The 121,148-nt window shown below is 42.6% G+C and overlaps 1 protein-coding gene across 4 annotated transcripts; it reads left to right on the top strand.

The window, feature by feature from the left end:
- The first annotated feature begins 280 nt into the window (after positions 1 to 280).
- On the top strand, positions 281 to 91,101 carry LOC311226847 (uncharacterized protein). Of its 4 annotated transcripts, XM_084312270.1 has the most exons (19): positions 348 to 418; positions 613 to 635; positions 8,445 to 8,591; positions 8,704 to 8,773; positions 10,809 to 11,065; positions 14,576 to 14,656; positions 19,609 to 19,677; positions 19,793 to 19,990; positions 21,961 to 22,146; positions 26,001 to 26,100; positions 37,928 to 38,018; positions 38,725 to 38,866; positions 49,305 to 49,409; positions 55,824 to 55,923; positions 57,475 to 57,679; positions 65,120 to 65,194; positions 68,300 to 68,402; positions 79,330 to 79,448; positions 89,031 to 91,101. In XM_084312270.1, the coding sequence occupies exons 4-19, from the start codon at positions 8,719 to 8,721 to the stop codon at positions 89,143 to 89,145; spliced, it is 2,001 nt and encodes a 666-aa protein (XP_084168396.1). In that variant the 5' UTR covers positions 348 to 418; positions 613 to 635; positions 8,445 to 8,591; positions 8,704 to 8,718; the 3' UTR covers positions 89,146 to 91,101. The 4 variants fall into 4 exon arrangements, with proteins under 4 accessions (XP_084168394.1, XP_084168396.1, XP_084168395.1 ...); XM_084312268.1 differs by lacking the exon at positions 8,445 to 8,591 and having other exon boundaries at positions 281 to 418; XM_084312269.1 differs by lacking the exon at positions 8,445 to 8,591 and having other exon boundaries at positions 349 to 434.
- Positions 91,102 to 121,148: the final 30,047 nt, after the last annotated feature.

Raw genomic sequence — 121,148 nt, forward strand, 5'->3', positions numbered from 1 at the left:
CTTACATCACGGCTCTCGTCCACATTCATTCATTTGACCCCCCCGCAATCTCCTCCCTGATTTCAGAATCCCGGAAGCGTTACGGTGGTCTTATAAGGGGGGGCGTACGCGTGTAGGTCAGTGGCCAATCAGAGCGCAAAACGGGAACCCGCAAACACAACTGGGTTGGTAAATGCATACACGCGGGCGGATCAGGTAAGGTGAGATGAGAAGACAACACTGCGCATGCGTGCATCCATGCAAAGCGAAGTTCAGACGCGCGACTAAAGAAAACCAGTGAAAGGAGCGAGGAGTCGGTCTCCGAACTAACTGTAGCGCTCCATGTAAATTAAAATATCAGCGTTTATTGAATTTAATGACTTAATAGAGAGAGGAGGAATCTACATCTACAAGATGCCAATATATAAAGACGACCCGGGTAAGAGAAACTCAATGTACACAACAAAAGTGTGATAACGTTAAGTTAGCTAACTGGCTAACTCGGACAACCCATGCTAACAGGTGCTAACTGTGCTAAGCTAACTGTTAGCTAAATAATAACGTGCTTTCTGTTGTTGTTTTGTTTTGATATAACGCTGTAATGTCGCCTTGTTTCTCTCTCTTCCTCTTCAGAATACGGTCAACTCCGCATGGTGGTGAGTAACCACAACGTTAGCTTGTTTTCTACTTTAGTGTCCAGAAGTTTGAGTTAAGTTTAAACACGGGCGTGTGATTGATTGTTTGATTGATTGATAATGTTATTAACAGATTGCAGAATGCGTACAGTACAGTACGGCTCAATACACACAATTGTTAAGGGGATGCAGTACTGTTTGTGATACAAAAATAGTTTAAAAAAGAGAGTATATACATTTGACGTAGAAACTGTACATTGGAGGAGGTTGGGAGGGGGGGGGGGCGCAACTACAACTGTACAAGCAAAACTGTATTGGAATATCGAAGCAACCATACTTGGTTCCAAGAAGAGGGTCCCGTGCCTGTTGATAGTTAGGATCAAAGAGATACCAACGTTGTTTTGTGAACTCTGTGATCGATTATAGTGTATTGCCAATCTACAGCATTAGATTAGATTAAAAGTTATTGTCATCATACAGCACAACGAAGACAAGTTTGGCATCCAGCTAGAGTGCAAATGTAACAGTACAGTGCAATAGTAATATACAATGTACACAGGTGATTAAACTGGGTATAAAACATAAATTAGTACTACTGAGTAATAGTGCTAATCTTATGTATGTGCAGAGTTGTAGTATTAATATGTACAGTGATACAGGTATAAAGACACTATGGTAGTAAGTCATACTGGCCAGCAGTGCAACTAGTAAGAGTAGGTAAGGGATATGCACGGATATATATAGTAACTAGTAAGAGATATGTACATATATAGCTATAGTATCTACAGATGTGTAAAAAGGATTATATGCAGGTATGTACTACAGACAGATGTAGATTATGTATACGGTAAGAATAAATATATGTATATACGGTATAAATATACAGCTATACGATCAAAAAGATAACTGCATTGCTTCATGAATCCAGTGAGGCACGGCCAGCTCAGTGTCTCGATTGTCATATTTTGTGAGAAAAGCGCTGTCTAAAGAATGTTCCCACACCTCCATAGGTGATTTCCTGTAATGTTCACTGTTGACTCTTTATTATCAAAAATAAACACACTTGCTATAAATATGACTCAAGATCCAGCAATATTATAACCGATAGAGCAAACAGACCCTCATCTGCACCTTTGTTTACACAGTTTATTTTTCACATATTTTTATATTCAGAGTTAATTATATTGTTTACACCGTTTATTTCTCTAATATTTCTATATTTGGATACAATTGTATTGCTTATATTTATGTCTTTCCCTGCCCATACCTTTACCTTCCCTCCCCCCTCCCACATGCTGCTATGATGCCTGCATTTCCCCAAGGGATCAATAAAGGAATATCTTCTCTTATCTCCCACGCAGAGCTGTAAAGTTACCTTGTCAGACACAGGCTGAAACGTTTTAACAGTGAAAGTGTTGCTCAAAACAGTGCGATTTAGAGACTAGAGAACCTCTGCTTTAAAGGGCCAGACTAGACAGACAAGACACTGGCCTCCCTACAGTTGTGTGGTTAGTTAAACAGCTGTGTTTTGAATGGAAAAGTAAACAACAGGCTTTAATAATAAAGGCTATAATAATAATCAACTTTATTTGTATAGCACCTTTCATACAGAAACTGCAGCTCAAAGTGCTTCACAACAGAAATAAGACGGGCATAAAATGAGCACATAAAGTGCAGACATATAAAATCAGTTTTTCACATTAGGATCTAACATCCCAACAGACCACCTTGTTTATGGTTTGATTCAGTTTGAAATAGACGATAATAAAAAGAGTGAGATAAAATAGACAGAGTAAAATAGTGCAATAGTTCAATAAAATAGTAGAATAGATACAAAATAATTGTTCTTACAGTGCAATAAAATAGTTCTGGATTACTGTTCAACAGTTCAAAGTCGTCTTTACCTTCTCTGTTTGGTATCCGCAGTTTAAAACTTGACAGTCTTCCCTCCTGTTTTATACCCACTTTGACCCTTCGAACCTCCCACTCAGGGCAAACCTATAGCTACGATTTAACAAACGAAAATACAATTACTGTGTATACTTGTGGATTCCCACCACATTCGCAAAGATGAACCTATTGGCAGTGTTGAGGAGTTAGTTCAATTATTAGTGTAACTACATTTTGGCAGTAGTTTCGTGGTAGTTTAACTACATCAAAAGTCTGACTACTAGGAGCACATGCCCCAACAGTTTTTAAAAAGGGACGCAGCATTGAGGTACGTTGAAAAGACCAGAGCCTTAGCCAACACTAGGGATGTGCATGACTGACTAAAATAAGTTTCGAATAGTCTACTGTTCTTAAGACCGAATATTCAAACATTCGATGTCTGAGCTTTCACGTTAACGTTTTTTTCTTACTTAAAAGTGAGCGTTGTTGAATCCAACAAGCAAGCTAGCTGGCTGCTGTTATTGCTAACAGCTAACGCCAACGACCAAGCTAGCGTATTTCTGGTAACAAAAGCATTAATTCTGAACATTACATCACTGATGCTTGAAATGTGTTAACTTAGTGAAACAACATGACAAATGTACACAATGTTGCTACCATGTAACATCTACGGTCTCTCTCTTGCTTTATCTTCTCCCAGCTGTTAACAGACTGTTATGCTAGCTAGCTACCTGTACCCAGCATGCCATTCAGCAGTGTAACAGTTAATATACACTACAGTGTAGGTGCCGTTAATAACGAGGGGTAATACATTTTTTGAGACAAAGCCATATTCGCCATATTTTATTATCGATGCCCATCCCTAGTTTGCCTGTAGTTTAACTATTTCATAGTAGTTTTAGTTTGGCAAGCTCCAGTTTTTTGAGAGTAGTTGAGATTAATTGAACGTAGTTTGTAGTTTGGTAAACTACAGTTGTAGGGTAGATTCCTCAACACTGCCTATAGGCAGGGCTGTACACTGCGAGCATCTCGTCGCAAATTGCCCCCTAATCTGGCCGGTGCGAGTGGAAAATATCATCTGGGGGCAAGCTTGCGAGTAGTGATTGCAACCCTTCATTCGCATTTCACTCCTAAATTAATCCATACAAATTGGATAAAACATTAGCCTACAACCAGGGCATAATGTTGCGGTTGTAATTTCATTAGACAGACCAGCGCGGACCTTTAATAACATGCAATTTGATTGACACGAGCAATGGGCTAACGTTAGCTGCTATCCACGGTACCATTAGGATTATGCTAAGCTAACTAGCGTTAGCTGCTGCTAACCCTGGACACCAGTCAAAGCGGACTCCACAACACTAGTTCCATTCGGGAGGAAAGGGGGTGGGTTATATTGACAACGCTTGACAACAGAAGTTTAAACATAACTTCATATTTATTGGTTATTCGTTTCTGTTACTGTATATCATCCACTTTCCATCTCCGTCTGTTAAACGCTTCCTGTTTACATTCGAGTGTGACGTCATCACCTACGGCAGCTTAGACGATCAAACGCGAACCTAGAACAAAACCCGGGGGGGGGGGGGGGGGGCTGGCTCTCTCATTCATTCTCTCTCTCTCTCTCTCTCTCTCTCTCTCTCTCTCTCTCTCTCTCGCTCTGATTGATTGAAAACTTTATTAACAGATTGCAGAATGGGTGCAATACAGTACAGCTCTCTCTACATTCAATGATTTAAAGTAGCCAAACGTTACAGACAGTATAAATACTAACTGGATAGTTGATGATATAAACATTTAATTTCATTATCTGAAATATTCTAAAATCATTAAGTCTGCTATAAGCCATTATCCCTTTGTGTGTGTGATTATTATTTTCTCACAGTAGTGTGTGTGTGTATATATATATCAGTGGCGAATTCTCAGGGCCTTCAAGGTATTCAGAGAAGGCCCTGTGAGCCTCAGAAGAAAGAAAATATGAATTTTAAAAATTACTTTTTATTATTTTTTTATTTTTTTTAATCAAATGTATTAAAATAGTTTGTCGCTAGTCTGTTAAAACCCCACAGTTTCACTCGCCATAGTTGTTTTCGACCCATTCACTGCGCATTAGAGCGTTTTTGTACAGGAGAAAATAACAGCCAATCGGAGATTTCTTTTCACAAGTCTCTAGGCAGACTTTCCTCCATCGGGTATTCTAGCTCGACCTGCCCAATAAACCTTAACAGGAGCCCAGGTGTGGAGTGACAGTTTGATCAGCCAATCACATTTGGAGCTGTAGTCAATGGGCGTAGTCTTTTAGATGCCAAGGTATTCTAGAGTCTGGCTGCGTCGGCCAATCAGAGCGCAAAACGGCAAACGCGGACTACCTTAGTGAACTATCAAGCAAGACAACACGAGACAAACTGAAACATGGCAGCAGCAAATGATACCGTCGATGTTGTTGCGGATTTATTAACAGTTCCCTTTTCAAGAAGAACATTCAATGAAAAGATGGACATTGTCAAAAAAGGCCGCCCAACCCCAGAAGGACTGGAAATCAGCCAGGCATCAAAGGCCGGTTACGAGCGACATTTCCAGGCTAGCAATTGGGAACGGTACCCCTGGATGACTGGCTCGGTTTCACGGAAGAAGCTTTTCTGCTGGGAATGTTTGTTGTTTGGGACCGACAAGGGTGCGTGGAACTTTAGAGGCTTCGATAACCTTACCTGTTTAACAAAGTCTGCACAAAAGCATGAAGGCTCGGCAAGTCACCTTAAGGCAACAATTAGTCTGAAAACATTTGGAGACGCAAGGATTGATTTACAGCTGGATGAACAGAGACGGAGAGAAACAACGATGCACAACGAAAAGGTCAAAAAAAATCGGGAGATTTTAAAACTGCTCATACACTGCGTGGTTTTCCTAGGGAAACAGGAGATGGCTTTCAGGGGCCATGATGAGAGTGGAACATCTTTGAACCGGGGGAATTACCTGGAGCTTTTGTCATTTTTAGCAGAATATGATCCAGCTTTGCACTACCATCTGACCACTTCCAAGGTATTTATTGGAACCTCAAGTCAAATACAGAACGATTTGATAAGTGCTGATGTGATGAATGACGAAATTAAAGAAGAAATAAGGAACGAGTCATGTGTAGCTCTAATGCTGGATGAAACGTCCGATGTGAGCAATGCTGCACAGCTGTCAATTGTTCTTCGTTATGTAACAGACGGTGGTGTAAAAGAGAGGTTCATTAAATATGTGGATGTGTCGGGGGGCAAAACAGCAGAAGAGGTTGCAACCCTGGCTCTTAATTTCTTGGAGGAATATGCATGCACAGATAAACTTGTAGCGCAGTGTTACGATGGTGCACCTGTTATGGCCTCGGGACTAAACGGTGTCCAAGCCAAAGTGAAGGAAAGGGTCCCAGATGCGCTTTTCATACACTGTTATGCACATGTCCTTAATTTAGTTTTATCTCAAGGTGTAAAAAAAATTCAAGAATGCAAAATCTTCCTCTCACACCTGTCTTCCATGGCCGCGTTCTTTACTAAATCGCCCAAACGTACGCAAGTGCTTGACCAGATGTGTCGAAGGCGACTGCCACGAGTTGCACCAACTAGGTGTAATTTCACATCAAGATTGGTTTGCACTGTATTTGAACAGAAAGATGCTCTTAAGGACGTGTTCCAGTACATAGTTGACCACCATGAGGAATTTGACGATACTGCTACAGGCGGTGCTGATGCTCATATATCATACTTGAGCACCTTTGAATTTAGCTTTTTAATTTCAACATTTTACGAAATGTTTTCCCATGCAGATGTTCTTTTTTACATTTTGCAGAGCAAGTCATTTGACATGCAGTTTTGTTTGGCTCGGGTGGACGAGTTTTGCATTCGCATTGAGGAGCAGAGGCCACGTTTTGAGCAACTCTATGACGAGACCGTGAACACCACCGGTGTGCCACCTGGGCGCAGAGCGTGCGGAGATCCACGTACATACTACAAGAAGGTGCATGATGGCATTATTGACAATATTCTAAATCAAATGACAACTCGTTTTAAAGATCACGAAAAGCTTTCATTCCTTTCCCTTCTGGATCCCACGCAGTTCACCATCTATAAGAAAACGTTCCCTGAAACTGCTTTCACAAGCCTGACTGACAGCTACGGGCCGCGTTTTGACTTGCCACGGCTGAAAACCGAACTCGGTGTCATGTATTCTATGGCAGATTTTCAGGGAAAGGACCCATCTGACCTTCTTCTATTTCTTCAACAAAAAAACGCTGAACCACACGATAATGTTGCCGTCTCTCTGCTTTCTCAATTCTTCGCTTGATATAATTAATACAAATGTCCAATATAACGGAATTCGTTAGCTCATACAAATGTGATTATAACAGACTGCTGTTTAGTGTCGGGCAGACTGCCCACAGAACGGTCTATTTTATTTCAAGTCAGCAGCAGCAGCACGGAGTATTGAGGGACTTATTTTATTTGGAATATAATATTAATAATATATAATATTATGAAGGCCCGGTTAACTCTGGTACGCTTCGCCACTGATATATATATATATATGTGTGTGTTTGGCTAAAGTGGATATAAAACACAGTACTGTGCAAAAAAAAGGCACCCAAAAGTTTTTATATAAATGGTCTTAGATGTAAATACATTTTTTATTAGTGTGTCAGTAGACTACTCTTAGTACATTTTCATTAAATTATTTTTTAAAGCATCTTCATGGTTTAATAATGCAAACATATGTTGCAGGGACTTATTATAATCATCATATTGGCGTGACTGTATGCATCAAAGGGTTAAATCAAGCATTTTTAAGTGCTTTAGACTAGAGGAAATGTCAAAATATTGCGATATATATCGTATCGTGATATGGCCAAAAAATATCGCGATATCATTTAGAGGCCATATCGCCCAGCCCTATTATAATGGTAAAATAGTTATTTAAAAATTTGCCCCTAAAAATATTCTTTGCCCCTAAATTTCTCATTTAGGGGCAAGTGTGCCCCTAGTGAAAAAGCTTAGCGTACAGCCCTGCCTATAGGCCAATGTCTTGTGTTGCAGCGTGGTACATGTTAAAGCCATGACGAGTAGAATTATTATCAATAAAAAATGTATAGACTCATACAAACATAATCCCTCTCAATCATCACTTATGAGCCACTAGAAGTGTGTGGTGGTGTCTTTATGAGCCACTAGAAGTGTGTGGTGGTGTCTTATCTGCAGAGACACTTCCCTCTGTCTGGATTTTATTATTTTGCTGCTTGAGAAGTTTATGGGCGTCATTTCCCCACGTGGAAGAAGGCACCTGAGAAATGGTGGCTCATTCACTTGTCAACATTCTCTTTTTCTAAGCGGCTGGGTGGCGCAGCGGACAAGGCGCTCGTCACCAACGCAAGAGACAGTGGTATCGAATCCAGCTGTCAGCGTTGCTTCCGGCTTGGCCGGCCGTCATACTGGCTCGATTGGCAGAGTTAGCGGGAGGGAAGCTGGTGGGTGGGTCTGGGTCGTTGTGGACAGCGACTCCTACAGTTCGGTCGGGGCACCTGCACAGTGAGGGAAGGATCTAAGAGAGGTAGTGTGACCTTCCACACGTTACACTCTCTCAGTGAGAGTCCACGCTGCCAGGTGAAAAGAAGCAGTGGGCTGGGTACACATGTGTCGGAGGAAGCATGTGATAGTCTCCGCCCTCCCAGACCGACGGTAGGGGGTAGAGTGCGCAACGACCAGAAGGGGATTGGGAATTGGCATAACGACTAACATTGGGAGGGGAGAAAACGGAAAAAGAAGGGGGAAAAAAACATTATCTTTTTCTACCTAAAGTTGAACAACCTAAAATATGTGCATTTTTAGTGGTAAGTCTGATATGATATTGCTGGATCTTGGGTCATATTTAATTTGCAATGCCTAGTTTGACCAGAGCTATGTTCGACAGGAGCCGTTTCTTAAACACATTGGATTGATGGTGCTCTTAGTGACATCCTAGTGGCTTAACCCTTTCACTGCCACACTACCAAACGGTTAACCCCTTCACTGCGACAACACACAGAAGGTTAACCCTTTCACTGCCACACAACAGCAGGTTATGTTTTAACATATCACAATGACATCTCGATTGTAGGCAAATTGAAATGTATGGGGGTCCTCACAGGCTCATAAACAACTCATTGAATTGTGTCCCTCCTTCCTCCTAGCGTGCGGTAGTGGACATGTTGGAAATATATAATGGTCCTGGGCAAAGGTCAATGACGATCGGACTTCTTGGTAAGAACATGATGCAACATAATGTGTTCTTCTCAGATTGTACATGTCAAGTGATTATTTGACCAGTGTGTGTTGCCACAGTATGGCTTCAGCGTGTAACATGTCTGGGCAGTGTGTAGCTTCAGCATGTAACATGTCTGGGCAGTGTGTAGCTTCAGCGTGTAACATGTCTGGGCAGTGTGTAGCTTCAGCGTGTAACATGTCTGGGCACAGTGGGCAGTGTGTGTTACAGGGTATCTGCAGGGTGTTATTAACAAGTCTTAAGAAGTTTAAATTCATAATTCTCACTTTAAGGCCTTAAAAGGTATTAACCTCTTAATGTTCCGACGGCCCGTCTGCCCTTCATTTCTGGTACAGTGTAAATTCACCATCATACATTACCCTCATTTGCCTGCCACATTGAAGCTCCACAGCTCTCATTTACCCGCTATAGATATGTGGAGAATGGCCCATAAGATTTTATTTATTTCTTTATTTCGCACCATTTCAACAAAACGGTAAAAACATTGATCATGACAGGAAGTATATAAAGGTGCTGAGTAGAGGCAAGAGACCCAGATGGGTCTATACAGGGCCTCAACTCATTAATACGGGGCCTCAACTCATCATAGAAGAACCCTCAACATTCTTCTAATAGGACAGTGTAATATAAAGGGGCTGTGCGATATGAAATAACCTTGGACTTATGGGACTGTGCCACATCAAATGAATAACGTTGGTTGGGAGGGAAGGAATGGGTTAATGACATTGTGTCTCTGATGTCTCTGCTGTAACATGGTTGTCTCTCTGATGTCTGGATGTCTGTCTCTGCTGTAACATGGTTGTCTCTGATGTCTTGTCTGTATGTCTCTCTGCTGTAACATGGTTGTCTCTCTGATGTCTTGTCTGTGTCTCTGATGTCTTGTCTGTATGTCTGTCTCTGCTGTAACATGGCTGTCTCTCTGATGTCTTGTCTGTATTTCTGTCTTTGCTGTAACATGGTTGTGTCTCTGATGTCTTGTCTGTATGTCTGTCTCTGCTGTAACATGGTTGTCTCTCTGATGTCTTGTCTGTATGTCTGTCTCTGCTGTAACATGGTTGTCTTGTGTTTTCTATCTTGTAACGCAGTTTGTGTTCTGACGCAAAACACATTTCTGTACCAACAGCCTATTATTCAATGACCATTATTACTGAAGCTTTGAAGCCCCAAAAATGGCATTCGGGGCCGACTGCCCTTCAACAACTTAACTTTAAAAATATTCAACAATATAGTGTTGTTTTTGGAATTTAATACGTAAAAGTACATTGAATATCGGTTTTAGGAATGCAATTAGGTCATACATATTAATGATTGTTATGTAGATTTATATGTAAAAAATTATGGATTTTTATGTAGAGTAACCTTTTTATTTTTATATAATACATCCAAAGAGCTTTTAGAAAGGTGTGGAATGAAAGTATTACTTTCCCACCCAAAGATTATTGATTAATTAATTTATCATTCATAAACCCCCTCAGAGTCCAAAATCAATGTTGTTGTTTACATGTTGCCTGTGTTCCCATCCATACCTTTAATTTCCCCACGTGGAACACGACCTGATCCGGTCAAAGTTGACCGGATAGTACATCATGGTAGATATTTAGATCACACAAATAGTCTGTAAGGAGTCAAACATTAAAATTCATGGACTTAATCAAATTCAAATCTGCACAAATTATGTTTCTGGCAATAAAAAACAAATTACCAAGCAACATTAAAAAAAAAAATTCATGGCTAGAGAGAGTGTTTATAATTTTAGAGGGACATTAGCTTTAAAGCAACCTACACAACTCTTAAAAGTATGTGCATTGCAGTTTGTGGGGTATCACTCTGGAATGGTCTGGATGCGAGTATAAAATTAAGCAAAAATATCAATACATTTAAAGGTAGCTATAAACAAGCACTTATGGATACAACATTTACTTTGTTTTTGAGCACTTTACTTTGTTGTGTCTCATTTGAACGTCTCCGGTCCATCCCTGATGGCTAAGTAACGGCACTTGTCGTGTCCCACAGGTATGGATGTGGAGATTGACCCCAGCGTGGAGGACTTTGAAAACAGCGTTTTCGTCGACTGCCAGGGCAACTTCCGGGGCTTCCCGGCGCTTCCCGACGAGCTCAATAAGAGGTTAATCGGAGATGGGAGGAAGTATTGCAACGGTATGCTGCAGTCACTGCAGCACCACAACAGAGACCCTCCCAGATCGCCGCACAGCTCTAGACTGAAATCGGTGGAAATTGTTCGTCCGCCACCGGATGAACCGTATGAGAGCGTAAGTGTTTTGCTGTGTGGTGTCTGTTCCACTGTCTGTTCTAGGGATGGGCATGAGTAATCGATTACTCATAGCTATGAGAAAAATCGATCTTAAATTATAAATTTTTATGAAAAAGAAATTGTAATAACCTTTAATTATTTTTTTTTACATATTTGTTTCACATGTATGTGTAAGATTATAACTGTTTGTTGGTTTCCTTAAACATACGTGAATGAACAAAATTAAGTAAAAAAAAAAATCTAAAAAAATCTTTTTATTTATTTATTTTTTCGAGTAATACACGATCACTCGAGTATAGCATGCGATCAATCGATCTGGATTCTTCTTAAAAATGCCCATCCCTAGTCTGTTCCTCTGTGTCTGTTCCTCTGTGTCTGTTCCACTGCGTCTGTTCCTGTCTCCTCCACTGTCTGTTCCTCTGTGTCTGTTCCACTGGGTCTGTTCCTCTGTCTGTTCCACTGTCTGTTCCTCTGTGTCTGTTCCACTGTGTGTCTGTTCCTCTGTGTCTGTTCCTCTGTGTCTGTTCCTTTCTCCTCCACTGTCTGTTCCTCTGTGTCTGTTCCTCTGTGTCTGTTCCACTGGGTCTGTTCCTCTGTCTGTTCCTCTGCGTCTGTTCCTCTGTGTCTGTTCCTCTGTGTCTGTTCCTCTGTGTCTGTTCCTCTGTGTCTGTTCCTGTCTGTTCCACTGCGTCTGTTCGTGTCTCCTCCACTGTCTGTTCCTCTGTGTCTGTTCCTCTGTGTCTGTTCCTCTGTGTCTGTTCCTCTGTGTCTGTTCCACTGGGTCTGTTCCTCTGTCTGTTCCACTGTGTCTGTTCCACTGTGTCTGTTCCACTGTGTGTCTGTTCCTCTGTGTCTGTTCCACTGTGTGTCTGTTCCTCTGTGTCTGTTCCTCTGTGTCTGTTCCTGTCTGTTCCACTGTGTCTGTTCCTCTCTGTCTGTTCCTCTGTGTCTGTTACTCTGTGTCTGTTCCTCTGTGTGTGTTCCTGTGTCTGTTCCACTGTGTCTGTTCCTCTGTGTCTGTTCCACTGTCTGTTCCTCTGTGTCTGTTCCTCTGTGTCTGTTCCTCTGTGTCTGTTCCTCTGTGTCTGTTCCTGTGTCTGTTCCACTGTGTGTCTGTTCCACTGTCTGTTCCACTGTGTCTGTTCCTCTGTCTGTTCTACTGTGTCTGTTCCACTGTGTCTGTTCCTCTTGTCTGTTCCTCTGTGTCTCTTCCTCTGTCTGTTCCTCTGTGTCTGTTCCACTGTGTCTGTTCCTCTGTCTGTTCCACTGTGTCTGTTCCTCTGTGTCTGTTCCTCTGTGTCTGTTCCTCTGTGTCTCTTCCTCTCTGTCTGTTCCTCTGTGTCTGTTCCTCTGTGTCTGTTCCTCAGTGTCTGTTCCTCTGTGTCTGTTCCTCTGTGTCTGTTCCACTGTGTCTGTTCCACTGTGTCTGTTCCACTGTGTCTGTTCCTGTGTCTGTTCCTGTGTGTTAGTTCCTCTGTGTCTGTTCCACTGTGTCTGTTCCTGTGTCTGTTCCTCTGTGTCTGTTCCACTGTGTCTGTTCCACTGTGTCTGTTCCTCTGTGTCTGTTCCACTGTGTCTGTTCCACTGTGTCTGTTCCTGTGTGTCTGTTCCTCTGTGTGTGTTCCACTGTGTCTGTTCCACTGTGTCTGTTCCTCTGTGTCTGTTCCTCTGTGTCTGTTCCACTGTGTCTGTTCCTCTGTCTGTTCCTCTGTGTCTGTTCCTCTGTGTCTGTTCCACTGTCTGTTCCACTGTGTCTGTTCCTCTTGTGTCTGTTCCACTGTGTCTGTTCCACTGTGTCTGTTCCACTGTGTCTGTTCCACTGTGTCTGTTCCTGTGTGTCTGTTCCTCTGTGTCTGTTCCACTGTGTCTGTTCCTCTGTCTGTTCCTCTGTGTCTGTTCCTCTGTGTCTGTTCCACTGTGTCTGTTCCTCTGTCTGTTCCTCTGTGTCTGTTCCTCTGTCTGTTCCACTGTCTCCCCCCAACTTAACACGTATACAATTAGTTTCAGCTAACAAGTAGTTTCCAGGTTACTTACCACACTGGAGAACAGTCCACCATAGATTCACTCCCACTTAGGGCCCAATGCAGGGAGTGAAGAATATGAACCAAAATGCAGATTTTCTTTAAAAAAAAAATTTTTACAAACAATTCTAGGGTTTCAAAAATATTTCTTTAGACGAGCCCCACTTGTTACTAGCTGGCTCAAGCCCACAACAAGAAAGGGGAGACACGGGCACAATTTAAGAAATAACGAAACAATTTATTTAAATATACTAAGGGTGCTTTCACACCAGAGCTGTTTGATCCGGACTATCGGACCAGAATTCGGGTGCGGACCAAACACGCAAACTCTGGTCCGCCAAAAAACATAGGTCTCGGTTCGCTTCATCGGACCAAACGCGGATCAAATATAGGAAGTCACCTGATAAACTGTGCATCTTGGGTAGAAGGAAGAAAAAAACACTGCGGCTGCTTATTATTATTATTATTATTATTATTACCGCGGCGTGCGGCATTCACTGCAAAACGAGCACACTGTAAACATGTCTCGTGGACAGACTTGGGCGAATGATGAAGTGAAAGCCCTGATCGACATATGGGCAGAAGACCAAATAAAACAGCTGCTTGTGGGCACTCACAAAAACAACGAGGTGTACAAGTTGTTTAGCGAGAGGATGGCGGTAATGGGTTATAATCTAACGATGGATCAATGCCACACTCCACGGATTTCCACTCTCCATTGTGTCCAATGGGACGAGCGCCCTTTTTGACCGCGTGACATTGTTCCGAAAGTTTGGTGCGCTTGACAAATTGCAATGTGAATGCAGACGAACCAAATGACGAATGCAACAATGTTGCAACTTCACCACCAGAACTGCACAGAGTCCACCAAAACTATATGTGAAAGCGCCCTAATTATCACCCAATATGAATGAGTATCAGTGTGTGGATGATAGGGGTGTAACGATGCATCGATTATCGAAATGCATCGATTCTAATGTGACGATTCAACTGCATCGATTTGAATAAAATTATGTTAGAATCGATTATAATTAAATTTTTTTTTCTATTTGTTTTTATTTACCTATAGTCCATTCATGCTGAGTCAGTTCCCCCAGCCACATTTGTGTATTCAAAATGTTTTGGGGAATTAACTGATTAATTAATCGAATTGAATCGTGGTCAAATGAAGAGATTTCATGATGCATTGAATTGTTGCCTGAATAATCGTAATCGAAATTAATCGTTGTGAGTTCGCATCGTTACACCCCTAGTGGATGAATGTATGTGCAGCATGAATGTTGTAAAACGGGTGTGCCCAGGTGTGCCCCAATTAGCCTGACGACCCTTTCCCAGCTCTGCTCTGCCAGCTCCACCCACCAATCCTGTGAGAAAGGGCCCCGGAGCAGAGCAGCAAGCAAGCAGCCATGTGGGGGAGGGTCGTCACATTGTTCCACTGTGTCTCCTCCACCGTGTGTTTGGTTAATGTTCTGCTGTCCTCCCTCCAGCCGTATGAGAGAAGAGCCAGGTTATTAGAGGAGGCGAGGAAAACCAAGGAAAAGGCTGAAAAGAAGCGGACTAAGAAACAGGTGAGTTTTCAACCTCTGTAATGGGTCATGGGTCAGATTGATTTATATAGCGCGTTTAAAAACAACCGAGATGGACCAAAGTGCTGCACAATGCAAAGTACAAAAGTACTGTAAAGACCAGTAAAGAGTGACGTGCAGATTGTGTCAGTAAAGAGTAGGGTTGGGCACCGAGAACTTTACTTCCTAACTTTCCTAACTTCCGGTTCCTGAACCGTTGACCCTTTCACTGCCGCACTACCAAACGCTTAACCCTTTCACTGCGACACTACACAGAAGGTTAACCCTTTCACTGCCACACAACAGCAGGTTAACCCTTTCACTGCCACACTACAGAAGCTTAACCCTTTACTACCACACTACTGTTGTAGAAAGGGTTAAGAAGATGTGTGCATTTCGATTCTTAAAAAAAAATAGAAATAATTGAATAGTATGAAAAAAGGATTAAGGATTTTTCAAATACATTTTTTCTCCTGCGAAATAAGCTGTGACCTGTTTTGACCTGCACCTCAAAGAATCGGAATAGAAAATCGTTTAGAACAGGAATCGAAATCGTTCAAATCCAAATGATGCCACTGTACCATATCTATCATATTGTGTTGAAACCTGGGGAAATGCTTATAAAAGCAACTTACAAAAGATATGCACACTGCAAAAAAGAGCCATACGGATAGTACATCACGGTAGATATTTAGATCACACAAATAGTCTGTTTGCAAGGAGTCAAACATTAAAATTCATGGACTTAATCAAATTCAAATCTGCACAAATTATGTTTCTGGCAATAAAAAACAAATTACCAAGCAACATTAAAAAAAATGTCATGGCTAGAGAGAGTGTTTATAATTTTAGAGGGACATTAGCTTTAAAGCAACCTACGGTACGTACAACTCTTAAAAGTATGTGCATTGCAGTGTGTGGGGTATCACTCTGGAATGGTCTGGATGGGAGTATAAAAGTAAGCAAAAATATCACTAAATTTAAAGGTAGCACTAGCTATAAACAAGCACTTATGGACACATATAAGAGAGAGGAGCTTGAGCAGTAATGTGACTGCCTATTATTTTTTCTCATTTGGATATATAAAAAACTACTTATTTTATTTTTTATTTGTTATATTATTTTTATTAAATTATAATGTCAAATATTGCAAGGAAGGGGCAGGGCTTGATAAGTTGTTTTACTTCCCCCTGTTCCTTCTCGAACACTTATTGTATGGAAATAGTCTTTGACTACCGTAATTCCTCTAATAGTAACCCCGGCTTGTATTTGTTTCAACTGTAGCGGGTACCAGGCTTTTATTAGGAGGAGGCATGTATAAGAGAGAGGCCTATGTTTCTAATTTTAAAACAGATCATAATGAATAAATCAACATTTTGTGTCAGTTTGAACCCAGTAAAATGTACTGGGTTCATTTATTGAAACCAAGTACTGTATGAAATAGTAAACAGTGCAATTACAGGTGGTCACTGGTCATTTCAACGTTTTCAAAGTGAAATCAAGTAACTAGCTCAGTATGCAGCTCAGTATATTAGTAACCCGGCTTGTATTAGGAGGCCGGCTTATAATTGCTTAGCTCAAGAGCGCACCCGGCCATTAATAGAGACCCGGCTTGTATTTGAATACCGGTTACTATTAGAGGAATTACGGTATTTACCCTTTTGTTTTTTAAACTTGTTTTATGTTTCTATGTTCGAGACTAGGGCTGCAACGATTTTTTATATATTTTTTTTTGCACTACCTATCTTTGTGAAAGTGGCTTCTCAGCTCTGGTCCAGCTGAAGACAAAGCAGAGGAACAGATTGGACATTGAGCCAGCGTTTCCGTTAGCCGGTAATTACCGGTATTTGTCCGGCAAAATCTCCTGAAGTCCGACATATTTAATTTCTCCGGTCTTAATGTCCGGTGAAAATAATTCCCTGAGTCTAAGCACAATTTGATTATTTGAATTGTATTAAAATAGGCTAAAATTAAATAGCCTATGCGATGAACGAAACGATCATTACATTTGTTTCCTCGTTGCTTCTAATAATGACAACGACGTTGTCAGCGAGAGCTTTAAAAACGTAGGTCTCGGTTCGCTTCATCGGACCAAACGCGAACCAAATATAGGAAGTGATTATTATTACCACTGCTCGCAGCACTCACTGCAAAACAAGCACACTGCATCTAATCTCTCTATCTATCTATCTATCTATCTATCTATCTCTCTCTCTCTCTCTCTCTCTATCTATCTATGTCTGTGCATCTTGGGAAGAAGGAAGAAAAAACGCGGCTTATTATTATTACCGAGGCGCGCAGCTTATTATATTATTAAAACGGCTACTTGTGGGCACTCATAAAAACACCGTGGTCTACAAGTTGTTTAGCGAGAGGATGGTGGTAGGTAATGTGCTTCAATAGAACAATGGATCAATGCCATGTCAAAACTCGGCTCCGCTGATCTGGGCTCCGCAGTACACACACAGACACACACACACGCGCGCGCGCACACACAGGATCGCAGCCACACACACATTTCCACTGTCCAATAGACAAGCGCCCTTTTCGACCGCGTGACATTGAGGTGGAGAGAGTAGTCACGCAAACCACGATAATGTTGCAGTCTCTCTGCTTTCTCAGTTCTTCGCTTGATTTAATTAATACAAATGTCCAATATAACGGAATTCGTTAGCTCATAAAAATGTGATTATAACAGACTGCTGACGTTTAGTGTCGGACCGACTGCCACATACGCGGTCTATTTTATTTCAAGTCAGCAGCAGCACGGAGACGGAGTATCGAGGGACTTATTTTATTTGGAATATATTAATGACTGTATACGCAAAAGTAGCCTAGTTTTAAGTAATAATATTATAAATCTACATGCCTTGAGGATGACATGAGCCTGCCTATCAATTGTTTTAAAGCTCAATAAACTATGACCGGAATTAATCTCATTTGTCCGGTAGTTGAAATCTTGCAGGTCACGGAGACCGGCAACAATTTTTTCTAACGGAAACCCTGCATTGAGCATGACCTCAGAGTTGCTTTGTCTACCATCACCCCAGACTTTGAGACTCTTGTCAGGAGCAAACAACATCCCCAGTTATCCCATTAGTTCCCTGGGATGTTAAGCTAAGAAGTCTGCTATATATTTTTTTTAGTTATTTAAACACTTCCACTTTAATTTGTATTTAATTTATTTATCTTGTTATGAGTGATTGTTGAAATACATTTTGATTGAAAGTTGCTTAAGATCCAAATTCAAATGTTTCATGATCATTATTTTAATTTGCTATGGGATCATCATGTTATGTTAAGATAACTGTTAAGGCAGAGGGACTGGACAACAGGGTGACATTCACAGGTGTGCAGACTTGAGCATGTGAGGTAAAACATGCATTGGAGAAGGAGCCATGCCCACAGGAAGCAGAGATTGAGGGTGTGACAAAAATAATCGTTAGATTAGTCGACTAATCGAATGACAAAAATAATCGTTAGATTAGTCGACTAATCGAAAAAATAATCGACAGATTAGTCGATTACCAAAATAATCGTTAGTTGCAGCCCTATTCGAGACAAATAAAAATCAAATCAAATCAAATGCCCAACCGACATGCAGATTGTGCCAGTGAAGAGTGACGTGTAGACTGCCAGTAAAGAGTTACGTGTAGACTGTGCCAGTAAAGAGTGACATGCAGATTGTGCCAGTAAAGAGTGACGTGCAGATTGTGCCAGTAAAGAGTGACGTGTAGATTGTGTCAGTAAAGAGTGACGTGCAGATTGTGCCAGTAAAGAGTGACGTGCAGATTGTGCCAGTAAAGAGTGACGTGCAGATTGTGCCAGTAAAGAGTGACGTGCAGATTGTGCCAGTAAAGAGTAGGGGTGGGACGATACATCGATCCAGATCGATACATCGATGTAATTATCAACAATCGAATCGGATCGATGCGCTGTAATAAGATCGATTCATATCGATACTCTTATTTTGAAAATCCTGTGGCGAGTCTCATATCCGCCCAAGAACAACAGCAGTAGCTCTGTGTGTGTAGATGTTACAGCATAGCATTCTCCCTTTCTGTGTGTGTGTGTGCGCGCGTCTTTGGAAAGACCAGATGAGGTCAGAGGAGTTTGATGTTTAAATGTTATTTAAACATAAACAATATAATACATAATAAATGTAGGCCTATACATGATCATGCAACATCAACAAATTGTTGTAGGAACAGTTTGGGAGAGGGAGGTTGTGAGTTCCAAAAAATGTAGCTTAAAGTTTAAAGCTCAATATATAAAAACGTGGCACTTTACAGTGAACAGGAGGTCTATTTGTATTAAAAACAATAGATTGATTTTCCTTTAAATGTCTGGAAGAGCTCAAAAATACAAATTTCAAATGATATTTTCATTACCTTTTTTTTGTTGATCTAAATGTTACTGATTGTGTTAAATGGGCATATGATATCATCTCATATCGATTGCAGGCACCTGAATCTAATCGTATCGTATTGTATCGTGAGAGACTTTGTGATATCGGCAAATATCGTATCGTTGTCCAAAGAATCGATATCGTATCGTATCATGATGAAACTGGTGATTCCCACCCCTAGTAAAGAGTGACGTGTAGATTGTGCCAGTAAAGAGTGACGTGCAGATTGTGCCAGTAAAGAGTGACGTGCAGATTGTGCCAGTAAAGAGTGACGTGCAGATTGTGCCAGTAAAGAGTGACGTGCAGATTGTGCCAGTAAAGAGTGACGTGCAGATTGTGCCAGTAAAGAGTGACGTGCAGATTGTGCCAGTAAAGAGTGACATGCAGACTATGCCAGTAAAGCCCCACTGACGGTCCTGTGCAGCTCACCAGCACTTTGACCTTTGACCCACACCAGAGATGTATTTGCTCATGATAAGGCCCGCTGGGACACGGTGTCCCGACCATGTCAGCCACGTCGTGTGACTTTCGTTTCCCTGCCCAACAGAAACAAAAGGAAAGAAAACGACTGGAGAGGTTGGAAAATGAGAGACTGAATCCTGATCAAACTGTAGAGGTAAGTGTGTCCACTTGAACGCCCACTACGCAAGTTCACCCGACCTCCAGTTCTCTGGCCAGGAACCCTATGAAGGAGCACTGTTCACATCCCAACTCTCTCCCTCTCTTGACAGGTAAAAGACGACTCTCGGCTGCCTAAAGCTGAGAGCGGTAAAGGAGTAAATGATAAATCTTCTAAAAATAAAAGTGTTTCCGGTGAGTGGACCGTGTCGGGCAAGCAAAACGCATCCAGAGACACAGATCCCCGCAGTAGCGACGAGTATTACAGCGACGAAGAGGAGAGTGACTCAGAAAGTGAAGCGACTGACGAGGTACCAAGAGGTCGTCTGGAAAAACTGTTTCCTTTTGGGGTTTGCTGTTAATTCTGTTTTTCTTATTCACAGAAAAATCACAGTTTTATACATCAGTGCTTTATTTAGGATTTATCTTGGAAGTTTGTCAATTGAAGCCGATTGAAATTCTCTTTACTTTGGAATGTATTTACTTTTGTAAGTGGGGTGGATTGGTTCTGTACATTTATGGAATTGCCTAATGTTTTTGAAACAGGAAGTGAAGCTTCCCTGTGTGGTCACTGGTTATATGGACAAGCTTCTCTTCCCCATTTCATCACCTTTTACTGGGTGTTGCTTCCATTGCAAATAATGTTTATATTGCAGTAAAACTCCTGGCCAATGCTTGTTTTAAATATGAACTAGCCTATATGTTTTGAAACAGCATTTCTATACAGTTTTATTGTAGATCCCCATTAGTCTACACCAAAGTGAGACTACTCTTCCTGGGGTCCAAACATAAAAAATACAAACACAAAAAAAACATTGAAGTACTCACAAGAAAACACCACAACAAACCAAACAAGTGAATCAAAGCTCACTCAATATTCATAAGTCAGATATCACAAATCTCCAACCATAAATACATATTCCATAATCAGTCCATAAGAACAAAACAGATACAAATCGTTTAAATGATTTTAACTAATAATATAGCATAACTTTTCTCAAGTCACCGATCACCTTTATATTTCCATAATAATTTCCATAATACGTCAATGACCAAAATTAGGGATGCTCGATATTGGCTTTTTTACCGATACCGATATACCGATATTGTCCAACTCTTAATTTCCGATATCAACAGATACAGATATATGCAGGGTTTCCCCCCCCAAAAAACGGAATAATTTCAGGTAATTAACATTACATATCTCTTGTTGTGGAATTAACACAACATTATGCATACTTTTGACAATAAATAAAATCAGAATTTGTTGAAAATGTATAGTTATTCCTGAGCGCAATTTTAAACTTTTTTTTTAAACATAAATTTGTTCCTTACCATAGTTGGTATAATTCTCTGTATACTATTCCAATAAGCAACTGCTCTATACATTACCGTCTTTTTCAGAGCATTTGTTTTTCAGTTCAGAGTTCAGTTGCGACCGCCCATTTCATGTCCTCCTTGTGAAGGCAGTAAGGCACTATGGAATTTTTTTGTGTTAAAAGGGATGGTATGGATTTGTAAATGGTGCATTTATATAGCGCTTTACAATTTGTTCCTCACATTTGACCCATTCACTCACACATTCACACACCGATGGCAGAGGCAACCATGCAAGGTGCCAACCTGCTCATCGGAAGCAATTAGGGGTTAAGTGTCTTGCTCAAGGACACTTCGACACGCTGCCTGGGAGGAGCGGGAATCGAACCGGGAACCTCCGGATTACCAGGCGACTGCTCTACCTCCCGAGCCACTGTGGAATACTTTGGATTTGTGGACATTGAAGTGGTATGCAAGTAGTGTAGTTAATTCAGTGCCGTTGGCTCACTCACAGAGTCCCGTAGTCGGAGTCCTGTACCCAGCAATCTGAGTAAGAATCACTGAATCAACTGTACTGTACAAGTATTCCATACCACTTCAATGTCCACAAATCCAAACTATTCCTTTAACCTGTTATAGTTTTGAAAAGGGATCATGAAATGGTGTCTATAGTTTTGAAAAGGGACGATGAAATGGTGTTTATAGTTTTGAAAAGCACGATGAAATGGGGTTTAGTTTTGAAAAGGCACGATGAAATGGTGTCTATAGTTTTGAAAAGGCATGATGAAATGGGGTTTAGTTTTGAAAAGGGACGATGAAATGGTGTCTATAGTTTTGAAAAGGCACGATGAAATGGTGTCTATAGTTTTGAAAAGGGACGATGAAATGGTGGTCTATAGTTGACGTTGCTTGTATCTTCAGGAGTTGGATTTAACCAGTATGTTGACGTTGCTTGTCTCTCCAGGAGTTGGATCTAACCAGTACGTTTGTGAGTAAAGCTGCCGTCATCGCAGCCAGACAGCTGGAGCAGAAGACTAGGTTTGACAAGAGGGAGAAGAAGAAGCAGCCAGTTAAAGAAGAAACTCAACCCCCTGCTGTCAAAAGCAACCATGCTGATGAAGAGGAGGAGGAGGAGGAGGATAGAAAGGAGGTAGGGACATTGTGTATTCTCTCAGACCCCCCCATGGTTGTGTTTTTATCACACAATTGTTTTGTTTAACTCTATTACAATTTCTCCTCTTCTTTGTTCACTTTAAAATAAAAGTAAATAAGATAAGATAAGATGATCCTTTATTAATCCCCTTGGGGAAATTCAGGTGTCAAAGCAGCATGGGGGGGGGGGGGGTACATAGCTTCACATTCCTATACAGTCCAGTATCTATATACATTTAAATTGATCATTTAAGCCGCTTTTGCGGGTCCAAAATTAATGTTTACATCTTGCGTTTACATCCCTACTGCCTACTGGATAAATGCGGGTGCTCAAGTGCGACATCTAGTGGCTGAATGTTATCTATACTATAGCACCTTTTTAAGGCTCACCCGGCCGCGTGTATATTTTCCCTAACGGAGTTGCACGTCCGCGTTCGGTTTGCGCGATCTGATTGGCCACTGACTCTACGCCCAAACAGTGCGTTACGCTAGTTCTGCTAACAGCCTGCAGCCAGCATTATCCAATTCATTTCAATCGAAATAACGTATTGTTTTCATCTCTCTATATTAACGTGATTCCATCAACACAACATAAATGTTCAAAACACGACAAGACAGTTTGCATCACTTCCCACTGTTCTCGGCACTTATTCTACCGGTAGTGCGGTAGTTGTTGCCACGGTATTGGGTCTTTGGGTGAATACTTATTGGCGGTGAAGAAGAACACTGATAGCGGTGTGTGCCGCGAGCCCCAGACCACCGTCCCGCAAGCCTTGTTTCCCGTGCGCCAAAAATTCGACCTGGTCTCGTCCCGTGGGGCTCGCGGGACGGCGGTCTGTGGCTCGCGGGACGGCGGCCTGGGGCTCGCGGCACGGTAGCCTGGGACTCGCGGGACGGTGGCCTGGGGCTCGCGGGAAGGTCCACACACCGCTATCAGTGTTCTTCCCCGCCAATGAAGTATTCACCCAAAGACCCAATACCGTGGCAACAACTACCGCACTACCGGTAGAATAAGTGCAGAGAACCGTGGGAAGTGATGCAAACTGTCTTGTTGTGTTTTGAACATTTATGTTGTGTTGATGGAATCACGTTAATATAGAGAGATGAAAAAATACGTTATTTCGATTGATATGAATTGGATAATGCTGGCTGCAGGCTGTTAGCAGAACTAGCGCAACGCGCTGTTTGGGCGTAGAGTCAGTGGCCAATCAGATCGCGGAAGTGCAACTCTGTTAGGGAAAATATACACGCCACCCGGCCCCCCGGTCCTTACCATCTTTACAACCACAACTGACTTTTGACAATTTGCAGACTTTGGTTTTAATCATTTAATGCAAGATAAATCCTCCAAACAAATCCTATACCTCATGGATGATTTCTAATGCTATACTTGTGTGGGAAAATGTTCCCGCATCAATCAATGTAGACAGTCAGGTAGGCTTGATAAACATGGGTTTAATACACCAAAATAGGTTCAGGTAAATCAAAGAGTTATAGCTCGATGACTCTGAGTGAACACTGGCCGGGTGTATCCAGACAGCTCTAGATCGATGATATTGGTTACATTATATACAGGAGAAGCGAGAGGTGTGTCCATTGTCTTGGGGTAGTTGGACTAGACAGGTGAGTGTTGTGGTTGGTCTGTTCTGTGGGGGGTTTCGGGGTGGTGAAGGGGGGGGGGGGGGGTGAAGGTTAGACGGGTTTAGACAGAACTTGGTTATTGGGGAAAATGGGCTGTGTCAGGGAGGGGGTAATTACAATTGGGGTGGCGGGGGAGATACAGTTATTCCACACTTGCTATACTTGTCTCTAGGGATGTCCGATATTATCGGCCTACCGATATTATCGGCCGATATTGGCATTCAAATGGAATATCGGAAATTATCGGTATCTGTTTAAAAAAAAATTATTTTTATATTTTACATTTATTTACCCAGGCAAGCAAGTAAGAACAAATTCTGATTTTATTTATTGTCAAAAGTATGCATAATGTTGTGTTAATTCCACGACGAGATATGTAATGTTAATTACCTGAAATTATTCAGTTTTTTGGGGGGGGAAACCCTGCATATATCGGTATCGGTTGATATCTGTATCGGAAATTAAGAGTTGGACAATATCGGTATCGGTAAAAAAGCCAATATCGAACATCCCTACTTGTCTCACATCTATCCTGTTTTTTAGTATTTCCAGTTTTCTACTGAAGCTGTAACTCAGAATCACCCCTTGATTCTATTTGACAGGACTTCCCAGATGGGTGGGCGTTTTCACCATGTACCTTTTGTGAATGGTGTCTAGACCCACCTGCTCTGTGGGAAGCGTGAGATAAATCAAACAATAAATTCATCATTAAGAACAAGGACACAAAAACACACAAATTGGAGAAGCAGACAGGGGTTCTGAGATGGATAGCACATGACAAGAGATTCAAACCAGGGAGGTTGGACCATGGATTCAGAAGGTGGGAGAGGGGGGGGGCAACAGCGATATGCAAATTGATAGAGAAGGGGGAAATGCAAACATTACAAAAATTAAAGGAGGAATTTGGACTAGAAAACAGGGACCACTTCAGATATCTACAGATTAGAGATTATTATAATAAAGAAATAAGAGGGGACAAGGACGAAGAACAGAATGGAATAATTAGGATGATAGTAAGGGCATACGAAGGAGGGAAAGGAAGGGTAATATCAGCACTGTACCGGGCTATAATGACCAGCAAGGGACACGCGACCGATTACATAAGGGAGAAATGGGAGAGAGAACTAGAGATAGGAATAACGGGGAAGGAATGGGGTAACATATGCGAGGTGCAACATTCAACAACAGGATCGAGGATATGGAAAGAGTTTGGATGGAAAAACATAATCAGATTCTTTATAACCCCAGAGCTGAAGGGAAAATATGCACCAACACAAAGAGCATGCTGGAGGATGTGTGGGAAGGAGGGGGCAAATCACACGCACATATTCTGGGGATGTCAGAAGCTGAAGGGGTATTGGGAGGAGATAGGGGAGGCAATGAACAGAATATTAGGATACGGGTTACCACAAACGGGACTGGTGCTTTACTTAGGAGACCTGACACACGAGGGAATACAAGGGGGGGACAAATATTTAATAAAGATAATGTTGATAGCGGCCAGAAAAGCAATAACAAGACTGTGGTACAAAGAAGACCCACCGACAATAGCACAATGGGTAGGAATAGTATACAGGAGAGATACAGGATATGGAGAGGATAACACACATGCTGAGGTTACAGGAAGAGAAATTTGGAGAAAGATGGGGAAAGTGGGAGGATTACAAGGGGAATGAAAACGACATCACAGAGGAAGAACCAAATGCAACACAAGAGGGCGAAGGGTAAAGGAGGAAAGAGGTTCAAGGAGGGTCTCTGAACCCATGTCACAAAATGCTGCTTTAGTTAGCTTTTTTTATTTTAATTTTTGTTTAGGGTATGACAACTGTTTTATGTTTGTGGAATTTCTGCTCAAGTCAGTATTTTTTATTTTGTTTGAGTATTAAATTTTTTCTTTATTGTTTATGTCTGTTTAATAGTGTTGTTGATGTTATTGTATATGTTGTGTTGTATGTCTATAAATGTTTAATACAAATTTAAGTTAAAAAAAAAAAAAAAAAAAAACAAGGACACGAGGATATGGTCCAAGGATCTTTATATTTTAAAGCAAAAATCCCTATAGCTATTTCTTTCATCTACATCATTTCATTGAATGATTCGGTGTCCTCCAACGACCTCATTGAATGATTCGGTGTCCTCCAACGACCTCATTGAACTGCTCTGGATGAGGAATGAAGCTCGTGTCACAATAACATCTTCTGTTCTGTACAGAGTGCGGCCACTAGCAGCAGTTCCTGTTCTGTACAGAGTGCAGCCACTAGCAGCAGTTCCAGCGTAGATGATTACATTAAAAAAAGCACAGAAATGGCATGTGAGTATGGTCCAAGTAATATATATATGTATATAAATGTGTGTGTATATATATATGTATATTAAGGCTGTCAATCGATTAAAATATTTAATCTGATTAATCGCATGATGGAATAAATCCACTACTATTAGAGGAGTAAATAGCACTGACTTGCCAAACACTTTTAATTCCTTCTTCTCCCGCTTTGAAAGTTCTGACTTTTTAGAGAATATCTCTGCATGCATGGTGTCCCAGGAACCCTAATACGAAATGGTTATTTCCCAAGATTGGGTCACAGTATCATTTAAAAAGGTTAAACCAAGGAAAGCTGCTGGCCCAGACTCGATATGCGGGTGCTGATCAGCTTGGTTGGGTGTTTTCTAGACTCTTCCAGATGTGTGTAGATCTAGGTCCGATCCCCACATTATGGAAGACGTCAACCATCATACCTATCCCTAAGTCAAAAGATTCAAAAGAATTGAAGGACTTTAGACCAGTGGCGCTTACCTCATTAGCAATGAAGGTTTTTGAGAAGTTTTTAAAAAACACTACCATGTCTTTTATTGAGGGTAAATTAGATCCCCTTCAATTCGCATATCAGCCAGGTAAAGGGGTGGAGGATGCTATGCTCTTCATCTTGGACATTGTGTATAAACACCTGGAAACACCTGGAGCTCATGCTAGACTTTTATTTGCATATTTCTCCTCTGCTTTTAATAAAATGCAGCCCCACATTTTAATTGAGAGGCTTGACTCTTATTTTAGTCTCCCACACCAGCTTCTCATGCTGATTTTAAATTTCCTCACTGAGAGGGTCCAGCAGGTCTTTGTCAATGGGCAGATGTCCAACATGTCGATTTCCAACACTGGCTCCCCCCAAGGTTGCGTTTTGTCTGCCCTTTTATTTATTATGTACACGGACAGCTGCAGATCGCTTCATGACCAAAGGCATCTGGTTAAGTTTTCAGATGACACTGTCCTGGTATCCCTACTGCAGCGCTCCGAAACTGATCATGGACCTGTACTTCACGACTTTGTGAATTGGTGTGGTGAGAATTACTTGGACCTCAATGTCTCTAAGACTAAGGACATGATAATTGACTTCAGACACAACCCCGATCATCAAGCCAGTGTAGCTAGTGTAATTCACGATGAGGACGTCCAGATTGTTGAATCGTACAAATACCTTGGAACTGTGTTTGACTGTAAACTGAAGTTCAACCTAAATACAGTCTATTGTTAAAAAAGGTCAGCAGAGGATCTACCTGCTGAGAAAGCTGAACTCTTTTAATGTTAGTGCGAAGATCCTGAGCACTTTTTATAGTTATTTTATTGAAAGCCTCCTAACTTTTTCTTTTATCTGCTGGTTCAGTGGCCTGTCCATTAAAGATAGGAACAGCCTACAGTACATAGTGAAAGTGTGCTCCAAAATAATTGGAGTAAAACAGAGAGACCTATGTTCTCTCTGGACGGACCAGGTGGTCAAGAAGGGGACGAGCATCATTAATCAACCCCTCCATGCTCTGTCTCAGCGGTTTTCACTGTTGCCTTCTGGCCGCCGTTATGACGTCCAACCAAGTAGGACCAACCGCTACGCCAAATCTTTTGTCCCCTCGGCTATCAGACTTTTAAACACAGACGGTAGTCATTTTAAGTAGCCTTTTGCACTTGGTTGTCTGTTTTTACTTTTACTTTTACTGCTGGATTGTGTATCACATGGAGTGTTTCTCTTTTTATTTGCCGTGCTGTCGTTGAGATGTTTTGTTGTTTGTCTTTGTTGCTTGTTGGCGAAGCTGCAAATATGAATTGCCCCACGCGGGATCAATAAAGTTATCTGAATCTGATTGTCCATAGTTAATCGTGATTAATCGCAAATTAATCTCATATTTGTTATCTGTTCTAAATCTACCTTAACACTTTCAGTGCCAGCCATTAGACGGGCCCCGCTGTAGCAAGGCCAACGCTTTAAAAGATAGCAGTGCGTCACCTTGTTTGTAGAGCTAAATCTATATTCTATATTATAGCCATGGATACAATACTATGGTCATTTGACAGTGACTTTCTTCCGGTCAAGATGCAAAAAAAGAGAATTTTCCTATGCATACATTCGCGCGTTATCCTGTGGTGAATATAAGTATAATTTCAGAGTGGTCTAGGGTCATTCCCGAAAGGCTGAGTAATAGCCTTATACGTCAATTCTACTATAACCGTTGGTGTTTCTTGCCTGGACATGCTACTATTCTCAAATCAAATCTATACAGTAGGTGTTATGTTTCATCATGAATGCATGTGGGGGGGGGGGGTCGTTTCTGATTATTTGATTACCAGTAACGGCATTCGTATCAGCTGGATCGGTATGAAAACCTTGCACAATCAAGCCAGAATTGACGTCAGATGATCCTTACCTGTGATCGGGAGTATTCCAAAAATAATATTCCAATTGTTTGATCGCCATCTGCTCCATCCGATGTCCATTTGGCCCACGACATAACCCACCACAACATATGCATCGGATGTCCCGTAGACGTTTGGATGCGACCGATTGAACCTCTACCCTTCCCTCTACTGAAAAACTGCGCCCGGAGACATTTGAGTGTAACACAGGGTCTGGAACAGGGTTTACTGCACTCTCGATACTGCCACCTGGGAGGATCTGGCCGGTACTGCACCCTCGGCGTCGCAGTATGCCTTCTAACGGCAACAGGATATTAAAATCGAAAAAAAGGAAAAACGATCCAAAAACAACTCTTTACGTTTTTTGGCACTAAACTGTTGTCGGCAAAAAACGATTTTTTACGTTTTTGGTACAGAATGTATTAAACGGATCTTTCAAGTTTTAATACTCTTATCAACATGAGTCAACAAATGCTTGCTTTATGCAGCCATTTAACATAAAAGGATGACCCTCATGCATTGCAAATTTGCATCAAATTCAAAACAGTGATGCACAAATAATAATAATTATTATTATATAAATATAATAATAAAATTTAAAACAATGAATAAAGTGTGCATGAAATAATAGGGGAAAGAAAACGTTAGGAACTTGTTACATTCACTCACACAAGGGCTGAGAACTCCCCCCCCCGCCCGCCCGCGTCTATTCGAAGCCCAAACAATTCGTGCTTCCGCGTTCGAGTTTTGCGCACTGATTGGCCACTGACCTACGCTATTACGCCCCCCTTATCTACGCCAGTTATCTACGCCACGAATAGACGCTACAGGGCAGCGTGGGGCTCTGAGAGTCACAGGGCAGGTAGTGGCAGGGAGCAGAGAGCCTTGCTACTACTAGCCGCGGAGCTAGTCTCTGTTTCACCTAACACTATTGCTCCGTGATCATAGCCATTCATCTCTAAAGCTAACCACTATTTGTAAAAGCCACAACCACGTTACCATATTTGTAATAATGTAAATCATTGTGTCGTGTACATATTGTGTATATAACGTTAGTAGCTAAGTTAGCTAACGTAGCTTATCTTAGCTCTCTCTCTATATATATATATATGGGTAACTCTTGTATTCCCGGTAACCTGCCCCATTTCTAAGCCATATAACCCAGGACGTTATACGAACAACATTAAAATCTTTTCTCATGTCAGGAATCATTGTTATAGATGCCAAATAATTCACATTAAAAAAAAAAAAAAAATCATGTAATGAGGGATGGCGGACCTCTAAAGTTGACATAAGTTACCGGGAATACCAATTCACTTATCTCCTCCAATTTAAGAGAGAATTCAAATGTTTTGGTTGTTTTGTAGGGATATCATCATCATGTAACATATAGCCATAGTTCTCCCTGAGTTATCTCAAGAGAATTAAAATTTAGCTGAATCTGAAGGAAAAATCCGGGTAGAGTGATATGAGTCAACATAGTTCATGGCCTTCAATTGATGAACAAAAAAGGCTTAATTTTCATGGCAGATGCATGATATGTTTTGGGCATGATCTTGGCACCCCAATGAACAACCAAAATGAGTTTCGTCTTTTGTGGCCAATTATTTTAGGAGATAATTACGTTTCACATATTGATCCCAGGTTACCGCGAATACCTATCCTCACAATTCCAGATAAACACTTAAATCTCCTATTTTACTAAAGATTGGTGAGATTTTATTTTTGGAAATCATAACGGCAATAATAAGGGTTAGATGTAAACCAGAATTACTAGAATGTGTTGTGTTCTGTCTGTTAAAATGAGCAAAAACAAGGAAAGGGTATTCCCAGTAACTTAACAAACAAGTGAAAAAAATGCTGTTCTAGAACAAGTATTTACATTTTTTCTATCTTCAAGAAAGTGGAAAGGAACCCAACATTTTCAATTGTCTGCACACAATCGTTGTTTTGTTATTCCAAGATGGCATTTGAACAGAATTTTGGAAAAAAACAGGTATTCCTGGTCACCTGAGTTAGTCTACCTTTCCACATTACCAGTCTACCCTTCCACATTAGATCAGCCCAGACACTAGAAATGTTTGAATCATCACTAAGAACCCACCGTTTCTCACTGGCCTTTTGAAGCATGATGTGTGTTTTCACTGTTTTGGCCTCTCTAGGTATAAGCATGTTCAAGTGCTTTTCATCTCGACTTATATTTATTGTATTTAACACTATGCAGTGGACCACAACACCAGTGTTGGTAAAGTCAAATACTGGTGGACTTCAATCTATTATTAAAAAAAGGTTGTGTACAATTTAGCATCTCTGCGGGTAAACCTGACCCGTAATTTAATCATATGTAGCAGGGTGGATTATCCCTGCTTCGTGGGAACTGTGGTGCACATTCACTAGGTAGCGAGACACGGTAGCACTCTGGCCAGCTGCACCTCCGTCTTTGGGATCCGGAGCGTCAACTGGAGGCTGGCAGTGGGAGTGTATGAGGCCCAGGATTTACAAACCTGGTCCGGTACTCTGGTCTTCCTCCCTCTCTCTGGGGCAGTCAGCAGTACTCCCCAACACACCCTCACCCTCCACAATTGTCTCCTTAGCCCTCCCACACCTAATGACTGGATGGTAAAGAAATAACTTGGTTCCCCCCGCAAGCAGTACCCTCCCTCAGTAACACCAGAAACCTTACAGTGGAAATGGAAGGTGGAATAGGAAGGGGTTAATGATAGATATATTACCCGCATCAAAGGGTTAGGATTAGGGTTAGGCTCAATAAAAGACACACACACAGTGCTCCCGTTCTGGATGAATGTTATTATAACTTAGCCTAGTTACAACAATGCTACGTCTGGTGATTATTGCACCATGGGTATCAACACAATGATTACACTGGCATAAATCAATTATAGTATTACACCCAGGCACCAAGTGCTCTCACGGTACCCAGACTAAGTGCTGCCCACGTCTGGGCTGAACACAGTATCTACCTTCTCTAAGGAATTACCCATATACTGTTCCAGGTCGGTAATATGGGGAAGGAAGGGGGAGCATAGGGAAGGAGAATAAAAGGGATTCACTGAACGGGAAATATTATGAAACGCACACCTTATCACGCTCAAAGAAAAGGAATGAAATAAAAGAGTGAGCCCACAAGGCGGCTACGTGGCGTAGTGGGCAAGGCGCTCGCCACGAAATGCTGGAGACGCTGGGCTCGTCAGTTCGAGCCCAGCGCTCCACATTTGCTTTCAGTTTAGCTGGTCGTCCGTACTAATACACATTGGCCGTATTAGGGGGTGGGAAACTGATGGGTGGGGATCGGGCGTTGTGGACAGCGACTCCTACAGGTCGGTTGGTGCGCCTGCGCAGTAGAATCAGGAAGTGTCGGGGGCAGCGTGAGCCTCCCACGCGTTACTCCTCGCCACTGAGAGATCGAGCTGCGCAGGTGAAAAGATGCGACTGCTGTTACCTCAAGTACCGGAGGGGACTTGTGCTATGTATGACTTAGTCCACATTGCAGCCGGCTTGTGGGAGGCAAGAAACAGCGTCCGTGACAGGGGAGGGTTGAATTGGATGATACGAAATTGGGATGGGAGAAAATATAGAAAATGGGAGAAAAAGTGGATAAAAAAAAAAAAAAAAGTGAGCCCACAAAATACCGGTAAAGTCCTATCTTAATGCAGGCATATATTGTTCGGGGTACCCCTATGAAATGGTAGTAGCAACGTTACTTTCGCCCGCGGGCTGCACCACACTGTGTATTGTATAAGGAATCGGGAGCATCAATGCTCATTTGTACTCATCCGAAATGGCCGCCTCGCCACGCCACTGTTCGGCGAGGATGTTAGCAGGCGGAGCTAGGCAGAGAGGCAGCGCCGGCTGAGAGCGTGTACTGAGCGATGACTACCCCTGCTGGATGGGCGGAACTCCTGTCGGCCGCAGGCAGCCTGGTGCAGGTCTGAGTGAAGTCCTCCGGAGGAGGCTGAATGCAGGCAGCCGGTTGCAGTTCTGGTCGAAGTCGGCTGGAGCAGAATGGTTGTTGGCCCACGCTCGTCCTGGTGCGCGCACTCTATACCGCACACTGTAACTACTATAACTCGGTAGTTAAAGACTTGGATACTTGGTTATCAAATAGAGTTGTACCCTTCTTGCTGTCTTGTCGTACAGAACTTGTAAGTCGCTTTGGATAAAAGTGTCAGCTAAATGACTAAATGTAAATGTTAACCGCACGTTACTTATACCACACACAGTAACTATCATAACCCCGATTGCTAGTGCCTGGCTCTGCACTAATTGTTCATATACTACCGCTGGTACTGCTAGGATATCGTGTCCACTAGCCAGTACTTGTTATCACCCGTTGTCCTCTCACGGGGCCCTCTGGCATAACGTCAGCAACAGGGCTATCCAGAGCCCCCGTTAGCTGCGACTACACGTTGTCCAAGTTCACTGCCGAAGAGAGCGTCTCTCTCCTTCTGCTGCCATATATCTCCTTTCAACTCTCCCCGACACTCTCTGCCTGCTACTGCCCCCTGCTGGTCCCGCCTGCCAGTCACAAGGGAAAAGCATTGTAGAATATGAAATCCAATAATGTCGTTTATAATCCATATTCCAGTGCTCTTCAGAAGGGGACGCTTGTGTCATTGTTCGTGTGAATATCAATGACACTAGTTAGAATGTCTTTGTGTACAAAAGGGATATAAAACACCAGTCAGCAGTTCTGAATAATATACCATATTTTCCAGACTGCTACACATAGGTCAACTTAAACTCTGAGGTTTTATCAGGGAATAACGAAATGTTCTGCAGAACAGACAGAATTGGCGGGCTTCACCCACTGACCCCTTGGAGAAAGCTGTGGTCCTAATGGTGGACCCTCAGATCCCTCGGGCCCTGTGGCCCATTGGACTTGTGATCAGGGTTCATCAGACCAGCTGATATGACTTTAAGGGTCATGTGTACACCTGTACAGTCGTTGATCCTGCCAGCCCTCCCATCAGGCGAGCATGATGATCCTCCAATCTCTGGTCTCCTAGACTGAGTGATAAGGCTATATTAGTACCCTGCACATTTGGGGGCTGTAGAAAACGCCCACCCCCTTAAAGTGGAGATGAAGCAGTGAACAATGTGATCCTAGATGTGCTAATAGCCTGGGCCGAGGCTATTAGCACATCGACAAGCTGTGTAGCCAGCTACCGTTAGCTTGCCGAGGCTATTAGCACACCGACAAGCTGTGTAGCCAGCTACCGTTAGCTTGCCGAGGCTATTAGCACACCGACAAGCTGTGTAGCCAGCTACCGTTAGCTTGCCGAGGCTATTAGCACATCGACAAGCTGCTGGAGCTCCCGACGCTCGGCTGGTTGAAGTGGATCTAGGTAGCCAGCAGGCTGAATGCTCCGCGACGCTGAACTGCCTGGGCCGGTCTGTCTGTCAAAGACCGAGGGAACCGCGTCCGGCTTCAGCTGATTAGTGGTCTTCTGGACAAACATCCCACCCCAACAACATAATCCGAAGCAATGAAGTGTTCGCTGCAGATCCTCCTTCCCTGTCCAACAGGCTGGTCGCGCCGCCTGAGTGCAGCCAGCCTGAGCCAACGTGCCAACAACACTGTTTTCTTCACTGGTAGTTTGTGGAAATTAACCAACTTTCCTCTCTCTCACATGGTAAAATTAGTTTGAACAGCCAGGAGCAATACAAACCGAACCAGCGCGGTCCCGTTGTTTTGTAGGCAACATTTTATTTACTGACTGACCCATTCACTATAGGCAGCTAACCAGCAGTGTATACACCAAACCAGCCCAATGACGTCAGCAACAAAATGGCCGCGCCCATAATGATAAATGCTTCAAAAATGCACATAACAAATAGTTTTTTCTTAGAAACTGCTTATTTTTATAACGTGATTTTTTTTTCTGTGGCTTATCTAAATACTAATGTGATACTATGAATATGTATTTATCGCTATGCTTCATCTCCACTTTAAGGTTATTGAAGTTGTGTGCTTATGTGGCAAAATTCATACTCATGTGTTCCCCAACTGAGTTTATCTTTCCCTGTGATTTCAACGATGAGCGCTCTAAGAAATGTGTTTTCTATTTAGGTGGAAGGGTCATATACAGTATAATTCTACATTCAATCATATTTGAAGCTAAAGTGCAGGTTGTTTCATGTCACATTTTCAGGCCTGGCTGTAACTGGCTAAAGGTTTAGGTTTAGGTTTACTTTATTTGTTCAAGGGGGACAGTGTACATTAATAAAACATTTTACAAATGTAAATGCACCCAATTTTAGCCAAAAGGCTAATTTCCATTGGTAGTCCCCCTGCCAGAAGGTACAGGCTAAAATCCTGTGTAAAAAAAAGGGTTAGCAATAAAAACAGAATAAAATCAAGATAAATACATTAGAATAAAAACACAACAAAAGCACATAGACATAGTAAAGGCTACGCACCAATCAAGGGTAGTGACATTGATCACATACTCCCTCCCACAAACTCACCTGGGCAAAAGCCTTAAGTAACTAGAAGGGCATATGACGTGCAATGACAAAATACTAGAGCTGGGCATAGATTACATTTTTTTATCTAGATTAATCTACCTGCAATCCTGGAATTAATCTAGATTAATCTAGATTAAAATGGCTAAAAAAAATAAAACAAAGTCTGCCGAAGGCATTCAAAATATGTGTGTTCTACCCAAATAATGACTAGAAGTAAGTCCTTACTTTTTCTTTCCTCCTTACGTTTCTCAGGCCAGGTGGCCCATTACACCATGAGCCCATCTCCCGTTTCCAAAATGCATTACAGACTGTTTGAAAAAGCTGTTTTGCTATGATAATTGGTAATGAAATATAAAAATAATGTTCAATAAGATGTACTTGTGTTTAATAAATTATTTTATTCAGAAGTTAACACAAATAAATAATATTACCAGTACAGTACAGTATCTAGCACACTCTCAGGAGCAAAACAGAAAGAAGCATTTCAAACTTGAACTATGTGACATGGCTAGCCCCTTCCGTGACTGCGATGTGCAAGCCAGGGGCATATTAAAAAGCCAGCCCCTGGCTTGCACATCGCAGTCACGGAAGGGGCTATGACATGGCTTGACTCAATCAGTCCAATCTCTATTTATCCTTCTTCCACCAGTCACTCAGGCAGACCACATTGTTCACATTGGCTGGTGACAAACTAGCTCTCCTCTTCTGCACAATATGGCCTGATAAAGAGAACAGTCTCTCGCAGACTTGCTACTCACACACTGCTGCAGAAGCAGGTTTCTCAACAAATTAAATGTCCCGGGCCCCATTACAGTCAGAAATGTGGGAACTACTTTGTCCTCTTCAATTCCATTAGCTATAATGAAGTAATCAAAACGCTCAGTGTAACAGTTCCATAACTCCACATTGTCATCAAATGGTCCAATATTTCCAATAACCCAAGCCATTTCTGTTGTAAACACTCACGATAGTCCAGTCGATCCTTCCTTTAGTGTGTAAAGTGGATTTCCTCTTCTTGTAGATGTTTCGAAGCTGCCGGGCCACGACGTGAGCTAACATGCTAACTCGCTAAGCTAACATGGTAAACAAAGGTCCCGAGTCGGCGACTGACTTCTCTTGCATTGCGCAGATTCAGACGTCCTCATCGCCGAATTGTGTTATATCCTGAGGACTTCTTAACCTCACCTGTATAATGATTACCGGACCACTACTTTAGTTATTATTATTCAGACTACAGCTCATGTACATACGTGCAATCACTTCCGGGTAACACAGCACTACGGCAAGTATTTAAGGACGATACATCACACTCCCAGACACAACTTTGAGAATTAGATTAACAGCGTCAATTATATTATTGCGCGATACTAGTCTCGTGTTAACGCAGCACGTTAACGCCGTTAACGGCCCAGCTCTACAAAATACATTCTATTCTATTCTATATGCTAGCCTACCCCTGATAATATGATTGCCTAAATTTAATGAATTAATTACCGGAATACATATAAGTTACCGTGAATACCTATATGGTAATGGTATTCCTGGTAACCTCTCCTTTTCACAAGTAACCGGAATACATATCAATATCTAAAGTTACCGTGAATACCTATCGGGTAACGGGAATACCTATGCAAGGTATTCCTGGTACCTCAAGGTATTCTCGGTTACCCATAGGTTACGGGAATACCTTTCTCCAGTTACCGGGAATGCTTTACAGATCTCTCGCTCTCTCTCTCGCTCTCTCTCACACTTGAGTCAGAAACAAACATAGTATCAATGAGAGTATCAATACACCTGCGTGAAGTCTAGTAACAAAAAATATATATACATTTTTTTATTATTATTTTGGAAAAAATGTCATCTTGCGCTAAAAGAAATAGTGGCGTTAACAGAATTGTGCGTTAACTCTTGACAGCCTTAATGTATACATTAAGGCTGTCAATATATATATTTATTTGTGTGTATGTGTATATACACACAGTATAATATATATATATATATACTAGGACTGACCCCTATTAGTCGACTAATCGGTCGAAAGGAGCCCCAGTCGACTGCCAACCTCTTTTTTTTTGTATTTATAAATATATCAACTAAACGGGTACATTTTGTTCTGGCTAAATCATTAATTGGACATGTTCATAGTTTAATATGTTACATGTTGGCAGTTTAACTCATTGCCACGCCCATATGACCAAATTAGGATCTACCACGCCACCGCTTTAATCAATGGGAGGATGGGGAAATTGTGCTTAAAATACATCTTAAATTATGGCTGGGTCTAATACACCCGTCGCTTATCAATGACTTGCTTGCAGTCAACATGTACGAAACGTATTGTTTTTTCATCTGTACATTTCCGTTTTATACCGTTTTGAATACGAGTATAGTGTTGGAGATTTCTAGTAATTCCAGAGAAATACGCGATAATAGCCCTTTAGTGGAATACACAAAACACGTTGTAATTTTTAAGCTGATTCATGAATCGTTTTCAAATAAACGCTAGATTATCGATAGTATATGTGTCCTTATGCACGATACAAAAGCGGGCTGAAAAATCGCTTATCTGTGCCTTGCCCAGCGCGTATTTGCCCTTTTGCGAGCTCAGACCCATTCCCAACGATAACATCAGGTTGGATGGATGAAAATGAATGGATATTGCTAATAAAAGAAATAACGATTAAAACCCGACTATACTCGTGATTGACGCTGAACGGTTGGCTTGTTAACCCGACTATACTCGTGACTGGCGTTGAATGAGTTAATATATGTTACATGTTGGTAGTTTAATATGTTACATGTTGGTAGTTTAATATATGTTACATGTTGGCAGTTTAATATGTTACATGTTGGCAGTTTAATATATGTTGCATGTTGGCAGTTTAATATGTTACATGTTGGTAGTTTAATATAATGTACATGTTGGCAGTTCTTCGTGGTTCATTGTGAACTTCTTCTGTTTCAGTACTTGGAAATAAGTTTGCGGGCGACGGACAGTTTGATGTGGCTGTGAAATATTTCACGGATGCAATTAAGTATAACCCTAGGGAATTTAGGTAAGTGCTCTAGTGCTAATCAACGCCATGTCACGAACTGCACTCTATAATGTTTCGTTACATTAGCAAAATAACCTGGAATACCTTTGACCCTTAAGAGTCTAATCATTATCCAGGGACTGTGGCATCTTTAAATGTTATTTTCACCTGTGCGTTCAGTAGAAGGCTATCTGGCTGCACGTTAGCCTAGCTTAGCACAATGAATGGAAGCGGACATGACCAGTTAGCCTTCGGGAGAGGTGTTCGTTGGACAATGCCTAGGCTAACCGGCCATGTCCGCTTCCATTCATTGTGCTAAGCTAGGCTAACGTGCAGCCAGATAGCTTTCTACTGAACGCACAGAGAGGAAACTGGTATCTATCTTCTTGTCTCTCTCTGGAGAAGAGGGTAAGATAATTTCCCAAATTGTTGGTGTGTTATTTTAAGAGTCTAATCATTATCCAGAGACTATGTGGCGTCTGTAGAAGCCAAAACCGACATTAGAAGTTGTATTATTTATGGTGTGTTGTATATATGTTTGAACACTAGGGGGCACACCACCTCTATTATAAGAGCCCTTGCTAATCAGTGCAATTTGTGCACCTGCCGAGGATTCACGCTTTCAAACCCATTTTCACTGTTGGAACTGCTTATCTAACAAACGACTGTTCTGTTAACCTTCATCATCATTCATCTTTAAATGTTATTTTTCACCTGTGTGGTTTAGGTTGTTTGGCAACCGGGCTTTCTGTTTTGAAAAAATGCAAGAGTACGAGAAGTCGCTGACTGACGCAGAGCTGTCCCTCAACATGTGTCCGGGCTTCGTCAAAGGTCTCTTCAGGAAGGGCCGGGCGCTGGCGGGGCTGCAGGTGAGGAGCCTTTCATTATTACAAGTAGGGATGCCCCGATATCACTAAAATAGCTGGATCGGGTATCGGTAAAAAGAATATATATATATCGAAATATTTTTTTTTATTTAATTTTTTTTATAATATGATGAGAAATAAAATAAGAAATAACAATTCAGTACATTTAGATCTGTTAATTTGTTACATTTAGTTTCACTAAGTTCGGAAAGTAATGTTTTAAGTCAAGCCTGATGTTGCCTTGCACAAAAGAATTATCCCAGTCTCTTCCACATAGTGAGGCATACAGTTTATTAATTGAACAATGGGTATTTACATTTACATTTAGTCATTTAGCTGACTCTTTTATCCAAAGCGACTTATAAGTTCTGTACGACAAGTCATCAGGAAGGGCACAACTCTATCAGCTGAGTAACAATGTTCATCAAAGTGTTGAGTGCTGCAGTGTAGGTTAGTATATTAGGTAGGTTAGTATATTAGGTAAGTGCGTGACAGTAAGGTTAGTTAGGGTTAGACTTTTCATTTAATTTTTTTTTTGTGATAATGGTATCGGCCGATACCCAAAGCCAGGTATCGGTATCTGGACTGAAAAAGTCGGTTTGGTGCATCCCTAATTACAAGGCATCACTTGTGGAAGGAGTGGGAAATCTTACTAGCGGGTGCAGTGTCACTGTTGCATCGGTTAAGGAGAACTCGGGTGAAGTAGGTATTCAAAAAAAGAAATATATATGGTATATATACAGCACTATTGTACATGCTATCATACAGTGTTATATGGGTAGACTATAGTATGAGGTAGGTAGTTATGATTACAGTGACCGCAGTATGTAGGTATAAATTGAGTTTAGGCAACAGAGTTCAAAGTACCATAAGAGTTTATTATGCAAGGAGAACCCTGCTCTAGTGTGGACTATTGACGTGTGGTGTTGTGGGTCTCTAGTGTGTACTCTATTGACGTGTGGTGTTGTGGGTCTCTAGTGTGTACTCTATTGATGTGTGGTGTTGTGGGTCTCTAGTGTGGACTCTAATGACGTGTGGTGTTGTGGGTCTCTAGTGTGGACTCTAATGACGTGTGGTGTTGTGGGTCTCTAGTGTGGACTCTATTGACGTGTGGTGTTGTGGGTCTCTAGTGTGTACTCTATTGACGTGTGGTGTTGTGGGTCTCTAGTGTGTACTCTATTGATGTGTGGTGTTGTGGGTCTCTAGTAGGGCTGGGCGATATGACCAAAAACGTTATCGCGATAAAATTATAAAATTATTTTCATATAACTCTATATCGATAATTATCGTCGATATAATGTCTGTCAAGTTTAATTAACTTATTATGCCCGGCGCCGATACGCGGGCTGACTTGTTTTGCTGCTGTGAATGTCTCGAGAGTCGAATTGATGTCGTCATCAGTCCGCGCACGTTCCAGAGCGGAGTATCTCAAGCGGAGTATCTCATGACTCAAAAATGACCCTAAAATACTCTGTTCCGCCCAATTCATTGCAACGACGTCCATCGTATACCCCACACTACTATAACAGTTACCCTCAGAATTCAAAACACACACCAACTCGGCAGGTAACCTGTGAAATAGCGGCGTGCAAGCTAATTAGCCATAGCCAGCCCCGTTTCCAAGCGGAGTATTTCATGACAATGTACTAAAAAATGACCCTAAACTAAAATACTCTGTTCCGCCCAATTCATTGCAACGACGTCCACCGTATACCCCACACTACTATAACAGTTACCCTCAGAATTCAAAACACACACCAACTCGGCAGGTAACCTGTGAAATAGCGGCGTGCAAGCTAATTAGCCATAGCCAGCCTTGTTTACCGAGTCCTACCTCCTTCCGGGTCTCCTTCCTCTATCGGCCATCTCCTTCACCGATTGGTTGTTAGTGCGTGTGCTCATATCCAAGCTTGGAAAATCGATATATCGAAACTTTGCGACCACGTTTCATGTAGGGCTGGGCGATATGACGATATTATATAAATATCGGGTACAGTTCATTAACGATACACTTTTTAAACGTATCGTGGATATCGTGATGTTTTGCCCAAGAGGCTTGTGTCGCGTCAATCTGGTCCACACGTTGACACTTTTGAACAGCGCCGCCCCACACACACTACTGCATCAAAAGTGACTACTTATGATAACAAAGGCATTCGTTTTGTGGCATTAACGTTATAATAATAATAATGCAGGACCTGTTCAGAGGTCTCTATATAGTTACACTTTCAATAACATCAGCGTATTTACATAGTGCCGACCGAGGTCGACCTAGATATAGCAAGCTCGTTCATATCTCAGCCCGTGCTGACTCAGTTGTGCCCATTCTGCGGTCTGTTAATAAAGTTTCCAATCAGACAGATGTATGGAAAGGCTTTTATTATAACATCCGTTGCAGTAAAATCATTATGCCTCCAGTCGTTTAGTCCTTCTGCGGAGCTAAAAGCTAAACGTCGGCCGCGCGAGCTGCCATTGTTATTGTCATTGAGCTCTCCAATGGCGGAAGTAAAAAATAAATACGCGCTTTCCGATTGGTGCTAAGAACAGCAGGGCGGGTGCAAGCGATGTGACGTAATTGGCAGACGCGACTGTCAATCAAAATGATTCTGTTTGCCGACTGAATGAATGAGAACGTTATTAAAAGATTGCAGCATGGGTACAATACAGTACAGCTCAATACAACAACAGTCAACAGCGGACTGGAGGATGCAGACCAGAGAAAGACTTTCGTCTTGTTTACATCAGGGTCCCCCATTTTCAATTCATCATATTTCATATCTAAATCATATAATATCTCATTGCTAAATATATGCAATATATAATCTAATAATCCAATAATCTAAATCTAATATATAATATAAAAATGCTAAATGCATGGGTATTTTATTTTGTCTTTAATGTTAGCTTGCAAACTCAAATACTGTCTTGGTAAGCCTCATAATGAATTTTGGGGAAAAAAAGAAAAACATCGTGATGCGTATCGTGTCAGAAAATATCGTGATATCATATTTAGGCCATATCGCCCAGCCCTAGTTTCATGTTTATTTCGAGGAAATAATTTATCGCGATAGTTATCGTTATCGTTTTATCGCCCAGCCCTAGTCTCTAGTGTGGACTCTAATGACGTGTGGTGTTGTGGGTCTCTAGTGTGGACTCTAATGACGTGTGGTGTTGTGGGTCTCTAGTGTGGACTCTATTGACGTGTGGTGTTGTGGGTCTCTAGTGTGGACTCTAATGACGTGTGGTGTTGTGGGTCTCTAGTGTGGACTCTAATGACGTGTGGTGTTGTGGGTCTCTAGTGTGGACTCGAATGACGTGTGGTGTTGTGGGTCTCTAGTGTGGACTCTAATGACGTGTGGTGTTGTGGGTCTCTAGTGTGGACTCTAATGACGTGTGGTGTTGTGGGTCTCTAGTGTGGACTATTGACGTGTGGTGTTGTGGGTCTCTAGTGTGTACTCTATTGACATGTGGTGTTGTGGGTCTCTAGTGTGTACTCGGGGCACGAAATTAACTTTTTGGCTCACCGGCTTACCCGCCAAGCATATTTCTTACCAGCCAAAAAAAAAACGCATTTTTGTGATATAAAAAAAATCAGTAAATTTCAAGTAGATGGGGTATTATGTTGAATAATACACTTAAATAAGAGGCCAGAGTAAAATTTTAAGCAAATTATTTTAATATATTCATTGATGATTGATTAATCAATACATGTCAATTCAATCTTAAGCTTAAATTGTAACCTACTGTTAAACATCATCAGACTCCTCACTCTACCCTCTTTGCAGGATTTAACAGAACATAATAAAATGTGAAGGTTTTATAAACCTAACTTAAACCTCCTCAATCATGTCCTCATCAGAGTCCACAATCTCATTGATTTACTACCGATGACAAACATGTTGTTTCTGATTTACTACCGATGACAAACGTGTTGTTTCTGTTTTTCTTTTTGACTTTGACTGTGAGAAAATAATAATCACACACAAAGGCAGTGATTCCCAACCTGGGGTCCGCGGACCCCCTGGGGGTCCGCTAGGGGGCGCAGGGGGTCCGCCAGACCACAGATGATTTGAGGTATTTTTTTTTCTTTTTTTTTCTTTCAGAGAAATATTTAATTAGCATATTTTTATCATCAGAAGCATGAATAGTCTCTCCACTACAATACAAAATAAAGATAAATAAATAAACATCTAGACATGATTTTTGAACGTTAACAGTAGGCTACCGGGTAGCCGCTAAAATGCGAATCAGTTGACTATCACTTTCCGTAGCTAGCCTAGCACGCTAGTTGACTTTCTCGGCTCGTCTGCAGTCAGCCGCCAGAGGCGAAAATGTGTGACAAACGAAAAGGAGATGACTGCAGCTCATCTGCAAAAAAAGTTAGGACCTACAGCAATCGCGAAAATTACATCACCATGGGCTTCATTGAGGGACCAGACAAACGACCTGAGTGTGATTTGTGGAGAAAAGTTGGCAAACTCGAGCCTGAAGCCCAGCAAGCTGAAGAGACATCAGGCGTCTAAGCACCCAGAAACCGTTGGGAAGGATCCAGACTTTTTTCGGAGGAAAGAACAGTCTCTCAAGGCGAACAAGCCCGTTGATGTTAGAGTAGCGTGGAGCAGGGGTGGCAGTGATTTACAGAAGGCTACCGAAGCCTCCTTTAAGTGTTCACTTTTAATTGCAAAAGCAAAGAAACCGACAAAGGGAATGATCAAGGATTTCACTGATAGCTTTTCCTCCCAAATACGCAAGAATCGATGCTCAAAACTGGCTGAACTGGAAACACTTTACTCAACGTTATTTAATTCTTTGCAATACAACAACTCGGTTCAACTGGAAAATCAAGTCAATATACTAAAAAAAGAGATTAACGCCATATACAGACAACAATCTGAATTGCAAATACGTAGCACAAGACAACAGCAGTACTCCCAAGGTTCCAAACCAAGTCACCTATTAGCTATGCGACTAAGAGTCAACGCAAAATTTGCAGATATAACTACCATTAGAGCACAACAAGGACTTGTTACAGAACCCAAAGAAATAAACACGACATTCAAAGAATTCTACTCCAACTTATACAAATCAGAAACGACCTTCGATCAAAACAAGATGGACACATATCTTAATCAAATTAACCTCCCTAAACTTTCAGAGGATGACGCTAAACAGTTAGAAACACCGATCACACTAGATGAACTTAGGGAGGCCATATCTGAAATGCAAAGTGGAAGGGCCCCTGGAAGAGACGGTATCCCACCAGAAATGTACCTCTCTTGTTGGGACATAATTGGACCCTTATTACTAAATATGATTTTATACTCAGTCAAGGAGGGGAACTTCCATAAGAATGACAATATTGCACTCATAACAGTCCTCCTCAAAAAAGACAAAGACCCCACCGAGTGCGGTAGTTACAGACCTTTAAGCCTCCTCGGAACCGATATCAAACTGTACTCTAAGGTATTAGCCATCAGACTACAAAAGCATATGACGTCTTTAATTCATCCGGACCAAACAGGCTTCATAAGAGGCCGCCTGATCACTGATAACATAAGACGATTACTACACGTACTAGATGCTAACAAGGAAGACAACACACCTAAGGCGATGCTGTCCCTGGATGCAATGAAAGCTTTTGACAGGTTGGAATGGTCGTATCTATGGGCAGTGTTAGAAAGGATGGGGTTAGGAAAAGGATTCATTGATATGATTAAAGTATTATACAAAGACCCATCGGCCATGATTACAACAGGTACAATCACCTCCGAAATCTTTCCAGTATCACGGTCTTCCAGACAGGGTTGCCCCCTTAGTCCCGGACTATTCGATCTATCATTAGAGCCTTTAGCACAATATATAAGACAATCCCAATCCATAGAACCAATCGTAATCAAGGGCACACAACACAAAATTAGTTTATATGCGGACGACGTAATACTGTTCATGCAAAACCCCAACACCGCATTGCCTCATATTCTCAAGTTGATTGAGGACTTTGGAGATTTATCGGGATTTAGGATAAATTGGCCGAAGTCGGCCTTCCTCCCACTTAACGCCCCTGCAAAAAGAAATATAACCCTCCCAGAAGAGATACCGATGGTAAAACACTTTAGATGTTTGGGAGTTGAAATATTCCCTACCATAAGCCAAACGGTGAAGCACAATTACATAAAAATCCAAAACAAAATCAAATACGACCTTGTCAGGTGGTCAAAACTTAAAAACTCAGTACAAGCACGAATATCAATAATTAAGATGGACGTCCTACCTAGAATCAACTTCTTCAGCTCAATGCTACCGTTACCCCCTCCAAAGGGTTACTGGAAAGAATTACACTCCTCCACATACAAATTTATTTGGAATAACAAACCACCACATATAAAAAGATCCACCGCACAGAGAAACAAAGCAGACGGTGGTATGACATTTCCAGATTTCCACCACTATTTTAAGGCATACACTTTAAGACCACTGACAACATGGTTTGATCCCCAAGCATCAGTATCCTGGAGAAATTTAGAAGAAAATATAGTAGCTCCACATAGGCTGAAGGACATAGTGTACACCAAATTATCAATTAAGCAATGCGAACGGAAATTTGGCCCCATAATCACTCATGCAATCCGGATATGGCGTGAAACACAAAAAAAAGACTCTATCCCACATACATGGCATAATCATACTCCCTTATTCAATAACAATGCACTCTTGATTGGAAAACAACCTATAAGATTCCCTAGATGGGAAAAGCAAGGCATACACACATTAGGAGACGTTTTCAACAAACAGGGTTTTTGTAGTTTTGATGAGATATGCAAAAAATTTAATCTCACCAAGTCCTCATATTATTTTTACGCACAGTTATTGGCATGTTTGAAGGCTCACGGTGTTCCATTAAGGATACCAATTGTACACCACAGATACCACAAATTCTTCTATGAAAGAGAGACATCGAGAGGTTTTGTTTCAGATTTTTATCATCAATTACTAACGGCCTCGTATGAAACCCTACATCTAGACTCAGTCTGGAGGAGGGATATACCAGACCTGGAGATAGACTTTGACTGGCAAGAAGCCTGGGCAAATGTACGCCTTGCATCAAGGAACCCGGACCATCAACAAATCAATCTTAACTATATTCACAGGACATACTTAACTCCTATAAGACTGAACAAAATGGGTCTTAAACAAGACTCCAAATGCTCCTTATGTACAAATGGGGATGAAGGGACATTTATGCACATGTACTGGGACTGCCCACCAGTTAAGATATTTTGGAAAGAAGTGACCCAGCAATTGTCAAATCTCTTAACTCTGGATATACCTGTACACCCCTCTGTATTACTGCTGAATGATGTCTTTGAGCATGCAGTACCTCCACAGCTAAAGAGATTGGTTTTATCCGGTATCACAGTGGCTAAAAAGCTGATAGCATCACGATGGTTTCAACCGGAAAAAATGTGCCGTAAGGTCTGGATTCTTACATATCTCGATGTGATTTATCAAGAAATATCAACAGCTAGAATTTTGGGTCTCAATGAATCCAAAATGGCAATGTGGTTAGAAGTGGTGGAGAGAATAAAAGCCAGCATATAATGGTAGTGTCTGGTTAGGAACAAATTATAATGGTTGGATTATCCAATGGGGGGTCCGGGAGAGGGGGGTACGAGCTGGAGCATATGTGTATTTGTATATCCTATTGTGTGTTGTCATGTTTGTTTATGTGTTTGTTTAAAAAATAATAAAAAAATAAAATACAAAAAAAGCAAAGAAACCGCACAATATTGGCGAGCAGCTCATCAAACCAGCCTGCATCAAAATGGTTTAGAAACTGTGCGGCCCACAGGTGGCGGATAAACTAAAATCAGTACCACTCTCGAAACAATGTAGTGAAAGACCGAATTGAGATGTCAAGTGATTGCGAGCAGCAGCTGTCAGAAAAGCTTAGAAAGGGTCCATTTGCCATATAACTTGATGAAACTACAACTGTCGCAGACGAGGCTGTGCTCATCGTTTATGTGCAGTATATCGAAAATGAGGATCTGAAGCAGGACATTCTCATGTCAGTCAACCTTACTACCATCACTCGAGGTGAGGATATTTTTACTGCAGTGGATTCTTACTTCATTCAACATAAATGCAAACCGTTCACCATTAGGGCCTGATTTGAGAGGATGAATACAGGATTTTAATATTGGCCAACATTTTGAAATACATATGGTGCAAGATGAGATTTGTTGATTGAAGGCACAAGTCAAAGAAGCATAGTGGGTCTAATTATGATGCATATGCCTGTGTATAAGCAGTTTGTTATTAAAATGACAAAAGTATTAAAATGACAAAAAAAAAGTATTTTATGGTATTCTATTAGGAGGGGGGTCCAGGAATTTCATCAGAGATGTTTGGGGGTCCCTGGGGGAAAAAAGGTTGGGAACCCCTGCACAAAGGGATAATGGCTTATAGCAGACTTAATGATTTTTAGAATATTTCAGATAATGAAATGAAATGTTTATCAACTATCCAGTTAGTATTTATACTGTAACGTTTGGCTTTAAATCATATTGAACGTAGAGAGAGAGAGAGAGAGAGAGAGAGAGCGAGAGCGATGAATGAAAATGGGGGACCCTGATGTAAAGAAGACTAAAGTCTTTCTCTTGTCTGCATCCCCTTAACAATTGTATGTATTGAGCTGTACTGTACTGTACCCATTCTGCAATCTGTTAATAAAGTTTTCAATCAATCAATCAATCAAGCGAGAGAGAGAGAGAGCGGGGAGATGCGCCCAGTATGGTTCTGCGGGGCTGCAGCTGGATACTATTGTTCTGCGGGGCTGCAGCTGGATACTATTGTTCTGCGGGGCTGCAGCTGGATACTATTGGGAGAGAGAGCCCCCGTCTGAGTCACGTAGTTGATGATGTCACACACACTAGACTAGGATGTCAACACACGGAGCCTGGATACATGAAGCGATATAATTAAGAAACGAATAGCCAATAAATGTGAAGTTATCTTTGAACCCCTGTTGTCAAGCCTCGTTAATATAACCCCTTTCCTCACTAATGGAACTGGTTTTGTGGACTCACTGACGGTGCTTTGAGCGTTTCCAGGGTTAGCAGCTAATGCTAATTAGCTTAGCTTAGTCAGCTCATGGTCTGTCTATAATGAAATGATAGGAAAAGCTCTGCGAAACGTTCTTTTGTTAGGTGGTCCCGCTCTCACTGCCGCAGTGGGTTTTCTTTTTAGCGGTCGGCTTACTCTCATAGTTCCACATTATTTGTAACCCATTTAAAGTTATTAAGCTAACGTTAGCTCCCTACAGTGCAAGCAGGTGCCACGGGCAGTCAGGACAGAAGAGTAGTGGATGTGACATCGGTAAACAAGCCACAAATTAGGCCTGTCGTAAGACCAAAACACGGCAGTTTTAATAATTTTACATGACTATTTTGTGACCCGCCACATGGCGGACAGACTTAAGAAAAAAGAATTCATCAATTTTATCATTTTATAGCGCCGTGAATATAAGCGTTATATGGGATTTCGGCTAGGATATTTCCTGGAAGGCGAGATAAAGGGCTAATGGCTACTACCGTTATATCCAATGGCATTTCCGTTATACATATGCTACAGAAATAACTCAAACTGCATATGATCGGCACGATCCTCAAGCATGTATGCATGAAAGGGGGGGGACGGGGGACGTCGTTTCTGATTATTGATTACCAATAACCGCTTTAGCCTCATTAGCCTCATTCATTGATCGGATGGATGGCTATCAAAACAAGGCCAGCTCGGGATGTACTTTACGTGAAAAAGATCTTACTGTGGGCCGGTGGGATCCCCCCGAGCATATGTCCATTGGCTGATGATAAATCCCCTTATTGCATAGTGAAATCTGCGATCCAAAACGTAATCCAAGCTACATGCTGCACATCCAGAATCAAGCTAACTGAAAACTCCATTGAAAGTAAAAAAAAAATAGTCCACCGTTCAGCCACAGGGCACACTCCATTATCGCGACAGCGCCCCGAAGAGGATCTGGCCGGTAATGCACGTTGGCGAGTAGGGTAAATCTGCAGTGCCGCTCGGCGACCTTGAATAGGTTATTAAAATGGAATAAAGCCAAAACAACCTTCGCACGGACATGTCCGTGCTTCTGTCCACAACGGGGGGAATCGAATCACGGAGATATCCGTGCTTGGGCGGGATTGTGTTGATCATGAGTTATTGATAATACAAGTCAACTTGTCTTCATGCCATTATTAAAACATAACAGAAGCCAACTATATATCAGTACTCCAAACCTGTGAGAGGCTTTGTGAAGATAGACCTGGTCTGGGTGTGAAGATGGTCTGGTCTGGGTGTGAAGATGGTCTGGTCTGGTTGTGAAGATAGACCAGGTCTGGTCTGGGTGCTGATGGTGTCCCCCTCCTCCCCACAGAGGTACCGCGAGGCCGCCCAGGCCTTCAAGGAGGTCCTGAAGGTGGACAGTTCCTGTACTGATGCTGCCCAGGAGCTGATGAGGGTGCAGATAACTGAACTAATGGTGAGTAGCAGCACAGCTGTTCCCACAGGCCGTGGACTAGAAGAGGAGAGGATGGGGACCGGCAATCACCATATTATCACCATACTAGAGGAACCATATTACCTTATTATCACCATACTAGAGGAACCATATTACCATATTATCACCATACTAGAGGAACCATATTACCATATTATCACCATACTAGAGGATCCATATTACCATACTAGAGGCACCATATTATCACCATACTAGAGGAACCATATTACCATACTATAGGCACCATATTATCACCATACTAGAGGAACCATATTACCATACTATAGGCACCATATTATCACCATACTAGAGGAACCATATTACCATACTAGAGGCACCATATTATCACCATACTAGAGGAACCATATTACCATACTAGAGGCACCATATTATCACCATACTAGAGGAACCATATCACCATTATTACCATATTATCACCATACTAGAGGAACCATATTACCATATTATCACCATACTAGAGGAACCATATTACCACCATACTAGAGGGACCATATTACCATATTATCACCATACTAGAGGAACCATATTACCATATTATCACCATACTAGAGGAACCATATTACCACCATACTAGAGGGACCATATTACCATATTATCACCATACTAGAGGAACCATATTACCATATTATCACCATACTAGAGGCACCATATTACCATATTATCACCATACTAGAGGAACCATATTACCATATTATCACCATACTAGAGGCACCATATTATCACTATACTAGAGGCACCATATTATTATATTATCACCATACTAGAGGCACCATATTACCATTTTATCACCATACTAGAGGCACCATATTACCATTTTATCACCATACTAGAGGCACCATATTATCACTATACTAGAGGCACCATATCACCATAGTATCACCATACTAGAGGCACCATATCACCATATTATCACCATACTAGAGGCACCATATTACCATATTATCACCATACTAGAGGCACCATATTACCATATTATCACCATACTAGAGGCACCATATTACCATATTATCACCATACTAGAGGCACCATATTACCATATTATCACCATACTAGAGGCACCATATTACCATATTATCACCATACTAGAGGAACCATATTATCACCATACTAGAGGAACCATATTACCATATTATCACCATACTAGAGGAAACATATTACCATACTAGAGGAACCATATCACCACCATACTAGAGGCACCATATTATAACTATACTAGAGGAACCATATTACCATATTATCACCATACTAGAGGAAACATATTATCACCATACTAGAGGTACCATATTACCATATTATCACCATACTAGAGGCACCATATTACCATATTATCACCATTCTACAGAGATCTAGGCTATATGACCATTTCCGTAACCTATAGGTATATCTATGTTGCAACATGTCATTCTACAGAGATCTAGACTATAGGACCATTGCTGTAACCCAGTGCTTCCCAATCCTCTCCTCGAAGCACCCCAGCCGTTCCATGTATTTGTTAAATTCCACCACCAGCACACCTGTGTTAGATTCCGATCAATCAGCCAGTATCACCTCTTCATCTGTTGGCTCGTGTCACTTATCCCCTCTGTATCCGTTGACTCTGCGTTGTGTTTTATCTCTTTGACGTCTCATACTGGCTGTACAATCTTTGTCATCCCCCTTTAATGCAATCCGCAAGCATAAGAATTTGACACTAGGCCGCGTAGTACCTTTCTTGGAAAACGTTGTTTATTACATAAACAAAAGCCTCAGATGTTACCCATTTCGTATTGTCCTTGAAAAGTCTTTTGGAAGAAAACTGAATCTAGTATTCTATCGTCTCTTCTGCTGTTCAGTCCAATGATGGCTAAGGCCTTGTCGTTAGCCAGAACCTTTCTCCCGTTAGCTGAAGCTAATGATGATGTGTCATCCCCCCCCCCCCGAGGGTGAGAGGGATGAGAGTCTCTGATGGTTCTTCTCTCCTGTGGGATTCGTTTCTTAGTCTGCCCTTACCCGGAAGACAACTGCTGTTATATGATCTTCGTCATAGCAACGACGGGCCCGCCCCTCTTTCCTCGTTACTATGTGACGCTGCCATGGCAACTGCTTTTAACCTTTAAACACACATTAAAAACGTCTGTTTCATTAATGTCAAAACTCTCTCTCTGACCATTGTGCCTGCGGCTGTTCTTATCAGTTGTTGTGTGCTTGACAAGCTAAGTGACCTTGAAGCCCTGGGCTCTATTAGTCTGCTGCTGACATACAGTGATTCTCTCTCACCGCCTCCACCACCCTGCACATCCACCTCTCTGACCTAGCACCGTTAGATGCTGTCATCTCCCCCCAATATATACACTACATACTAGGGCTGCAACTAATGACTAATTTGGTAGTCGACTAATCTGTCGATTATTTTTTCGATTAGTCGACTAATCGAAAACCAATTATGTAAACAAACAAATTTTTTTATTTTTTTTAACTACCTATCTTTGTGAAAGTGGCTTCTCAGCTCTGGTCCAGCTGAAGACAGAGCAGAGGAACAGATTGGACATTGAGCATGACCTCAGAGTTGCTTGTCTACCATCACCCCAGACTTTGAGACTCTTGTCAGGACCAAACAACAACATCATAACATGATGATCCCATAGCAAATTAAAATAATGACTCATGAAACATTTGAATTTGGATCTTAACACTTTGGCTGCCTAAGGTTAAATTCATGATATACCATAGATTGCCAGCTCTATTTGTCTATGGAGAAAGTCCCCTTCTTTGCAGGGCTATAACTTTTTAAATTCTATTGCTACATTGCCATTATTAGGGCCCATTCAAAGTCCTATATGTATTGTTCATTGTGTAGCAACGTTAAACTTTTTCATTCACATATTCATAGTAAAGTATGGTCTAATGTATACGTATGTTTTCATCTCTTTCTGCAGCTTTCTCCAGAACGTGATATATAGCCCCAAATGCATTATATTGATGATGAAATACAGTTTGATGGCAATCAGCGCGATATAAAAAATTCCAACTAGACGTACTTCTAGAAGTTACTACACGTCATCTGATGTTGACCGGATGGGCGAGGGGGCATTTATAATTCCGTGGGCAGCGTTATACCAATCATCTAATGTGGGTCAAATGTTGATAATAGCAGTTAGTATCGAAGACGGTAACGTTACACGCTGAAACTCACCCCAGTCTCCGCGCGCCGTTGGGCGATCATCGTAGAGTAGAAATCTTATCATTATGGGATATATTTTTACCCGGTCCATCTCCAGCTTGTATAATGGTATATACGTCCAAATCATGTTGTTTATCGAGTTATTGCCAATCGATCACTGTGTAGCGTGACGAGCCAGAGTCCCATGACCTATAGCGAGCGCCCGGAAGTACTACGGACGTCTAGCACAACCTCTATGGCACATCCTGTTTGGCGATTGCGCCGATCGGCCACCAGATGGCGCTCCTGAACTGCCAGAGAGCTCAGTGGGTCCTGCTGGTGGATCTCAGGCCAGCGGAGGGGACATATGAATCAGATCGCAGATTTTTGAAATATTGATATAAGGACGCTGTACAGCATCCGCCGGCAACTTGAGCATGGCCCGCAATGACGTCAAAAGACGTTTCATGGCAGTCAAAGTGTTGAGCCACTTTAAATGAAAATGTATTTGAAGAACAATACAGCAATCACTCATAACGAGATAAATAAATTAAATAATACAAATTAAAGTGGAAGTGTACTTTAAAGGTCAACCTCCACGTTGTATTTTTGTTCAATAAACAATGTGGACTAGGCCAACAGTGGCTTTCATGAAGAAGGGGAAAAAAAAGTATTGAAATTGACCCAGTTTTAGCGTTTTTATCAAACATTTTGTCTGCCCAACACAATCACCACGCACGTGCATATTTTAATCAATGGTTCATAACGTGCGTGTGTAATCGAAATGATCGTCACAACAGGTGCAGGACAACAGGGGGCTCACCAGGGGGCGCTGAGAGTCACAGCTAGATATATGCTTGCTACTACTAGTCGAATGAAAATGTATCTGTTTCACCTCACTATTGCTCCGTGATTATAGCCATCCATCCATCTCTAAAGCTAACCACTATTTGTAAAAGCCACAACCACGTTACCATATTTGTAATAATGTAAATCATTGTGTCGTTGTACACATATTGTGTTTATAACGTTAGTAGAGAACATAGCTTAGCTTGGTAGCTATTGTGCTAACAACATATCCCGACATCCGGCTCGCTGGCCGGCATGAACGGCCGACCCAAAATGGTTCTCTCCTCTCTGTACACCCCGTCCCCACGGGTGCCCTGCCGGGGGGCCCATGGACGCGACGGCGGCGGCAGCCGTAGGGTGCTCGAGCCCGTAAAGGCTAGTGTTACACGATAGCTATGAGCTAACTAGCGCTGCGGGCTCCGGCGCCCTGCGGCCGCCGCTGTTGTCGAGTCCACAAGCTCCTCCGCGGGGACGGGGGCACACAAAGAGGAGAGAACCACCCGCAGGGACGGCGGGCTATAGGCTAACGTCAGTGAGTGTAGTGGTCCCGACTGCGTGTAGCAGGGACGGCGGAGATATAGGCTAACTGTGATGCACTGAGTGAGCCACCATTGATCTAGTACTATGACCCGGACGGACATAAGGCATACGTTTCCTGAAGTGACGTCACGGCTGTGCTAGGTGCTAGCGTCTGATAAGCTTTTAGATTCAGCTCATTAATATGCACCTGTTGTCCTGTTGTGACGTCGGCGTTTGATAAGCTTTTTTGATTCGCGCGTGCATGTTATTCGTGCATGGACCTTTTTAACTCTTTCAGAGTGGCATTTCCGGTGTCAAATGGAAATAAATAAATAATGAAATTATATACCAATGATGTAAACTACCCATAATTGATCAGTAGGGTTTAACCTGGAGGTTGGGCTTTAAATAACAAAAAAAATAATAATAAAAAAGAAATAACTAGCAGCATCTGCCCCCAGCACCGCGGCTGATGGGGCTGTAACTTGGTCCAGGACCAGGAGGGTGACGTGGAACAGCTGTAAGGGGAGAGGGGGATGAGTCAGATCAGACAGACTTCTAGGTCTTTTGTTTGCAGTGTGTGAGAGGAGTCCGTGTATGTGTGTGTGTCTTACTCTGATCGCTGTGTGAGTGAGAGGAGTGTGTGTACTGTGTAATTTGTGTGTGTGTCTTACTCTGATCGCTGTGTGAGTGAGAGGTGTGTACTGTGTAATTTGTGTATGTGTGTGTGTCTTACTCTGATCGCTGTGTGTGAGTGAGAGGAGTGTGAATGTGTGTCTTACTCTGATCGCTGTGTGTGAGAGAGAGGAGTGTGAATGTGTGTGTCTTACTCTGATCGCTGTGTGTGAGTGAAAGGAGTGTGTATGTGTGTGTCTTACTCTGATCGCTGTGTGTGAGTGAGAGGAGTGCGTGTGTAATGTATTGTGCGTCTAGTCTGATCATCATCTCCTGCAGGGGAACAATGTTTTCAATGTCCAAAATTTGCTATGGGATCATCATGTTATGTTGTCTGGAACCCTGAGAAGCCACTCTCACAAAGATAGGTAGTGCACAAAAAATAAAAAATAAAAAAATTAAATACATTTTTTTTTTCTTTTTTTTTTATGACTAATCGACGCAACAATTTCTCGTCGACGATTTTTTATAATCGACATCGCCGATTATGTCGACTAATCGTTGCAGCCCTACTACATACATTGAAAAACACAGATTTCCTTCACCTGATTCAACTTAACAAGCCCTTTTTTAATCAGGTGTGCTGGTGGTGGAATTTAACAAATACATGGAACGGCTGGGGTGCTTCGAGGAGAGGATTGGGAACCATTGCTGTAACCTATGGGTTTCTCTATGTTGCCACATGTCATTCTGTCTAAACTAGGGATGTCCGATATTATCGGCCTACCGATATTATCGGCCGATATTGGCATTAAAATGTGATATAGGAATTTTTTATTTTTATTTTTTTTATAACATTTCTATAACCTTTATTTACCCAGGCAAGCAAGTAAGAACAAATTCTGATTTTATTTATTGTCAAAAGTATGCATAGTGTTGTGTTAATTTTCCACAACAAGAGATATGTACCGGTAATGTTAATTACCTGAAATTATTCCGTTTTTGGGGGGGGGACCCTGCATATATCGGTTGATATCGGTTGATATCGGTATCGGAAATTAAGAGTTGGACAATATCGGTATCGGTAAAAAAGCCAATATCGAGCATCCCTAGTCTAAACTCTATCCTTCATCAAAAGACTGTTGTCTGCCTCTTGTCAATAACCTGGTCAAATCATTCCAATGTTGAATGGAATCGTTTCTGCTTCTCTAGTGATGCTTAACCTGGGAACCTGTGGTCTTTATTTCCTCCAGGCTCGTGGCTTCTCTCGGGAGCAGAGCTCGAATGCCTTAATAATTCATGGGACGATGGATAAAGCACTAGATGTGCTGTCAAAGTTAAATGGTAAACCAGGTGAGTTACTCTCTTACTATTTCTATTTTTATCTTTCCTGCCTGTACCCCCCCTCCCCCATGCTGCTGTGACACCTGCATTCCCCCAAGGGGATCAATAAAGGAACACTTGAATTGAGTGTTATGGGATAAAGACCTAGAGCTGCTGTCCAAGTTAAACACTAGAGATGCTGTCCAAGTTAAACACTAGAGATGCTGTTCAAGTTGAGCACTAGGTGTACTGTTGAATTAAACACTAGAGATGCTGTCTAAGTCAGCGTTTCCGTTAGCCGGTAATTACCGGTATTTGACCGGCAAAATCTGTTGAAGTCCGACATACGGTCATAATGTCCGGTGAAAATAATTCCCTCTAAGCACAATTAGATTATTTGAATTGTATTAAAATAGACTAAAATTAAATAGCCTATGCGATGAACGAAACAATCATTACATTTGTTTCATGTTGCTTCACCAAGCAGCCGGTCTAATAATGACACCGCTGTGTCAGCGCGAGCTGGCTGCTCCTAGATTTGTGAGAAGCATCCATCTGCAGCCCCACAGAATGCAGTACTCCAATCCAGCCATTGGCAATTCAGCTGTTGGGTGGGCGGCGCTGCTGAGCCCAGACCGGACCGGACCTAAAAACACCGCTGCTCTGTCGGTCTGCAGCTCCATGCTTCACGTAAATCTAACAACAGCCAGCTCGCGCTGACACAGCGGTGTCATTATTAGACCGGCTGCTTGGTGAAGCAATGAAACAAATGTAATGATTGTTTCGTTCATCGCATAGGCTATTTAATTTTAGTCTATTTTAATACAATTCAAATAATCAAATTGTGCTTAGAGGGAATTATTTTCACAGGACATTATGACCAGCACCAAGTCGTTGGGAGGTGGAGTCATCACGCAAACCCACGATAATGTTGCCGTCTCTCTCTGCCAAATTTCTCAGTTCTTCGCTTGATATAATTAATACAAATGTCCAATATAACGGAATTCGTTAGCTCATAAAAATGTGATTATAACAGACTGCTGTTTAATGTCGGGCAGACTGCCCACCGACACCTCAAGTCGGCAGCAGCACGAAGTCTCGAGGGACTTATTTTATTTGGAATATATTAATGACTATACGCAAAAGTAGCCTAGTTTTAAGTTAAAATATTATAAATGCCTTGATGATGTCATTCTTTATATAGGCCTATCAATTGTTTTTAAGCTCAATAAACTCTGACCGGAATTTATCCCATTTGTCCGGTAGATTGAAATCTACCGGACACTCAGACCTGCAAAAAAAATTCTAACGGAAACCCTGGTCTAAGTTGAGCACTAGGTGTACTGTTGAATTAAACACTAGAGATGCTGTCTAAGGACATGCGTCCACCTATCTCACAAAAACGCTGGCAGTGCGCCGGTAGTACTGGGGGTGGAGCGCTTGCGGTGAGAAAAAAAAACGCAGCGCGAGCCTTTGTCTGAATACTTGTGTTTTCCCCACGTAGCCAGTGACAACAGTGTGAATACTTGTGTTTTCCCCACGTCGCCAGTGACAACAGTGTGAATACTTGTGTTTGTTTAGGAAATGTCTATAGACGTCCTGAGAATATGGCTCCAGTTCCCACAGCCGCCCCAAAGCACTATCCTCCTCCCGAGACCCACAATGCACCGCAAACCCCACTTCAGAACAGACCCAAAGGCCCGGCTCAGAGCGGGTCCCTTGTCCAGTCTCATCCAAAGACCCATCATGAACCTGCTATGCACGCCGACGGTACTGATCCAGAACCGTGAGTATGGAGACTTCATGAAAGAACTCTTTGTCTTATTCCTGATTCCAGATTGGTCAATTTGAAATGACGAATGACCATTTCAATAATTTAATTGTTAGAAATAACGTTTTTACAAGCCATTGCTAGCGGCGTTATTTCATCCAACATCACTTGAATGCAGGGTTCGCACAAGGTCCTTGAAGTGTTTAAAGTGCTTGATTTTTGAGGGAAAAAAAGTCGAGGCCTGGAATTCCTTAAACAGCCCATTTTTTAACAAGGTGCTTAAAAAGTCCTTGAAATTCAAATCCACTATTCGCATTGAAAGTTGTTCATCCATGATTAAAATAGTTCTGAATCAAGAAATATAATTTTTTTATCTAAAGTGTAACTAATTGTTGGAAATTGGGTTTAAGCCATAAATATTGGATCAGATTTTTTTCCCAATAAAAACAGCATTTAAAAGTGAATTATATCCTTTTAAATGCCTGTTTAAAATGAAAAATAGTGCTTGGAAAAGTACTAGAAATTCATAGAATTTCATTTTGAAATGTCTGCGGGAACCCTGTTGAATGGCAGATCAACACAACGCTCTCCAGTACATTTGGATACAATTTATTTTCTATTGGAACCAGAAAATTTTTAAACAGCAAACATTTTTAGGACTTGCTCTGTGCACAAAGTATGGATAAAAAAAGTAGCACTTAGACTCTTCAGACCATACAAAGCCCTGCTTGTTCCCACAGTGACAGTTGCCGTCTTTTAACCTCTTAACGTTCCGACGGCCCGCCCGCAGTGGTTTCAGCTAATAACTATAAAGTACATAGATCTGCAGGCATCTGTTTGCTAAATAATTCAGATGAAAATGAGAATTTTTATTTCAGTGTGTTCTTCAAACCTCTGTAACTCTATGACAATAGCACTCAGAGCGATTCTTCCTGTTGTGCAGGAAAAGTCAGTTTCCTTTCAAAAGAGGCCAGACTTGTGCATCTGCTACAAATGGTTCCAGAATAGCATCAAATTTACTTTCAGTCTGCAATCGACAGGCGTTTGCTGCAGAATTTGCAGGAGTGTTGTAACTCTGTTGCAACACGGTCCCTCTGTAACTCTGTTGCAACACGGTCCCTCTGTAACTCTGTTGCAACACGGTCCCTCTGTAACTCTGTTGCAACACGGTCCCTCTGTAACTCTGTTGCCTCGCCACTGGTTTTTAGATTTTTCACTCTGAAATTCATTGCGTGAACCAGGGTTAGAAATACATTTTTTTTTTCAAGGGCTTTTTTTGCCCCCCTTAATTGATTTTCGGGGGCTTTTTTTAATTATTTCGGGGGCACTGAATTTTTATGATAAGCGGTAGGTGTGGGACGGTTCACAAAAATGACGGTTCGGTTCGTATCACGGTTTTGGGGGTCACGGTTTTCGGTTCGGTTCGATATACGTAAATTTTTATTAAAAAATAACACTAAATCTAAACATGCTTCTCATATATATATATATATATATATATATATATATATATATATATATATATATATAACCTTTTTATTTATATATATATATATAGATAAAAAGGTTTACAGTGTTTACAGCCTTAAATAATGTTTGGCACACAAAGACCGAACTGACTGAAAAATATAGGCTACATTTGTCAAAGTATTAACTTAGTGCAAACAAACAATATGCTCAGCCAGCACTAGACTTTCCTTTCTATAATATAAACACAAAAAAACAATGTCAACCATGTTTAAATTCCCTGATTGTCAGTTCTTAATGGAAAGATTCGTTTTCTGCTTGAAATTATTATGTATCTACATTTATTTAGACTAACATTATTTAAATATTGAGTGCAACTGTGGTGGATTACGTAATTCGTTGAGTTGGAACTATCTATGGGTTGGCGCCGGGTCCCCACGGACATTTTAGCGTGTGGCACCTTCAGCTCCGGTAACTTTAGGAGGAGATCAAACATCAACAAGCAGCACGAAAGCGGGTTAAGCGGCAATAGTCCCGGTTGGAGTTAGTAAAACACAGTTGTATGTTAGCCTTCTTGGATGTTGAATAAACGCCTATCATTGTCTTTAAACACCCCGCCTCTCAGACTCTCATTCCCTCCTCTGCTAGCTTGTAGCTACGATAACATTTCATTGACTGTATTAGCTGGGGCTAGTGCTACCATAGTTAAAAACGTGCGTTGTATTGTACAAACTGCTAACGCTATGGCAAGATTTGTGTATGCCTATGTAATGTTAATGGCTATGTTTTTAAAGTCGTAATGAAGATTGATTTAGATTGTGCTTGCCATTTGTACACAAACTGACTAGCACCTGGCTCAGCTGCAGTGCTGCTGCTGCAGCAGCCAGTGCTCACCTCCGCCAAATGATTTTTTTTTATTTGCGCGTCATCTGAACCGTACGATACACAGACGCTCCATTACCGGATAAATATATATATATAATTAGTAAACTGTCGGGGCCATTTTGTGCCCCCCTTAACTGATTTTCGAGGGCATTTTGTCCATTTTCAAGGGCATTATGCCCCAAGCCCCCGTTAATTTCGAACCCTGGCGTGAACTTTTTGAACATTGCGTGAAGCACTGATGGTATGTGACTGCTGCCAAACACGAATTGATGTGACTTATGACAAATAAAAGCAAACTTGAAACTTGTGAGATCTTATAAGAGGATAAAGGAAAATAGTCAAGATAGTAATTTAAATAAAGTACAAAATAGAGCTTGCTCATGTTATAACTAAGGATGTCAAAGTTAACGCGGTATTAACGCGTTATCGCCCGATTCTATTAACGCCACTATTTTTTTAAACTCACGATTAACAAAAAAAAATTAAAAAACATATATATATATATTTTTTTTTAACTAGACTTCACGTAGGTGTATTGATGCTCTCATTGATACTATGTTTGTTTCTGAAGTGTGTGTGTGAGATATATATATAGAGAGAGGGGGGTGAGAGAGATGAGGGAAGGGGCAAGAGAGCTGGGACAGTGTGTGTGTGAGAGAGAGGGGGTGTGTGTGATTACTCAGCCCTTGTGTGGGTGAATGTAACAAGTTCCTAACGTTTTCTTTCCCCTATTATTTCATGCACACTTTATTCATTGTTTTAAATTATTATTTTCTTAAGTTATTTTGTGCATCACTCTGTTTTGAATTTGATGCAAATTTGCAATGCATGAGGGTCATCCTTTTGTGTTAAATGGCTGCATAAAGCAAGCATTTGTTGACTCGCATGTTGATAAGAGTATTAAAACTTGGAACTTGAAAAAGATCCGTTTAAGGTAGAAAAAAAATCAATTAATTTGCGATTAATCACAAGTTAACTATGGACAATCATGCGATTAATCTAGTTAAATATTTTAATCGATTGACAGCACTAGTTATAACATATAAAACAAATCTGACCTGTAGACCAGAGATGGGACGGACACACACACACACACACACACACAGAACGGGAGAATGGCCTATAGCAGACTTAATGATTTCAGAATATTTCAGCTAATGAAGTTAAAGAGAGAGACTCAGTTATGTGCGACAGTCTGACTTGTGGAGCGCGCACTGGACTTAATCTATGCGCACTGCCAGCCAGGCCGTTATGCGACGGAGAGATTTAGTTACAATTTAACACAAACTGTTCCAAGGATATTAATGTTTCTCTGCATATTTTCACACCGCCAACAAAGTAGCCTACTGGGTTTGTTGTCTCGGAATGGAAATGCTATAACATCCTCACAACTGTTTAAAACTGCGCTGTCCTCTCACCTTGAGATTACTTGTTCATGTTTCCACCAATAATAGTATAACAGATCTTTGAAGCAATCACTTGAATATGTGCTCTGTGTTTTGTTGTTTGTCTTATGTTCCTCTTGTTTTATGTTTGGTGTTTGTTTGTTTGTTTTTGTTTTGTTATGTTTAATACATAATAATTTATGTATTTTGTAAGCTGTGGACTCCCTTGAAAACGAGATGGTTCATCTCAATGGGTAATTCCAAATAAAGAATTTCAATTAATTATGTGGGGGGGGGGGGGGGGCTGTTCTAGAGCCGAGGGGCAGCAGCGAAGGCTCAATATCTCAATTTCAACCTATTTCAGATTGGTGCATCACATGTGAATGCATTACAAATTGTATATTTGATAAGAGAACATTGAACTATTGTGTTTAGAAATGGTTGTTCCCCAAATTTCTACTTCAGGGTATCTGGGGGTAGTAAAGTTTTTTTTTTTTTTTTTTTATCCACTTATTCTCCCATTTTCTATATTTTCTCCCATCCCAATTTCGTATCGTTCAATTCAACCCTCCCCTGTCACGAACGCTGTTTCTTGCCTCGCACAAGCCAGCTGCAATGTGGACTAAGTCATACATAGCACAAGTCCCCTCCGGTACTTGAGGTAACAGCAGTCGCATCTTTTCACCTGCGCAGCTCGATCTCTCAGTGGCGAGGAGTAACGCGTGGGAGGCTCACGCTGCTCCCGACACTTCCTGATTCTACTGCGCAGGCGCACCAACCGACCTGTAGGAGTCGCTGTCCACAACGCCCGATCCCCACCCATCAGTTTCCCACCCTCTAATACGGCCAATGTGTATTAGTATGGACGGCCAGCTAAACTGAAAGCAATGTGGAGCGCTGGGCTCGAACAGGCAAGCCCAGCGTCTCCGTCATTCGTGGCGAGCGCCTTGCCCACTACGCCACGTAGCCGCCCAGGGGTAGTAAAAAGTCTTAAAAAGCATTAAATTCATAATTTAATAATGTTATGATTTACTTACATTTACCGTAATTCCTCTAATAGTAACCGGTATTCTATTAAAAACCGGGTCTCTATTAACACTTTGACTGCCATGAAACGTGTTTTGACGTCATTGCTGGCCATGCTCAAGTTGCCGGGGGACGCTGTACAGCGTCCTTATATCAATATTTCAAAAATCTGCGATCGGATTCATATGTCCCCTCCGCTGGCCTGAGATCCACCAGCAGGACACACTGAGCTCTCTGGCGGTTCAGGAGTGCCATCTGGTGGCCGATCGGCGCAATCGCTTTAACAGGAAGTGGCATAGAGGTTGTGCTACGTCCGTAGTACTTCCGGGTGCTCGCTATAGGTCCCGCGACTCTGGCTCGTCACGCTACACAGTGATCGATTGCCAATAACTCGATAAACAACATGATTTGGACGTATATACCATTATACAAGCTGGAGATGGACCGGGTAAATTTACATCCCATAATGATAAGATTTCAACTCTACGATGATCGCCCAACGGCGCGCGGAGACTGGGGTGAGTTTCAGCGTGTAACGTTACCGTCTTCGATACTAACTGCTATTATCAACATTTGACCCACATTAGATGATTGGTATACCGCTGCCCACGGAATTATAAACGGCCCCTAGCCCATCCGGTCAACATCAGATGACGTGTAGTAACTTCTAGAAGTTGTAATTTTTTATATCGCGCTGATTGCCATAAAACTGTATTGCATCATCAATATAATGTATTTGGGGCTATAGATCACGTTCTGGAGAAAGCTGCAGAAAGAGATGAAAACATACTTATACATTAGACCATACTTTACTATGAATATGTGAATGAAAAAGTTTAACGTTGCTACACAATGAACAATACATATAGGACTTTGAATGGGCCCTAATAATGGCAATGTAGCAATAGAATTTAAAAAGTTATAGCCCTGCAAAGAAGGGGACTTTCTCCATAGACAAATAGCGCTGGCAATCTATGGTATATCATGAATTTAACCTTAGGCAACCAAAGTGTTAATGACCGGGTGCGCTGTGCAATTATAAGCCGGCCTCCTAATACAAGCCGGGTTTCATGTATATTAGAGGAATTACGGTATTTCCCTCAACGGATTTACCATAGGCAGTATATTTTGTTATTGTTGTTATATGCTGGCCTGGCTGTGCAGTAAATACCATATAATGGTATGGTGTTAATGTTTACCAAGAGAGTAAGCCTACCTCAGAATTGTATAAAACGAAGTTATTATTATTATTATTATACCAGTATTGTGATTGCACTATTTTACTTTATTTAACTTTTTTTGACCACCTGTAATTGCACTGTTTACTACCGTATTTCATACAGTACTTGGTTTCAATAAATGAACCCAGTACATTTTACTGGGTTCAAACTGACACAAAATGTTGATTTATTCATTATGATCTGTTTGAAAATTAGAAATATAGGCCTCTCTCTTATACATGCCTCCTCCTAATACAAGCCTGGTATCCGCTACAGTTGAAACAAATACAAGCCGGGGTTACTATTGGAGGAATTACGGTATTATGTTTTTTGGGGGGGCAGCCCAGCTGTGGGGAAATGAAATTCTTTTTTAGTTAGTTTTTTTTTCTTTTTTTCGTTTTTGCGGTTTCCTTGGTGCGCTTGGCGAGAGCTTGTATGGAACATGGTTTTAAAAAGATCTTCAAAAGTCTAAAATCAACCATGTTATAGAGAATAAAATGGTCCTCTCGTATTTTCTGTTTCATACAAATAGTATTTTTTCTTTGCCCCTGGAAAGTAAATAAAAACTCCATCCAATAAAAATATGATCATAGAATTGAACGTAATCCCTTATCATATAAAACTGTCTTTAGGCAGATCCTCTGCAGTTCCCGTAGGGCGATAGCTAACATTGTTTTTCTGTCTTTCTATTTGACCTTATTTATGGTTCATATTCAAATCAACTCCCTCCTGCCATCGAGGCCCGAACCTTTTCACTCTGAAAGGCACCAGATCATGGAGGCAGAAGGGCTTCTTAACACATTGAGTGCCACGCCCCTTCCGGGAATTGACCCCTTCCCATCCATTAACCCCATGTAAACGTAGTTGTAGTTTGTAGAGCTAAACCCATATTTTATAGTATATCTATGGGTCTAATAACGCCGTCGAGTCTCAGTGAGTTGCTTCTGGTCAACGTGCAAAAAACAGATAATTTTTTCATCCGTACATTTCCGTTTTTGAATATGAATATAGTTTGGTTGCTTCTGAGTAATTCCAGGGAAAAGACGCGAAAACAGCGTTTTTATGTAATTCAATAAACACGTTGTAATTTTTCGCCTGATTATCGGATCTTCCTGAAATCAATGCTAGATTATCATTATCCTTCCTTGTGAATACATGAAATGTGCCCTGGAGCGCAGCACGCCCACCACCGTCTGCCAGCTCAGACACACTCAGAACAGTATGCACAAGGTGCCCCGCTGAATTATGAATGGCAATAGCGATTAAAAGAAATACCGTGAGAAAAACGTAGATCTACGTTTCTGTGACGTAGCCGGCACAAAAACGTAGTTCTACGTTAACGGCACCCAACGTGTTAATGACATTTTGTGGCTACTTGAAATGAAGCAGAAATTTGTTTAAATTTATTTGTAATAATAATACACAAATAAAAAATTATCAAATCAAAGTGGTAAATATGTTTTCTTTCACAGTTTGCTGTTTCCTGTCTGGGTTGGAAACTTGGTTGCGGCCATAACAGAGGCCATGTTAACAGACCTCTTCAGCAGGTAAAGAGTTCACGCAGTCTCTTAAAGGAGAACTGCGCTCAATATCACAATTCATATGTTATTCCTAATATCACAATTCATATGTTATTCCTAATATCACAATTCATATGTTATTCCCAATATCACAATTCATGTTATTCCTAATATCACAATTCATATATTGTAAGTAAACACTTTTAATAAAAGCGTCAGCTAAATGTATGTTATTCCTAATATCACAATTAATTTGTTATTCCTAATATCACAATTCATATGTTATTCCTAATATCACAATTATGTTATTCCTAATATCACAATTCATATTGTGGTTAACTATCTGGAGCTAGACTGAGGAACAGCAGGGCTTGTGGTTAACTATCTGGAGCTAGACTGAAGAACAGCAGGGCTTGTGGTTAACTATCTGGAGCTAGACTGAAGCAGGGCTTGTGGTTAACTATCTGGAGCTAGACTGAGGAACAGCAGGGCTTGTGGTTAACTATCTGGAGCTAGACTGAAGCAGGGCTTGTGGTTAACTATCTGGAGCTAGACTGAGGAACAGCAGGGCTTGTGGTTAACTATCTGGAGCTAGACTGAAGAACAGCAGGGCTTGTGGTTAACTATGGAGCTAGGCTGAGGAACAGCAGGGCTTGTGGTTAACTATCTGGAGCTAGACTGAGGAACAGCAGGGCTTGTGTTTAACTATCTGGAGCTAGACTGAAGAACAGCAGGTCTTGTGGTTAACTATCTGGAGCTAGACTGAGGAACAGCAGGGCTTGTGGTTAACTATCTGGAGCTAGACTGAAGAACAGCAGGTCTTGTGGTTAACTATCTGGAGCTAGACTGAAGAACAGCAGGGCTTGTGGTTAACTATCTGGAGCTAGACTGAAGAACAGCAGGGCTTGTGGTTAACTATCTGGAGCTAGACTGAAGAACAGCAGGGCTTGTGGTTAACTATCTGGAGCTAGACTGAAGAACAGCAGGGCTTGTGGTTAACTATCTGGAGCTAGACTGAAGAACAGCAGGTCTTGTGGTTAACTATCTGGAGCTAGACTGAAGAACAGCAGGGCTTGTGGTTAACTATCTGGAGCTAGACTGAAGAACAGCAGGGCTTGTGCTGAGGACCACATCATCAGTACGTAGGAAATAGTGTTAGTGCTCCCAAAATCACAACCAAGTTACTTTTTTGAATATATAATGAGAATTTATACGAACTCGCATGCATATGAGACACACACGCATACATAGCTGGGACACACATTTATATACACATCTGAGACACGCACTCGCATACACGTCAGAGACATACATGTACAGTATACTTTACATTCACATATCTGAGACGTGCACACACATACACTCACATACACATATCGCTGCTGTCGGGACAAAACCTCATAACTCCATTTTTTTTAATATTCTTTTTTTTATATGAATCAACTCTGTAGATCATCCTCCATATGTGTGTGTGGGTTTTACAAAGTTTAAACAATGGGAAAGCATTAAACCGATCATTTGTCTAAACCTCCTAACTCTATTCACCCTCAAATCTGTGTTCGTTTTTCTCATCTGCTGAAAAGTTGGGTTTTTGGAGTTATGAGGTTTTGTCCCGACAGCAGCGATATGAGACATGCATGCATACATACTAGGGCTGACCTTTGAAGCTTTTTTTGGCAATCGAAGCTTCGGGGCCGAGCTTCGATTTTAATTCGAAGCTTCAAAAAAAATATATATATATATTATTAATTATAATATATATATATATATATATATATATATATATATATATATATATATATATATATATATATAATTTTCTTTTGTATCTTATGTTGTGGGACTTGTACAGCACTTTGGTAAACTTTGTTGTTTTTAAATGTGCTCTATAAATAAAGTGGATTGGATTAATTAATTAAGTAGCCCCTTTCGTGACTGTGACGCAGGCAACAAGGTTTCACTCGGCTGCGCTGCCTGGGTGCAGTGGGGCAGCTCTCACAGCCAACGACATGACATTACATAATTATGTTGCAACCTTCGTCTATCAAGCAAACAATTATATTATATTTAATTTATCATTTATAATTTATAATTATATCAGACAATGCACCTACAAAAGCAGATGATTACAATTAAATTAGCCAACTTGGTAACACATTAGTCATAGCAGCATAGGCATAGCCTTATTAATGTTTTGTGTGGCGTCGCCGTCGTGTACAACGATACTTACGTTATTTAGGTGATTTGACAAAGTTGTTGTAGAGTTGTGATATGCCATTTTCTTCTGGCATATCTGGCACTCGGCTTTTTGGGCATTGTCTTTGCATATTTTAAAGTGTAACCACACGTCTGATGACTTCTTCGTCGACATGTCTGCTGCACATGTCCTTGTTGTTTTCAACACAGATAATCTCCACGTGCTTGTTGTAGAGAGGTGGAGTCAAGGCGCCGCTTACTTTCATTTCATTGGAATGGAGGCGCAAGATTTTGGAAGCACATTATTTTTTATTTTTTTTATACTTCGATTTTTTTTTTATGTTCGAAGCTTGTGCCATCGAACAAAGCTTAAGTATTTAAGACAGCCCTAATACATACATACATACATACATACATACATACATACATACATACGTGAGACACATACTCGCATCTGAGACGCACATTCACGCACATTCTCACACACACTTGCATATATCTGAGACACACTCTCTCACATGCACTATGGAGAAAGATGGCATCCCGATAGAAATGTAGCATATACTCTCATCGCAGGTAGAATTAGACTTCATGTAACGTATATACGTGTTGGTTATATATGCATGATAATATATATATACCTAGTACTGTTTTTTTTGTATGTTTTTTTTATTTTATTTTCCATGTCTGTTTTTGGTATGTCTGTATAAGTCTTTTGTATGTTTTGTCTATAAGAAAAAGACAAATCTTTGACTTTGCATGTTATGCTGTTGAAAGTTCTCTGGAATATTTGTAAGATTTGTGCAAAAATATCACCAATACACTCGACCCTACAGGATAACCATGTTTGTGATGCTTCTCTTCGGTGCTTCTTTGATGATGTCATCCACCCGTTTTCTCACTCTGATGCTCTCTCTCTTTGTTCTTTTCTTGCAGCGTGGGCGAGCTCCACAGTGTTAAGATTCTGTATGCCAGACGATGTGCCTTTGTCAATTACACCAACCAAAAACATTGTGATGAAGCCATCCTGCAGTATAATGTGAGTCAGTGTCTGTGGTGAGATGGACATGGCTGCCCCTCTAATCCTGCAGCTGCAGTCTACCTCTCTTTCTCCTCCTCTCTTTCTCTCTCCCTCTACCCATCTCTCTCTCTACCCCTCTTTCTCTACCCGGGTCAATATCACCATAGAGTGCCTTTCAACCCTCACAATACTCAGAAATGTTTATCTTAATTTCCCATTCCCTTTATGTCTTATCATAAATAGTAGATACTCAAGTTGTAGAAATATATATATAAGCTGAGCTCCCACACATATTTTCAGATAATTATGGGCATATATTCGCAGAATAAACCATGAGATATGTCCACCCTGTCATGGACATAATACATTACTGTTAAATATGTTTTCATTGCAATATTAAGATGAAAATTACTTTTTCAGAAAGGTATGATGTCCCTTTCCTGAACAGGGTTATTTGTTTGCTTTAAATTATAAATAAATAAAAGATTTTATGTAAACCATCTGTTTTTAAAAGACACACATACAATTCGCACATATATATTTTATAATTAGGAGAAAACTGTGATATTTGGATGCAGTTTTTTATTTGCATATTATTGCCCCCCACTTAGCTATTGAACACACTAGATTATTTAAACATATCTCACAGTATGATTGAATTATTATAAAAAAATATCAAGATGACAGGGTGGACCAGTGCATGACAGGGTGGACCAGCACATGACGGGGTGGACACATAAAGCAGAACACACAAAGCATCACAAAATATGAAAATGAAACATTTATTCAACTTTGAAAATGGGTACATTCTCAATCTATTTGAAATAAATAATTTACCATAGAACATACCACACACCATAGAACATACCATAGAACATATCACATACCATAGAACATACCACACACCATAGAACATACCACATACCATAGAACATAGCACATACCATAGAACATACCACACACCATAGAACATACCATAGAACATATCACATACCATAGAACATACCACATACCATAGAACATAGCACATACCATAGAACATACCACACACCATAGAATATACCACACACCATAGAACATACCATAGAACATACCAAATCCCATAGAATATACCACACACCATAGAATATACCACATACCATAGAACAGGGGTGGCCAACCAGTCAGAGACTAAGAGCCACAAAAATTACTGTGGTACCACAAAGAGCCACACCATATACCAGCGTTTCTCAACCTTTTTTTTCAGTCACGGCACCCTTCATGTGTTTATAGGTGAGGGGCGTATCTCGACCCAGCACTTCAGTAGGGCACAGAAGGGCACCAAAAATTTGGCCGGTTTTGGCCGGTTTGTGGGCGAAAATGGGTGGATTTTGTAACTATTTTTTTTAAACTTTATTTCGGTTTTAGGGTTAGGTTAGGGTTATGTTATTTAATTATTTGGGTGAGCCAGCCCCCCAAACTCCTGAAATGCATAGAAATCTATGAAATAAATAAAACAATCTGACATTTATATTAAAAAGAGCTAGCCCCCCAAACCCCTAAAATACATAGAAATCTATGCATTTTGGAACAGTTACTATATATATAGTCAAGAAAGCATTTAGTCATACTTTAAAGTGCTTTACTTGCATTGAACATTGCATTGAACATTGAACATTGAGGAGACATCATTAGAAAGCACAATGTATGTTTCCATAGTTACGCAGATTACACACAATTGTACATCTCCGCTGAACCAAATTATCACACAGCTATAAACTCCATTTCCGCCTGTCTCTTAGCAATAAACAAATGGATGACGAACAACTTCCTAAAATTAAATGAGGGCAAAACTGAAATCCTACTAGTCGGTCCTATAACAAAAAGAGAAATGTTACAGAGCAATATGGGGCAACTTACTCCTTGGATCAAACCCAAAGTTACAAGTAAATAACCTACACTGGCTTCCGGTAACATTTAGAATTGATTTCAAGGTCCTCCTCCTTATATACAAAGTATAAACATTGCGATCATCTACTATTGAAGGTTCCAAGCCACAGTCTAAAGAAAATCGGGGATGCAGCCTTTGCTAACTATGCACCAAAGTTATGGAACACACTACCTATGGACATTAGGGAAGCTAGATCTCTTAATATTTTCAGAAATAAGCTAAAAACGTACCTCTTCACCATAGCCTTCTAATACACCCCGCTGTTGATTGTACTGTAGCACTATTTTACTCTGGCCATTCTATTGCATAATTTTACTATCTATTCTACTATTCTATTATTGCACTGTATTATTGGTGTGCAAACCAGTCAACTTACAAAAAAGAGCCTGTTGGAGGATTTCAACAAGATAAATGTGACAACATTGCAAAATATTTCACTATAATATTTCAAAGTGAAGTAAAAAATATTATAATAATTATTTGATCATGTTAAATGATCATTTGATCATGTTAAAAAAGGGGAAATAAAAAACATTTGTAAAAAAAAGAACAAAATATATATATATTTTTTTTAATCAGTGGGGCACAGATGATCATCAGTAGGGCACGTGCCCTACTGATAGTGGTCTAAATACGCCGATGGCCGCCTCTGAAGTTGCTAATGTCTTTTTTATTTGGGCCTCACAGGGTTAAAAGTACCCTGTGAGACCCACGGTTGCAAAATTACAAAATCACTTTTAGCCATTTAAAAAAATAATGTTTATTTAAAAAATGTTAAAGGGGAACTATTTGACTTTCTTTCACTATTTGGGCACTTTTACACAATTCCTGTGAGTCTATGGAACACCTAGGTTTTTTTCAAATGGTGAGGTAAGTACCACGTCCTTCCTTCCTCTAGATTTAACGTACGGTTTGTATTTCTAATCAAGTACTCAAAAACCGCATTTTTCTATCTCAAGATCTTAAGCCGTTTTGACTCAGGCTGGGCTCCAACCACTGTGTGGCCTGGTGCCAACTGCCACATCAACTGCCACATTATTATGCAGCTGAGAAATCTCTGACATCACAGATATGCAAATTTTCAGATGACTCAGTTCAGTGAGGGTGAATATTGTGAGAGGAGAATTGGAAGAATGCGCCAATATGAGAATTAGAGACATAGATCATATTAATATAAGTCCACATAGCTAGGAAACAATGCTAAACGCTGAAAAGGCCATTTATAAGATAGTTCCCATTTAAGCACATGTATAGTCAATTGGTCCTGTTGTTCAGCCTCACAATGCTATTTGATAGTAAATGTGTTTATTATGTCCCACCCTCTGGCCTCTGAAGTTGCTAATGTCTTTTTAATTTGGGCCTCACAGGGTTAACCTCTTAAGCCCGAGATATACAGTAAAAGTGTATATTTTCAGCATTACGTTTGTTTACCAATTATTTTAACTGTTATTAGTGAAATATAAGATTATAGAAATCTCAGGGCATTGAGTCGGAAACCGGCGCATATTGACAGGAGGAAGTGGCACATCCAAAAGTGAGTGTAGTCTTTTGAAATAAGAGACGCAGGGCTTTCAAATTTTGAAAAACGACCCTACCCAGCTCACACCAGCCCCTGTCAATCATCTGACTTCTGGATTAACTTTTTTATTTCTCTTATTTTTTGGGATTATCTCCCACAAACCTGAACGTTATTGCCATAAAACAGAACGCAGTTAGTTTCTCTACCTTTCTGTGAACGTCTTGCAAAAAACGGTGTTGCAATATGATGAAAAATGGTGGAGAAATTCCCTAGATTCAGATACCAAGAACATGCAAATGGACCATTTAAAAAAGAAATTAAATGTTTATTCTACGTCCTTGTGGAATGAGTGACATAAAAAAAAAAAAAAGTTAAAAAAAAAATTATAATATTTTTTATTTATTTATTTTTTTTATGGATGGAAGAGCTGCACATTGACGGGCAAAGAGCCGCATGCGGCTCGCAAGCCACGGGTTGGCCACCCCTGCCATAGAACATACCACATACCATAGAATATACCACATACCATATAAATATTCCCTACCATAAGACAAACGGTGAAGCACAACTACACAAAAATCCAAAACAAAATCAAAGACGACCTTGATAGATGGGCAAAACTTAAAAACACAGTACAAGCACGGATATCAATAGTTAAGATGGATGTACTACCTAAAATCAACTTCTTCTGTTCAATGCTACCGTTACCCCCTCCAGAGGGTTACTGGAAAAGATTACACTCCTCCACATACAAATTTATTTGGAATAACAGACCACCACGTATAAAAAGATCCACCGCACAGAGAAATAAAGCAGATGGTGGCATGGCATTTCCAGATTTTTTCCTATATTTTAAGGCGTACTCATTAAGTCCATTGACAACATGGTTTGACTCCCAAGCATTAGCATCTTGGAGAAAAATAGAAGAAAACATAGTAGCCCCACATAGACTGAAGGACATAGCATACACTAAACTACCAATCAAGCACCGTGAACGAAAATTTGGCCCCATAATTACTCATGCGATCCGGATATGGCGTGAATCACAAAAAAAAAATCCTAACCCACAAGAATGGCACAATCATACTCCCTTATTCAATAACAATGCTCTCTTAATTGGAAAACGACCTATAAGATTCCCTATATGGGAAGAGCAAGGCATACACTCATTAGGGGATGTTTTTAACAAACAGGGTTTTTGTAGTGATAAAGAAATACGCAAAAAATGTAATCTCACCAAGTCCACATGGCTTTTTCACAAACAGTTAGAGCTATGTTTGAAGTCTCATGGTGTTCCATTAGACAGACCAATTGAACACCACAGATACCACAAATTCTTCTACTCAAGAGAGACATCGAGAGGTTTTGTTTCAGAATTTTATCATCAATTACTAACGTCCTCGTATGAAACCCTCCAACTTGACTCTGTCTGGAGGAGGGATATACCAGACCTGGAAAATGACTTTGATTGGCAAGGAGCCTGGGCAAATGTCCGACTTACATCAAGGAACCCGGATCATCAACAAATCAATCTTAACTATATTCACAGGACATACTTGACTCCTATAAGACTGTGCCGAATGGGGCTCAAACAAGATTCCAAATGCACCCAATGTACAAATGGGGACGAAGGGACATTTATGCACATGTATTGGGACTGCTCACCAGTTAAGGCATTCTGGAAAGATGTGACCCAACAAATATCAAAACTCGTATCTTGGAATATACCTGTACACCCCTCGGTATTGCTGTTGAATGATGTTTTTGAGTTTGCAGTGAATCCACAGCTAAAGAGATTGGTTTTATCGGGTATCACAGTAGCCAAAAAGCTGATCGCATCACGCTGGTTTCAACCGGAAAAAATGTGCCGTAAAGTTTGGTTTCTTACATATCTCGATGTAATTTACCATGAAATATCTACAGCAAGAATTCTGGGTCTCAATGAATCCAAAATGTCAATGTGGTTAGAAGTGGTGGAGAGAATAAAAGCTAGCTTATAATGGTAGTGTCTGGTTAGGTGCGAGGGATAGTGGAGGTACTTCTCAAGGTGGGGTCCGGGAGGGGGGGGGGTTCGAGCTGAGCATATGTGTGTAGGTTTTTTTTAGATAACAGGTATTATGGGTATATCTTATATAAGACAACTAACTAAAAGGTGATCTCATTGGATGTGCCCTGACAATTAATGCTTGTATATCTTATCGTGTGTTGTCATGTTTGTTTATATGTTTGTTTAAAAAATAATAAAAAAATAAAATACAAAAAAAGAATATACCATAGAACATACCACATACCATAGAATATACCACATACCATAGAATATACCACATACCATAGAACATACCACATACCATAGAATATACCACATACCATAGAACATACCACATGCCATAGAATATACCACACACATACCATAGAACATACCACATACCATAGAACATACCACATACCATAGAATATACCACATACCATAGAACATACCACATACCATAGAATATACCATAGAACATACCACATACCATAGAACATACCACATACCATAGAACATACCACATACCATAGAATATACCACATACCATAGAACATACCACATACCATAGAATATACCACATACCATAGAATATACCACATACCATAGAACATACCACATGCCATAGAATATACCACACACATACCATAGAACATACCACATACCATAGAACATACCATAGAATATACCACTCTCTGAAGGATCTCTCTTCTCATCGGTCTCGGCATGACCAATGTCCCTCTTAGGACAAGTCCATTTCGCCCTGACGGCTCTGATTTCACTGGGACATAGGATCTCGCCTCGATAGGCACCTCGGCTAGGTGTTCAGGCCATCCCTTTTTGATGAGTCTGGCGACTGCAGCAGTTCGGCCTCAGCTGCTGTGGCCGCTCTGATCTCGTCCATCTTGCTTGCGGACGCTGGGATCCCCTCCATTACACTAACCACATAGCATGCCACCTCACGCTGTGTGTCCAAGTCTGCATCTATGTTGGCCATTGGGCTGCATGACAGAGTATCTGCGACGACCAGAGTCTTTCCAGGAGCATACTCTGCCACCGCATTGAACCTCATGAGCCTCATGAGGAGTCGCTGGCATCGGAGAGGCACATTGTCCAGGCTGCGAGTGTTAATGAGAGGTACAAGGGGCCTGTGGTCAGTTATTAGCTTGAACTGGTCCAGGCTACTGAGGTACCGGTCGAACCTCTCGCACGCCCACACGCCCGCCAGACCTTCTTTTTCAATCTGGGCGTAGCGTGTTTCTGCTTCGGTGAGGCATCTTGAGCAGTACGCCACAGGTTTCCACTGCTCACCATGAAGTTGAAGTAGCACGCCCCCTAACCTGTAACTGCTTGCGTCTGCAGACACGACGGTGGGCTTGCTCACGTCGTAGAAGGCGAGTACTGGTGCTGTGGTCAACATCTCTTTGATCCTCTGAAAAGCTGTTTGCTGGGCATAATTCCATGCCCATGCATTCTTGTGCTTCAGGAGCTCATACAGCGGCTGTCCTACTGTTGAGAGGTCTGGGACGTACCTGCCGAGATAATTCACCATTCCCAGCACCCTCCTCAGCTCCTGCATATCTGTTGGCGGCGCCAGCTGCCGGATAGCCTCCACTTTCCCTGGGTCAGGCTGGATCCCGGACTGGTCGATGATGTGCCAGAGAAACCGTAGCTGACTTTGCTTGATGGAGCACTTTTCTCGATTCAGCTTCAGCCGTCTCTATGCGCTGCATCACCTCCAGGCGACTGTCATGCTCCTTTTCTGTGGCCCCATAGACGAGAATGTCTTCCATAAAGATCTCAACGCCCTCTAACCCGTCCAGGGTCTCCATCATCTTCCTCTGGAAGATTTCAGGCGCGCTTGTGATCCCGAATGGCAGTCGCTTGAAGTTGAACCTGCCAAACGGCGTGATGAAGGTGGTGAGTTTACAGCTGTCTGGGTGCAACGGGATTTGGAAGAATCCACTGGCGGCATCGAGTGACGTGAAGACTGTGGCCCCGCTTAGCTTTGCTGTGATCTCGTCGGTAGTGGGCAGGGTGTACTGTTCTCTTTTAACAGCCTCGTTCAGCCTCTTGAGATCCACACAGATGCGGGCTTTGCCTGTGCTCTTCAGGACCGGCACCATGGGTGCACACCAATCGGTAGGCTGTGTCACCCTCTCGATGATGTCGTTCCCCTCCATCCTCTGGAGCTCCTCCATGACCTTCTGCAGCATAGGGAGAGGTACACGTTGCGCTGTGTATACAGCGTACGGCTGGGCGCCACCTTTCATCAGTATTCTTACTGGTTCAGTTTGTAATGTCCCATGCCTGCCTGCAAATGTAAATTTTTCCCGCTGCTGCTCACCATTTCCTCCACTCTTCTCACTAGATTCATTTTCACTGATATTGGCCTGCTGAGTAGGTTGTTTACTGTAGGCCCCCGGATGACATAAGCTGTAAGTGGGTGTGTCTTACCCTTGTAGGTCACAGTGCTCTGGATCTGTCCTATGCACTGCAGCTCGCCACCTGGGCTGTCCAGTGGTATTAACGCAGGCTCCAGCGGTCTGTTTGGCATGAGTGAGTGGTAGGTCTCCTCACGAATGATGCTCACATCCGCCCCAGTGTCGATTTTGAACTTGACCGGTGTGGAACCCATCAACACCTTGACGGCCCACTTCTTTGGTGACCCACCTGCTTTACTCACTTCCCACATGTAGTACCCATCTTCTGACCCGGAGTCCTGCTGTTGTTGCTGCACTTCTTTTTGTTCTCTGACCTCACGTACTGCTTTCCTATTCCTACACACTTTGCTCCAGTGCCCTACTTTGTCGCAGGTATTACATGTGGACTTTTTAGCTGGACAGTTCTCATCTCTACTGTGCCACGCTTTCCCACATTGTCTACATTGTCCTCTGTCGCCCCCTTGTGGCTTACCCTGGCTGCCATTGCCTTTGTAGCGCTTGTTGTGAGTGACCTTGTGTATCGACCGGCCTCCAGCTGTCTCTCCTTGCATGCTGATCTGCGAAGCAACCTCTTCAGACTGCCTGACCGTCTCTATGGTCAGCGCGAGTGTCAAGTCCCTTGTCAGCTGCAACTTACGGGAGACTTATTCTCCGACTCGCTTCCCATAGCATATATCAGACTGCTAACCTGCACGGCACCATCTTTCTTATCCAACTTGGTAGCCGTTCTGAATCTCTCAAAACGTTGCTTCCAATCGGGCCATTCTCCTGGTTTGTCGAAAGGAAAACTCGCCGGTGGGTGAAATTTTGCCATTTCTGTCTACTTTACTTCTGACACCATTTATTGTCGATTAATCGTCTGGAGGCTTTGACTTGGTGCGAGCTCTGCTAATTTATTGACAACTTCCGTATGCAGTAACCCACTGACTCATTCACGTTCAGTGTAACAATATAACTCCAGATCAATGCGCAGGCCTTAGAACTACCCACGTATATCTTATATACTTCCATATATGACAGTATGCTTAATAACATTAGAGTTAGAGCGTTAGAGAGAAAATAGTTATTTCATGTTTATTAAGGCTTTATTAATGCATAATGATGCTACACTTAATATACAACTTGACCCAACAAGGAATAAGCAATAATATAGACTAATATGACCTAGTGTGTGTGTGTGTGGTTGAGTCCATTATCAAAGGGATGATAAATTAACATCCATCTACAAATTACAAATTAACTATATGTCCACCCTGTCATGTGTATGTCCACCCTGTCGGGTCTAAGTGGTCGACAGGGTGGACATTTTGGGACAACGATAGGGTGGACATTTTGAGCTTCAGTTAGCATATTAGCTTACAACAAACTGTGACTAGCTAACTAGCTAGTCTGGTTGTTGAAGAGAATTTGGTATAGTTAAACTTACATATTTTGAAAATATTGTATTCTAATCACTTCCAGCATATTTTATGCTGACAGGGTGGACATGTTAAGCTTGGTCAGAGCAAGTAAGCAAACTTATAGAAAGAAAATGTGTCAATAGGAAAGTCAGCTACTCATTCACCTCAGCCATTGAATTTCCCGCCACTGAAGAGAGGATGTGGTATGTTCTATGGTATGTGGTATGTTCTATGGTATATTCTATGGTATGTGGTATGTTCTATGGTATGTGGTATATTCTATGGTATGTGGTATGTTCTATGGTATGTGGTATGTTCTATGGTATGTGTGTGGTATATTCTATGGCATGTGGTATGTTCTATGGTATGTGGTATATTCTATGGTATGTGGTATGTTCTATGGTATGTGGTATGTTCTATGGTATGTGTGTGGTATATTCTATGGCATGTGGTATGTTCTATGGTATGTGGTATATTCTATGGTATGTGGTATGTTCTATGGTATGTGGTATATTCTATGGTATGTGGTATGTTCTATGGTATGTGGTATATTCTATGGTATGTGGTATGTTCTATGGTATGTGGTATATTCTTTTTTTGTATTTTATTTTTTTATTATTTTTTAAACTATCCACTCTACGTCACTAGAGTGGATAGCCTTTTCTTAAAGGGGCGGATTCCCCAATATGACAGGGTGGACAATCATTTAAAGGACACACACAAACTCTTGTTTTTTTAGTATAAATACAAATATTAATTTGGTTAAATAAGATAATACACTTAAGTTGAGTAATATCTTATTTAACTAAATAATATTATGAAAACAAAATAATTATTTTTTTGGATTTGACTATTTTTTACGCACATTGAAATTGAATGAGCAGTGCATGGGACATAGCAAAACAGCATGCATCCTCTCATACAAAACTGAAAAAAAATCTGGAAAATGTATTTAAAGAGCCAGGTAATGCTTTTTTATTAATATAAAGACTTAGCCCAATATACCAAACCCTTTCATAATAATCTTTATGTTAAATTGACATGACAAATGTATTATTTATGTACAGGACACCAAAAGGCACCCTACAGCGATATTGACCCACCCCTCTCTCACTTTATTTCTACCCCTCTCTCCTTCTCTCTCTTCCCCTTTCTCTCCCCCTCTCCATCTACCCTCTCTGTCTCTATCTCTCTCTTGTTCTCTCTACCCCTCTCTCTCTCTCTCTCTCACTTTCTATGCATCTACCTCTCTTCCTCTCTACTTCTCTTCCTCTCTCTCCCTCCATCTTTCTCTTTCTCTCTCCCTCTACCCCCTTCTCCCTCTCTCTTACCCTTTCTCCCTCCACTGTTCTCTCCCTCTACCCCTCGGCCTCTCTCTACCTCTTTCTCTCTACCCCTCTACCTCTACCCCTCTCTTTCTTTCTACCCCTCTCTTTCTCTCTACCTCTCTCTACCCCTCTCTCCATCTATCTCTCTCTCTCTCTCTCTCTCTCTCTCTCTCTCTCTCTCTCTCTCTCTCTCTCTCTCTCTCTCTCTCTCTCTCTCTCTCTCTGTCTCTGTCTTTCTCCCTTCCCTCTCCTTCATACACTGACATGATATGTGTGTGTGTGTGTCTTGCTCCTGTAGGATCATATACTAATGAACATCAAGATCACGGTTCGTTATCCGGAGAGGATTCCCAGAGGACTGGGCATGTCCAAGACCGCCCTGAAGTATGTGGACGTGCCGGAGGAGATGCCCAAGAAGTGAGTGACTTACTGTCCAACCCAGGGGGTCGAGGTTAACTTACTGTCCAACCCAGGGGTCGAGGTTGACTTACTGTCCAACCCAGGGGTCGAGGTTAACTTACTGTCCAACCCAGGGGGTCGAGGTTAACTTACTGTCCAACCCAGGGGGTCGAGGTTAACTTACTGTCCAACCCAGGGGGTCGAGGTTAACTTACTGTCCAACCCAGGGGGTCGAGGTTAACTTACTGTCCAACCCAGGGGGTCGAGGTTAACTTACTGTCCAACCCAGGGGGTCGAGGTTGACTTACTGTCCAACCCAGGTGGTCGAGGTTGACTTACTGTCCAACCCAGGGGGTTGAGGTTAACTTACTGTCCAACCCAGGGGGTCGAGGTTAACTTGCTGTCCAACCCAGGGGGTCGAGGTTAACTTACTGTCCAACCCAGGGGGTCGAGGTTAACTTACTGTCCAACCCAGGGGGTCGAGGTTGACTTACTGTCCAACCCAGGGGGTCGAGGTTAACTTACTGTCCAACCCAGGGGGTTGAGGTTAACTTACTGTCCAACCCAGGGGGTTGAGGTTGACTTACTGTCCAACCCAGGGGGTTGAGGTTGACTTACTGTCCAACCCAGGGGGTCGAGGTTAACTTACTGTCCAACCCAGGGGGTCGAGGTTAACTTACTGTCCAACCCAGGGGGTCGAGGTTAACTTACTGTCCAACCCAGGGGGTCGATGTTAACTTACTGTCCAACCCAGGGGGTCGAGGTTAACTTACTGTCCAACCCAGGGGGTCGAGGTTAACTTACTGTCCAACCCAGGGGGTCGAGGTTAACTTACTGTCCAACCCAGGGGGTCGAGGTTAACTTACTGTCCAACCCAGGGGGTTGAGGTTAACTTGGCCATTTACCATTATCATGTTTAGTGATAATGGCTTTGCCATCATTGACTGTGCCTGAAGCCAGGGGAGCAATAAACTGTATTGATAAAGTCATGGCTAATGCAGGGTTGTTATAATAAACTATTGATAAAGTCATGGCTAATGCAGGGTTGTTATAATAAACTATTGATAAAGTCATGGCTAATGCAGGGTTGTTATAATAAACTGATAAAGTCATGGCTAATGCAGGGTTGTAAACTATTGATAAAGTCATGGCTAATGCAGGGTTGTTATAATAAACTATTGATATAGTCATGGCCAGGGTACAAAATAGTTACACGCCCAGCGTCATTGACTTGTAGATTTATTCTTTGGCGAATAGAATTTAAGGTCTGCCCGCCACCTGGCGGCTAACAAAATACACTGCATCTACCGCTTCTCCTCCGCTCCAATCCACTCCCTCCAGGCCGCTCACAGTGGTTTAACACTGATGTAATATACATGTAGTACAATGCCAAAGCAACAGATGGCGATGTACAAACATGAAGGCCATTTTCAACCAATGAGAAGGGTGAACCTGTGATATCCTGTTCAGGCTTTGTCACTCACATCCTGTTAGAAAAAGTTTTGACGCCATTGTTGTTGTCGTTAGCTTACATGCTAACGTTAATGGCAGCGACCATAGCATTGTGGCTAGGCTAGCTATCATCGCTTAACACTTTCCGTGCCACTCACGAGATTTCTCGGATATATATATTTTTTTTTGCGATATGAAAAATTATTGCATCACCCGAGCCTACCCGAGTATAGCCGAGCTGCGCCGGTGATCACTGTGGAAAAAAGCGCCCCCTGTCGTCTCCCAGATGACATAAGTGATTTTGGAATGGACTCAATGAAAATGAATGGGGGAAAAAATCCGGTACTCCACATTTTCCAGTCACTGATCCAGCCGGGGTTACCACAGTTCATTCTGGAGCCTCAGATCGCCGCGGATCATGGAGATCTACAGTCTCGCGTTGGATCCATACACTTATCGATTTTTTCGAATGGTGATCAGGAATTGGAATATACCAGTTGGATACCATCTGATGTCAGGTAAGGACTCTATGTTATCAGTGGTAGGATAATCAGAGTAAGTTTGATGAAGTTATAAGCTGTTTTGTGAAATGTCTTCTTTCACTGTAAAAGTCTGTGAGGAAATCAACGGAGCGATTATCAGTGCGCGGCCGTAATGTGCTTGCGTGCACGTATAATATTGATCATCTAGCGTTTATTTGAAAACGATTCATAAAAAGGCAGACGAATATCAACGTTGTGGAATATTCCACTAAAAGACGATTTTCATAGAATGCTCCAGAATGAGCTGTTTTTTATATCAAAACGGGGGCTTTTCTAACTGCTCTGAAACGGAAACGACGCGATAAAAAAACAATCTGCCTTCACAGCACTGACTGGAAAATAGTCTTTGATAATGCGATGGGCAGATTAGACACATAGCCATAATTTAAAACATAGATTAGGCGATATTAACGTTAACATTGGCGCCGATGGTGGCATTCAAGCGGTAAAACGGAAAACCAGGCGTGGCGCTCAGTGTTAATAGAGCTAGTGAATGGATAAACAACGTTATTTAACATTGCAGAATGGGTACAATTACAATGCGGCTCAATACAAACAATTGTTAAGGGGCCCAGGGGGTGTAGACTGTTGTAGTTTAAGCTAATTTACACCATGCTCCAAGAAAAAAAAATCTGCCGAGCGATGTGGCACGGGGAGTGGGGAGCGCTCGATTCAAGGTGAGCGAGCGGGGAGCGACTTGGGGGCGGGGTCAACATGAGCGATTAGCGGAGCAATTCGTTTCCTTATATCGCTTCCTCCAGGGTTCCAACTTGTGTTGACAAAATGCAACCCTGCTCAGCTACGGGGAATCAGCGCTCTCTCTCTAGACTAGAAAGGTGCACTCAGTAGAGCACAGATGTCCGCCAGGGCGGCAGCCACACATAATAATAATAATAATAATAGATTGGATTTGTAATGCACTTTTTGTTCACTGGGATCCCAAAGTGCTACACTACATGGTTAAAACAGTTAAAAAATTTGAAATAAAAGTTATTAGTAAAACAAATAAAATAAAATACAGAATACAAATAAGATAAAAATAGAACATAGTTAATTAAAAACATAGTATAAACAGACAATTTAAAAACAAGCGCAATAAATTTAAATAAAAACAGTCAAAGGCCTTTTTGAACAGGTAGGTTTTCAGGCCTGCCTTCTCTATCTATCTATCTATCTATCTATCTATCTATCTATCTATCTATCTATCTATCTATCTATCTATCTATCTATCTATCTATCTACCTCTCTCTCTCTCTGTTCAATGATTTAAAGTGGCCAAACGTTACAATATAAATACTAATTGGATTTGTGGCTGGTAAAAAATCTGCCCGGCTGGTAGTTTTTAAAATCTACAAAAATTGAATTTTTATATTTTTTAAACAACAGATCTATGTTTATTTTGCAGCAATTCTTTGTCGTTGCCGCCATCTTTAGTGTTACATCCCCTCACATTCCAGTTCTCAGGCTAGCTCTGCTAGCACACATAGCCTACTGTGTACAGACGGTTTCAAACTGTATTTTAAATTAGAAAGCAAACAAAATAAATGGACAAGAGAAAAATAAATCTCAATTTGGTCAGTATTGTCATTTGGACAAGCAAAGCCATTACTTTAAGTTGCAGGCAAGAAAGACAAGTCTGTCCACTGTCTCTGGTTTTAAAACTGCCCTGTTGCAGGTCACAAAAACTCCCTGTGGAACTCCCTCTCCCCCCCCATCCGAGGCTCTGACACCATCAACCTCTTCAAAACCAAGCTAAAAACCCACCTGTTCACACTTGCCTTCACGCAACACGGCCCCGCTCCCAAGTAGCCCAACCCCTGACTCTTTTAAGCCACAGATTCCGTTGTTTTGTTGTTTGTTCATTTCAACCACTTCATCCAATTGGACAGCACCTTGCTTCCTTTTTTTATCTCTTTTATCTTATTTGTTTTTTCCTGTTGTTACTATACACATATATTCATAATTTTTTATTTTTAATATTTTTTTCAACATTTTTATTTGTCCATCCTTTCCTTGTACAGTGTCTTTGAGTCTGAGAAAGGCGCTTCTCTCAACACTTTAATCGCCGTTGACGCTGAAACACGTCTTTCCCCGCCATGCTCATTCTGCCGATGACGCTGGACAGCGTCTTTGATATCAATATTTCAAAAATCTGTGATCGAAATCATATTTCTCCCCCGGAGACATGAGATGTACTGGTGAGCCCCTCTCAACTCTACAACGGTTCAAGAGCGCCATCTGGTGGCTGATCGGCGGATCGCCCAGGGCATAAACAGGAAGTGGAAGCTGGTGCTCATTTCAATTGGGTCCGATCATTCGGTAATAGTCCCAGGACTCGAGCTGATCACAACGGATAGTGATCCCTTACCAATAACTCGATAAACAACATGATTTGGACGTATATACTATTATACAACCTGGAAATGGATCGGATATTTCGACATCCCATAATGGAAAAAATTCTGTTCCACGCTCATCTCCCAACGGCGAGAGGAAGCTACGGTGAGTTTCAGCGTTATTTTTTAATGTCTTCTATACTAACTGCTCTAATGATCATATCACCCACACTAGATGAATGATATAACGTTGCCCCCCCCCCCCCCCCCCCATCCGGTCATCATCAGATCATACGTAGTAACTTCTAGAAGTACGTCCATTTGACATTTTTTATCTCGCACAGATTCCTACCAAACTGTATTTGATCATCAATATAATGCATTTAGGGCTATAAATCAAGTTCTGGAGAAAGCTGCAGAAAATGATAAAAACATACTTATACTTTAGACCGTATTTTAGTATGAATATGTGAATGAAAAAGTATAACGTTGCTACACCCTGAACAATATATATAGGACGTTGAATGGGCCATAGTAATGTTAATTTAGCAATAACATTTTAAAAGTTATAGCCCTGCAAAGAAGGGGAACTTCTCCATGTTAAATAGGGCTGGCGAGGGATGGTAAATTATGAATTTAACCCCGGCGATCAAAGTGTTAAAATCCAATCTATTATTATTAAAAAAAGAAAAAAGAAAAGATTTTTTTTCTTTTTTTATATATTACATTTTTTTTATATAGATTATTAAAATATATCGAGATAATTATCATTATATCGCCCAGCCCTATTAACAATTACATTTAACATTTATAGTCATGCCGAGGCAATAAATATAAGCACTACACGAACACGGCAAATGACTGAGTGAATAAATAAATAAATAAGAACTAACACAATCGCGTGGTTATAGCTATAGTGGAATAGAATGGACACATCTACATTCTTCTCTCAGCAGCACACCCCATTCCTTTTCACGTAGGCTATATATATATATATATATTTTTTTTTAAACTTTGGCCATTTTGCTGGCTCTTTTTTGCGTTTATCGCATTTTTCTCTGGTCAAGAATGACCGACAGACAGAAACAGGTTGAATGGGGGTACAGATGGGGGAAGACACTCTGAGAAAGGCACGGCTGCAGTCCGGGAATCGAACTCGCTAAACCCCAGATCCGTGACGAGCACGGTTGTCCCCGGCGCCGAAATAGTGCTCGAGGTACGCGGTGAGCTACTGGAGCTCCCCGTAGGCTATATATTTAATCATATATATTATGAATCTATAGTTTATTAGCAATGATGCACTAACGTACGTGGTACTGTGCTGTATAATGACTATACATTTGGATCTAATCTCATTTTGATCAGTTGCAAATCGCACTACCTGTTGCTACCGGGGGTCAGCACAATCGAGGTGCAATGCTTAGCCCCTCCCTTCCATTATGATGAGCTGTTGAATCAGGTTGCACACGGTCCTTGCATGCCCTATAAGGAGCTGGCGGGGCGTTTCTGTATGCAAATCCAGGTGTACAAGAACGCACTTTCAGTTGGGTGACGTTCTTCATTAACTTACGAGCACCTCTCCACGCGTTCAGGAATCCGGAGGAGGACCATTGTAGGTTTCATCTCATAAACTTCTTACAAGGTTATTTACAAGGAGAATGTTGGTGCATGAGGTAGGGCTGGTTATCGCCACTGATTTCCCAAAACGATTAGATTCAGATTCACAAGCGGTCCCGAATCGATTCGATTTCCGCTTAAATTTGATTCAATGCTATAAAATGTAAATGGTTTAAGGAACCCTCTAACATGTTGCATTGTTAAAAATAAGAATTGACTCAAGCAGTTACACGAATGTACTTTTTATTGGAACATTGGCTTTTGCATATTATGTCACGTCTGGGTGATTTCTCAGTAAGTGGTTTCGTAGATTTATTGTATTTCCACATCATTATCTATGCGTCACTATAGCCAATGGAAATGCTAGAAATGGTTTTGTGGGTTGGGAAAACCAATGGAAAATGCCCATCCCGAGGCCAAACTTAATGGCCGACCCCTGGTCTACACCCTCCCCAGACCGACAGTGGGGCAATGCGCCCAACGACCGGGAAGGGAATTGGCATAACGACTAAATTGGGGGATGATTTTTTTTAGATCGATCTTGGGATTTTATGAATCTATAATCGCTAATTCAAAATGAAGATCGATTCAGAATCGGGGAAATGGATGTTTTTGAACCCAGCCCTAGAATGAGGGCCATTGTCCTTTCCGTCCTGTGTTTCAGCCATAAGGAGTGCTCTCACCTCGTCTCCTCTCACCTCGTCTCCTCACCTCGTCTCCTCATCTCGTCTCCTCTCACCTCGTCTCCTCTCACCTCGTCTCCTCATCTTGTCTCCTCACCTTGTCTCCTCTCACCTCGTCTCCTCTCATCTCCTCTCCTCTCACCTCGTCTCCGCTCACCTCGTCTCCTCTCACCTCGTCTCTCACCTTGTCTCCTCACCTTGTCTCCTCATCTTGTCTCCTCTCACCTCGTCTCTCACCTTGTCTCCTCACCTTGTCTCCTCACCTTGTCTCCTCATCTCGTCTCCTCTCACCTCGTCTCCTCACCTTGTCTCCTCTCACCTCGTCTCCTCTCACCTCGTCTCCTCTCACCTCGTCTCCGCTCACCTCGTCTCCTCTCACCTCGTCTCACCTTGTCTCCTCACCTCGTCTCCTCACCTCGTCTCCTCACCTCGTCTCCTCACCTTGTCTCCTCACCTCGTCTCCTCTCACCTTGTCTCCTCTCACCTCGTCTCCTCACCTTGTCTCCTCTCGTCTTGTCTCATCTCGTCTCCTCGTCTCGTCTCCTCATCTCGTCTCACCTCGTCTCCTCACCTCGTCTCCTCATCGCGTCTCCTCTCACCTCGTCTCCTCATCTCGTCTCACCTCGTCTCCTCTCATCTCGTCTCCTCTCATCTCGTCTCCTCTCGCCTCGTTTCCTCATCTCGTCGGGATCTCTCTCGGGATTTTATGAATCTATAATCGCTAATTCAAAATGAAGATCGATTCAGAATCGGGGAAATGGATGTTTTTGAACCCAGCCCTAGAATGAGGGCCATTGTCCTTTCCGTCCTGTGTTTCAGCCATAAGGAGTGCTCTCACCTCGTCTCCTCTCACCTCGTCTCCTCACCTCGTCTCCTCATCTCGTCTCCTCTCACCTCGTCTCCTCTCACCTCGTCTCCTCATCTTGTCTCCTCACCTTGTCTCCTCTCACCTCGTCTCCTCTCATCTCCTCTCCTCTCACCTCGTCTCCGCTCACCTCGTCTCCTCTCACCTCGTCTCTCACCTCGTCTCTCACCTTGTCTCCTCACCTTGTCTCCTCACCTTGTCTCCTCATCTTGTCTCCTCTCACCTCGTCTCTCACCTTGTCTCCTCACCTTGTCTCCTCACCTTGTCTCCTCATCTCATCTCCTCTCACCTCATCTCCTCACCTTGTCTCCTCTCACCTCGTCTCCTCTCACCTCGTCTCCTCTCACCTCGTCTCCTCTCACCTCGTCTCCTCTCACCTCGTCTCCTCTCACCTCGTCTCACCTTGTCTCCTCACCTCGTCTCCTCACCTTGTCTCCTCACCTCGTCTCCTCTCACCTTGTCTCCTCTCACCTCGTCTCCTCGTCTTGTCTCCTCTCGTCTTGTCTCCTCTCATCTCGTCTCCTCGTCTCGTCTCGTCTCCTCTCATCTCGTCTCACCTCGTCTCCTCACCTCGTCTCCTCATCGCGTCTCCTCTCACCTCGTCTCCTCATCTCGTCTCCTCTCATCTCGTCTCCTCTCGCCTCGTTTCCTCATCTCGTCTCCTCTCACCTCGTCTCCTGGGCAGTACAGTGCGATATATATGTCGCACGTGCGACACTGACGTCAGTCTGTGCGATGAAAGGATTGACTTCAATAGCACTGGTGCGATGGCCCGCTATCCACTTGGTACTTGTAGTCTTGTGCGATTAAATACAATGTCCCTTCTGCGTAAAACTCCATATATCAAACACCAAATCCCATAATCCCTAGCGAACAATATCCCCGCGAGTTGCGAGCAGTGACTCATATCCGCTCGGCTCAGCTCACAACACAGCAGGTGACTGCAGGACTCGTCTCAGCAGCGTTTGGAACGCGGACATTGAAACAGAGCTAGTAGATAGTGTTGTCGCGACCCAAAACAAATCCCTGCTGTTTTATTCGGCAACGGGTCAAATGCATATAACATGCTTTGCAATCCTCGCGTCATAAAGTCCGAAATGAACGTTACCCAGACCGTGCTTCTGCCTTCTGCTCTCAGCCGAGCGGGGCTGCACAGCAGTGCGGCTATTTTGCGATCCGAAATAAGTCTGTGGTGTTTTTTTTTTTAAACAACGGGTCAAATGCATCTAACACGCTTTGCATCATCGCCATTCCTTTATGCCCACATCGCCCGAAATGAATGCTACATTAGCATAAGCTAACAAGCTAATCCTGATCAGAGGCAGAGCCATAGAGACAGTGTGGACTGGGGAAAGGGTGTGTGTGTCGAGAGGAGTGGAAGTTTGAAGACAGACTAGATGATGCAGGGGTGGTGAGTTGAAACAGTGTGAATGAATGAAAACTTTATTTAACAGATTGCAGAATGGGTACAATACAGTACGGCGCAATACACACAATTGTTAAGGGGATGCAGACCATAGAAAGACTTTCGTCTTGTTTACATCAGGGTCCCCCATTGTGTGTGTGTGTGTGTGTGTCCCAACCGACCCCACTTCTATGTTTCAATAAATTATTTGCATTTAAAACTATTAACGCTGACTCATTCCTTCAGTCCACTCAAAATTATGCTAATATTCCTTGTTGTTTATGATATTAATTGAAAATAGCATATGAGAGTATTATAGTAATAATAACACATGGCGATATACTAAAAAGCAATTTATAATTTTTGGCTGGTAAAAAATCTGCCTTTTTTAAATCTACCAGCCAAATGGCTGGTAAGTCAAAAGGTTAAGTTTGTTCCCTGACTGCAACTAAATAACACAAATACAATAGGCACATTTGTGACTGTTACAAATATAACACGTTTTATACTTGTGCTACAAGATTTTGGCCAGTGCTACAAAACTATCAACCTCTGTAGCACCAGTGCTATGTGCAAAAAAAGTTAACGTACAGCCCTGCTCACCTCGTCTCCTCTCACCTCGTCTCCTCTCACCTCGTCTCCTCACCTCGTCTCCTCATCTCGTCTCCTCATCTCGTCTCGTCTCCTCTCTGTGTTTCAGCCGTAAGGAGTGCTTCTTCTGGAGGAACCTGGGCTGCACCCGGCGCCCCAGCTGCCACTTCAGACATGTCCCGGAGCACAGAGGCATCGAGCAACAAGGCGCCAAACCCCGCTGAGCCAAGAATGACCTCCACTCCGGCCATCACCTTCAATAAAAGCAAAGTCACTCACTCTCGCACATTTTAGTAGTCAGTAATTTACAGGGTTTTATAAGTAGGGATGGCGATTTTCAATGTTTTTCAGAGATCGAGGAATTAAATAATAATTTACATTTCAGAATTGCATTTTAGAAAAGAAAGTATTTGAAGTTAACCAACGCGGCTGATGAAACGAACCCGGAACACATCATTACTGTGCTTCATACATGAACCCGGAACACGTCATTATATTACTGTGCTTCATACATGAACCCGGAACACGTCATTATATTACTGTGCTTCATACATGAACCCGGAACACATCATTATATTACTGTGCTTCATACATGAACCCAGAACACATCATTGTATTACTGTGCTTTTATATTCAAAAAAATATTTTTAAAGAAGTGCAGTTTAGGTCTATTTCCAGTCGTATTAAAGCCCATCCCTAGTTATAAGCCTGTGCGCGTAGCAGTATTGCTTGTGGCGGTGGGTTCTGTTGGAAGGTACCGAGTACCAGACGGGTCACTGAACTATTGTTGGGAAGAACAGATGGTTTTTAAAGATGAAACCACTGACATACTGCAGACATTTCTTTATTTGTCTCCTTTTTAAAAGGGAATTTTTAACTGTCCAATGGTTTATGCTGAAAAAAAATACGCTTCTGTTAACGTGACGATCCTTGGTTTATAAAACTGAACGAATTAATTGTTTCCCAAAAGCATCTCAAGTCTGATTCATGATGAAGATGGAAAAAGAAAGTTTGCTACTTATTTACGCCTTCATCCGGTTGAACATGACTCGTGACGCGTCGCAATTTAGTTTATTTCTTTCAAAAGTTTTAGTTGTTCGATGGCCGTTCCTGTACAGAGTCAGTGATACCCGTTCTTGTTTACACATTGACAGAAAACTGTCTCAAGATCGTCTTTGCAGTGATCTGTGTATTGATGGTTCATCGTGGCTGTGTATTGATGGTTCATCGTGGCCATTGACTGCTAAAATATTATTTCCCTCACTAATTTAGACAAAGGATAAAAAAAAAAGCTTGGCTTCTTTATTTTTTTGTGATTTTCTTTTTACAGTATCACACTCCCTTTCACTAGAATGACCTGACCTTGGGAGATAGTGCACTTTTATTCTGTAACTGTGGCTGTTTTTCCCCACTTCTCGCATCTTTACGCAACTAGTAAATTCACGCTACAAAGAAGATTCACTGCAGCTGAGCTGAACTGAGCTAACTGTTGTTTGAATCTTTCTTTGACAAACGGTTGTGTGTGAACTGGCCTTAATGCAGAGTAATTTTTTTTTTATCCACTTTTTCTCATTTTCTATTTTTCTCCCATCCCAATTTCGTATTGCCAATTCTCCCCTCCCCTGTCTTGAACGTTGCTAGACTATGCCCCCCACTGGTCGGCTGTAGTGAGGATAGAAGCCTTGCATCACGTGTCCCCTCCGGTACACGAGGAGGCAGCCTGTCACATCTTTTCACCTGCCAGCGCGGACTCTCGGTGGCGAGGAGTAACGCGTGGGAGGCTCACGCTGCCCCCGATACTTCCTGTCTCTGCTGTGCAAGCGTCACCCAACCGACCTATAGGAGTCGCTGTCCACAACGTCCAATCCCCACCCATCGACTTCCACCCGCTGACTCTGCCAAATGACCCAGTACGACGGCCGGCCCAAGCTGAAGGCAATGCTGAGACTGGGATTCGATACCGGAGTCTCTTGCATTGGTGACGAGCGCAATCTCCGCTACGCCACCCAGCCGCCTAATGCTGAGTCATTTTGAGATGACTGGTGCTTTTTTTTTTAAGTCGAGGTCTGGAATTCCTTAAACAGCCCTTTTTTTTAACAAGGTGCTTAAAAAGTCCCTAACATTCAACCATTTGCATTGAATATTTTGTTCATCCATGATCAAATTGTTCTGAATCAAGAAATAAAAAAAATCTGTTTTAATAAAATCTGATGAGTCATTTTGTCTCGCATGCTCCAACTGCTTTTAAAAATAGCATTTAAAAGTGAATTGTGACATCCTTGAAAATGAAAAATAGTGCAATGTCTGTGCGAACCCCGTCATGCATTGCTATCCAGTATCCACCAATCACTGGAAATGTATTAGCGGTTTATTATTGGTCATCCAGAATAATTGAAAATACTATACTACATACAACAGTGATGGATATGGTCTTGTTGGATATTTTTGACTAATTAACGATGTCTACAGTGATGGAGTTTTTATGTACCGGTCAAACAGACTTTGCTATATAGTTATAAGAATAACCATTGAAGTTGTTTAAATAACTACTTCAATGGTTGCTCAGTGGGAATCATGATTTCATTTCGTTTTTATATTTTATTTATATCAGAAGCCTCTTTTTAATGAAGGTATTCCTCTGTCCTTAATCTTAAATCTTGTTCTTAATCTCCAAAAAAGAAAAAGATTCTTCATTTAATTCTTGTCTGTTGCCGGTGTTCATTACTTGAATGATTGAATGTGTCTTTTGAACCAGCAGATGGCAGCACCAGCTAGTCTACTGCAATGTGTCTTTTGAACCAGCAGATGGCAGCACCAGCTAGTCTACTGCAATGTCTTTTGAACCAGCAGATAGCAGCACCAGCTAGTCTACTGCAATGTGTCTTTTGAACCAGCAGATGGCAGCACCAGCTAGTCTACTCCACCCACTGGTGGCAACGTGGGAGAATGCTTTCTGCTGCTCAATGTAATAAAAGGCATTGGCTCACCTTTGTCCTTTTAACCCTTTCACTACCACACTACCAAAGGGTTAACCCTTTAACCGACAATACAGAAGATTAACCCTTTCACTACCACACTACATAAGGTTAACCCTTTCACTACCACACTACAGAAGGTTAACCTTTCGCTACCACACTACAGAAGGTTAACCCTTTCACTACCACACTACAGAAGGTTAATCTTTCGCTACCACACTACCAAAGGGTTAACCCTTTCACTGACTATACAGAAGGTTAACCCTTTCACTGCCACACGACGAAGGGTTAACCATTTCACTAACTCACTAGACGGTTAACCTTTCACTACCACACTACAGACTGTTAACCCTTTCACTACCGCACTACAGAAGGTTAACCTTTCACTATACAGAAGATTAACTCTTTCACTACCACACTACAGACACTATAGTATACTAGATGTATAGAGTTTAGTTCACAGCAGGTTTTCAGTTCCAAGGTGTGTGTAGCTTGTTGACCTCATTCTCCTATATTGACGGCAGTGACATGAAAAGGCTGCACAGTAAATTGGAGCAGCTTATGGGTCGCAAAGCATGTTTCTACCTAACGTTTGTCCACATTTGCAGTTTACTTTGATGGAGGCAGCAGAACAACTGACTGTGTGATTATTATATCATTAAAACAACTGAGCAGTGTGATTATATCATTAAAACAACTGACAGTACTGTGATTATTATATTAAAACAACTGATATTACTGTGATTATTATATAATTAAAACAACTGACGGTACTGTGATTATTATATCATTAAAACAACTGACAGTACTGTGATTATTATATCATTAAACAACATGGTACTGTGATTATTATATCATTAAAACAACTGACAGTACTGTTATTATATCATTAAAACAACTGACGGTACTGTGACTATTATATTAAAACAACTGATAGTACTGTGATTATTATATCATTAAAACAACACTGTGGTTAGACAAAACTTGGCCATATGGATGAATTACTAGGGCGATATTGCATTTGATCGTGATTTCTTTTGACTGCGCCCTGTGCTGTATCGATTCCCCTATTTTTTCTCGACAAGCACAATCCAACATTATATATAACGACCTTTTCAAACTTGACAACATAAACATTGTAAATGGGCCTGAGTTTGTTTCTGTTGCAGTGTTTGTCGACAGGAAGCGTGTTGCTTTTTAACAGCGGAGCAGTGCAAGAATGTGACAATTTGACCATGTGACCGCGGGAGAGCGGCAGTGCGGAAATAGGCTGTCTCTAAGACAAACGCTAACCTTAACCAGCTCCTTAACAGCGCCTAAACTTAACCGTTCTAACCTTAACCAACTCCGAAACAATGCCTAACCTTAACCTTAACCATGCCTAACCTTAACCTTAACCATAGAAAGAATATTGCCATTCTCTAAGACAAACTCTAACCTTAACCAGCTCCTTAACAGCGCCTAAACTTAACCGTTCTAACCTTAACCAACTCCGAAACAATGCCTAACCTTAACCTTAACCATGCCTAACCTTAACCGGCGAAAGAATACACGTTAAAAAAAAATCACGTTAAAATTTTTTTTTTTTTTATGGGATTCGAACTTGTCAACAACGGACCGCAGGACTGCTGCTCTGCCAGGTGAGCTGAGCGCCGAATGAAAATCATGGCGGATTAGGGCGGTTACATAATTCCGCAAGCTCTGCCGCTCCGCTCTGCGGTTGCCGCACCTGCCGCGGGGTGTGTCGCAGCCAATCAGGGAAAACGCGGAAGCAACGGCAGCACTGCTCCGCTGTTATTAAGCAATAGGCCTGAGGGACTGGCGGCATGTATACCTTCCGCAACGGAATTCGGTTTCCGGGTTCCTCTGATTGGCCGCGACCGCCAGGTGACCACTCGCTCGCTTCCTCAATTTATACGCATGGAAGTCAGTGGCGGACTCAGGCTGTTTGAAGGGCAGGGGCGAAAATGAAAAAGGGCACCTGAATGAATGAATGAAAACTTTATTTAACAGATTGCAGAATGGGTACAATACAGTACGACTCAATACATACAATTGTTAAGGGGATGCAGACCTGAGAAAGACGTTTGTCTTGTTTCCATCAGGGTCCCCCATTTTCAATTCATATAGACATTTATGACATACACAATATACATGACATTTATGGCATAGGGACATATAGGTATTTAGTACTGATACATTTGTGACATAAGCGGTATTCAAATATACAGTACTGTTACCCCTAGATCCTGACAGAGTATATACATATGATGGGGAGGGGACTGTACATTAGGAGGGGGTGGGTGGGTGGGAGGGTAATATACATACGGCGGGGAGGGAATATATTCATGCGGTGGGGAGGAGACTGTCTATTAGGAGGTGGTGGGGGTTTTGGGCATTTACGGTGGCCAGTTTCGAATTGCAGCCTCCCGTAGGTGCTCTTTAAGTGCGGTTTTGAATGTGGGCAGGGATTCACATTCCTTTACAGCTTTGGGTAGGGCGTTCCACATTGTTGTGGCATAATTGCGAAACGTGTTTAGTCCCTTGTTTGAGCCGAATCTGGGTTTAACATGATTTGTTGAGCTTCCTCTGGTGTAGTGGTTGTGGTATTCACTGACCTTTGGGAAGTATTTTGACATGTACATGGGCACCCCGGTCGTATAGTGTATCTTGTAGACCAGGCCCATTCCAAGTTGCTGTACTCTGTTGTCTACTCTAAGCCATCCTAGGTTGGCAAAGTGGGCAGGGGTGAGGTGGGTTTTGGGGTTCAGGTCAAGTAGTAGTCTGACCAGTTTGTTTTGTGATGTTTGTAATTTTGTTTTAAGCGCCTTTGAGGTGCTTTGGTACCATGAGGTGCACGCATAGTCATAGTACCCTTGAATGAGTGCTCCTGCCAGAGTCTTCAGGGTATTCTTGTTTACCAGAGAGGAGATCCGGTACAAGAATCTAGTTCGTTGGTTGACTTTTTTTATTACATTGGATGCCATTTTGTCACAGGAAAGATTTGCCTCTAGGATGGAACCCAGGTAGGTAATTTCGTCTTTCCTTGTGACAATATTGTCACCCACTGTAACTGAGAATCCGTCGGTCTTGCTGAGTTTGTTATTTGAACCGAAGAGAATGGACTCTGTTTTGCCCATGTGTAATGATAGTTTGTTATCAGCGAGCCATATGCAGATTTTGCCTAGTTCCGTGCTGAGGGTTTTTTCAACCTGCAATTTGTTCTTGTCAGAGACCAGCAGGGCTGAGTCGTCCGCAAACAGGAGTTGCAGTCACAGGCTGACGACATGTCATTTGCACAACACGGGACCCCATCAGTAAGCAAAAAGCTATGATGCGTCATGTATGATGAAATAGTCTTCATCCTTGATTAAGATTAACATTAGAATAACAGACAATCCAGATTAATAGTATAACCACACCTATATGATAGAAACACAGGGAACAGTACACCTTTAACATTTTTATTTCATAAAACAGTTTAACAGTTCAAGTTAATTCTCCTCCCCTTCTCTCCTCATGTCCTCTCCTCCTGTACTCCCCCTCTCCTCTCATTCTCTCCTCCTGTCCTCTCCTCCCCTTCTCTCCTCCTATACTCCCCTACTCTCCTCCTGTACTCCCCTTCTCTCCTCCTATACTCCCCTTCTCTCCTCCTGTCGACTCCTTCTCTCCTCCTGTCTCCTTCTCTCCTCCTGTCCTTTACTCTCCTTCTCTCATCCTGTCCTCTCCTCCTGTCCTCTCCTTCTCTCCCGCTCTTTCTCTCCCTCCCCCTCCCTATCTTCCCCATTCTCTCCATTAAACTGACTATATTGTACCACCTGACTCCTCCCTCCTGCCATCCTCTGTCCTCTCCTCTATCACCTCTAATGAAAATATGTTGGTTATTTTCATGGACAGATTTGTATGTGCTGGCTCTCCATTACTGCAATGGAAGGGAGATGGTGGGTGGGGGAGTCATAGCAGAATTCGTCTTTTGGTCCTCTGTTTATTAGGGGTGCACCGATGTATCGGTCGGGTATCGGTATCGGCCGATAAGTGCCTTGTTGACTGCAATCGGCCGATAAGCTCAAATGTGCCGATGGCAGTAGCCGATAAATTTAGTCGCGTCCTGCACAACGGCGCCGCCCCCAGTCCCCCACACACAAGCTACTGCATCAAAGTTACTACTAAATATTCAACATTCTCTTTTGAGACTCCGCTTCAGACTCTTATCATTTGGCACTAAAAGCTAAACATTGTCACCGATATGGCTGTCCGCAACATGTCATTAATTGTGTATGCGAGGTGGTCGCTCAGTGACTACGTTAACATGAGCTAGGTTAGCTAGCATGAGCTACACGGGGGGTTGGAAGACTAACGTTACTGGTGAAAATGTGATTTACGTTGGAATACTCCTTTGCCAACTTGCTGTACTTTGCTTGCAGGTCTGCAGCCATTATTGCTGGATTATGAATAGCCCCAACTTTAGCCAAGGTAACGTTATGGCTAAACCTTTAACGTTAGTTAACGCTAGCTTTCAATGCTAATAACACAACCAAGCGAACCCATCACAGCTCCCCGTCAACACCCCTCTCTCGGGAAGATGGCATTTAAGAAAGTATCTGCTGTTAAAATGACACAAACATTTGTTTGTGGCATTAACGTTATATAGTTAGTGTTACACGTTCAATAACATCAGCATATTATTTACCCGAAGATAGCAAGTAAGCAAGGCATTACTCCGTTCATAGCTCAGTTCCATTCCGTTGCTCATTCCGTACCCAACTACCCATTCTGCAATCTGTTAATAAAGTTTTCAACCAGACAAATGTATAGAAAGGCTTTGTTTTATTATAACATTTGTTGCAGTAAAATCATTGTGTCTCGTTTGGTCATGTCGGCGGGCAGCTAACGTATTAGCTTGTTGTGGTTCTCGCAAGCAGATCAATGGCAGCATGCCCGAAAGTAGAAAATGAATAAAAGCTTGCCGATTGGTGGTAAGAACAGCAGGAGGTGGGTGCTAGCGGTGTGACGTAATTGGCCGAATCGACTGTCAATCAAAATGGTTCTATTGCATTGGTTGAGAGAATAGTATCCATCTGCAGGCCGCCAGACAATACTGGGAGAGGGATAGTGCTACATGGCATGGTGGAATTAATACCATAAACATATTTCTTGATGTTTCCTTTTTTTAAGTAAGTAAAGAGGCCTACAAATACAAACATACACATACAAATATACAGTAGTTTCATTAAAAAAAAATATATATAAAAAAAAATAAAAAATTAAAAGAAATTACAAATACTTATTTTTTGCCACAAATATCGGTATCGGTATCGGCCGATTGTGTTAGTTGAACAATCGGTATCGGTGGCCAATTTTCATATCGGTGCATCCCTACTGTTTATATATGTCAATGACCAGGCCCGGACTGGCCATCGGGAGCACCGGGAGTGTTCCCGGTGGCCTGGCCTGCACAGATAAAAAAAATAAAAATAAAAAAAAATATATATAATTTCTTTTTTTATAATTTTTTTTTTTTGCCAGGCCATTGTTTCTAGTTGTGGCGGCGGCGCGGCGCGATAGTTAGATAACCTAGGTGGGTGGGGAACAACCAGGATTTCACTGTCTGCGACAGAGTTGGAGAACTATCTGACTCTCTCCCTCGGATCACACACACACAATGGAGCCGTGCTGCCGCTTGTGATTGGTGGAGGCGGGACCAGGTGATACAACTGATTGACAGTGGAGGCGGCGAATGGAATGGCAGATGGCACTCTGCAGAATACTGTAACAGCCAGGCAGTGAGCCAGGTAGTTTTGTAATAATGAAAGGTCTGTTATTTAATGTTTGTGTAAGGGCTATTTTAACTGTTGATGGGTAGTGCATCAGTAAAGTGAATATGGTATTGTGCTCTTGCTCTGTTTGAATAGGTGGAGAGAGTGGTTAACTGTATTATAATAGTAAATAGACAAATATGTTGTGTTCTTGCTTTTTTCTTTTTGAAGGTGGAGAGAGTAGCATTGCTAGTGCCACAACAGTTTTATTTTAGGTTCATAACAGTACATTGTACTAAGCAATTGTTGGCTCATTAGTTTGTGATTCACATGCACTAAAATTCACCAGAATGCAGGAAATTAAGTCTTTGTAACAAAAAAAATCCTGGTGGGGGACCCCCAGACCCCCCGCTTAAAAAGTGGCCTGACTGGGGCTATATTTCGCGCTATATCTCCCGGTATGAATTATTTCCCCAGTCCGGCCCTGTCAATGACCTCATTATGATCTATTGGGATATCCCTCTCAATTGAAAGCAGCATAAGATCAGAGAGCCTTTTTTTCCCCACATCGGTTTCTGAGCTGGGTTTTGATCAGCTTCAGTTTAGAGAATGATCGCTCTACTGAAGCAGTTGTCACTGGTATTGTAGCATATGTTTTGAGGAGCATGGTTATATTTTGGAAAACAGATTCCACATCATTGTCTTTAAGGCACTTAAGCGCAGCTTTGACATTGTTGGAGGGGAGAGCATATGAAGAGTGGAATACCTTGAGTTCGGTGACAACATTCTCTTCCTCTACATCAGTGGTCACCAACCTTTTTAAGCCCAAGATCACTTTTTTTTTTCTTTTTTTTGGTGAAGGCAAGATCTACCTATTGAAGCGTTGAGAGAAAAAGACAGCCAAGATTGTACTTTAAACTAAATGACTTTTATTTGCCTGTATTCTAATTACATGCAATGCTTTGGTCCAACATTAAAACGTCAAAGTAGAACTATTATGTACTTTCTCAGTCAGTGCTAAGTGCAGTCATCTTATGCAGCATCACTTTTCACATCAAAACAAAAGTAGAACTGTAATGTGTACTTTCTCAGTCAGTGCTAAGTGCAGTCAGTGCTAAGTGCAGTCAGTGCTAAGTGCAGCATCATTTTCACATCAAAACAAAAGTAGAACTGTATGTGTACTTTCTCAGTCAGTGCTATGTGCAGCATCACTTTTCACATCAAAACAAAGATAGAACTGTAATGTGGACTCTCAGGGTAAGATCATTATTTTTTATTTTTTTTTTATTTTTTCATGGAAAGATCTACAGGGACAGTCTCAAAGATCGACGGGTTGGTGACCACTGCTCTACATCATAAAACTGGCACACACCTGTGACAGATACAGCAGCTGTGTCGTTTGTCATGCCCTTCCAGTGAGTTGAGATGGTAAGGCAGTGAAGACCTGATAGGATTGACCCAGTAGGCGTGTCATCCTTCCCTTTGAATCTTCGGTGTAGCTCATGGGAGAGTATGTCAAGAAAGGTAAAGAACACCTTTCCCCGGTAGTGCTCCTCCAAGTCTTGGACTTGGTAGTCCTCTGTAGCAGATTGAGAGCTATACCTGTACCTTTGAGGTACCTTCCTGCGTCTTGTTTGTCCAGGTATTTCTTCTGGCACCTCAATGCCTGCTGCCTCTGCTTGCCCTTTTGCTTTTGAGAAAAGGACCTTGAACTCCTCATCCTTCCTCATTGCTTTCACTCTTTGTATGACTCCCTCCGCAATGGTGTATGATGCTGACAAGTCAAGGTCTTTTCTCTGAAGTGAAGCAGATGCGATGGCAGTCTCATTGAAGACAGGTGTGGCAATCTCCATGCATAGCATAAATTCAAAATCTATGCTACGCAAGAGCATCCGGGCATCACCTGCTGCAGAGTCTGGTGGATCACTATCAGCCATGTTCTGAAGCAGCTTCACCACAGCAGAAAGGACCTTCAGGGATCTCAGAGCATCTTCTCTACACGCCCACCGTGTGTCAGACAGCCTTTTCAGTTCACAGAGTCTTTGGCCAGGGTACATGGTCTGTTGCATTTTCACAAACGCAGCGTGGCGTTTTGGAGATCTGGATATAAAAGTGTACTAAATAGAAAATTGAACAAAATGCTGGCTTGATTTGGCACTCTCCACCAAGACCAGGTTGAGACAGTGGGCATGGCAGTGCACGTATAAAGCTTTCTCATTGTGGCTCTGAATTCGCGACTACAGACCGCTGTAGCTTCCGCTCATATTTGCGGCTCCATCGTAGCCTTGGCCCCTGATGTCTTCCACTTTTAATCCATTCTCCTCAAGGAATGTCATCACAACATTCTCCAATTCTTTTGCTGTTGTTCCACTCACATCACAAACTTGTAAAAATCTCTCCTTGATTTCCATCTGATGGACAAAGCGAACAACAAAGGACACTTGTTCGACATGAGAAACATCAGTTGTCTCATCCAAGAGAATGGAGAATATTTTGGAATCTTCCATTTCTTTGAGAATTACTCTTCTGACATAGGTGGCAAGGGCACTGATTATGTCATTCTGTGTCTTGTAGGGTAACAGTGATGTCTGTGGTTTTTTCTGTTGAGACTGGATGTGATTGATTTTATCAAGGTGCATTTTGATGGTGGAGTCATATTTTGCAAGTAGCTGTACAAGTTCAAGGAAATTCCCTTTGTTCAAAGATGTACCACTTTCATCATGACCCCTGAACACCCCATCTTGCCGTGCAAGATACAATGTGATGTCTACCAGTCTTGTCATTAGCTCCCTGGTTCTTTGTCGTTCATGTTCTCTTTTGGCTTGGCCTTCTACGTCTGCCCTCCTGAAAGCCTCTTCCAGTGGTCTCTGTTTGAAGTTGCTCCATCTTACCATGCTTACCATATGTGCTTCTGTTTGTTTATGCTCCTTAATTTTCTCTGAGCCTTTTCTCCAATTATTAATTTACCCTTAAAATGAAGATAACAGTGTATAACGTTTTATATATAGTTATCCCCAAGCATACCCCATATTTAGCATAAATGTTCACGTTTAACCATTAGAGGGGCACCAATAGGGCATGTCCTCTAATTTTCTCCACTCAAAAGGGCACTTTTGCGTGACATTATTTAACCGTCGGGGCACATGGTCAAGTTTAGACCATTGGAAGGGCACCAATGGGCACGTCCTCTCATTTTCAACACTCAAAAAGGGCATTTTAGTGCAATGTTTTCAACTGTGGGGGCACATGGTCACGTTTAACCATTAGAGGGGCACCAATAGGGCACGTCCTCTAATTTCTTTTATTATTTAACTGTGGGGCACATGGTCAAGTTTAGACCATTGGAAGAGCACCAATAGGGCACACCTTCAAATTTTTCGCCACTCAAAAGGGCACTTTAGCGTGCATTTTTCAACCGTGGGGGCACCAATAGGGCACATCCTCTAATTTCTTTCACTCAAAAGGGCACTTTAGCGCGCGTTTTTCAACCGTGGGGGCACCAATAGGGCACATCCTCTAATTTCTTTCACTCAAAAGGGCACTTAAGCGCGCATTTTTAAACCGTGGGGGCACCAATAGGGCACATCCTCTAATTTCTTTCACTCAAAAGGGCACTTAAGCACACGTTTTTCAACCGTGGGGGCACCAATAGGGCACATCCTCTCATTTCTCTCACTCAAAAGGGCACTTAAGCGCGCGTTTTTCGACCGTGGGGGCACCAGGGGGGTGCGGTCGCCCCCCCTGCCCCCCCCCCCCATGAGTCCGCCAGTGATGGAAGTATTGACTGAATGAATGAATGAATGAATGAATGAATGAATGAATGAATGAAAACTTTATTTAACAGATTGCAGAATGGGTACAATACAGTACGGCTCAATACACACAATTGTTAAGGGGATGCAGACCTGAGAAAGACGTTTGTCTTGTTTACATCAGGGTCCCCCATTTTCAATTCATATATGTAGCATCCTGAATATTCGACTATTATTCAGAAGTGCTGACTTAACCTTTTATCTCCCCTTTGTGCACAAAGACATGTTAACCAGTTTCCCTTGACATTCTCCTGAACAATGACGCGAGTTTCTCCTTCTCTCACCGGCTGGAATATGGATTATAAACACTAACTGAATCATATTCAATTCACCCAGTTCTTCCTGTGGGGCTAGTTGGCGGTGCCAGCAGGGGGCGGCGGTGGCAGGCGGAGCGCAGGAGGGAGGCGTCGAGGAGAAGCAAGTCACCTGAACGGAAGTGGAGAGAAACAGCCTCTTCGGCGTTGAACGTGAACCTGAGAGGACGTATCATCGAGGAGCCCCGTCGTGGAGCACACGGGTGAATGTAATTGGACTCAAGTATATTTCGGGTTATGATAGAAATATAAGCGCTAGTAGCGTGTTGAACATCCGAACGGAACAACCCTAGTGATACAGCGGGTTATCCTAGAAGTAAGCGGTATATTGAATTGGCTAATGCTAACTGTATCCCCTCCAGCGAGGTACCCCCGGCAAGCGTTGCCTGAAGAGAGCGGGTGGTTAGAGGCACCGTGCGTTGCTGCATGTTCGATTAGCAGGAGGGCCTTCTCAGACCCACAGAGTAGCTTCAGTTAAAGGGGAACTCCAACATTTTGGGAAATTAGCTTATTTAACATCTTCCCTGGAGTTAGACAAGAAGATACATACCTTTTTTGTCTCTGTGCGTGCATTTTAGCTTTGGGAATAGACGCTCCGTTAGCATAGCTTAGCTTCATCACTGGAAGTGAGGCAGGACAGTAGCCTTACATTGCCTTACAGTGTATTGCAAGGTCTGACATTGACCAAACTTGATATGCATGACCTTGGTGGGCTCTAGGTCAACTCCTGAAAAGGGGGTCAATGTCAGACTTTGCAATCAAAAGTTAGGGGGCTAATAACCCTTGCCATAATTTCAGTGCGCCCCCTAACTTTTGATTGCAAGGTCTGACATTGACCCCCTTTTCAGGAGTTGACCTAGAGCCCACCAAGGTCATGCATATCAAATTTGGTCAATGTCAGACCTTGCAATACACTGTAAGGCACTGTAAGGCTACTGTCCTGCCTCACTTCCAGTGATGAAGCTAAGCTATGCTAACGGAGCGTCTATTCCCAAAGCTAAAATGCACGCACAGAGACAAAAAAGGTATGTATCTTCTTGTCTAACTCCAGGGAAGATGTTAAATAAGCTAATTTCCCAAAATGTTGGAGTTCCCCTTTAAGGTAGCCATCAGATTATCACGCGCGCCAACACAGCTCGTCGACCAGCAGCTTGTCAGCACCGGCAGTCAGCAGCCTAGCACGGGAGTTCGTCTCGTCGGAGCAGAGGACGCCGCCTCTCCAGCAGAGGTCGCCATCACCCAGCACGCGCCTCCAGACTGCTACTGCCCCCCTGCCTACCACAGCTTGCTAGCTCCTGGGACGAGAGCGTTCGACGCCATCTTACCACCCGGACGAGTGGTGGTGAGGGCGAGGCCGCCATCTTGGCTAAGTACAGTGGCACTTCGGTGACCAAGATCATATCGTACATTACACAGTGTGTCGCGGCCTACAGGCGAAGATAATGGTTGCTAACCACAGTGCATAGGGGTACCCCACAAACATTTCATGCCGGCATTAGTTAGGACTTTTGTTTGGTAAAGTGGGCCCACATTTTCATTTCATTTGAGTGTAATAACGTGTATGTTCATTCATAATAATTTCCCATCCAGTTAACCCTTCTCTTCTTGGGGGTAACGTAACGCTGCCATATATGTAAAGCCTTAGAGGGGTATTATTATTGGTACTAGCCCAGACGTGGGTAATGAGTCAGTTATCTTTGAGTCTGCAATATCTGAGTCTATATTATTTGGGTGTACAATATCAGTTGTCTGCAAGGTATTGAGTTATGACTCGAATAATAGGAGAACTACATTTCATTTGACTCATTGCTATTGGATATTTGTAACTGACCAGTCCTTAAATAACACTAAAGGATGTAGATGGGAGTCTTGTGTGTGTGTCAATTCCTGAGCCTTAACACTAACCCTTTTGGTGCGGGTAACGTTAATACATTTAACCCTTTCCTACCCACCTTCCCCTTTCAGTTATTAAGGTCTCCAGTGTCACTGAGGGAGGGTACTGCTTGCGGGAGGAACGAATCTATTTATTCATATATCAGTCACTAGGTGTGTGAGGGTTAACGGAGGTATTGGGGGAAGTGAGAGCGAGTTGGGGAGTACTGCTGACCGCCCCGGAGAGGCGAGGAAGACCAGAGTACCAAACCAGGTTGGTAAATCCCGGGCCCCATCCACTCCCACTGCCGGCCCCCAGTTTGACGCTCCAGGCCCAAAGACGAGGGTGCAGTCAGACGGAGCTCTACTGCGTCCCGCTACCTTGTGACTGCCAGCAACCGTTCCCACAAAGCAGGGATAATCCACCCAGCTACATATAGAACGACTACGCCGTAACATCATTAAAAAAATATACCGTTAACTGGAATATGTTGTGCCTTTACACATATGTTGGATTATGTAATTGGTTTGTCATGACAAACAAATAAAAAAATCGCGATTTACCCGCTGGCTACAACAACACTCAGTGACTGCATGTAGTCAGAGCCAGAGCTCAGCGATGCCGCTCGCGGCAGCACATTCTCGCCGCGGGCTGAGCTCTGGTGTCTGCTGGAGCAAGCCAGAGACAGCCGGCGATGCGATATTTTATTTGTTTGTCATGACAAACCAATTACATAATCCAACATATGTGTAAAGGCACAACATATTCCAGTTAACGGTATCTTTTTTTAATGATTTGTTACGGCGCAATCAATACTTCCATGCATTCAGGACCTCCATGTTTTGGGGGTATTCATCAGACAAATCGGATCCGGGGATTCGGCTCCCATCAGTCGGGCAAGAACTGCGGGTTTTCAGCCTCTCCCCTCTCTCCTGGAGCTTATGGGGGAGCTTAGTACGCCTGCCTCTGAGGAGGTGGCTACAACATCAACACACAATGACTACATGCAGTCACTGTGTGTTGTTGTAGCCAGCGGGTAAATCGCGATTCTTTTATTTGTTTGTCATGACAAACCAATTACATAATCCAACATATGTGTAAAGGCACAACATATTCCAGTTAACGGTATATTTTTTTAATGATTTGTTACGGTGTAGTCGTTCTATATGAATTGAAAATGGGGGACCCTGATGTAAACAAGACAAATGTCTTTCTCAGGTCTGCATCCCCTTAACAATTGTGTGTATTGAGCCGTACTGTATTGTACCCATTCTGCAATCTGTTAAATAAAGTTTTCATTCATTCAGTCAATACTTCCATGCGTATAAATTGAGGAAGGCAGACGCGGGACGGACCTCTGCCACTACACACAGCAGAGCGGCAGCGGTAGCGTGGGTCACGTGGGGGTCGCGGCCAATCAGAGGAACCCGGAAACCGAACTCTGTTGCGGAAAGTATAGACGCAGACCGGCGGGCTGAGGGCCCTCGCTTCCATTGGCTGATTTGGGTCACGTGACCGTCCCACCCAATGGCTGAATTGGAGTGTTGCACTGCGGGCATTGGCTGATTTGGGTCACGTTGCACTTAACAGATTGCAGAATGGGTACACGTGACCGCCACAGGCCCTGATTGATTGATTGAAAACTTTATTAACAGATTGTAGAATGGGTACAGTGACCGATTGATTGATTGATTGATTGATTGCAAACTTTATTAACAGATTGTAGAATGGGTACAGTGACCGATTGATTGATTGATTGATTGATTTATTGATTGAAAACTTTATTAACAGATTGCAGAATGGGTACAGTGACGTCACAGGCCCGGATTGATTGATTGATTGAAAACTTTATTAACAGATTGCAGAATGGGTACAGTGACATCACAGGCCCGGATTGATTGATTGATTGATTGATTGAAAACTTTATTAACAGATTGCAGAATGGGTACAGTGACGTCACAGGCCGGGATTGATTGATTGATTGAAAACTTTATTAACAGATTGCAGAATGGGTACAGTGACATCACAGGCCCGGATTGATTGATTGATTGATTGAAAACTTTATTAACAGATTGCAGAATGGGTACAGTGACGTCACAGGCCCGGATTGATTGATTGATTGGTTGATTGAAAACTTTATTAACAGATTGTAGAATGGGTACAGTGACCGATTGATTGATTGATTGATTGATTGAAAACTTTATTAACAGATTGTAGAATGGGTACAGTGACCGATTGATTGATTGATTGAAAACTTTATTAACAGATTGCAGAATGGGTACAATGATGTCACAGGCCCGGATTGATTGATTGATTGAAAACTTTATTAACAGATTGTAGAATGGGTACAGTGACCGATTGATTGATTGAAAACTTTATTAACAGATTGCAGAATGGGTACAGTGACGTCACAGGCCCGGATTGATTGATTGATTGATTGATTGAAAACTTTATTAACAGATTGCAGAATGGGTACAGTGACGTCACATGCCCGGATTGATTGATTGATTGATTGAAAACTTTATTAACAGATTGCAGAATGGGTACAGTGACGTCACAGGCCCGGATTGATTGATTGATTGATTGATTGAAAACTTTATTAACAGATTGCAGAATGGGTACAGTGACGTCACAGGCCCGGATTGATTGATTGATTGAAAACATTATTAACAGATTGTAGAATGGGTACAGTGACCGATTGATTGATTGATCTGATTGATTGATTGAAAACTTTATTAACAGATTGTAGAATGGGTACAGTGACCGATTGATTGATTGATTGATTGATTGAAAACTTTATTAACAGATTGCAGAATGGGTACAGTGACGTCACAGGCCCGGATTGATTGATTGATTGATTGATTGAAAACTTTATTAACAGATTGTAGAATGGGTACAGTGACCGATTGATTGATTGATTGATTGATTGAAAACTTTATTAACAGATTGCAGAATGGGTACAGTGATGTCACAGGCCCGGATTGATTGATTGATTGAAAACTTTATTAACAGATTGCAGAATGGGTACAGTGACGTCACAGGCCCGGATTGATTGATTGATTGATTGCTTGAAAACTTTATTAACAGATTGCAGAATGGGTACAGTGACGTCACAGGCCGGGATTGATTGATTGATTGAAAACTTTATTAACAGATTGCAGAATGGGTACAGTGACGTCACAGGCCCGGATTGATTGATTGATTGATTGAAAACTTTATTAACAGATTGCAGAATGGGTACAGTGACGTCACAGGCCCGGATTGATTGATTGATTGATTGATTGAAAACTTTATTAACAGATTGTAGAATGGGTACAGTGACCGATTGATTGATTGATTGATTGATTGATTGAAAACTTTATTAACAGATTGTAGAATGGGTACAGTGACCGATTGATTGATTGATTGAAAACTTTATTAACAGATTGCAGAATGGGTACAATGATGTCACAGGCCCGGATTGATTGATTGATTGAAAACTTTATTAACAGATTGTAGAATGGGTACAGTGACCGATTGATTGATTGATTGAAAACTTTATTAACAGATTGCAGAATGGGTACAGTGACGTCACAGGCCCGGATTGATTGATTGATTGATTGATTGATTGATTGAAAACTTTATTAACAGATTGCAGAATGGGTACAGTGACGTCACATGCCCGGATTGATTGATTGATTGATTGATTGAAAACTTTATTAACAGATTGCAGAATGGGTACAGTGACGTCACAGGCCCGGATTGATTGATTGATTGATTGATTGAAAACTTTATTAACAGATTGCAGAATGGGTACAGTGACGTCACAGGCCCGGATTGATTGATTGATTGAAAACATTATTAACAGATTGTAGAATGGGTACAGTGACCGATTGATTGATTGATCTGATTGATTGATTGAAAACTTTATTAACAGATTGTAGAATGGGTACAGTGACCGATTGATTGATTGATTGAAAACTTTATTAACAGATTGCAGAATGGGTACAGTGACGTCACAGGCCCGGATGCGTATAGCTTATCCGCAACAGTAAGTGACTTCCGGGGTAGGCCTGATTGGCCCCGACAGGCACGTGACGCGCAACTTTCTCTGCCGCGCGGCACGCTCCGCGGAGCGGAGCGGCAGAGCTTGTGGAATTACGTAACCGTCCAAATCAGCTATGACTTTCATTCGGCGCTTCAGCTCACCTGGCATAGCAGCGGTCCGCGGTCCTGCGGTTTGTTGTTGACGCGAGTTCGAATCCCATGATTTTTTTTTTTTTAACGTTATTTTTTTTTTAACGTGTATTCTTTCGCCGGTTAAGGTTAGGCATGGTTAAGGTTAAGGTTAAGGTTAGGCATTGTTTCGGAGTTGGTTAAGGTTAGAACGGTTAAGTTTAGGCGCTGTTAAGGAGCTGGTTAAGGTTAGAGTTTGTGTTAGAGAATGGCAATATTCTTTCTATGGTTAAGGTTAGGCATGGTTAAGGTTAAGGTTAGGCATTGTTTCGGAGTTGGTTAAGGTTAGAACGGTTAAGTTTAGGCGCTGTTAAGGAGCTGGTTAAGGTTAGAGTTTGTGTTAGAGAATGGCAATAGACAGCCTATTTCCGCGCGACAGCTCTCAGCAGCCTCGTTGCGCGTCCTGAGTTTGCCGCGTCACGTGCCTGTCGGGGCCAATCAGGCCTACCCCGGAAGTCACTTACTGTTGCGGAACAGGTACACGCGGCCCGGATTGATTGATTGATTGATTGAAAACTTTATTAACAGATTGTAGAATGGGTACAGTGACCGATTGATTGATTGATTGATTGATTGATTGATTGATTGATTGAAAACTTTATTAACAGATTGCAGAATGGGTACAGTGACGTCACAGGCCCGGATTGATTGATTGATTGAAAACTTTATTAACAGATTGCAGAATGGGTACAGTGACGTCACAGGCCCGGATTGATTGATTGATTGATTGATTGAAAACTTTATTAACAGATTGCAGAATGGGTACAGTGACGTCACAGGCCGGGATTGATTGATTGATTGAAAACTTTATTAACAGATTGCAGAATGGGTACAGTGACGTCACAGGCCCGGATTGATTGATTGATTGATTGAAAACTTTATTAACAGATTGCAGAATGGGTACAGTGACGTCACAGGCCCGGATTGATTGATTGATTGATTGATTGAAAACTTTATTAACAGATTGTAGAATGGGTACAGTGACCGATTGATTGATTGATTGATTGATTGATTGAAAACTTTATTAACAGATTGTAGAATGGGTACAGTGACCGATTGATTGATTGATTTAAAACTTTATTAACAGATTGCAGAATGGGTACAATGATGTCACAGGCCCGGATTGATTGATTGATTGAAAACTTTATTAACAGATTGTAGAATGGGTACAGTGACCGATTGATTGATTGATTGAAAACTTTATTAACAGATTGCAGAATGGGTACAGTGACGTCACAGGCCCGGATTGATTGATTGATTGATTGATTGATTGAAAACTTTATTAACAGATTGCAGAATGGGTACAGTGACGTCACATGCCCGGATTGATTGATTGATTGATTGATTGAAAACTTTATTAACAGATTGCAGAATGGGTACAGTGACGTCACAGGCCCGGATTGATTGATTGATTGATTGATTGATTGATTGAAAACTTTATTAACAGATTGCAGAATGGGTACAGTGACGTCACAGGCCCGGATTGATTGATTGATTGAAAACATTATTAACAGATTGTAGAATGGGTACAGTGACCGATTGATTGATTGATCTGATTGATTGATTGAAAACTTTATTAACAGATTGTAGAATGGGTACAGTGACCGATTGATTGATTGATTGAAAACTCTATTAACAGATTGCAGAATGGGTACAGTGACGTCACAGGCCCGGATTGATTGATTGATTGATTGATTGAAAACTTTATTAACAGATTGTAGAATGGGTACAGTGACCGATTGATTGATTGAGTGATTGATTGATTGAAAACTTTATTAACAGATTGCAGAATGGGTACAGTGACGTCACAGGCCCGGATTGATTGAAAACTTTATTAACAGATTGCAGAATGGGTACAGTGACGTCACAGGCCCGGATTGATTGATTGATTGATTGATTGAAAACTTTATTAACAGATTGCAGAATGGGTACAGTGACGTCACAGGCCGGGATTGATTGATTGATTGAAAACTTTATTAACAGATTGCAGAATGGGTACAGTGACGTCACAGGCCCGGATTGATTGATTGATTGAAAACTTTATTAACAGATTGCAGAATGGGTACAGTGACGTCACAGGCCCGGATTGATTGATTGATTGATTGATTTGATTGATTGATTGAAAACTTTATTAACAGATTGTAGAATGGGTACAGTGACCGATTGATTGATTGATTGAAAACTTTATTAACAGATTGCAGAATGGGTACAGCCCATGTGCTGCACACAGCAGCATCACACCTGGACAAGAGGCAGGGGAACTATGTGAGAATGCTATTCATCGACTACAGCTCGGCATTCAATACCATAGTCCCCTCCATACTCATAACCAAGCTCAGGGACCTGGGCTTGAACTATGACCTCTGCCAGTGGGTCTTGGACTTCCTGACTGGCAGACCCCAGGTGGTGAGAGCAGGCAACTGCACCTCCTCATCCATCACCCTCAACATAGGGGCCCCCCAGGGCTGTGTTCTGAGTCCCCTCCTCTACTCCCTGTACACACACGACTGTGTGGCTCAGCGGAGTAGCAATACAATCATCAAATTTGCTGACGACACAGTGGTGGTGGGCCTGATCTCTGCCAACGACGAGAGGGCCTACCTGGAAGAGGTCAAGGTCCTGGCGGGATGGTGCCAGGAAAACAGCCTCTCCCTGAACGTCAGCAAAACAAAGGAGATGATTGTGGACTTCAGGAGGTCGGGGGTCAAGGACTACAGCCCCCTCAGCATCGACGGGGCACCGGTTGAGAGAGTCAACAGCTTTAAGTACCTCGGAGCCTACATATCCGAGGACTTGACATGGACCACACACATTGACAGTGTTGTGAAGAAGGCACGACAACGCCTCTACTTCCTCAGGCGCCTAAGGAAGTTCCAAGTCAGTCAGAAGATCCTTAAGAACTTCTACTCATGTACAATAGAGAGCATCTTGACCGGCAACATCACCTCCTGGTTTGGGAATAGCACTGCACAAGACCGAAGCAGACTACAAAGAGTGACACGTTCAGCCGAACGCACAATTGGAGGGGGGCTCCCCACCCTCCAGAACATTTACAACAAGCGTTGCAAGGGCAAGGCTAAGAGAATCATTAAAGACTCCAGTCACCCGAACAACTGCCTCTTTGAACTGCTGCGGTCAGGCAAGCGATACCGGAGTCTCAAGGCGAGCACAGAAAGACTCAGAAGAAGCTTCTATCCCCAGGCCATCAGGCTGCTAAACGAACAATGAACACTACACAACAACAACCACCAAACGCACATAGCACACACATCCACACGCACACACTCACTTTAAACAAACACACTGTAGCACCCACTCCACACACTTTATAGCACACACCCACTTTAAACAAACACACTGTAGCACCCACTCCCCACACTTTATATTTATTGATGAAGGATTGCACTACAACTCGTACACCTTACTGTAAATTGTACCTAAATTGTACCTCATCCCATTTCTGCTTTGCACTATATAGTACTGTACATTAGTACACTGCATAGTATTGTATATTATATGGTAACTCAGAACATTGTACATATGTCTATACCGAACACTGTGACCGCATTTTCTTCTTCTAAATTACATGCTATACTATGTTATTTGATACTATCTTGTCTAGCACAGTCTCTGGAGCGTAACAGTAAGAAGCATTTTGTATGAAAGTATTCTGTACTTCTGTATGACAACTATTAAAGAAACTTGAAAACTTGATTGAAAACTTTATTAACAGATTGTAGAATGGGTACAGTGACCGATTGATTGATTGATTGATTGATTGATTGATTGAAAACTTTATTAACAGATTGTAGAATGGGTACAGTGACCGATTGATTGATTGATTGAAAACTTTATTAACAGATTGCAGAATGGGTACAATGATGTCACAGGCCCGGATTGATTGATTGATTGAAAACTTTATTAACAGATTGTAGAATGGGTACAGTGACCGATTGATTGATTGATTGAAAACTTTATTAACAGATTGCAGAATGGGTACAGTGACGTCACAGGCCCGGATTGATTGATTGATTGATTGATTGAAAACTTTATTAACAGATTGCAGAATGGGTACAGTGACGTCACATGCCCGGATTGATTGATTGATTGAAAACTTTATTAACAGATTGTAGAATGGGTACAGTGACCGATTGATTGATTGATCTGATTGATTGATTGAAAACTTTATTAACAGATTGTAGAATGGGTACAGTGACCGATTGATTGATTGATTGATTGATTGAAAACTTTATTAACAGATTGCAGAATGGGTACAGTGACGTCACAGGCCCGGATTGATTGATTGATTGATTGAAAACTTTATTAACAGATTGTAGAATGGGTACAGTGACCGATTGATTGATTGATTGATTGATTGATTGATTGAAAACTTTATTAACAGATTGCAGAATGGGTACAGTGATGTCACAGGCCCGGATTGATTGATTGATTGAAAACTTTATTAACAGATTGCAGAATGGGTACAGTGACGTCACAGGCCCGGATTGATTGATTGATTGATTGATTGATTGAAAACTTTATTAACAGATTGCAGAATGGGTACAGTGACGTCACAGGCCGGGATTGATTGATTGATTGAAAACTTTATTAACAGATTGCAGAATGGGTACAGTGACGTCACAGGCCCGGATTGATTGATTGATTGATTGAAAACTTTATTAACAGATTGCAGAATGGGTACAGTGACGTCACAGGCCCGGATTGATTGATTGATTGATTGATTGAAAACTTTATTAACAGATTGTAGAATGGGTACAGTGACCGATTGATTGATTGATTGATTGATTGATTGATTGAAAACTTTATTAACAGATTGTAGAATGGGTACAGTGACCGATTGATTGATTGATTGAAAACTTTATTAACAGATTGCAGAATGGGTACAATGATGTCACAGGCCCGGATTGATTGATTGATTGAAAACTTTATTAACAGATTGTAGAATGGGTACAGTGACCGATTGATTGATTGATTGAAAACTTTATTAACAGATTGCAGAATGGGTACAGTGACGTCACAGGCCCGGATTGATTGATTGATTGATTGATTGATTGATTGATTGAAAACTTTATTAACAGATTGCAGAATGGGTACAGTGACGTCACATGCCCGGATTGATTGATTGATTGATTGATTGAAAACTTTATTAACAGATTGCAGAATGGGTACAGTGACGTCACATGCCCGGATTGATTGATTGATTGATTGATTGAAAACTTTATTAACAGATTGCAGAATGGGTACAGTGACGTCACAGGCCCGGATTGATTGATTGATTGATTGATTGATTGATTGATTGAAAACTTTATTAACAGATTGCAGAATGGGTACAGTGACGTCACAGGCCCGGATTGATTGATTGATTGAAAACATTATTAACAGATTGTAGAATGGGTACAGTGACCGATTGATTGATTGATCTGATTGATTGATTGAAAACTTTATTAACAGATTGTAGAATGGGTACAGTGACCGATTGATTGATTGATTGAAAACTCTATTAACAGATTGCAGAATGGGTACAGTGACGTCACAGGCCCGGATTGATTGATTGATTGATTGATTGAAAACTTTATTAACAGATTGTAGAATGGGTACAGTGACCGATTGATTGATTGAGTGATTGATTGATTGAAAACTTTATTAACAGATTGCAGAATGGGTACAGTGACGTCACAGGCCCGGATTGATTGAAAACTTTATTAACAGATTGCAGAATGGGTACAGTGACGTCACAGGCCCGGATTGATTGATTGATTGATTGATTGATTGAAAACTTTATTAACAGATTGCAGAATGGGTACAGTGACGTCACAGGCCGGGATTGATTGATTGATTGAAAACTTTATTAACAGATTGCAGAATGGGTACAGTGACGTCACAGGCCCGGATTGATTGATTGATTGATTGAAAACTTTATTAACAGATTGCAGAATGGGTACAGTGACGTCACAGGCCCGGATTGATTGATTGATTGATTGATTGATTTGATTGATTGATTGAAAACTTTATTAACAGATTGTAGAATGGGTACAGTGACCGATTGATTGATTGATTGAAAACTTTATTAACAGATTGCAGAATGGGTACAGCCCATGTGCTGCACACAGCAGCATCACACCTGGACAAGAGGCAGGGGAACTATGTGAGAATGCTATTCATCGACTACAGCTCGGCATTCAATACCATAGTCCCCTCCATACTCATAACCAAGCTCAGGGACCTGGGCTTGAACTATGACCTCTGCCAGTGGGTCTTGGACTTCCTGACTGGCAGACCCCAGGTGGTGAGAGCAGGCAACTGCACCTCCTCATCCATCACCCTCAACATAGGGGCCCCCCAGGGCTGTGTTCTGAGTCCCCTCCTCTACTCCCTGTACACACACGACTGTGTGGCTCAGCGGAGTAGCAATACAATCATCAAATTTGCTGACGACACAGTGGTGGTGGGCCTGATCTCTGCCAACGACGAGAGGGCCTACCTGGAAGAGGTCAAGGTCCTGGCGGGATGGTGCCAGGAAAACAGCCTCTCCCTGAACGTCAGCAAAACAAAGGAGATGATTGTGGACTTCAGGAGGTCGGGGGTCAAGGACTACAGCCCCCTCAGCATCGACGGGGCACCGGTTGAGAGAGTCAACAGCTTTAAGTACCTCGGAGCCTACATATCCGAGGACTTGACATGGACCACACACATTGACAGTGTTGTGAAGAAGGCACGACAACGCCTCTACTTTCTCAGGCGCCTAAGGAAGTTCCAAGTCAGTCAGAAGATCCTTAAGAACTTCTACTCATGTACAATAGAGAGCATCTTGACCGGCAACATCACCTCCTGGTTTGGGAATAGCACTGCACAAGACCGAAGCAGACTACAAAGAGTGACACGTTCAGCCGAACGCACAATTGGAGGGGGGCTCCCCACCCTCCAGAACATTTACAACAAGCGTTGCAAGGGCAAGGCTAAGAGAATCATTAAAGACTCCAGTCACCCGAACAACTGCCTCTTTGAACTGCTGCGGTCAGGCAAGCGATACCGGAGTCTCAAGGCGAGCACAGAAAGACTCAGAAGAAGCTTCTATCCCCAGGCCATCAGGCTGCTAAACGAACAATGAACACTACACAACAACAACCACCAAACGCACATAGCACACACATCCACACGCACACACTCACTTTAAACAAACACACTGTAGCACCCACTCCACACACTTTATAGCACACACCCACTTTAAACAAACACACTGTAGCACCCACTCCCCACACTTTATATTTATTGATGAAGGATTGCACTACAACTCGTACACCTTACTGTAAATTGTACCTAAATTGTACCTCATCCCATTTCTGCTTTGCACTATATAGTACTGTACATTAGTACTGTTACAAAGGGTCAGATTAAACCGAATATATATATTTATTGCCTGAGATCCCATGTATAATATTTGTATATCGTTTGATATCCCCTGTATATTCCTTGTACAATATATACGGAATATCCCTTTACCTGGTAGCAGGACAGACCATAATATTCGTTCTCCTATTGGAAGCGACCCCCCGGCGCCACCGCCTTACCCCCTCGAGCTGACTTGAAAGCTACCGCCAGGACTTGCCCAAACATGCCCGCTTTCGCCCAAGGCTACGAGACAGTGAGCAGGCTGGCACCATCGTTTACCCCCCGCACATATAAATATAGCGCGGCGAATACAGAACCCCCCTTGCAGTTCCTTTTCAGTTCGCCTTCAGTTCAGTCTGGTTCAGTTATCCAAGCAACGTCTCACCCACTACGCAACGTGGGCAGAGCAGGGCTCGCATGGCCCCAATATAGTCTCGTGTTATCCTAAATACGTCTGTTTGTCGTATCGTTCTCTATTTTATTAGTAAACCTTCATTACGAGTCAAAGACCACGTGGAGTGAGTAATTGTGCGTCGACATAGAGCACTTATTGCCCATGCTAATAGTATAGTAACGTCAAGGCCAACCGTGCATTACCGCACCGGAGGATTTACACCGGAGCAGCAGCACCACGGAGGATTTACACCCTGCCCGCAGTGCCACTCTCCGGGCAAGGATTATTATTCTTCATTCTTTACCAAGCTACTGGAAGCAGAGAACCGTCTACACCCACTGCTGTGGGACCCACGTGCCCGTGGGGAAATCACTCAAGCTCGTCTCCGTCGTACCGGAGACCCCACGGCTTCCACCTTCATCGGCGCGGAGCGCACCCTGGGATTACCAGGCTGCTTTCTCCGCTGACGCAGGGAGTAAATACACGTCTCCAGGTGCATTGCTACAGCTCCGTGGACCATTGACATGCATAGAGCTTTGCCTCCCTCTGCTGGCTTACAACCGGTAGTACCCCCTATCCCAGAATATTAGATCTAATTACTTAATATTCACTATTGATTTGACTGCACATTCTATTTGCCTTATAAGCGCAACTAAGTCATGTAATATTCCCTTTTATGTAATAAATATTCTAACCAAGTATTTTGTGTGGAAAACCGTGTTATTGTTGGAGTGTTCTAATCTAATAATACTTATGTACAGTATTGGCCAGGAGTACATAGACGGTAGTGATTAATGATATCAGTACTTGATTAATACAGTCAGGGAATTGTACCCCTCAGTTACAATTGGTCCTTCGATAGCCGGGATAATAATTAGCGTAATATTAATATAATATTAATATTGACATGGCCGATGACGAACACTCCACAAACGGTTCTCCTAAGCTAGATCGCCCGCAGCGCAGACGACAGCCACCTCCCTACCTAGAGGCATACTCTGTCAGTCCAATACCTAGCTTTAAAGGGAAGTTAAACGCGGAAAAAGTAGAAAGTAAAATTATGTCTGACCTTAACAACCAGGTTACCCCGACCACAGAGGCCCTAGTGGGTGCTAATGTAACTGACCAAGCTCACGGTGGGGACCAGGAGGGAACTGACACGACTTTACCCCCAGACAATACCGAAGAAATAGTCCCTTGCCCCGATCAGCCCCGGGAGTAAGACAACCCTAAAGAGACGCGCACCCAGGAGACGGATCTCCTCGGTATGCAACAGGAGAACGGATCTCCAACCAGTACTGCCGGGAGCCGATCGCCCCGAACGGCGTCTTCCCCCAGCGAGGCGGACAAGATGCTGGCGCAAGCACTCATCGCCACCCTGGCAGCCTCCACCGAACGCGATCGACTTCAAGCGCAACAGACGTGCGAGCGCGAACATTACGCAGGTGAGCGAGAGCGCTTCCAGGCGCAACAAAGGAGCGAGGACGACCGCATAAGGCTGGAGACCAGACGCCTCCAGACAGAAGAGAACATCGAGCGAAGCCGCGCCGACGTCGCAAATGCACAGCTCCACGCCGCCCATGCCAGCGCCAATGCCCAGCGCGACGTCGCCAACGCACAGCGCGACGCTGCCCAGGCCAGCGCCAATGCGCAGCGCGACATCGCCCACGCCCAGCGCGAAGCCGCGCGCGACGCAGCCCATGCCCGGCGCGAGGCAGAGCGCGACCGGCTGCAGGCGGAGCTGATGGACAAACTGGTTGCCATGGCGACACCCCCTCACTCCGCACGGAGCTCCCAGAGGTCGTCAAGACATGGGTCTAGGACACATTCCCCTACCCGACGAAGCGACCCGGGACCCCGCCTACAGGAGGATCCTGTCCACGTCTCCGAACCCCCTCCCCAGCCGGTCCATACGAGACCTAGCAACCGGGGTACAGAACCGAACCACGCCGAGAGACTGAACAGAAGACTCCAGGTCCTAGCAGAGGAAGAGGAGGAGGAAGAGGAGGGGTGTCAAGCCGACCAGCAGCAACGTACTCTGGCCCAAGAGGCCCAGTACAGCCCCGACCCGCAGCCACGTACTCAGGACCAGGAGGTCCAGTACAGCCCAGAAGTCAGCCCCGAGGCCCTGCGCTACAAACCCCCGACTCAACTCACGGGTGAGTTTGACGCACCGTCAGCCCCGAGGAACAGCACCTGGGTACCCGACCTTCGGTACCCACCAAGTACCAGCCCAAGACGACACGCAAGAGGAGACTCGTCTAGGAGGCCTCTCCCCCAACGCTCATCGATGTGCCAGTCATCCATGACATCATACATTGCCACGCCGTCATTTCCCGACTTCGCCTATGAGACTCGAGCACAGTACACGGAGCTCCGGATGTGCCTAGAGACAATGATGGTGGACGTCGCTGATGAACGCCACAAGTATGCAGTATTACTGAGGCACCTGAAAGTACCGCGAGCGCACAATATAGCGCTGGCCTATGCCACCTCTTCGACACCATACACAGCGGCCCTAGCGGCGCTGGACCAGAGATATGGACGTATATGGGATTACGTAATAGAAGAGATAAGGCATATTGACCGCTTACCCCCAGCCACAGACAATCGCTCCCTAGACGACCTGTCAATCAAAGTGCAGTCCCTGGTGGGGATGCTGGGAGCTCAACGGGAGAAGGGCAGGCATGAGCTATACGCCAACTCTAACGTTGAGAGGATTTTGGAGAAGCTGCCACCCGCAAGACAGGAGCGCTTTCGGCGGCAGAGGGACTACCGTGACCCCGACGGCCCCGAGCCATCCCTCCTTGATCTGGCCGACTTCCTGGCGAGAGAGGTCAGCAGCTTACGACTGGACACCTTCGGGCGGAGCACGCCAAGCTCCAGAGAGGGACCCAGGAGAATAAATGATGGAAGAAGATCGGTGACTGTTATGCACCAAGCCGAAGCAGTACCGCAGCACTCCAACCACAACACCCCCTCGACGAAAGAGGACCAGTGGAAGATTGAGTGCCAGTACTGTGAGGGAGAACATCGGCTCCATCAGTGCGAAGACTTCAAGAAGCTGACCACGGATGATGTGAGCCAGTGGGTCAAGGACCACCGCCGCTGCTTCCGCTGCGCGCGCAGCCACCTAGCAGCTGAGTGCCGCCTGAAGAAAAAGTGCAGCAGGTGCGGTGGCACCCACCTGGAGGTCCTGCACGACATCAACAAGCGTCACCCAGGACAACAGAGTGGGCCCGTCGCGGTACTGTACCATGCCGAGGCGGTGGCACCAGCACCGAAGAGCCCCCAGACCGCTCCCTACTGTACCTACTGCGACGGCGGACACTGGATGGCACAGTGCGCCGAATATAAGACACTGAACCCCGTCCAAGTGAACCAGTGGCGTGAGGCGGTCCAGGCGGGCGCCGCTTACCGCGCAGGGGCGGCCCAGGCGGGCGCCGCCTACCGCGCAGCACTGTGCGGAGCCCACCAGAAGGTCCAAGACAACCGACCAACAGGAGTGCTCCACATTGACCAGCACAGCGAGACCCCCCGAGTGCTCCTCAAAGTGGTCAGAGTGCTCCTGAGCCACGGGGACAAAGTCATGGACACTTACGCCGTCCTTGATGACGGGTCAGAGAAGACCCTTCTGCTCGCGTCCGCTGCGGCCCAGCTGGGACTGCGGGGGAGCGAGAACCAAATGACGATTCGGACAATAAGAAGAGATTTAAAGACGATAAAGGGCGAGAATGTCTCCTTCACTATCGCAGCAAGCGGGCAGCCAGAGCGACGGTATAGGATTACAAATGCTTTCACCAGCCAAGAAATAGGACTATCACAGTGCACCTACCCCATCCCACAGCTGATGGACAAATACGTGCACCTGCGTCAATTACCTATCCCGCTCATAGACGGCGCTACCCCGACCCTGTTGATAGGCTCCGACCATGCAGAACTCATAGTCCCGATTGACCGGGTCCATACAGGCCCCCGAGGCTGTCCTGCAGCAGTCGAGACCCGCCTAGGGTGGACCCTCCAAGGCCCCCTCGCTAAATCTCTCAACCGAACAGCAGCCACTAGCTGCCTCCACTCCAGAGCGACAGAAGAAGACACCGGCCTCTCCCCCGTACAGCAGAGGCTATTGACATTAAGCGAGAGGCCCGTGAGAGAACCGTGGGTACCAGAGGGAGTTCGGAACTCCACCCCCCTCAGCTGCGCTTCAGACGTAGCTGACCTCGAACCCAGCACCCCAAGCGACTCCTTGATGGGGCGGCCGGGACCGGCCCCTCCTCACACGGGGTACAGAGCGAACAAACGAAACAGACGGAGGAGGAGGAGAAAGCACAGCCAAGCCCAGATCAAAGCAGTCTCAGGCCCGCTTCCTCCTAAGCCCCCCTTCATCCCGTCCAGTCGTCATGACCATAGACCAGTCACTAACCCGAGCTGCGTGGCCGGCCGGCCGCGTAAGCAAAGTGACCACTGGTGCCGACGGAAAGGTCAGAGTGGCAGAAGTGCTCGGCCAAGGGCGGATCTACAACCGACCCGTGGCGAGGCTGATAGAGTCGCCAAGGCTCCCCGACTCGCCTAATGACGACCATGACCCCTGACTTTGTGAACTGCCCGACCCCTCACAGACATTGAGTAGTGGACAGTGCGGTTAATTTGTCCCTGCTTAGCTAATTAGGTGGGACTAATTAGGGGGCGGCTGTTACAAAGGGTCAGATTAAACCGAATATATATATTTATTGCCTGAGATCCCATGTATAATATTTGTATATCGTTTGATATCCCCTGTATATTCCTTGTACAATATATACGGAATATCCCTTTACCTGGTAGCAGGACAGACCATAATATTCGTTCTCCTATTGGAAGCGACCCCCCGGCGCCACCGCCTTACCCCCTCGAGCTGACTTGAAAGCTACCGCCAGGACTTGCCCAAACATGCCCGCTTTCGCCCAAGGCTACGAGACAGTGAGCAGGCTGGCACCATCGTTTACCCCCCGCACATATAAATATAGCGCGGCGAATACAGAACCCCCCTTGCAGTTCCTTTTCAGTTCGCCTTCAGTTCAGTCTGGTTCAGTTATCCAAGCAACGTCTCACCCACTACGCAACGTGGGCAGAGCAGGGCTCGCATGGCCCCAATATAGTCTCGTGTTATCCTAAATACGTCTGTTTGTCGTATCGTTCTCTATTTTATTAGTAAACCTTCATTACGAGTCAAAGACCACGTGGAGTGAGTAATTGTGCGTCGACATAGAGCACTTATTGCCCGTGCTAATAGTATAGTAACGTCAAGGCCAACCGTGCATTACCGCACCGGAGGATTTACACCGGAGCAGCAGCACCACGGAGGATTTACACCCTGCCCGCAGTGCCACTCTCCGGGCAAGGATTATTATTCTTCATTCTTCACCAAGCTACTGGAAGCAGAGAACCGTCTACACCCACTGCTGTGGGACCCACGTGCCCGTGGGGAAATCACTCAAG

The sequence above is a fragment of the Notolepis coatsorum genome (assembly GCF_963971535.1).
Source record: "Notolepis coatsorum genome assembly, chromosome: 4".
Classification (NCBI taxonomy): domain Eukaryota; kingdom Metazoa; phylum Chordata; class Actinopteri; order Aulopiformes; family Paralepididae; genus Notolepis; species Notolepis coatsorum.

Bases quoted from the DNA above. Each gene is read 5' to 3' on its own strand.
- LOC311226847 (XM_084312268.1), top strand. From the start codon at position 394: ATGCCAATATATAAAGACGACCCGG. The intron at 19,991-21,960 runs GTACCAAGAGGT...TTGTCTCTCCAG, and splicing joins AAAGTGAAGCGACTGACGAG to GAGTTGGATCTAACCAGTAC. The intron at 79,449-89,030 runs GTGAGTGACTTA...TCTGTGTTTCAG, and splicing joins CCGGAGGAGATGCCCAAGAA to CCGTAAGGAGTGCTTCTTCT.